This window comes from Carassius auratus, chromosome 15 (genome assembly GCF_003368295.1).
Source record: "Carassius auratus strain Wakin chromosome 15, ASM336829v1, whole genome shotgun sequence".
In the NCBI taxonomy this organism is placed as follows: domain Eukaryota; kingdom Metazoa; phylum Chordata; class Actinopteri; order Cypriniformes; family Cyprinidae; genus Carassius; species Carassius auratus.
Window position 1 is genome coordinate 6,116,919 of NC_039257.1, and position 121,896 is coordinate 6,238,814.

Sequence of the window (121,896 nt, forward strand, 5' to 3'; positions counted from 1 at the left end):
TCACTTAAATAGTAGAGTAAATTAAGAAGGATTTTGTCATTATTAGGTCATTAAAATTACAAATAAATAATTGAATAAAATATATGAAAAATAAAATATAATTGTATATCTATAGTTTATAACATTTCGTATTATTCCATATTATAGATTATTTAACAAAATGATATACAAATGTAAAAATATTGTTTTAAATACCTTTAAGCAAGTCATACTGTGTCACATTGCTGTTACTGCTTGAAATATAATGTCAATAGCAGATTAAATATAAACGATTGTTGCATAAACAGTAACCGATGTCATAAAAGAGCACATACGTAATCTGAGGCTTGAAAAGCCGAGCAGCCAGACCAGTGACTGTCACACACGTAGCCCAAACTGTGGCCTGGAAAGCAGTACCCACGAACAGGTGGGCATAGCGCCTGTCAAGCGGGCAGAGATTGATGTGAGCGGTTATGGTGCTGCTGGGTATTCTCTTTCCCCACAGACAGCTGTGCTGCACTGAAGGGAGATGTGTTGTCTCTTACAGGGATGGGACACACTGGAGCCCTGCAAATTCTACAGTCAGTTTGGGTCCAAGATCACTTATTCAGGCCATCATTTTCACCTTAATAAGAGTATAATACTGTTTTCTATATATATATATAGATTGATAGATAGATATAGATATATATATAGATATATAAAAATCTACTGATGATCTTGATAGTGGAAGAAGAGTGAGTGGAAATAAAGGTTCCTTTAAGATACATAAGATGTATATATACACAATAGTCCAAACTTATAATTAGTGAAAAATACGTTTTTTTTTCATTCAGTGTTATTATGTATATATATATATATATATATATATATATATATATATATATATATATATATATATATATATATATATATATATATATATATATATATATATATATATATGAACATTATTTATTTTTGTTATTTTAGTTAAGGTGTTAGTAATTTTGTTATGTGCTTTTGTTTTTGTAACTGCGATTACAATGGTTTTATTATTTAAGCGGAAATGTTTTTAGTACTTTAAGTACTTTAACTGAAATGGATGTATTTCTATTTTTTGTTCAAGTTTTTTTATTTTTTTATTTTCCATCTAATATTTATATTTTATTTTATTCCAATAATTTTATTTTATTTTTTCATCTAATATTTATATTTTATTTTATTCTACTTTTATTTTAATTACCAAAATGTTATTAAACCATTTTTAGTTTTAGTTTAATTATTTATTTATTTTTAGTTTTCAGCGACTAGGTTACAATGTTACAACATTAGGTTTTTATTAATTATTAAGTGAACTGATTACTTCAAAAATTAGTAGTGTAACTGTAGTGTTTCTTCTGTTGCAGTGTACCCAGTAGACTACGTACACAGAGAGTTATAACTCAGAACCACATATTTATTATAGAACACAAGCAGCTCCTGCTGCTAACCCGCTCATGCAAAACCACTGTCTAACTCGTCTAACACCGTAACCCCCACTAAGTCAACCCAATTACACCATAAATGCATATAACACTACATCACATCCTCCCTTTTCACAGAAAACAATACAAGCAATAAACAGGATATGAACTCTGGATATAGATCTTAAAGTTCTCGTAACAGGAACATTTTCTTTCTTACTTATAGCAAACATCTTGCATATTAAGCAGTTCAGAGCTTAAAAATGCTTCACCTTAATTACTAGGTAAATATACAGTCAATTCATACAGTAGTCCTGAAACCTCACAGGAACTTTTACAACCCGACCACTCTTGGTGGTTGTGGTGCTGCTGTTACATACAGATTGCTCTGGCACACACTGTACAGGCTGATCTGTCACTTCATGTGCCTCTGGGATGTGAGAGTGTGTATCGTCATGGGTCTCAACTTCTGGATTAAATGTTTCTGTAGGCTTGTGAATTGTTTTCCTCAGGTGGCGCCTGTTGCGGTGAAACTGCCTTCCCACTTCTGACACCATGTAGTGTTTCTTCTGTTGCAGTGTATCCAGTAGACTACGTACACAGAGAGTTATAACTCAGAACCACATATTTATTATAGAACACAAGCAGCTCCTGCTGCTAACCCGCTCATGCAAAACCACTGTCTAACTCGTCTAACACCGTAACCCCCACTAAGTCAACCCAAGGTGGAGTGGAGTCAATATGCAATTACACCATAAATGCATATAACACTACATCACACTGACCTTAAGAGTCATTTGAATCGTTCACTCAGAAAGCCATTTTTACCTTTACTTTATGATATTGTTGCACAAGAAGGTGTATCCCAGCAGATGGGCCTAATATTTGGAGCGTATGTGGGTTTAATAAAATCTCCATCTAGCTCAAATCAAAGTTGAAAAGAAAAAGTGCACAGTTGTTTTAATTCAATTCAGTTCAAGTTTACAAAGCTTTACAGAGCTTACATTACAAAGCAACTTTACAGAAAATTAAGTTTCTACGAAATTCAGTAGTAGCTTATAAATGGTTAATGTCAGTTTTCTGTGCATATGACAGGAGTTTTCAGAAAAATGTATAAAAGACGTAGTCAGCCAGACGATGAACATTATTTACAGCAATTATTATATGATGCAGTCACACTTGTAGCAATATTTGTTAGTTCTGTTTGTTGATTCAGGGTTAGCATCATCTGAGGTCCTCTGAGGGTCAGCATCATCTCTTCTCAGGTGTTCTGGATCCAAAGCTTGTGTAAATCCCGTGGCAAAACAGAGAAACAAATAGAGACATCATTAGCATAGCTGCTGTTCCAACAAAGTAAAATTAATTATTTTAACCCAAGCTAAAGAATAAGAAGAAAACAAAACAGCTATATATCAATCATTTAGACATATTTGGAGGTGCAGAGCGTAAAGAAAGTGCACGACATTTCAATGTTTTAAAACTACATTTTCAGCACCTTGAAACCAACAAATAAGCTATTTGTGTGATTTAATCATACGTTTGACACAGTTGCATTGACATAAACTTTTTCTATACATCCCTCTTGATTCAGTTTCTTTTTTAATCAATGTAACCATTTCCTTGATTTGACTAAGTTAAAAGAACCGTTATTACACTTGACGTTTAAGTCAGTTGCCTCCATCTGTAACATTTCCTTCTTTAATAATGTCTCCTAAGGATTTATAAGAATTGCATGGACATAAAGGGTCATCAGAACAGAACTGTAAGCAAAGTATCCTTGGACTTCTTCCTACATTCATCTTTCAGTCCAGTGTTGGAATAAGTGTCTAAAATGGTCACCCTAAAGCCGTATCAGCTCAGACACGATTTATACATACAGTTCCTTTGTCGGCCTAGAATAGCTATTATCCCTCAGAAACCTTGAAGTAGAAGAAGGTATAGTGATTTTTACAAAGCGCCACAGCATGTGCTTGGTTTCAGAAAATGGAGTCTATGTGCCTCAGAAAACATGAAAGCAAGTTCCATCACCTCTCAATTTTTTTCAAAAGTGTTTCTGGTGTCTTTGAAGCCTTTTCTAGAAGTCCATTATAAAGCAACAAAGTTGAAAGACAATTAAAGGGACAGTACTTTCTCGCTCTCGTGTTATTTGAAACAGAAATCTGTTATCCTCCTTGTACACTTTCAAGCTTTTTTTCTTACAAAACACGAAGTATTTCATAAAAGAAGATGAACTGTAAAGCTAGGGTTTGTAGGATTTCGCCTTGCTGCTTTGTTATTTTTTTCAATAATAATTCAAATACATTTATGAAAGACACCTGTATCTTTATTTACATAAAACACTATGCATGGCCTATTTATTTAGAAATTCATTATGAAGTGACAAAAAGTGACAACTCAAGTTGGAGGAAGCATAGCCTATGTATATTAAAAATAAGCAATTGTGTATTTGAGTATTGAGTGTATTTGAAGGTTTTATTTCAGCCTAAAGTCACATACAAGGTCACTTCTATTGATCAACCTATACCACGGCTTGTATTGTCAAAAGAATTCAGAGCATTAAAAAAAAAAAAAATTCTAAATGACTTGAATGAATTTCATACAAAAAAAAAAATCTGTTAAATAAGGAAATATAACCTTGCCTTTCTCCAGTAAAATCTGCCTCATTCTTCTAAATTGCTCTTTTACAAAAAAGGAGGAGTGTTTTTTGGCACATCGTCCAACACTTAACATCACTCCACGCTCCTATAAACCGAATTGCAATACGGCAGCGTGTTCTCAAAAGCAGAAAAGCCCGACATCAGTTTAGAAGTGTAGTCAATAGCCTATCCTTCATGTAAAATGGGGCTACCAAGGTCTCTCACCATTCTTTCTTTGTCATCTAGAGATGAAATCTCTCAGGTATTCCAGCAATCTTTTATTAATTAAGGAAAAAATGCATCTCAAATACTCCAGTGGCAAATAAACACATCCAGTTCTGTTCACTTTTTACTTTCCTGTCTCTGTTCTGACTTGATAAGTCTAAGTCTTGCATTGTTACTTATAAAATGTATTCCAGCCTACAATTTCTATACAGTAAGATATCCGTCCAAGTAAAAATCATCTGAAGGCAGCTGATTGTGTTAAATGAAATGTACAGTATGTGAGAAATGTGGTGCCAATAAGTCAAAGACCACACAAAGTTAAGTAAAAATGTCATCTTTGATGTAGTATGTGAGATGAAACACTAAAGAAAGAAAGGAAGAAACAAAGAAAGAAAAAAGAATTTACGAGTAAGTGCTTCAATTACTAACAGTAAGATGTTTCTGCCCTGTTCAGACCCTGTGAAAGAGACAATGCTGTAAAGTCTCTGTATTACATTACAGCTCTTCATTCAAACCATCTGTCTGAGATGATTCAGTTATGAGATGCACTTGTGCTTATGACCATAAAGGTGCCAAAATGATCTGATCTGAAATGATTAAGTACTCAAACTGTTCTTGAACATAATTCTCTCATAGTACACTTATCTGTCCAGCATCTCAGGTACCTGCATTCATCTGTAGGCTAAATCAGATTTGGCATAACTGCATATGTTTTCATTACTACAACAGACAGTCAAACCGTACTGTTGCACTGTTTATAATTACTTTCAATTATATAATACACTTAACTGCTTTGATATCCATTAAAAGAATTCAGAATGGTTAAGTTGTCCAATAAATATATCCAACAGCACCATCTAGCGTTTAATACTAGATTTCACTGTGTCAGTATTGGAGCATTTAACATTTATGGTCATTTTAAAGATCAAATTATGATTTAAGGTGTTACACAGGTTTTTTGAACTGGCACAGAATCTCATTTTCAAATTAAGATTCTCAATTCCGTCATAACCAATAATTCTTTCTTAGTTAAACTAGTTATTCTCATGCCATGATTACTGCAGCATTGAGAGCAGTGACTCTTTGTTATTAAAACATCACAAACTGTACGCATACAGTAGAATATAATTAAATTCACAAGACAGTTTTTAATTAAAGGATGACCCTTAGGCTGATGATACATGGGGCAACTTTTTGGGCAATGTTGCCGTCAACAGACAACTAGGTGAAACACAGGGCCCACGACCACGATCTAAATGATCCCCATCAGCATTATACAATATAGCAATACAATATAATACACATATAATCTGGTAATGAGAAGATAACGTTGTTGCATGTATTTATTTATTGGATTTAAAATAAAACGTTATTGCAAAATTAAATGAAATAATTGTACTGACCTGTAGACTGTGTGTAGACTAATTGCTCTCCAGCAGAGAGCGCAATAGCTTTATAAGTCCCAAGGCTGCAGCTATAAACGTAATAAATTGTACTAAATTGTATATCTACTATAATTTGCTATGTTATATCAAATGCAGAAGTAAAAACATGCAAAAATCTGCCCTTTTACAACCTTAATCATTCATCTGATCTTTGCACAGTGCCGGTCTGCAGGGTTTTTCATAATGACAGTCATAAAACTTAATGGCCCAGGATGTTAAAGACAGGCCTGTGCTGTCCTGGCACAGATTATGTGTCATATGCTGTGGAGTCTATCAATGGCCATATGTTACTGCAAATCCACCGGTCACTTTCTGGCATTACAGCAAATATCGCTTTTATTCAGATGACTGTTTAGAAGTTTTCCTAAAACAGGCTTTTCAGTCTTTCTCTCTCGTTTATTTGCCATCTGACAATGTCTAAAAGTGTATACACCCACCACAGGAAGACTGTTATTAAACCAAGTCGTGAACCATATTTCAATCCATCATCTTAAGCATTTTGTGTTGCAAATTAAATTGTAAAAATGTTTTAATAAAAAAATTTTTTTTGTCAGTTTTGTATGGCTACGACTGATTACATAGCAAAAATTGTATGTATTCTAAATACACACAATTAAATCACATAATTTTACATAATTTGCTTTATCTGACGAAATTAAAGTCCTAAGCACAATAAAATATATATATTATTTACCTTGATTTTATATTGTTTTCTCCATAACATAGGCAATGTCACCTCATCTCAAGTAGCCACGCTTTCTTCTTAGTAGCTAGAAATACAATAATATTTTAATTGTTGTTTGTGGTGGAAATTACATCAAAACTTATAAATACGATAGGTAATGTTTCTTAAAGTTCCCCCATTTTTATCACTTTAATCAAGGTATCAAGATCTAATCTATCTAATCCTGTAACAAAAAGGCAGGTTAAAATTTGAGTGTATGCTCACTTTTTGTTATTTTTGTATACTTCTTATTTTTTGTAGAAAAGATTGTTTTTTTTATTGCTATGTGATCTGTTTAATTTGTTACCACTAATTTATCCGTTTATTTGTAATTGTTTTGTTGTTGTTATTATTATCATCATCATCATCATCATCATCATCATCATTTCGCTCTTTCTCCTGAATTTTTATTTACTATGTATTGTTTTGCTATCCATGAAACTTGGCTCAATTCCTTGGAATATGTTTTTTTTTTTTTCACATTGTTTTCCGTAAGCAAGTTTAATGAAAAATAAATAAATAAAACACACACACTTATATCCTATATAAATTGATTTTCTTCTTCTTCTTCTTCTTCTTCTTCTTCTTCTTATTATTATTATATTATTATTATTATGTAATATATAGAAAAATTTCGCTTTTTACGATAACAATTCTGGGTCCGTGGGACAAGAGTAAAACATTTGAAGAATAGTAAAATAATAATAATAATAATAATAATAATATTTAATAATAATAATAATAATATAATGAAATAGGGAAAATGTGACGTAGGTTTACGTTATGACGTTATGAAAATGAAACGTTGAAATCTAATAGTAATAATCTAATAAAAAATCGAGTGTTGAGGCATAAAAGTGACTGAAGCTGGAGAACTCCGGTTATGTATCGCTTATATCTCCAATAATTATCACTTTGTATCCATACCATATTACTCACTGCCTGACACAAACCAGACCTGTATGACTGGTCTAGTAACCGCTTGGTGCCGCCTGTGGCAGAAACACGGAAGAAGAAGAGTTTATTCAAGGCGTTTGGGGATTCGCGCGGACACATGTACACGAGTTTCTCCCGGTAAACATGCTCCCGTGACGATTCTCCAATGCGCCCTCGCGTTTTACTCTCATTCGCAGCGGTTTTAAGCGGAGATGCCTGGAAACACATTACTGCATGGACTGATTCTCTTATGTTCAATTCACCCGCTTGTGCTCTCCGAAAAACCGGGTAAGCGAACAAAAACACGACAGATGATCGGAAACAAAAGGGGCTGTTTGCTGAGGCGTCAGAGGTTACTGGTGGAGGACTTTGTGTAGTTGTTTGCACGTAGCGTGTCTTTATATCGTTATAAGTGAACGTGCAGCTTGTTCTAAGGAGATATAATGCTTCAAACTTGGTTACACGAGCTCCAGGTTGATCCTGTAAACTCTTGAGCTCTGTGGGTTTGACTTATCATTGTAGAAATAGTCTTGGATTACAGTTTAACCAGGACATATGTTTGTGTTTTGCGTCTTGAGTTCAGGAACAGTGACTTGTTTCTTGTTTCTCCATGAAACTGTAGAATTGCTTCCAACTCTTAGACCTGGAGATTTAATACCTAAAAGGTTCATATACTTAGTAGTTAAGATATTTGGTATCATTAGAAAATGTGCTGACTGTGTTGTAACAGCAGTTGACACAACATGCTGGAGCAGTCTGTCCATGAGGACAACTCTCCCTCGAATCACTCTCACAGTGGGACTGAGAGTGCTTGGATGGTCAAAGCAGCATCTGATCTTTAGTGTGGAAACACATCACTTTTGGGATTTCATTGCTGCACTGAGGACTTTTAACTGCTGGGATATTTGTATTAATTCTGCATTTGACCATATCCAAAGTAGCTGCAGAACAAACACATTGACACAAAACAACTGGAGAAACCTTTAGTTGTTAAAGATATAGTAAAGCCAAAAGTGAAAATGTTGTTATTTACTTTTAAGACTTTTATTACTTTCCTTTGTGGTTCACAAATAGAGACGTTTTGAGGGGTTCTACTGGTTGATGGAGGTTTTCAAGCTTTGAAGCAACATATAAAAGTATCAATATGACCCGTGCAATATAATTCCACGTTTTTAAAACCATATATTAGCTAAACAGACCGAAGTATAAGTTGTCACTGAACATCTTCACATCTGCACTAGCTCTCCATGTCAGTTTCATGAGAGAAGTTGCTGATCTTTCCAATGAATTGGTTGATTTGCCTTAATGCATTTGACCGAAGCTCTCATTAAAAGGGTTATTTCACCCAAAAATAAATTGACATGATTTACTTACCTATATGATGTAACGAGCCAATAAGACCTTGGTTCATCTTTGAAATACAGATTTTTCATAGGTTTTGGAAAAGTTTGTCATAAAATGAGTCCACCTGAATTGAGCGCTTTGATTCAAGTTTTTTGAAGAGATAATTTCTTAATGTGATGAACAGATTTATAACCTTATTGAATCTTTTAAAAGTTTGGGTACCTTGACTTTAAGTGGAGGGACAGAAACCTCTCCGGTTTCATTAAAAATATCTTTGTGAATGAAATTCGTAAGAGTATAAAACGACATAACAGTGTGCAAACGATGAGAGAATTTTCTTTTCTTTAGTGAACTATCCTTTTAAAAGGATACATCTTATTGGAATCAAACCCATGACATTGGCATTGCTCTAATGTTTAAGCTGCAGGAATGCATAATGATTTAGTTAACTCACTAAAGCAGTCTTAGTCACTTATGTTACCTTTTTGAATTTAGTTTTAATCTAGAAAACTGTAGTACCCTCAAGCTCTAGTTGGATAGATAAGGGAGTGCTTCTTTACTGTATGGTAACACTTCCCTTGACGTGTTATTTCTTTTTGTATTATTGCTTTAACATAAATACTGACAGTATTCTTGCTAAACATCACATTTTTGATTGTACACTCTTAAATATGAAGGTTCTTTATTGGCATCAATGGTTCCATGAAGAACGTTTAACATCCATGGAAGCTTTCCATTACACAAAAGTTTCTTTATAGTGGTAAAGGGTCTTCAGATTTATAAAATGTTCTTTTCATAAGAAAAAAAGGTTATTTTATGAACTGTTCACTGAAAGTTTCTTTGGGGTTATTCTACGGCATTGCTGCAAAACCACAGGCTAAATGGAATACCCTCAACTAGTGTGAGAAGAACCCTTATTTGGTGCATGTTAGGAGACAGTTGGATTGTCTGTACATGCAGAACTCTCTCTGTTGTGAATATTTGTCTTCCACCCCGGGGCAGACGATGGCCAGGTGTTCCTCAACATGCTGAAAGAGCTGGTTTTGAAGCTCTCTTGTGTTCTTCTCTGTTGGAATGAATGGAAAAGAGCGCTCAAACCGCTTTTGGTCATTTTATATAAATGTTATTGTTAGCTAATCTTGAATATTCTTCAAGGCAAGACACTACAGGCTAAAACATGTTTTTCATAAACTGGTCAATTTAGAGATTTGGCTTTTCATAACATGTTGTTTCAGACTAGTTTAACGAAAACATCCAAAATACAATAAGTATTTTATTGTGCTTTATCTGTTTGCTTCTGTATGTTTCAATTACTGTACATATATTTAAGAGCTATTTTCTCATGCACTGAGACAGAATTCTTTCCCACTTTTACCATTTTATTCCTATATTCTGAAGGTTTTTACAGAGCAGTTTGTTCATAATGAATTTGGCTGATTTAATAAAAAAAAAAAAAAAAAAAATTATAACTAAAACGTGGTGAAAGTTTATATTTTTCTGGCTGATGACAGTATTTTTCTGTATGATTCTTAAATATAAAAAGAGAAATATTGCCTCCGTAAACACCATTGCCTCTAATTTTCAACAAATTTGAAACCAATTTTGAACCTGGTTTCATCCAGTGTTCAGATTTCTTTTCTGTAAATAGATGAAAATTATTGCATATTTATTTAATAGTCTGATTTGCATATGTAAACATAACATTTCGGAAAGCTTGTAATACAAAAATGTTTTTTACCCTGTTCGCTTGGGCTGTCTTGCCTTAAAGCTTAGTTGTAGATTTTAATTTGTTTGCATGGTCATGATTAATGTGATGTCATTCCTCCACCACCTGCCCTAAGGTTTCCGTCCATTCGTTTTTGGGTTTTTTTTTTGCACCGACCCAACCCTACATCTGGATGGAGCTCAGATGCCACCACAAAGGCCACTGTGTGTCCGCCAGTATTTTGCACTGACGTAATACCATGTAAGGTCAAAGAAAGCACTTCTGGTTAGTGCAGCCGAATGTTCCCTTAGAAACACACCGGAGCTATTTATAGCATTGGTCCCGTTTCATTCCTGGTGTCATTTAAGAATGCCATCAAAGTCACAAAACTCTGGGGTCTCAGAGTCTGTAATGCGCATACATCAGCGCAAAGTTCTTGCCTGCCTACTAGAGACTCAGCTGTCTGATGGTGCCTTCACAGGTGTGAGTGCCTTTACGGTGAGAGACAGTGGCGTAACGGAGCCTCAACATATCAGTGAACAGTAACGTTCTTGACAATACTTGCACAAATGCTCATATATTCAGCGTGGGAGCTCTTTGCCCGAGGATCATCCATAAGACTTGTGTCCGGCAGCTGATGATTTCTAACACCACCTTTGTCACTGATCAATGAGCATATGTGAGGATTGAACATTGTATGTCTTCTGTAATAAGTGTGCTGTATCAGCTTTTAATTACAAAACTTATACTTAGATCTAATTTGAGACTTCTTCTGGTGTTTTTTTGACTTGTCTTAGGGTCATTTACATGTTAAAACAATTAGTAATTTCAACTTTCTGCTGGCTGATATAGTATTATTTGGTTTACATTAGGTTGGCGTGCTTTGGCTTGTTTGGTTTCAAGTAATCTTTTGTTGCAACAGAATAAGCCATTCTTGTGCATTTGGAGTCCTACTGTTACATAATAGATTGGATAGCTGTTTTGGTATCTAAAATGAGTTTAATGAGTCTGGGGCTTGAGTCAATATTATTTGATCTTTTAAAGTTAAGGAATGAGCTTTCAAAGCTTTAATTTAAGGTGATTTCTTTGATGTTGTCCAAGCCATCAGCCACAGTTAATATCTCTGACTATCGTAGATAAACAAAGATATTGTCTATCGTCACAAGACTCACAACCCTAATGCTGATTTGTTTCTCAAGAAAAATTTATTATTATTATCATTATATATTATTATATAATGCAAACAGCTGCATAGTATTTTTGTGGAAATCATGATGCATTATTTTTAAGATCATGAATGGAAAGTTCAGACACACAGCATTTAATTGAAATGAATTGTTCTGTAACCTTATAAATATCTTTACTACCACTTTTGATCAATTTAATGCATCCTCGCTATAAGTAATGTCTTAATATACAAATACCTTTGAATTGTAATCTAATATGTTGTACATGTAAACGCAGTCAATGATTGTCTTCAATTTGAGCATAAAAATACACTTTTGTTTTTGTGCAACAAACTCTCATTTTTCTTTGACAGATGATAGCTGTGGTCATTATGTCCTTGGGCAAGAGAGTGGTGTTCTGTCCTCCGAGAACTACCCGGGAACTTACCCCAACAACTCCTGGTGTGAATGGCGAATCCGCGTACCAGTTGGCCACACGATTGTCCTCAAGTTTGGAGACCTGAACATGGAGAAGAAGGACTGTGAGTCTGACTATTTGAAGGTTCTAAAAGGATCATATGGGGCAGAAATCGGTGAGCTCTTTGAATCAGTCATGTGTTGTACATGGTGCTTACATAATGTTGTTTTCTCAGCCATTATCTATTCTTTCCCTACTGGTCACTAGATCCTCCATTGGGGTCAAACAATATATGAAAACCAGATGTTCTCAGTTGCATCTTTTTTCACAGTAACAAGTCTTTCTTGTTTGATTAATGAAGAAAATGTGGTGGAAAAAGTAGTTTTTGTCTTAGTGGTTTTCTTGAACCTTTAGTGCATTTCTCAAGAAGAAGAACTGTCTTGCTGCTCAGGACTGTTAGACTAAAGGACATTTTAAAAGCTGCATTTGAATTTAAAATTGAAGTGTGGCACCAAACCGAATGTGTATTTTCAAACAGGTTTCCCAAACATCCTTTGGTCGGACAAACGGGTACAGTCCTGCCCCAAACTGATACCATTGGTTGAGCCAATGTTGCTGAGTGGGGCTAAATGCTGTAGGAAAAACTGTTGTATTTATAAATCTAATTTGAGTCTGGTTGTCCTTGTGCAGTCATATTGTGATATAGTTGATCATATGATCTTTAGTCCGTTTAAACTCCTCTAGATCACATTACTGTGAGTAAACCTGAGTAAAGCGCTGTAAATCAGAATGCTCTCATGAGTCGGCACCAGTCACACATTGATAAGTTTACTGTAACCACAGAAGTCAGTGTGTCAGAGGATAGAGGTTATGGTGAAATGTTTCTTATTCTTCCTGTTTCCTGAAGGATATTGTCACATGTAATCAACCATTTCTGATATTTTTCTTTTTCAAATGAGCTTGCTGTTTTTGCACTATATTGGCATAATTGTATGAGAGTTGAGGATTTATTTCTTTTTTTAATTGACCCTTTGCAAAGACCCGTCCTCCTTTGTTACGTCCGACAAGCCATAGCACTCGCGCAACACATCATGTGCTCATTCTGTGTAAAATACATTGTGGAGCAAAGAGAAAACTGATAACGCGCTGACAAACAAGACAGAGCAGGTAACTTTTGGTGTAAAACAAAGTCTCAACTTTCCAAATTTGTCATTTTGTAAAAAAAAATTTGTTTTGTGGCTGTTTAACTCTTTTTTTTTTTTTTTTTTTAAGAAAACAGCCACTCCTTTTTTTTTTAAATCATAATTTTGAGCAAAATCAAGTTTTTATCAAATACTACATCTGGATCATATTCAATAGGATGTTCAAAACAAAGATCCAGTAGATCACTTCCATCAACACCCCAAAATTTGCAACAGTGCTTTGCCACATCCTGGATCGACATTTCACTCAGTAACATTAGGCAGTTTTCTTTTATATGCCATTTATTGTCAATAATAGCATTGTTTTTCATATGCATTATACATACATTACATTTACATTTATTCGATTAGCAGACGCTTTTATCCAAAGCGACTTACAAATGAGGACAGTGGAAGCAATCAAAAACAACAAAAAGAGCAATGATATATAAGTGTTATAACAAGTCTCAGATATGTATAAAAGTCAACGCTGTTATGCTGTCCGAGTCGACCCTCTGCCACATCCACTGATCAAAGCGTCCTGCAGCAGGATGGCTGGAATTCCATTCTGAGTGATTCTTAAACAGCAGTTGAGTGATGTTGAATGACTAAAGCTTTGTGTTGGTGCAGTTTTGTCATTCACACCTATTGGTGTGTTGACCCTTGGGTCAAATGTTTTACATATTAAAGTGTTATGATAATCATCAGAGCTGATCAAAATCTCATCAGTGTTCAGGGTGTTATCTTTCATCAGTAGACAAGTCATAAACTTTCCAGAAACAAACTATTTCAGCCTTTTTGGTTTCATAAGTGACTTTTTTTTTGGCATTCATATTACTAATAACTCAATATGAATCTAATTCCTTATCTAGGGTTATATTTTCACTAAGTTTACTTGCATTTCGTCTAGTTTCCTGGGAGTACTGTGGTGGTCTGATGCCTAAGCCTGGACCGATTCACACGGACTCCAGCGAACTGACCGTTCGCTTTCGTAGCAGCCAGCATATATCTGGAAGAGGATTCCTGCTTTCATACTCCACAGAAAACCACAAAGGTATCCTTACTTTTAAAAAAAAGTGTGTCTAATTTAATCACAACATTGTACATATGTCTTACTGTCTCTTGGCTGACCCTCACAATAACCATCGTATGATGGTCCCATTTCGTGGCTTGCCCCCTTCCTTCATCTGGATGCTTAAAGATCCTGGGATGTTTTTTTTATGACTTTGTTGAACAAAGCAAAGAATTGTTAAAAGGATATTTGATCTAAAAAGGAGAATTATATCATAATATACTTACTCTTGTGTAGTTTCAAACCTTTTGCTTATTCAAAATTGGTGTGGAACATGCTCTCTCTCTCTATGCTTCAGTCCTATACATGGAAGTGCAGGAAGTGGGTCTGTCATCCTGTTGTGATGCTCATGTCCTGTTGTTCTTGATGTTGTTGTTGAGTTGGGGGCCTGTTTTCTTTGTGGAGACACTTCACATCTGCTCCATTTTTACCTTCATTGTGTGGCCTCCTCTGCTTTCCTCCTCAGAGCTGCTGACATGCTTGGACAAAGGCAGTCATTTCCCGAGGCAGTTTAAGTACAGGTGAGAATATGTCTGTAGGATAGAGAAGCCAGGAAAATGTTACACTTACACAAGCTGGCTGATAAAGCTTCATATTTTTTTCAGTCTTATAAAAAAAAGTGTGCAGGTCAAAGACCAAACATTTTTTAGATCTAGAAAAAGTATGAAGTTTGTTGATTCGTTTTAACATTAATATACCTGCTGCGCTGGAACATTATTTCACTCATATTTTGTCAATTAATTTCCACAAAAGTTTTTAAACATCAAAGTACACGATTTATTAGCATTTAATGTGTTCTATGTATATAAAAATAGTTTTTTTAATTTAATTTGGTGCAAACACCAAAATGGGATGTCTCATCTTTGACCCAATTATTATTATTATTACAACTATTATTATTGTTTATGTTATGATTATAAATTAGAATTTAATTGTAGAATATTTTTTATAATTGGAATGAGGTATGCGAAAGCACTCTTAATGTAAATAAAAGTAAAATCGAATTTAAATCATCACAAAAGCACAAATATACATGAATTTATCCATAAATATAGTAGATTTATTGAGAATATTCAATATGTAATAGGGTTATTCCGATCACGATCGGCCGATCGTTATGTGCATCTCGTCAGTAAAGCCGGTCCTCTAATCAGCGGTTAATTCCATCAGGTGCCAATCGTGATCGGAGCACCCCTAATATGTAATGCTCAGACCACTCTACAGCTATTCAATTTAAATATATATAAGCTACAAGACATTACATAAAAAAAGTAACTCTAGGTAATAGTCACAGTTTTCCAGACTAGATCTCATTTAATTGATGCTTATAAATTTTGAATCTCACTCAGCATTATCACTCCCGAGCCGTCGGCTATAATTAACTGACGTGGTGTAAGCAGATCTTTCTCTTTGTTCTCGTCCCGTGTAGGAAGTACTGTCCGGCCGGATGTGCAGCGGTGACAGGAGACGTGTCTGGGGACATTTCCCTGGGCTACAGACATGTGAGTAGCGTCTCATTGTTTTCCTCAGGTGTGGCTAGCATGTCACGGCTCATTCCGCATCTGCGGGAGATTGTTAGGCAAGTTTATTTACATGGACGACATGCAGACAAGCAGATGCTCAGCGGGGCGCTTCCTGAAGAGGTTTCAGATGCAGCGGCTCGGACAGGAAAAGCAGCTTCTCTAAGCAGATTTTCCCACAGGTGCTCAGGCCTCAAGGGCCTTCACGGGGAATGTTAAGCAGGCCAGCAGTCGGGGGTGGAATGCACTAATGGCTCGTCCCATTGTCTGACACCCATTTGTTGTGACAGGGCTTGTGTGTGTGTGTGTGGACACCCCTGAGGATACGCAGTGACAGATCATTTGTGCTGCCCACATTGTTCTCCCTGGTCACTTTATAGTGGTCAGTGAACTCAGAATGAAAGGCGTTTATGCAATTGTGCAAACCTTTCCAGCGAATCAGAGTAGGAGATTTGGGTTATGCAAAGGTTTGACCAAGCAGCAACGGATAGTTTGATGTGGAGAGAATCATGTGCTTGGGCTTTGAGCTATAACTCAAGTTAAGGTTCTTTCTGAAGGCTTAGCATTGTGGTAAAATCTCTTCCTGTTTGTGAAATCTAAGCTGGCCGAGCTTTGTGTGTGTCACAGCATTAATTTTGTGAGTGTAATTGAAAGGTTCTTTTCATTTGAATCAGATGTTTGTTGCATGAGTGTAGCTGAACCTCTTAAAGCAAAAATGAAGTCTGAGACCATGAATTGAAAATACTTCTATTTTGCAGGTTTTCTAACTTAATGTAGTAGGGTTTTTTTTTTTTTTTACAAGTTCTTATATTATCAGCTGGATTTCATTCCCAAGAGCATTATTTTTGTGTCCGGTAATAAAATCAGACTTTTCAGCTGCTTCCTTTTGTACTTTAAAATGTGGTGCCAAGAGTTTTGGACCCCAACAATCTTATGAAAAATAAGCTAAAGTGTAAATATCAAAGTAGTTATGATCTAAAAAATTCATATTTTGTTTATTGTAATAGTTTGTAGTAATTAAACGTTTAATACTTTTACAGTACTCTACCATTCAAAAGTTTATCAGTATATATATTTTTTTAAAGTAATTATTTTTTTTATTTAGCAAGGACACAACTTTTATGAAAGTTTTTCAAGTATATGCTTTTATTTTGTTCTTTTCTATTAATCAAATAATTGAGAAAAATGCATCACAGTTAAATATTAAACAGCACAATTGTGGATAATAATAAGAAATATCAAATTTTTCTAAGATTTCTCAATCACCATCAGGATATTAGAGGGATTTCTGGAGGATTGTGTAACTGAAGACTGGAGTAATGATGCTGAAACTTCAGTTATGCCATCACAGGACTAAATTACATTTGATAAATATATTAGTAGAAAACAATTCTTTAAAATTATAGTATGCCCTAATATTACTGTTTTACTGTATTTTTAAATAAATATAAATGCAGAATTGGTATGCATAAGACTCTTAAAAACAAAAAAATATCCAGAATGTGATAAATAATATGCATAGAATTTTTACACCAGTTGCTACATAGTATGAGAAACATACTGTTTTTTCGTAATTTAAACAAACAAAAAATATATATAGAATTTAGGAAATGATTACAACAGAAATAGACTAAAAATGTAAAACAGAAGGAAACTGGAAAATGCACATTCTGATTGTGGGAAAATCCAGTCTATCAGAGCGTGACTATCTCTCTGTATTGTATTTTACTAATGCTACATTTCCATAGACTAACCTGATGGTAGGAGGAACGCTTTCTGCTTTAAGTTGCCCTAACCCCCATCACGGATCACAGATTTTCAAGAAAGACAACAGACACACGGCTCCAGGCTGAGCACTCACAAAACAGGGTCTTAACCAGCAATGGAGGACAAAGGGGCGCATTTCAACCCTGCTGCTGTCTGCTTTGATATGCGAGTGTGGCGGGCTTTGGAAAGAGCCAGAGCAATTGATTACTTCACATTTGCTTTTGTGTAGGTTGGGTGGAGCAGTGGACTCTGGGATTACAGACAGATAATGCCAGCACAGTAGATCTGCCCTCCAAAACCATTCAGCAGTCACTCCAACAAACACACATTGATTCGGTATTTTGCCACCTTAACCTCATAGGTTCATCAATACTTTGAAAGACTGAATGAATCCACTGAATGAAATCTGTTAAATCCGTTAGAAAAAAATAATTTTACTCAGCAAAGACAAATGAAATTGATCAAAACTAGAAGTGCAAAGTGACAATCACCAACATTTCTCCTTAAAAATCCTATTCTTTAAACACAGCTATGGGAGTTATATGAGTAATTATGATAAATAATTTACATTTAGCAGAGGCTAAGGGTTGTTCCATTACATTACCGCCATGTTGGAAATATATATATATATATATTTTTTTTTTGGTTTTTAACATAGGGTAGTAAGAAACCAGTACAATCTAGCAACCACATAGAGCACTGTGGCATCGCAGTAGTGTTTTGCATGGGGTAGCACAACTTTTATGCATCATAAATCAAAGGTAAACACTGCAGTTGTCGAATAGGGCTGTATTTATGGCCCTGACTGGAGAGGACATGTTCCGGTTAATGAAGCATCTCAGTCTGAATGCAGTGCAGCTGTTTCTGCTGATAACACACAATACGTCTTCTGTTACCTCAACACAGTAATGATTTTGCTAGTAGCTAATGGGCTCAATGTAAAACACCGGACCACCCCAGAGACCGTACACTTTTATTTAGTTTTTCTGCCATAGTCAGTTATTTTGCTCAAGCTTTTTTAAGTGGGCTTGCTTCTGGAAGTCTTTTTCTGATTACTTTTATCTTCAGCTTTAAGATTCAAAGTAAAAAGTTCTTTTAAGTTTTTAAATGTTATAAAAACTGACTGTGTGGTAAATGTTAATTAGGAGGCAATCAACTATCCACATGGTATTTTAAAGATTTCAACATGTTTTGTGGTAATAACTTGAAATTTGTTGTACTGATCATTAGTTTAAATAACAATCGATTTTCATCATTTCTGAAAAAAAGGAAGCAAGTTTTTGTTATATTGCAGATGAGCAAGTGAAAAGTGGCATAATCTAGATAAGAAACATATGCATTTAGATAACATGCATGTGCTGTCAGGGTGAAAGCTCAGTGTTGCTCATTGATCAAATCCCACTATGACTGTTACCTGGCCTTGCCTGTAATGCAAAGGATCCTCTAGAAAGGTAATTCATGTGAAGGCATTTTCTGTGACAAGGTACTAGCATTCGCTGTGGTAGATGAGGAATGTTTTCCACTGGCGGCTTCAATTACTGTAATTGTTCCCTCAGAATTAAATTATAAAGCCCTTCCCAGTCTGAAACTTTTTTTAATTAATCTATGTTGAGAATAAAAACATGCATGTTTTATGTTGAAACGGAGGTCTGTCTTAGTAATTATGAAATACCAGAGCAAACTCAATTGAATGCCTGTTGTAACAGTGTTCATATGGATGTTTTATGTAGCCGAGTCTGTGCTCACAACATGAAATTATGCATAGATATTCGGGATGAAATGATTAACCACGAGCCGGTCAAAAAAATGTGTCGACTCAAATATGTGATGATTCAAAATGGTTAAGATGCCAAACAAATCGAGATACAACTGGAGTCGGAGTTTATACGAATGTATCTCTGAGGGGAACTGACTATTTTCAGAAGAAGGTATTTTATTTTCCTCTTGCCTCTGAACAATGCATATTAAAGTAGTGTTCATAAGTGCAACCCTACTTGGTTTACAGCGGTAACCCAGGAAACACTGTCTCATTGCTGTTCATAAGCGCCACCTGCTGTCAGTGAGTCATTCATCTCCGGTCTTCCGATCAGCGTAGCCGTTTAATTCTCTGCTGTTGCTTAAAAGTTCTTATAATTGTGACTGAGTGCTTTCTATTTTCTATTTCAGACATCAGTTTTGTGTAAATCAGCGGTGCATGCTGGGGTTATCATGGACCAGTTTGGAGGACCAATCACAGTGGAGGTGCGCCGAGGGCTCAGTCACTACCCTGCGGTCAGAGCCAATGGCATCCAGTCAAAAGAGTGAGTTACTGCAGTGGTTTCTGTGGTCTATCTCTGTGCCAGAAGCTTGAAGCCTCAGATTTTATCTGTGATACAGAATGCTTTTATGTTCTTAGGTGAGTCAGACATCAGCGTGTGGGCTTTCCCGGTACATAAAAAGGAATGAAATGTTGATGTTTACACATTTACAATTGAAGTCTATGGGGCAAATATGCAACTGTTGCCTCATCGACTTCCATCTTGAGTAGATTTCTGTCAACATATGTGTTTACTGTAAGTTTGCCAGGAAAACCGTTTTTTCCAGATTACAGTTTGAGGAATTTAAATAGTCTGCCTTACAAGTTCCCCCAGACAAGTCACGACATGTACTATTCCGGATACTTCATCTACTGGCTATGTCTGAATGTGACCTTGTTAGGTTCTCCAGCAGTGCAGCGGTTATTATGAAGAGGTGATTCCTGCCTTCTTTTGCATGATGGATGGTTCAGGTACTACTTAATGTCACAGACACTCTGTCTGGACTGTTGCAGTTTCACAGATTTGTCATCGGGGAACTGGGGTCAGGTTGAGAAAGAAATCAAGATTGCCTCTTCTTATAGTCTCTGAGGAGTGTTTGAAGTGTCCATTGAGGAGTGATTTATTAGGAGGACAACAGGCAGCTCTCTAGAGTCATTTAAAACCTGGTGAAGCCTAACAGAACACATGCAGATTAAGATCATTTTCTGTCTTTTATGTCACCATTTATTGATGGGAACAGTAGGAAAAAACAAGAAAAGAGGAGAAGAAGAAAGGGGAATCAGGAAATGATCTAAGTCAGACTCAAACTAGCCAAATGACCAGCACGGCTAAATGTGTCATGCGCATGCACTAGGCCACAGGACAGATTTTAGTGCTGTTTCTAGGGTGCTAGGGAGTTGCTATGCGGTTACTGGGATGTAGGCCGCTGATTGGTTTTTAATGTGCTGTAATGTTTTTTTTTTTTCCACCAGCATGGTTCCTGTACTGAGCCTGGTTCTCGGGCCGGGTCTCAGTTGGGCGAACTGGAAACTGTGAATGGCAGTGTGTTCTGGGTTTTTATAAGGGCATTGCTATGCAGTAATTGGGCGTTCTGAATGGATTTTATTGTGTTGTTATATTGTTTCTGTTTGCTAGAGCATTGCTATATAGTTTCTGGGGTGTCCTGTTTGTTTTTTAGTGCATTTCTATGTGATTGCTGGGGTGTCCTGGAGATATACATATATTTAATTGTTTTATTGTTTGTTTGTTTTTAATACTAAATTATTAATTATCACTTTTATATTTCATTATATTCTTTTGATAAACCAAACTATGAGAAGTAATATTACTGTTGCTTGTCTAGAAAGCACTTAAAAATAGCAATGCATATGAAGCTGGCGAAGTTGCAGTGGTGGATTAGCCATTTATTTTACAAACCAATTGATTAGTCAAACTAAATTCATCATGGCCACTCTAAGGAGATTTTGTTGATGATATAACAGTCCTCAGGGTTTACTTTTACCGCTTTAACTGCATAACGACAATCAATATCAGTTCCTGTAATTAAATTGCTTGGGTTTTGATCTCAGGCTTGTTTTATTGCATGCACTTTTATGGTTATTTCAGTCTAGCGACTCTGATCAGCACTTGATTCACTTTTCCGTTGATTTTATTTGATTATATTTCTGTCACCAGCAGTTTATTGCTTGTATTCCCAGGCTCCAGACATTTTTTTTTGTTCTTGGCTCACCACTCGCTATATCCTATTTCGGTTCGTTCACGCTCTCATAAACCACTTCATACCCTGAACTCTGAAATGATTTGCTCAGCTGCCATAAAAGTGCTGAAAAAGTAATCACATCCAGGAAGCCTGTGATAATGACAGGTTTTTAAGTAATGGCTGACAGAGATGCAATTTCCCAGCCTGTTCCTCTCTAATTACCAGCACGCTGCTCTTTCCACTACCCCAGCTGTACCCCAGTTCTCCTGTCAGAGGGAGAGATGCGGGATGCAGTGAGGGAGGTCCTCTGAATTTGGCAACACAACTGGGTTGACAATGGGAATCTCCCTCTTGGCGCCCCTGAAGGCGTTACTTTCACAAGACAGGGCCTTAATTAATCAATGTAATAATGATCTTTTGTGTCTAAAACGCTCAATGCTCACTGATATCGTTGTTTTTTCATGTCTTTCAGTGGCTCGTTGTCTGAAACCCTCTTCACATTTGTGACAAACGGTAAGTACTTTTGTTTTATGGTTAAATGGTGATGTAAATCGAGTACACATATTGGTGTAGGATTAATCCTATTATTTCTTGAACCATGTTGACATGATTAGTTTTTGTCACCTGCTGTTATTCCTGCTGCCACTGTGTGTTATGGTTTTTATTTGACTGGTATATTTGCATCTCTGCAAAAAAGGAAGTAGCTTAATCACTTAGTGCCGCCCCAACAGTTCGTATAAAGGAAGCCCTGTTTGCTCTTTATCAAGGTGAATGGAAGGCGTGTGAATTAGTTTTTCTCCGGCTGTTTGAGTCTGGCACAGACCGGTATTATTTACCTGTGCAGCTCTGCTGAAGCTGATGAATCAAATTCTCACGGCGGTTGCCAAACTTGTACATGTGCCAACACTTGCTCCAAAGGTTTACTTTCCACGGTTGTGCAGGATGCTAAATGGAGAATGACTCACAAATTCCTGAATTTGACTCACAGTAGTAAACAATTAAGTTTGAGAAACTAAAAATACAATGGGATGAAATCAAGAAATATGTTTTTCATAAGGTTTTTGTATTTAATGTATAATTATTATTGAGTTATATAAATGCAAATCCTGTGTATGTGTGTATATATATATATATATATATATATATATATATATATATATATATACACACACACATACACAAAATATTTTTGTATTTACTCAATATAATAATTAACTAATAGATCTAAATTTTTATGTTAACATTTGATGTAGTTATGCAAAACAATGTGGTTCATTTTGGTTTGGTTACATTTGGTTTAATTTTCATTTAACTTTAATTTAATTGAACTTGAAAGATATAAAATGACTTGAAAAAAAAGTTTAATCACAAAAAAACTAACAAATGTTCTTCAGAATTATTGTCATTTATTATACCATTTTAAAGGTTCCTTATATTCTTTTAGGAGTCTCCTACAATGGGTTTACATGCATGCAAGGTCAAAACATACTTTTGTTTTTTTTCAAAATATGCACCCAGAATTATAATTTTTGGTTCCCCAGTGAACCTTTCAGTGAACAATTCTTAAAAAGAACCATTTTTATCTAAGTGTGAAGAACATTTAAAAATCTAAAGAACCCTTTTCCACTATAAAAAATCTTTTGTGTAATGGAAAGGTTCTATGGATGTTGAATATTCTTCATGGAACTATGGATGCCAAAAAACAACCTTTACTTTTAAAATGTTTTCCTACAGAAAACCTGGATGCATTGACTGTTCACTGTTTACTTGAGTGACACCCACAAGCTTTAGTCAGTTGTTATTACAGATTTTTGAAAGTACCTTTCCTGATATGACCCTAATCTCTTCTGGTCAGAAGTAGACTTGTGTTCAGTGTGCATGATTAATGTATTGCACGAGTTTCTGATTACAGGAGTTTATAGATGTGTGGACATCAATCGATCCATGTCAATTGATTCCCATTAATCCAATTAGCTTAAAGCAATTAGCTTAAAGCAATGAATGCTACCAACAAGCGAGCATCCTACCCTCATCAACCCCCTAACTAGATGCTAACATTCAAAAAACAGTATGTGACACGAAATATTAATATGCAATTTATGAAGTTTTATGTTTTACTAAATATTCAAATATACTTACAGTGAAGTCGTTTTTGATGAAATCCCAAGATTTAAAAATCCTGTTTAAAACTGTAAATGAACAGTTTTCTAACTTAGAAAAAAATAAATAAAAGAAAGAAACATGATGTGAAATAAATAAATATTCAATACTACTTGATATTTCTAAGTAATATTGAAAGCTTAAAAAAAAAATGAGTATGCAGAAATTCGTCTTGGAATATTTTCTGACCTCATGCTGAGATTGTCCTTGTCTTCTTCCTGAGTTTCCTCTGTCGACATATGCTCAATGTGTGGAATGTGATGGTGTTAGCCAATTCGGGACTAAACAACAGGATGTATTGGCCCTGTTTTTCTTTCTTTAAAGAATTGGGGGTCTTTCCCCTCATCTTTTATTGTAATAGTGTGTTCATAGCACATACGTTTCCATTTAACTGTACACACGGTTGGGTATTTTAAGAGCTCAGGGCTTCCTGTTGAGTCAGTGTATACATAACTGTGTTTTTGCTCCACATGTGTGTTCTATTATAATGCCAAGCACTAGACATGAGTAGAACTAACATTACTCTCTTTTGAAGTTTTTTTTATTGTTGTTGTTGGTGAATTTGGAATTCATTAATAGTCACCATAGTTGTACGTGTGGCACGAATCCCTTACACTACCATTCAAAAGATGTGTATATGTTTTTGAAAGAAGTTTATTTAATCAAAAATGCAGTCATTTTGTGTAGTAATATTACAATTTAAAATGCCAGTTTTGTAATTTAATGTACCGTATTTTCCGGACTATAAGTCACACATTTTTTCATAGTTTGGCTGGTCCTGCGACTTATAGTCAGGTGCGACTTATTTATCAAAATTAATTTGACATGAACCAAGAGAAACGAGCTAAAAATGAATCAAGAGAAAACATTACCATCTACAGCCACAAGAGGCCACTCTATGTTGCTCAGTGCTCCTGTAGCCTACACTGAAAACATAGAGCGCCCTCTCGCGGCTGTAGATGGTAATGTTTTCTCTTGGTTCTAAATAAATGCGACTTATAGTCCAGTGCGACTTATATATGTTTTTTTCCTCATCATGACGTATTTTTGGACTGATGCGACTTATACTCAGGTGCGACTTATAGTCCGGAAAATACGGTATTTTAAAATGTAATTTATTTCTCTGATGGCAAAGCGGAATTTTCAACATCATTACTTCAGTGTCACATGACCTTTCAGAAATTATATGCTGATTTGATGCAGTGTTAAAAACAGTTGTGCTGCTAAATATTTGTGTGAATCATTTTTCTGGATTCTTTGATAAAGTTCAAAAGAACAGCATTTATTTGAAAATAGAATTTAACAATTTTTCTATTGTCTTTACTGTCACTTTTGGTCAATTGAATGCATCCTTGTTGAAAAAAAGTATTAATTTCTTGGACACAAATTTTGCAGTCCCCAAACATTTAAATTGTAGTGTAAAGGTTTCATTTTAAATGTATTTCTGACCAGAGAGTCATCTCTTTTACAGATTGCAGTCAACAGACTATTCTTCAACCTATGAGCACTGCTACAAGCTTGTCATCACACAATATCTCCACCGACGGGTCTGAAGTCGACTGGTTTTCTAACAGCACCCAACCAGGTGTCTCTGATGACCTTAACAACAACCATCCAAAATGGCTCCAGATTGACCTCAGAGAAAAGAGGAGGATCACAGGTAATACCATTAGCCTTCATAACCTGATCACATTTATATGTTTGTTTATTCAGATTGTTCGTCTCTGGGTCACCTGGCTTTACCCTTTTTTATATCTCAGTGTGCAGATTTGGCTTTCCTGTAGTAGTTTTCTGTACTAAAGGGAGAAATGTAATGGTATTATATCAAAACAAACACGCAAACATGGCAGAAAGACCCAAAGTTGGTCCTAGAGGGTGTAATTATCCTCATAAAAGGTCTTTCTCATAACCAGTTCTGAGTGCCGAGCATTACACACTTTGAGCACATGAGCGTTCACTCCTCCCTGACCGCTAACTGGTATCTGCAAAACAGTTCCTGGTATTGCATAAAAACACAGAAAGGCCCTCTCTGTGTCCATTCATCACACATACAAACCCTCTTACAAAAGCACATTTAAATTTAGGAACACACCGGACATGCATTTATTTTGAGCATGACTGTGTGTAGACAGCACAACCGAGTTAATTTCATCCAGCTCAAGGAGAAGGAGAATGCTCACTTTGTCTGCTAGAGGGAATCTGTGCTTTTGGACACGATGACCCTGAGTGAAACCGGCTCGTCTCAAAGAGGAAGCTCTGTTATTGTTGTGGTGATCACATAAAAATTTGTAAAGCTAAATAAAAAGCATTTCTTTATCCATGGGGGTCGCCACTCTGCATTTTTCTCTGAGAAAGCTTTTGTCAACAGGCATGAAAAATTCATGTTTTTTTTTATTTTTATTCATTGCTGTAGAGAGTAGGGTAATAAAAGCAATGAGCTGAAAGAAACTAGTGTTAGTGTTATATTAGAATCACCCTTAATGAAAGTAAAGTCACTGTAACCTACAGTGTTGTTGAAAAGTTTGGGTCAGTAAGATTTTTCTTCATTTTTTTTCACTTATTTTTTAGCAGTAGCAAATCAGCATATTAGAATGATTTCTGAAGGATCATGTGTATTTTTAATTGAAGTCAGTGATTCATCTTGCAACGCAAATGACTTGAACTTGAACAATTTTCCACTATTGAGGCTCTGCCGTTATTGAATTTCATTAGCCCCAGTTAAGATTTATGTGCGGTTGTTCGTGCGAAAGAAAACAAGACACGACAGTTACAATATCATGATTGTGGTTAAATAAGATCTGACCAGATGATTTTTATTTTTCATATTAAATATCACAACACACATTTATAATGTGTTTCAAATATGAATATGGCTTGCACACTTCATTTTGACATTCTAACTAAATTATTATGAAACTATTAAAAACTAAACTGAATATTATAGCTAATTTTAAAATAAATAAATGTGAAACCCATATTAAAATAAAACCAATTTAAAAATGCTAAACTATAATTGCCTTGCTTCTCACCAGCGTTGGTTGTCTGAGTGCTATCCCAGAAGTAGTTTCCACATTGTAGGTGTGAGAACTATGGGTTATGCATGACTCATCCAGTCAGAACCACAATTATGTATTTTATAATTTACCTTAACTGCTTGTTTAGTTATCAATGTATTCATCTTCAGCCACAAAAAAGGGACGCAAGTGTCTTTTAAATAAAAAAAATAGTGCTTTGAATCTTTAGCTTTCCTGACTTGCTTTAAATAGTATCCTCACTTTGATGATGAGTAACTTCCTTTCTCAACTTTCAAGTCCCTCACACTTCAATCTCACTGCTTCACACTTTGAATTGCTTCTTTGATCACGGTGGCGTCCTCATGCCCGTGATGTAGTTCATGTTGGAAAGTAATAACAGGCCTCTGGGTCTTTCTGTGTCTGCTGGGAACATGTCACTTGAGTGTTTCCCTCAGGAATGTGTTCAGGAGCTGAATGAGGCCGGACGCACTCTGAAGTGAAGTCTATAGTCTACATGCTGTCACATTCCTCAGCTTGCTGAGCGTTTGCATCACTGTCCTCAGGAGAATGACCTCAGGAGCGTTTGAGGCTAAATGTTGTGTGACTAAACATTGAAATAAACTGTAGTTTGATAATGTAATCATTCTGAAAAATATTTTTCTTTCATAGGTATTCTGACCACAGGCTTGACTATTGCAGGCTTCGGATATTTTGTAAAAAACTACAAGATCCAGTACAAAGAGAAGAGTCGCTGGCGAACATTTGTCCAGTATAATAACTCTGATGATATGGTAAGACTTTGTCTTTATATCACTACATAATCATGTTCAACACAACCCAGAAATTTTATTGAAATTTTAACTTTATTGAATTATTATAAATGTTATTTTTGTTTTACATAGTTTTTCCCTGGCCAACAGTAGGACATAATAATAGTAATATATTCTAGAGAGAGAGATTTTGTTTTTCCCTTGCCAAATGGCATCAAAAATTTTCTTTGAGTTTATGGAAAAAAACTAAATTCAATAATGGCACTGATCAATCACACGCAATAAGACCAGAGATGTTTAATAAGAGTAAGTAATACAAATTCTTTAAGTGTCTGTGCATCATTCATCTGTTTTACCTCAGATCTTTGAAGGAAACACTGACAGCCTCCACCAAACACGCAACACTTTCCATCCCTCCATCGTAGCACGAAGCATTCGAGTCGTACCTCAGCAGTGGCACCGGATAATCGCTATGAGAGTGCAGCTACTGGGCTGTCCTTACGTTAAACCCATCCCAGGTGCATTTCTGACACATACAGGCTTTAAAACCACATTTTTATCATCCAAACTGTTCACTAAACTACTGTTTCTCCCCAAGCAGTAAATTCATCATCTCTGGTAACACAGGAGGCCCAGCCTACACAGCCCATTCACAATGACATGACCAAACCAGTGGCCTCTCAGGCTGATCTTGGTATGATGTAATTGCTTTTTTTTTTAAGTCAGTTAAGATTTGTCATTAAGTTGGAGTACTGGAATAATTAGAACTAAACGTAATAAAAACTATATAATTTTTTTATTATTATTAAACGCAAAGTAAAAAGTAGACCAAAATTGAAAAGCAGAAAATATAAATATTTATTGTAATTCAAAATATTACTATGAAATGTATTAAAGGCAGGGTAGGTAAGAAATTTATAAACAACTTTCTTCCAAATTTGTTTAAACTTTCTATTTATATCAATGCATAATTAAAATGTAAGTACTCTGATAAAAAGAGTATAAAAATCGAGTGACTCTAGACCGTTTAATCTGTATTAAACACAGCTCATTATTTCCTTTCGGCACGAAACATAGGATTGGCTTAGGCGACTGTCACTCTCTCGCAACCATGGCAACCACCCTTTTGCCACACATGACCTGCCCACTTGCGTACGCACGTTTGATTTGAGGAATTCAAGAGGCACGGATCCTAGGAATACCAAAACAATGGCAGAGAAACAGCAAGCAAAATTCACTGTACCGGCCTATGCAGTTAGTGAAGGCAAACCAGGCAAAAAAAGGAAGACAGTAACAGTACAAGAAAAGGCAATGAACAAAAAGTCTTTGGATAAACAAAGAAATAAAACGCGAGTTAATATCGGCGTGCCTTTCCAGCGATGGCTGGAACTGAGGGAACTCAAGTGCTCCTTGCCCTGCCCTGCACTTCGACCACCCCGTCCTCGGCCTCTACTTCCTCGGACCCTAGTTGCACGGCCTCTTGCACGACCTCCTCTGCTTCGCCCTCGACCCCGGACCTGTCCTCGAGCTGACGATGCGGTACTTGTCTCTGGAGTGTAACGTTAGTCCTCATCAGAGTCAACAATGCTTTCATCATGGAAACTCTTACATGCAGAACAACGTATATGTTATGAATCTTACACGAAATTCATCTTCATCACAGTGTAAATGATGGTAATGGAAAAACGTGTATCATGCAACCTGTTTTTAGCTTTGCCTTATAGATAACTAGCTCGTTAGCGAATCAAAAAATATATATTTTAAACTTTACCAATATCAATATGCTAGCTTGATAGTGAGTACTAAAATACATCTTGTTTGTTTATCTTCATAATTATAAAGTTATTTTTATTACATGTGATTCTGACATGATTTCACTACATGCACTCTGCTCCTTCCTCTCCGCTCGTCTCAGGTAAATAATGCGTCTTCCAGCTCAGTGGTCGGAGTCGCGCGTTCATGTGTTTTGGGGGCGTGGCTTTAGAAGGCGCCCAGAAGGGAGGGGGTGGTGTGAATGGAAATAATGAGCTGTCTTTAAAACAGTCGTTAGAGGTCTACAGACACTCGATTTTTATACTTTCTTTTTCAGAGTACTTACATTTTAATTATGTATTGATATATAAATAAAGTTTAAACACATTTGGAAAAAAAGTTTTTTATACATGTTTTACCTACCCTGCCTTTAACATAAGGCTAGATACATTTTTCAGAGTGATTTGTTATTATTGTTATATAAGAATTATAATAAGCATTATTTAACAGTGAAATACTAATGACATATTTGCTCTTGATGCCTAATTTTGATGTGAACATCTGAATAGCTTTAAGGCTGGAAGAGTATGTAGTCTACGTATATATATATAAAAAATAACTCATTTAAAATACAGAACAGGCAGCTTCATGCCACCTGGGTCCTGTGGTGTCAGTGTGAACAACAACAGCCATTTATTAAAGGGCTTTAGGTAGCTTGCTCCCGTCTCCTAACCGCAGAGATCCTTGTATTAAATCAAAGGAGAGTTTTGCTGCCTGAGTCAGAATGGGAAAAAAAAGAAGGGTTTGAAAAACATTTAAATGCATATCTGATATTCCAAATGTCTTTGGTCAGAGGAAAAGATACAGTCTGTTTATCAAAAGCCGCCTTCATACCTAAGGTCAGAGATATTTCAAAGTGCAAATGTAACTGGTGGTACAATACTTAAGTTCCCAAAGTTTTTATTTTCAAAGCAACTTCTGCTATACAGAGTTAAATTATCTAAAAATCCTATTTTCATTTTTAAATAACAGCAGTCAGAATTGGTGAAATGCGGCCAACAATGCTGTCATTTTAGCTCATTAAACTCATTTTAAAAGGGAAAAAATTGAGGCACAAACTATATTAAACAATATACTGTATAGAATCTCATCTCAGAAAACATTTTCAATTACTCGAGGTACGAGGCTGCTGTGAAATCAGGGTTTTTACTACTTTGATGGAAGCCCTTTATGGGCTCTTGTGAAATTTTCATGCTTCGAACAATTTCATGATGAATGCAGTGCATGAAGCCACGACATGTGTAGCTGTTCATTAAATAGCATTTCTTATATAACACTGGGTCATGCTTTAGCATCCATATTACAGCATTAACTACGAATGTTATCAGTTCAAATATGTAATTATGTTGTAGAAATTTATTTATTGGATCACAAGTGTCTCCTGATGCTATTGTAGCTCATTATATTATGTAGCTAATATTTGTAAAGTGCATGCAACAAGTTAAGTATACACTGTAACTAAAAATAAAAGGAAAAAAAAGGAAATTTATGTATTTGAGCATAAAGCTCAAACTTCTAATCAACCCATCTGCAGGCCTGCTCATGATTTATATTCTGTACACGAGTATAACTGAGCCTTCTGGTGCATGAAGTGTTCCCAAAAAGTATTTGGACTGATAAAAACATTTTGAATATCACTGCATTAGATGCAAAATCAAATCAAACCCTTTTCCATTTTTCACTTTTTATATTAATTTGAGCAGTATATCTATTTTTCATATTTTGAAATGTCATTATCACAAATTGTAAGCTTGAAAAACCTTCTGTGTCACTTGGTTTTGATATTTAAGAAAAGACAATCAGACATATTTAAATCTGCTCTAAATGATTTGCTGAATTGGCTAGGCATCAGTCGGGAAACCCCTTTTCAATATATCTGCTTCGTACGGCTGTCTTTTGCTGGCTACTCTCCACATTCCCATGTCACTGCCCCCAGCTCAGTCTTCAACTTTCTGAATTATTCCAAAAATCACAGAAGTAAACAAAATGATAAACAAGAGGAAGGACCCTGGTTAATGGCAGATCAGACTGGAGGCTGGAGCCGCTGTGTAATTTAAACATGCAGACATAAATATGCACTCATGAATATTAAAGCACATGTATACATCCCCAGAGACAAAAAGTCCTATCATCTTATTTTAGTGCCACACTTTTCAACTCCAGTTTATAGGGTATAGTTGTTTGTTTTCCCTTAGCAATGATGGATAAATGATTGTAGCTCTAGATCTTCATTGTAAAAATGAAATGTGGGTGTGAATACAAAGAAGGCAGACACCACCAAGCACCTCTTTTCCATATAGATGTAATGCAGCTCAGTACCATTCCATTGATAGTCTACGAAAGTGGAACTTTTGTGTTCAACAGAAAAACAGCTATGAAAGGTTAATGATTACACTTTGAATTTGCGTATAATTTCCATTTTTACATTTATGCATTTAGCAGTTGCTTTTATCCATTCAGACTAACATATTATTATTTTTTTTTTACCTATAACATGCATTACCCTGGGAATTGAACACACAGACTTTTGCACTGCTAATGCAATGCTCTACCACTGAGCCACAGAGACATGTCTATTATTTTGTGTTTCTTCAGCCATAACACAAATGAAGTGCTGTTGTATAATTATGTATAGAACTTTCTTTTTTATTGTAGCTATATCACTTGGTGTAAATTATAGCTATACAATTTTAGTTAAGTAATTTTATAGATAAAACAAGCCATTTTCAGAAAAATAAGACTGCAGGTTAGACTGAACATTTATGCTCTCAGCTCTTTGTGATGCTTTGCTTTGCAGCTTGCTTCTTTTGTTCTTCACAGGACTAGCTGAAACAGAATGAAAAGGTCAGAGAGGTACTGTAAGTGCTGTTTTTGCAGAACATACACAGTCAGTAGCTACTTCTCAGTGCTAATTCAGGACTCACTCTGAAAAGCAATTTCTTGACTGGAGCAGTCTTACAATCTTTTTCCCCTAATTGACCCACTTAAAACTGGCAAATGATTTTCATTTGGAAATTTCCACTTCAAGAGTTCTATAATTAGCATTCCTTATAGGCCTAATAAAAAAAATTTAAGTGCTAATTGCACTCCTGTTTCCCGGCTCTGGCAGTTAGTCTCAGACCATGAACCCTAGATGCAAAAACACCCTCTGGCGTAAGCACATTTGAGAAAAATTCAAACATTACATTCATGCGTCTCCTTGTCAATAATTTAAATCATACTCAGGGAAAAATATCACTAGCTGAATTCGAAATTCAGGTAAATTATGTATTCTCAGTGGATTTTATTCAACATCAAGGACTATGTAGTAACAGAACAGCAAGAGACAGAATTCTATTGATACTTGTCCTCAGTTTATTAGCTTTAAGTAAGTCAACAAGCCATACTTTTACATTAAACATACAAGTGATTTGTTTCTAGCATGACCTTTGACTTTTAGAATATGATGATTCTGCTATTAGTTTTATAATAGTATCATATTCAGTAAACTGGGGCAGTTCTGTCTGATTTCTGAGATGCTTTTTAAATAAATATTTAATTTTTCCTTACAAACAGGTGCTTTATAATGCCTTAGCTTTTTTTGTGGGGGCTTAGTATTTCAGGTATGTCTGCGAATCCATTCTTTAATCTTCTAGAGGATGCAGTTCTTTTACAAATCCAGGGTTTTTTAAATACTCAATCAATGTAGTAAAAAGGCTAGCGTGTGCTAATCTGCAATGCAAGTTTTAAGATTAAAGGCAGTTCTAGTACACTATTCTTAGACACATTTTGAAGGACCTCTTCATTATAATATGCATAAACAACTCAACAGCTTGAGAGAGGCTGAGTGAATACTTCAATTTTGAAAGCACTTTATTATTTAAAGCTGCAGTGTGTAATTTCTGAGCAACCAAATTGAAAACTATGTTTTCAAATAGGTTTCCTGAACACTCCTAAAATCTCCCATTATCCCTGTCTGGGATAGGAGACAGAATTTTTTATATTGATGTTGAACTGAATAAAAAAATGTCTTTTAAATTCCAGTTCAATTCCTGCATTAAAGAGGGGGGGGGGGGGTGAAATGCTCGTTTTCACTCAATATCCTGTTAATCTTGAGTACCTATAGAGTAGTACTGCATCCTTCATAACTCCAAAAAGTCTTTAATTTTTATTATATTTATAAGAGAAAGATAGTCTGTACCGATTTTTCCCGGAAAAACACGAGCGCCTTTTTCTTTTTTTTTTTTTAAGCTGTACATGTGGAAAGTGCAGTTTGATGACAACATCGCATGTTGTTTACTTGATGTGCTTACGTGCTGATAGCTAAGTTAACAACACAGAGATATTTGAAGCAGTTTTTACTCACTCAGAAGTGCCTTAAGACCCATATAAGGAAATTCCGCTCCATCTAACGTCACACAGAGCCATACTCGAAAAAAAACTTTCCGAAACTTGTGACAAACCGGAAGAGGTTTTTTTGGAACAAAAATACTCCTTCAAACGTACAACTTAATTTTTGAAACTTTGTCCATGTTAAGCATGGGAATCCAACTCTTTAACAGTGTAAAAAACTCAGTATGCATGAAATAGCCCCCCCCCCCCCCCCCCAACTGTCTTGAAAATGTAAATGTACGGAAGTAGAATTCAACTGAGTTGAAAATCAAAGAACTCATTACTAGAAAGTTTGTCACTATAAACTGAATAGTGACTGAAAAAAGCCTATATGGATGGATGGATGGATGGATAAAACGATAGATAGAATGATACACAGACATAACATTACATGGATAGAATGATGGATGGATAAAACAATGGACAGAATGATAAATAAAATGATACAAAGATAGAATGGTACCTAGAACAATGGATGGGTAAAACAACAGAATTATATAGAATGATACACTGATAGAAAATAGATTGATAAAACGATGGATGGATGGATGATGGATTGATAAAACAATGGATAAAATGGTAAATAGAATGATGGATGGATGGATGGATAAAATGATGGATAATATGATAGATAATGATATAGAATGACAGATAGAATGATACACAGATCTATAGGTTTACATGGATGGATGAATAAAAAAATTGATAAAATTCTAGATAGAACGAAGGATAAATGGATGGATGGAGGGATAGAATGATGGATAAAACTATCTATCATTTTATCCATCCATCATTTGATGATCCATGTATCGTTTTATCTGTTGTTGTTCTATTTATCATTCTATATCATTATCTACCAACATGGATGAATGGATAAAATGACAAACAGAATGATAGATAGTACGATACAAAGATTGAACGATGGATGGATGGACGTGCATTTTTATTTCTATTCAAAACAGGAAAGATCACATTAAATGTTATCGTAATGCAGCACATACGGGAAAGGTTTTAAATCCTGCTTATTATGTTGTGTGCATTTGTGCGGTCTTGTGTAATTACAGTGTTTGCTGTCATGAGCAGGACTAAAGTGATCGGTTTCTCCACCAGAGTCATTTTTAAAAGCATTCACTGAGGCCATCCAAATCGAGTGCTGCATGCTAGGGCTTTCATCATGTATCAAATGCTTCAAAATGCTTCTAATTCAGCCAGCATCAGAGCTTCAGTACCATTGAAAAGGATCCATCTCTGTTTGCTACATGTTATCTAGCAATGGCTGCAGTTGCAGAAAAACAGACTGGTATCATTTCTGTCATTTCATTCCTGATCACTGCCTCATAATAAACTCACTACTGCAGCATAGTAAAGCAGCATGGATGAAATTGCTTTAGTGCTCACTAAAAAACAACAAATAGCACACAGTGTACTTGCAAGGGCATGTGACTGATTACATTAACTGACATTAACCTTCTGAAAAGAAATCTACTCCCCTAGACATAAAATATGAATGTAGATTCTTGTTCAGGCTTGTGGTTGATGTTCATTATTATTTTGTGTAATGAATGTTCCACTCAAGTGCAATGCATGTTTTTCAGTGCACACAAATTGTCAGGGATGCATCAATAGGAAAATTCTGCACAATATCAATAAGCTGATAACTATTTTCATATTATGGCAGATAGCTGATAAATAGTTGATATTAAAAATCCATTTTGTCAAAAAAATTAAAACTACAAACTACAATTGAATTTAGGCACCAGAACATAATGTATTCCATTTAAAATGGACATTCAGTTTAAGAATTCCTTAATATAACAGTCTTATTAAATTATTTATGTTTTTAAGTTTATTAAGTTTTTATGAGTGTAAGATGATGTCAAAGGTAATCTAAATAAAAAATAAGGAAAATAGGTGGATGCAATATAATATGAATCTGTCTGTACACTACCATTTAAAATATTTTTTAAATGTTTTTGAAGTCTTTAAGTTTTTTCTGAAGCCTTTTTAGCTTGTCAGGGCTGAACTGATTTAATAAAAAAAAAAAAAAAAAAAAAAAATACTGTAAAACCGAAATATTGTGCAATATTATTTCAGTTTAAAATAACTTTTTTTATTTTAATATATTTTAACACATCATTTACTCCTGCGATGACAAAGCTGAATTTTCTTTACTCCAGTCTTCAGTGTCACATGATCCTTCAGAAATCCTTCTAATATGCTGATCTGGTGCTCAAGAAACATTTCTTATTTTTAAAACAGTTATGATGCTTAATATTTTTGTAGAAACCATACACATTTATTTTTCAGTATTTGAAAAATAAATCTTTTGCGATATCAAATATTTCAGTCGCTTTTGATTTAATTTAATAAGCCTTTACTGAATAAACATAAAGAAATAAAAATCTTACTGGTAATGTATCCGTTATAAAAAAAATACAATTAAAATATGAAACGAATACACTGTGCATCACTACTTCTATCTACATCACATGACAACTAAAAGAGAAAGCAGCCTGTGCTTTTCACAAACTCCTGAAAAGTTCAGTCCTTGACAACATGGACATGGTTTTACACTGTGCCTAAAACCCCAAAATAAAACATCATCCTGACACATCTTATCAGCTTGAGGATATCTTCCAGCCTGACCGCAACTGAGAGCCCGGTCTCGGCTCTCTTGGAGACAACAGTAAATGACACAGTAAATGAGTTTGGCTGACACTGAGTGACAGTGTCATCTCCTGAGAAGTGCTCTGTGGTTTCTCCACTACACACCTGTAAATACATTCCGTACCTTCTCCTCCTCCTTTCTGTCAGATAGGCGAGACACCTGTTATGGAGAGGTCATTAATGACCCAACTGCCAGCCCCCAGCTCCCTCTTCAATTGTCACTCCGAATCCAATTTTGCCAATATTCACTGGAAGCTAGGCAAACACTGCTGGATCCCCTGTCCATCAAAAAAACCTGGTGTTTGTTGACTCTGTAACATACCAACACCACAGCAGATTCTATTCACATAGTAGTCAGAGGGCGTACATACTGTACGTATATGCACATTTAAATATATTTGGTCCTCATATGGGTGAAATCTTCTTGATTCAGAACACACACACAAAAAAAAAAAATATTAAACATGCCTGTGACTACTCTCACTGCCCTGCTATTAATTTTAGCATGACAATATAGGAAGACGCGTGTAAAATTGATGTAAGATTAGCTTATATAAAGAACAAATGTAAAGCTGACACACATGATCAGCAAACTAGCTCATAGTGTCATGTAGTACTGATCTAGCTTCTTGTGGATCCATGGATTCTGTCAATATTCACAAGCAATGTATACAAAAATAGGCTGTAAAACCATAAGCTTGCTTTCTGACGTCAAATCTACAATCTGTACATATGTGTAGTGTGAGAGGATTTGAAAAAACAAAACAAGACAAAAAGCAATAACGCTCTCATCTCCTCAGAGAAATATGAATTATGTATAATCCAATTGTCAACTAACTGGAAATATACAATAACAGCCAAAAAATAATATTCACTTGAGGGACACAAAGCAGAGATCATGTACTTTAACTTAGTACATTAAAAACCTTTTATCTGCTTGTGATAAAGACAATTCAGTGCAATACTTCTTTAGTTATACGTTGTGCTACTTATTTATTTTAGTTATTTCATTATTTATTTATTTACACTGAGAATCAGATTTCTCTTTATCCTTTTATACTTAAATTCTTAGACTTTCTTATGCAATACTTTTGAAAAGTTTGAGGTTGGTAAGTTTTTTATGGTTTAGGAAGGCTTTTTTATGTTTTTTATGCTCTTGGAATGCTTTTGATAAAAACAATATTATTTTGAAATATTACTTCCCTTTAAAATAAAAACATAAACAAAAAATGTTTATGTTAGGTATTCCTGTGATGGCAAACCTGAAATTTAATTAGATGTTGCTACTCTGTCTTCAGTGTCACATAATCCTTCAGAAATAATTTTAATATACTGATTTGGTGGTCAAAAAAATAAAACATTTCCCATTATCTATGTATTAATATTATTTGTGGAAACCATGATACATGTTTACATTAATATTCCATCTAAATAGATATAAACATTAAAATGTATCATTTTACAGTAAATGCTAAAAGTTAGGTATCACAACATTATAATGCATTAAAAATGTACTTTTATTTTTTAGAGCTAGTGATTACATTTAATAGTGTTATTAAATGAATAAGATTTTTAAAGATTACGTCTAATGCTCACTTAAAAGTACACTTAAAATCTAAATGTAAAACTACAGAAGTGAGCATGTGCAATTAAACATGCAGCATCAACCATATGTTAATTAAAAAATAAATAAAATCCAAAATCAGCCAAAAAGCGGTAAGTTAAAGTGATATATGCAATAGGTTATAAGTTGTATAGTTAACAAAGGTATGGCAAAAGGCAGAAAGATTTTCTGGGGGGGGGGGGAGATAATACAGACATCTTACAAGAACATTTAAGAACTAACAAGATGTTGCAGCAGCTTTTCAAACAAGATTTATCAAAGGTGCAGGGGATGGATCTTTGAGATAAGGACCTTAGGAAATAAAAAGAAAAGGAAGGCTTTGAAACTTCAAACATCAAACACAGCAGAACCTATACAATACATCTAAAGAGATGGAATACATGCACTGTAAGGACATGAAGTGTCACCCTAGAAAAAGCCACAGTAGAAGAATTATTTATAATGCAGACCTCTGAATTTGATATGCCTGAATAACTAGAAGAATGAATGGTGATAGCCATTGACTCTTCACCGTTTACATCTTAAGCAAAGAAGCTGGGGTGCAGAGGCTGTAGCTCTTGATCAGATGCACAGAGATTTGTCAGAGATAGACAGTGAGAAAGGCAGAAGGGAAAAAGCATCTAATAATGCATGGGTGACAGAGAATGAGAGGAGAGAACAGTCACAACTCTCCAAATGATCCTGTCGATTTGCACTTTCAAACGAATAGCTGTAAATGACATGAACTTAAAGATGGATGAAAGCACATGAAGAAAGCAAAAGAGCAGCAAAAGGAGGCTCGAGTGGCTCTTTTCTTCCTGATTCACTTTGATTTTGATAAACAAGCCCCACCAATCTAGCTGGAACAATACAGCATGTGCACTTTTGCTGTAGGGCTCTCTATCTGTAGCTCTAGTTTGATCATAACTGCAGGAGAGCAGAACACCACGAGGTCTACAAGGTGGAATTCGGAAGCGGTTTGACAGCATCGTATCACCATGCAACCCTGAATCATATTATAACATGGTACAGCCTTGCAAGGCCATGGAGGTGTCAGTGTATGGGAAGCACTTGACAGTATGTGTTTGTGTGGAGAACGCTCTGTTGAACGCCGCCGTGTATACAGGCTCAAGAGATACCACACAGTAATATTTCCCTTCAAGACTGAATTAATGACATATGGTGAAGCGAGAAGATTCATTAGAGTTAATTATGATATAACACAATATCTTTTTGTTTGATCACACAGAGTGGAAGTATTTGTATGAAGCTGTTTTGTTGGTTCCAGAGATAATTTTTCTGCCTTCATTAAAATGGGAAACTGTGAGCCATGAAATTACTGAATGAATTATTGTCATCTGTGCAAATATTTGTGTAATATCAATATGCAAAACCGGATGCAGGAGATAAGTTATTATGATTATTGTGCCATTGTTTTCCACTTTAATTGATTTTTCTCTGCGTGAGTGGGCATCATTAGTGTCAGCTTTTATTCTTAGATCTTTCTCCTACATAGACTTAGGGACGGTCTCATGTTTGTGAGAAACTCGGAGATTACATAAATTTGGACTAATTGCACAAATATTACGCTATTTGTCAAACAGTAAAGTAAGGATCAAATTATATTTCAGTTTGTAGGCTATTGCAGCCATATATACGTGTCGCTGAGAGTGAGAGTTTACCGTGTTTTTTGCGTATAGTGATTGATAGTGTTTTCATTCATTACTAACACATTTCTGTATAATATGAGCAAACACTTCCCTCTTGTGGGCAATGGGGTAATGTTTTTCAATCTATCTGTAGTCTATATCACCTGTCTGTGACAGTAAAATTCAAACCACTATAGCCTATTAAATACCTGAGGAAAGCTGTGCCTGTGTGTTTAGGTTCCCAATCCAGTTGTTTGATTGGCGCAGGACTTCCTGGACGTAAACTACGTATGCCTACGTGAGGTCAAAGCAGCTAGCTTTGCTTAATGGTTCAGATTTTGGGAACACTTGTCATGGAACACAAGACGATTAATGATACTGTTCCGATATCACTAACTCATTTCTTTCAGAGTTAGACAGCAATTGGAAAAGGAGGGAACGAAATAGCCTACCATGCGTGGCCTTGCGATGTCGCAGAAACTTCTTCACCTTGGCCAATATACAAGGCTGCTTATCTTACATAAAGACATTTGAAGATATTAAAATATATATATATATTTTATATCTATGTATATTTTTTGTTAATATGTAAGTTTTCAGCTTTTGTTCTGATTTGTTTCATGTTTTTTTTTTTTTTTCTATCTCAAAATAAAGTGTATATAAAAGACTACAAAACATCAAACAACAGTCAAAACATTTGAACATTTGTTTACTTATTTACTAAGCCAACTTAGGCTACTTATACTTTAGGCTAACTAGGCCTACTTACCTATTTTCTTATTTTCTTCCAAGCTGTGTCTTTCTACCTATGGGAGGCATAGTCCTTATTTTTCCACAGAGCAGTTATTAAAGTTATCAATAACATAGAATTGATAATTAAAATTGAATAATTAAAACATATTGTTGGGTGGGGGGGTCATTTCATGCTTTTATGGGCCCACCAAAAATAATCTGTATGTAGGATACTAAAATACAATAAATTTGCTTTTGTATATATATAGCTCAAAATTTTTTATGATGTAGTTACATATTCTACCGGCAGGGTGAAAAGGGATGCTCAAGAGCAATAAATTGTACAGTAACTCACAGAAAGAAAAGAATAATAATAATAAAACCGCACCAAAATGGAAGCCTTGTAGGCTCATAAGCCTAACGTTACTAAAGGTAAGCAGCAATAACTTATTTTTCTTTTATTTATTTTTTTTATAATCGAAAATGTTAAAGTTCAACTTTTCACGGGTAAGTTGCATCATCTATCCACCTTGTTTAGAAGAGTCAAACAGGGTGAGGATAGTAACTTCTTATCCTGGTCAGGTCACATAAATGAGGTCTCTAGGATAAATATATGAAGTAAATTATCTCACTTTCCCTAACAAATTTAGCAAGAATCTAGTATTACTATTGTAAAATACGATATATCTGTGTACTTATAAATGCAAGAGCAACCAGCTCTGTACCTGTGAGTATGTTTGAAAGAGGGGGGTATGTGGAGAGAATATGAAAGCTTGAAAGGAGGGGCTTTTATGGAAGGTCAGCATCAGAAGCATCAATCACTCTTCACTTTGTGGCCTACAACGTACTTTCTTTCCTTCTTAAAAAAAAAAATCCAGAGAGCTGGAGGCAGAAATTTGAATATGTTTATCTCAAAGGACCCCATCACGCACATATGAGCTTGGCATATTCCTGCTCCATCCTGTCTGCCTATACTGCTTGAAAATGTGCATATGTGAAAGCCTATGGCACAGTTGCTTTGACCTCTATTAAGGCATTTCCTGCAAGCAAACATTCTGAAATTTAAATATGTTAATTTCAATAAATTCCACCTTCCACCAGCTTCAGGGTAGGATTTAAATCCTCACTGGTAGCATATCCTGGCTTACTTTATTTTACCTTAACCACCAAATGATTTAGAACAGTAGTAGCCTTTGCCCTATAGATTAGATAGGAATCCCTGATAATTTTGGGAGTTGAGAAAATTAAATATTACTCAGGTATCATATTAATCCTTTTAAAATGCTCAAATAGGGAGATTAAAGCCACCATCTGAGAAAATTATATATATAATTATATATGGATATAAATGGAAAATTAATTAAATAAGATGAAAACTGAAATAATACCTGTTCAAACTGTCAACAATAATTTTTTAGAGCGGGCTGTAAACTACCCATATTCGATATTTTCTATTAACTAAGACGTTGTAAGGTCATAAATATAGGCTTTATTTCTCATAAAACTGTAATCAAAATAACAAAATGAAGCTGAATTATGATCGTTGTGTCATTCGTTTGAAAAAGTTGTCAATCCATGCTACACACCACTAGATGGCAGGCTTTAACTTCACGCTGGATTTTTCTGCTTTATTCACACAAGACTGTAATAGAATAGCATTGTGCTTTATAGGCTACTTAAAGAAAACCTTGCTAGTGACATGAAGTGCAATGACAAGTGCGTTTTAAGTTTATTAAGTTTCAACACAGATTAATCTATTTGCTTGTTAATATTTAATCATTTTAATTCAGTAAAGATGAAACATAGGCAGCACAATTAGACCGCTATAAATTTGAAAGCTGTTGGTGCAGCCCTCAGTCTGGTTTAACTCTATTCACCCACCTGCTTTGGTCACACTGTTGATTCCATATGTATCAATTTCATTTAATCCATTTGAGAAGGAGTGAATATGCATAAACCCCACAAATGAGACTATTTTAGTTGTGCCGTATAAAGAGCATTTGTCAGTAATACTGTAAACCCTCCTTATGCTTGTGTTATCTAACATTTTATTTCAAGTGTCATTTCAATATACAATATTCAATACAAAATACAATTATGTTTACTTCTGATATGTTCTTGCTTCAGCTTGAGTCTAACTCACTTTCTTGTGATATTTAAAGTAGACAGGGGATGAACTAAAGCTTTTTCTTTAAAGCACTCATTGACAGCACTAGATACAACATCAGCATTTCTTTCTTTTTTTTTCTTCTTTTTTTGATGTAGGAGGAAACACTGTGTTTGCTTCCCCTTCTACAAAGCCGAATTCTCTTTGTGGATCCAGAATGGGGGTTTGGACCTCTACTCCTGTGGTTTTGGCAAATTTGTGGTTCAGCAATCACAAGTGTGCATGTTCTCCGAGCATTAGGTTGATTTGCACTCCTGTGGTTTAAAAGAAAAGTGATTACTGGTATTTATTCTGTTCTTATAACTGTTTATAGGAGAAATAATCTTTCTTAAAAATGTCTTATTTGGGGCTGGTTTAAAGTTTGGATAGACATATGAATTTGCAAATGTAGGGATCAGGCCATTGGAGTGGAGATCTCTCAGTGGAATGTATAATTAGACAGAGGCCTGTGAAGGGAGAGTGGTACTGTAGGCATCTCTCCAGCCCTTAGGCTACCCGCTTCAAAACATTCATAACTCCATCCAGTACGCAGTAGCTGGAACATTCCACATTTATTTGGGTATATGACAGATTTTTTTGACAGATAAGCATATTAAAGGAATAGTTCATCCAAAAATGAAAGTTGCTGAAATATACTCACCCCCAGGACATCTAAAATGAGTTTGTTTCTTCATTGGAACAGATTTCAAGGAATGTATCACTTGCTTACCAACTGATCTTCTGCAGTGAATGCTGTCAGAATGAGAGTCCAAACAGCTGATAAAAACTTCTCAATAATCCACAAGTAATGCACATGACTCCAGTCCATCAGTTAACGTCTTGTGAAGCAAAAATCTGAAACAACCATCACAAAGGTGTTTTAACTTTAAACCACGAACCATAACAATACTTCTTTCAGCGTAGAACATCCTTCCCCTGTTGTTCTCTCTCATCAAAACCACTGGCAGCTTATTTGTTTGGAAATGTTTTGGACTGTTTATGCTTGTAAATGGTGCTCAATCTGTGCATATTTCAGACAAAACTATTTTTGAATGATGGATTTGTTAATGACATACATGCAGCTTTCACTTCACAAGAAGTTCATCGATGGGCTGCAGTCTTGTGGATTATTTGTGGATCATCGTGATGTTTTATCGGCTGTTTGGACTCTCATTCTGACGGCACCCATTCACTCTTGAGGATCCATTGGCAAGCAAGTGATGAAATGCTACATTTCTCCAAATCTGACGATTGCCTGACCAGTTTTATGTTATTTTTTAGTTTGGTGAACTATTTCTTTAATAAAACATAATATTAGTTGAGCAACAATATAAAGGTTAGAGATTATGGCACTAATATATTTGATTAAACTAATTATTTTAAATATGTTTGTGACCTGTCTGTGCTGTCTGTATCTTTGCCGAGTGCAAGCTGTAACTATGTTTTAAATTGCTTAATATCTCTGCAAAAGGAATAACTTCAAAGAATGTTTGAGGTTGACGCCTCGTGTCCTTCCTTATAAGCTTAGGCTAAATCTCACAGTTGTCATGCCTGATACAAATTTGACGCATGCAGCCGGAGCAGACGAATAAAACCAACTAATGAATTGTCATTCGAGACTCATGATATGACAAATACACACTGGAGACCTGTGGCTGTTACTAATCCAGTCTGTCCAGTCCGAATCTGAACCAAAAGAAGAGCCGCTTCGGTTTAATGTGCCTCATTCATTTTCAGTGGATGTCTCAATAAAGCACTAATGCTCACAGTGTGACTTGTGATAAAAGCTCTTACGGGAAATAAGGAGCTATTCTTTTCGTTGCCCTTGACTAGCGAACAATAGAGGCTGCATTGTGGAGAGAAGGTCAGGTTGTGTAGCAGGTAGTGTCTGTGGCAGGTAACCTGGATGGAGCATGGGGCTTTTGTCTGTGTCTGGCTCTCTGTCTGGACTCCCATGGCACTCGGTTGCCCCCTACCCCTCTACAGCAGTGACTGGATACATCCTATTAGGATGCAGCTCTCATTCACTGCCTCAGCTCACTGGTTGAAGAGAGAAACCCACGGTTCATTTTCGTAAGGTATGTCCTGTGTAGAAATGTCTCAGTATGTGTCTTTAAAAAAAAAAAAAAAAACAAGCAAGACAACAAAGATATTTAACTTTTATTCCTTTATTGAACAGAGTCTGGTCAAAAGCATTTTACAAGAAATAAAAGAGCGCATTTCTTTTGCATTCTGTGTGTGTGTGAGAGAAGCAGAGCTAGAGAAAAAGACAGAGAGAGTTTCAACAGTTTTATAATGCATCTAATAGAGTGTGTCTGGTTGTACTTGGCAGTCGCTGTGGCAGCCCGGGAACTCATTGACCTCTCAGCTCATCTGCGCGGAGATGTGCTAAGTCTGAGGAGCTTTTGCTTAAACATCACCGGCTGCCTGCAAATGAAACACACGGCACAGTTTCAGCAACAATCGCACATATACATCATTTCAAATGGCCCTGTGGTATTTCAGTTCGAGCCGAAACCACACATTCACCATCTTATTAGAGGGTTTTAGAGATTGGCGCTCGACTCATCTGCGGTAAACCTACATATCGGCCATAAATAACGGCTTCATTTCCATATGAGGCACAATATGCACAGTTTTTCGCTAACAGAGAGAAATGACGGTCAGCATTCCATGAAAATACCCCTACAATTATAGTGAAGTTAAAGCTCAGCATATGAGACATGCAGTGAGGTTTTCCTGCATTGAAGGATTATTTAGCCAGTTTTAAGAAAACGTCAGCAAAATGTGACCTGGTGGCTAAGAAAGTGCAGACAAACTTAATCATAGGATATCGTGTATTCAAGTCAAATAGTGTCCGTGCACATCGTGTCTGCTCAGTAGCTTACGGACATGAGGGCTACTGCCTTTGGGAGACAGGCTGCTAAGAGAAAGTGACCTTGGTGGTGCCGATACAAATAATGCCATGGTGCACCACGTTGTCGCTTGCGAGCTGAAATATGGGTGCACAGGGATTGGGTTGTCATGGCAACTCCTACAAAGCAATGCAGTAGAGGGCGCCATGTAGACGGAACAGAGTTGAAGAGGGACAATGGGAGATTTGGAGCCAGAATATCATTTGCATCAGTTACAGACTGGATCCAAATGACGACACTAAAGTGAATCTCACAGAGGCTAATGGCTGTCTGACGGCGCATGGTTAAGATTAGCCGAAAAAGATAAAATATATTTATATCTTTGCCTTGCAACAGCACATTTTCAAGAGATTATTACAATTGTTCAAGAATTGTGAAAATGAAAGGAAAATGTTGTCATCTGTAGCGGATTCAAAGCAATGGCGGCAGGGCTCTCAAAGATGGAGTGAGTTTTCAGGTGACTGTCTGGGCGCCTGCCGCAGTGTCTGAAAAACCCAGACATCAGCCAACTCTGATCACCCCCCAAGTGTGTGCCTGCAAATACGTGTGTGTATGTGATAGAATAAAAGGGGGAAAGGCGGATAGAAAAGAGCTGCGACTAAAGAAGCGGATGTGTCCTTATTTGACTCTCATTTAGTAAATGGGGACAATAGCTTAAACCTCAAGCATCTTTCTTGCAATGTCTGTCAAGAAATTCAGTCACTTTGAGCCCTTCCTTGACCTCCATGGGAGTACATATTTAATGCATCACTTAAATTGGGAAGAAATCGTGCCAGCTCTGCACTATAGAAATTACCCGCAATTCATGACTCATACTGTTACTGCCTTTGCTGGTAAATCACTGTAAAAGTCCACAATCAACATCTTTTATTCAATTTGTAATTCCAAATAAATCAGTTTGTGATTTCCAAAGAAAATGGTCCATCAGGCCTCATGATTTACTGCCAATTCCTTCCCCATTTTGATTTGTAATTTTCACAGTACATAGTAAAGAGCACACTCTACAGTTTCATAAACCACTCACCATCTTATTACCAATATCCAGCAAGCTGTAAACTATCAAGTATAAGTTTTTCACTTTGAAACCCTCTGAATAGAAACCCAAAAGTACGTAACTTCTAAGAAAAGTCCTCTTTCCAATGTCTTATTTGACTCACACACAGTAGCTGGTTTTTCGTGGGCATGCGCAGTGGGCCGAGTGACTTCAGGCTTACTGTGCCATGCCTGACTGTTTTGTATTCATGGTGGATGACTATCTCGCTACTGTTGCTGGGGGCTCTGTGGAGCAAGCACCTATTAGCTGGAAAACTGCCACGGCTTGGAGTGAAGTTTAATAAATATATAAAACCATACAGTGGGTAATTGGATGGTTAGCGTCAGAGGACAATCAATTTTGTTGAGGTTGCATTTTTAGACGCTTCTCTTTTCTTCTCTAACTCATTCCAGAGAGCCAGGGGTTTAAAAAAACTGACAAAAATGGATCAAGAGTAAATCTGAGTGATGTAATCATATATAATAATTACTGTATATATATTTATTTTTCTTTCTTATTAATAGTAAAATCTTACTAAGCCAGTGGCTTTATAATTGCACCTCCACAATAAATGTAGGCTAATGCAAATGAAAAAGCAGGTACTGTAATAGAGAATTATTCATATGAATTCAATATGAAGCAGGCAGGCATTCTGCAGAATTATACTAGTCATCTATAAATGGTTTGAAGACTCGCTCACAGCTGTCATAAACCCAAGCAATGACATCTTGAAGCAAAGCAATTATCCTCAGACCTGGAGTCTGATGGGAAACTCTATCAACGAGTAAAATATTTGAGTGATGGTAATAAATCCCACCTGCTCCTTAGATAAAAAATGCATTTCTAATCCTCCTTCATTGTTCACAGACAGCACATGGGCCGTAATGGAATATACTGACCTTTTCAACCTTTTATTTCCATTGTACGTCTCTTGCCTCCGTGATAATTCCATAATAAAGGAGCCAACCTGCTTTTAATTAATCTGGCAGAGAACTTCTTCGAAAAAATTATTGAAACCAGAATTTGCCCTCCCTACACTCTCGACAATCTCCGTCTCTGCCAATATACTGTAATAGTAACCATATGCCCAGCAGGAAGCAAACCAAATGCATTACCTACGTATTAAATTCCCAGTAAATTGTCTTTTTGATACGCCTCTTAATGCATTATCTGTGCTTGTGAAAGAGTCACAAGATACATCTCGGTTTACCGAAACTACATATAAGAAACCTGTACATTTGGCTGCATTTAATTAGACTTTTACTATAGTATTGTAATAAATTGATGCTCTCATCTGAGAGCTTGTTAGATGAAAAACCACCTAATCAGACACCTTAGCTGCCAGATGTGTGGTATTCCCTGATTTACAAACCAGTTGTGCTTTAAGTTGATTTAAAGTGTCTGAAATGTTATGTCAAGTTATGTCATGTCGAGTTCAGAGTTTAAAATACTGAAATAGCCTGTGGGATATTCCCATTCTAAAACCCCGGGTTAATATAATCCCAGGATCAGTTGTTTCACTTGTTGGTTATTTTCATACAATATATTTGGAAAATAAACATTAACATTCCTATTTGCAAAATCAAAACAGAACCTGTGATAAGGACAGCACGTGAACCTGTTTAACCCATGCAAATGCCACATAAACTGCTATAAAATCTTTTACAAACTACATAAACTACAAGAATATACAATAATTTGTAGACCGAGAGTATACATTTCCCCCCTCAAATGCTTAAACTCTGACTGTTAACTGACTGTTTAAATATCATGAATATTTAATGAGTTAAGCAGTGAAGCAATTTATGATTGGTTGTGTGATGATAAACTAATCTCAATACAAGAGCACAGCATTGTTTTACCTAGTATACTTTTTGGCACACAATAGAGGGTTAGCATAACAAAATCCCAGTTAACCCTGCTCTAACCTAGGGGTTAACAGTCGTGCTAACTCTCTTTCAAAAACAGAAGTGAAAAACGCTCTACCCAGGGCTAAAAGTGGCATTAAGCGCAGTGTGAAAAGCCTGTATTCATAACACAGTGTGATTAATATTTGCTAAGTAAACAAACAGACTGTTGCACATGCTCATTTGACTTTGTGGGAGAGAGTTTTTTGGAGAGGTGCTAAAGCCCTCCACCTGTCTCCCAAGCTCCTGACCCGTGATTTTGAAAGAAGAACTCACGAGTTAGGGTCTCAGGGAACAAGAGGAGGGCAGCCATAACCAGCTATGCCTATCCCTTTTCTTTCATTAGAGCTGAACTCAGCAGCTCCTGCACTGCCATAAGTTTGTGTCTGACTGCGTCACATCTGCTTTGTGTCCTACAGCATCAGTGCGAAAAGACATTTGGGGGCACAAGCCGGAAAATGTCGCAAAAAAAATACAAAGACGTTTGTGCGAATATGCATGAGATGCAAGCAAAATAACAATAGGATGGTGGGGTTGAAAAGAAGAATGGAACGGCAAAGAGCTAAATGACAACTTGGGAGACTTCTTTCCTCTTTTTCAGATTGGACTTTCGATAGACAAATGCCCTCTGCTCTGCAGTCTTTGTGTGTGGAGAGGAAACACATCCCCTCCCCACCTCCATCTCAGAGCCAGACGGTCAGTCCTTCCTCTTTGTTGTCTTCTCTAAGTTATGATGGACTTGCAATTCCGCAGACATCCAGTAGAGACTCAAGGTGCCTCGTCCACATCACAGGTAGGACAAAGCGACCTTGCATTGCAGTAATATACATCAAACAATAGCTTTAGACAGAGAAAAATCCCCAGCGTAAGTCTGCGATACTTTCAAATAGGCTGCATCGAACACTCAAACCCGATTGCGACTACACCGCACCTCAAGACAAAGATGTAAGTCGGTTATTTGGAAACACGACTAGTTGGCAAAAACATACAGATGCCATACCCACCCCCTCTTTTACCTCTTCTGCCACTATTCAGTACGCTTAATGAAATCTTTCCCATCTGTGGTGGCAATTCAGTTGCTCACCCCAGCCAAAACATTAGTGATGTTATTCCCCTCACCTCTCCCGGCTCCTCCCCCAATCTCCTCCCGCCCCCCACACCTCTGCCCTGTGTCCTCCCCCAAGGCGGACGAAGGGGGGAACGGACCGAGGTGATGCTCCTGGGAATGAGTAGATTATTATCGGCATTCGCAATTTACCTCTGGCTTTCCGAACAAACGAGACGCCTTCGCCGCCACCATCCATCTCTGAAGAAGAGAAAGAAATTAGATTTGGAGGTGAAGAAGGGAAGAGCCGGGTGCTGAATCCGATGCAGACTGGTCTTCGAAAGGGGGGCGGGGGCGGACTGGAAGGCGCAGGTTATTCCCGCCCTGGCGTTCTCTGCCATTGGCTTACGGGAGACATCCATCACCCTGTCCCGCAGTGGCAGGAGGCTGCGCCGCATGAGTGAGATGACTGCACAAGGCAAATGGCCGGTGGCAGAAAAGTGGAGCTGAAAATCTAAAGAAAGACCTCAGAAACTCCATATCTTCCCGACAGCCGACCCAGTCATCAACACTGTCCTGGCTCAGTGGACGCAAACCTTAATTGACTGAGAAGAGCAAAAAACCTTTCGCACAAACTATTCTGTGGTTTTTATCTGGGTCAATCTCTGATATATTCTTTAGGAAATTAACTATTAAGTAATTATTTACACCACTGCTGATAGCATGTTATGAGTATATGCCTAATGATTAATTTATCATTAAATACATTGAACATTATAGCGCAAACACTTCAAATGGCAGAGAGGTTGCGTGTAACAGAATAATGACTTGCAGAACAGCATATCCTGTGGTTCAGTTCATTCCCCGTATCCTTAACACTCCTGCCTTATGCAAGCATCCTTAGAGAAGCGCAGTGCTCTGAATGTCAGTATGTAATCTTCACTGCACCAGAAGGAACACAGCCATTTCTACAGCAACACATAATTCAAGTCCAAGTCCGCTTATACTCCAGACTGCAGACACTGGAGACTCTGCAGGGCCAAGGGACTTTTAAACCAAATGAAATCAATGTGGGCCCTAAACTAGTGTCTGTAATCAATCAAGTCTATTACAGCCTTTGCCTCAGTGTCTGGACACTGCTGACCCCCACTTTCACCTTTGGACATTAAGGATGCAACGAATACATTTCCAGCCCCACAAAGCTTGTTAGTCCTTGTGCAGTTGAGTGTTATACAAAACCATTAAATTAATGTACTCTTTAAACACTGTATCAGTATCGTGCAACATTCAGAATATAAGAACTGGCTTACTTTTTATTCATCATCCATCTATAAAACGATCAAAGCTTTTTAAACATTTTTCAGAACTTTCAAACAGCCTTGACAAATTTGCTTGTCTAGTTAAAAATTAGTCATTCCCAATGCATTCTCAAACTTTTCTAACATTTCTTCTCTGCTCAACTACAAACTTCTTCAAGACCATGATATCTGTCTTGTAAAATTTCAGTTGAGATTGACTATTATGACCAACATTAATGTGTAAACATTAATAACTATCATGTCTTGTCACACCAAATGACGGCCTACTCTATCGACGCTGTCCATGCCCCTTGCGCTCAATGCTATTGATTTCTCTTCGGGGTCAAAGGGCAAGCCTGCATTGATCCACAAGGCTCTCTGACAGCAACGAAAGGACCAGCTCCAGACAAATCGATGACACCTCAGTGCACCACGTATACATTATAGTTATTTACTGGACATGAAGCAAAAGCAAGCTTTATCACTTGTCTGTCAGGTCAGCAGAGCTAAACAAAATTCATAGTAGAGCTTCAAAGAAAAATCAGTTTGGCTCGTGAAACAGATGAGTGAAAAAATTCCCCTCATGGAAACTTGTTGGGTTGCCATTGAAATTATGAGTGAAGGTCAACTGCTTTTTGTGGTTTTATGAGACAAATGGACTGAGATGTAGACAAATATAGAATCAATTCTGTTCACCCTAAAGTCGAAATATATGAATCTCATACTAGTGCAAGGATAGATGCATGAAATGAACTGTAAAAACAAGGAAGCTAACAATAGGTCTTGGTTTTGAAAGCATTTGTAAGAGATAAAACATTCTATTTCAGAATTTTTTTTTTTTTTACTTAGCATAAACATAATCCTCGATGACTGGCAAGGTTATGCACGAATCTCTAATTCTATTCAATACTATTGAAAGGATATATAGAAGTCCATCTCTCAGACACACTCAGTTAATTCAAATGCTCATTCCAAATAAAAATGCATTACATCACATTACTTTATTTGCTTTAGGATATTTATAAAATTTGACAAAGTCTCAAAAAAAAAATGTTTAGTTTCGTTTATGTTGATCGGTGGCTTGTGTGCTCCAAGGAAAGCTAGAAGGTTGTACAGTTAACTCCCAGGGCAAAATTCTAAACCATACAACCTACTACCTCAGCCTGGATGCACACAGTCTCGGTTGCTGTCATCCCTTTAGAAGACGTTTACATAAACGTCAAACGATAATAAATTTCAATAGGCAAGTCTGAGCAACTTCAATGCCTGGCTAGCAAGGAAAAGAGTGCAATATGTACAGAAAAAGCAAAAGTAGGCTGGCTTTACATGTTGGACGACTTTCTACCACAGAGACAGAGACCCATAGAAACGAGCTTGTGCCATCAAACTTATCACAAGATCGGATCTACGGGTTAATGACAAGTGGCTGCTCATTTGCTCATGGACTTGGAAAAACACTACAGTGATTGTCCTACACTATTTAGAGACATAAAGGTTTATGTTAATATCTGGCACATCAATGTTTGACCTCCACAAGATCTGCATTGCAAACTAATTTTATATAAATATACAAATTTGTATTTGAGTACATTTTACAAGAAAATGAAATATACAAACTACTCTTTTGTGATGTAGGCAAAAGTATGAGCCACTACAAGAAAATATCTTTCAGACTTTTTTTTTTTTTACGCAAATGCTAAATGCATATAAGAACATGAATAAGAAAATATCTGTTTTATTACCTGAGCGCAAAAAAAAATGAAATACATGAAAAAAAAATGCCATTAAAATCACAATAATGCACTTTTATTAAAATGCCCAATACAGAAAAGCACATAATTATTTTGATGTTAGGCCAATAATAGCTAAATAGATCAGATTTAAATTTTATACTATTTTGTTATAATAAATAAATAAGGACTACAATAAAATCTATATTTTTAAATGCTACGCACCACAACCTTATGACAGAAAGAGATTTAAAAAAATATTTTTTTTTTGAACTCCAATATCAGCCTATTACATATCCAAAAGGAGATAATAACAAAACTGTAACTAGCATCAGTAACTCTTATTTTACGTATTGTGCATTTCTTGCTTAAGAGAAAATAAATCTACCTACATCCCTATAAATGTAAAACAGTTATGATGGTTGGGGTTGGGGAGTTTGTTTGAAGCAAGAGCTAAACTTTGTTCACAGAAATGGCTTCACTGAAAAAAAAAAGTAGGTAGCTCAACAGATCATGTTCCCCACTAAAATCTTTGACAAGTTCAGTGATTGATAACACAGAACTCTTGCCTAGTCCAAAACCTCAACAGCCTTTCCCACTCATGAGTCACTGAGGTAATCTTGCTCTTTCAAAAATGAGAAAGAGCAAGAAAATTCAAATGCCGGCACGCCCTGGACTGTCAAACTCAGTTCTGTGAGGAAAAGAGTTCTCGCGTGCATCTTAGCATTACTTTTAGTAACCCTAACTACACCACAGTTAGCTACTAATCCTAAACATCAAACAGCATTGTAATGACAGTCTAAAGACTCACTAAGTACAGTATCAGTTTCATTACCTCTTGACCTCTCGCTTGACTGACAGCTTTTGTGAAGCCAAAATTGTATGGGCGCACAGTGGTAGACAATGTTGGGCTTGGAATGAAAAATTTACAATCACCATCTGAGCTCTTTACTGTTTTCCATAACAAAACATGACAAACTGAAAACATCTTCCACTGAAACGGCCATGTTAGGTCAAACATGGCTCTTTGATTTTGTGGTCAGCTTCCAAGTGCAACCTTGCCCATGTGCTGGTTCACATTAACAGTAAATTTAAATGGAGCATGGTGAATAGGAACCAAGCTATGAGGCTTTGCAAATAGAAAATGTGGACATGTCAGAATATACCAGCCATAAAAAAAACATTTCATGCTCCCCCACTGCAAAGAAAAACATTAATGGTCAACATGTATATATCTATGAGAGAATACAAAAAGATCTGTTTACCCTTTTTGATAATTCTTCAGTGAGAGTACCCTTTCACAGTTTTGACAGTCAAAAGGACGGTTCACTCTCTGTCATTGTTTACTAATCCTGATGCCTTTCCACAGCATATGAGTTTCTTCTTCTTGAGAACCCAAATATAGCAGGGCCTGTAAAGCTCCAAAAAGGACAATATGTTCTTTAAAAGTATCATTATTTTACATTAGAGCAAGGGGAAACAAGATTAAAAGTAAACCTTTAATGCAGCACAAGTTGTTTTGAACAAAAGCCAAATGCAAAAAATAAAAAATCATGCCGAAATTGCTAGTAAATTTTTACAAATAATTACAAAGAAATGTAATTTTTAAATGCCCAATTTTTAAGTGTAACAACTGGAATAGATGGCAATTTTAAGGGATGGTTCACTCAAAAATGAAAATAATGACATTAATTACTCACCCTTTTGTCGTTCCAAACCCATAAGACCTTCGTTCATCTTTGGAAAACAAATGAAGATGGTTTTTAATGAAATTCAAGAGCTTTCTAACTCATAGATAGCACCATTTAAGGCCCAGAAAGATAGCAAGGTCATCGTTAAAACAGTCCATCAAATCAAATCATCAAAAATATCTTCATCTGTGTTCTGAAGATGAAGATGAACGGGTGTCTTACAGGTCTGAAACCACATGAGGGTGAGTAATTAATTACACCATTTTCATTTTTGGGTGAACTCTCCCTTTAAGTCATTAATCATTTGTGGCCTTTTCCTCAAAGCTAGCTTATGGCTTCAGAAGACCTGGAAAATTTGTCAAGCTCAAAAAAACCATCTAAAAGCACCATAAAATGGCCCCCTTTTGCCATTTTTTAAATGCTGGAAAGCCGCTAGTCACCATTTACTTTTATTACATGGAAATGCACAACATGAACATTTCACTAAACAACCATTTTTTTGTCACACATAATTACATTACTCTTGGAACGACATGGAACGATGGCAGAATTTCATAGTTAATCTTTCTAAATGTACTTGCATAAAAGTTTATTTCACCTCGCCAGTTCCATTCCTTGTAAACATAAAGATTAGCCTAGAATGTGACAAATCCTAGTTAATTTATGAAGAATATTTCCATTTATCATAGATTCCATCCCTTAGCAGATTTGTACCGTCTGACCTGTGAGAATGGAAACCTAGACAGATCGATTAGCTTTATCCCAAGCATTAACAAAATTAATGAAAGCAAGGACAGATAGGGATTGCTGTGGCAGTTTATCTGAAAAAGGGAGATATTTTTGGCTACAGACGAACTGTTTGTGCACACGTGAAGTGAACTCAATGGTGCCATTAGTCTTAAACAAGCAAATGCTAGCAGCAGCTGAGTGGGGCCCCTCACGTGCCATTTGGCTACAAGACAGTGTTACATGCATTGAGGAGTCACTCAGTTCATAGCAATTACTCAAACATATGACAGGACTCATGACTCACACACTGCACCGCATTTTGCTGAGTGAAAACAAGACGGGTCTGAATCTTATTAAAGTCACAGAGAAAACTCAGATCCACCACACTTCTCACTGCAACTCTCCAGACCTGACCAAAAAAGGTTTACAAAGACAACCCTTGCCATAATGCGACTGAATTCTCCAGCTGTTTGGAGATAATATTTTCACTGAAAGCAGGAAAAAAAGCCTGTGCTTTCAATTATTCAATTAAAGCTCCTTTGCATTAATGGAGGTTAGTCATGATCCATAGTGGTCAATATCTAGTTAGTAGTTCACTAGAAATATGAATTTGGCCTTCACCTGTCTCATCAAACTTGCTTTATTGAATATTCCTTTTTGCCAACTTGTAAATAATCCATCAAAAAGTGAAGATCAACTAATGACTGAATCATTCTAAAATATATTAGGCAAAAAAAATCTAGTTTGAAGTTTAGCCAACTGCATTGAGCCAACTTATTTTAGCTTAAGATGAATTGGAAATAGGTTAAGGGAAGTGCTTCTCTGTAATAATTCATTGGCAATTTTAACAGCATCATGCACCTGTGTGTGGTTGTACAGGAGGAAGATATGGCCCATGGCACACAAAGACTACTGACAAGCAGTGCACTTTTCCAGATGTAGAGATGTCAACTCCCTCTCTTGCTTGATGAATAGTCAAATCTTAACTCAGACTCGATGTACAGCAACAGGAGGTAGATATCCATGACATGCTTATAGGGGCTGGAAACCTAAAAATACTGGAACTAAACTCACAAGCCCATTTCTTAGTAGGGAATCAAACTCCAGTGTAGTTTGACTCCTGAACAAATGACTCTTATGAACCGGTTCGTTTTCATGAATTGAACACATACAGCTCACTATGAGATCTCAGTTAGTAGTTCCTGACTATTGTTTATATCACAATGTGAAGTTGAAAAAGACTGTGAAAAGTTATTATTAACTATATATATGTATATACGTAGTTATAACATTTCTTACATTTTAAATAAGGTAACTTGTTATCTGTTATCTATCATTATTTCCAAAGTAACCTTCCCAACACTTACTGTTGGTAATGACTTTCAAAGTTGTAAATAAAGCAAAGATCTGTATTTGAGTATATGTTAGAAGAAAATAGGTTTAGGGAAAGTTTTTTTTTTAGGGAAGTTGTGGCCTAGTTGTTCGAGAGTTTGACTCCTAACCCTAGGGTTGTGGGTTTGAGTCTCGAGCCAGCAATACCACGAATTAGGTGCCCTTGAGCAAGGTACTGAACCCCCAACTGCTCCCTGGGTGCCGCAGCATAAATGGCTGCCCACTGCTCCGGGTGTGTGTTCACAGTGTGTGTGTGTTCACTGCTCTGTGTGTGTGCACTTTGGATAGGTTAAATGCAGAGCAATAATTCTGAGTATGGGTCACCATACTTGTTGGCTGTATGTCACGTCACTTAAAAAAAAATATATATATATTTCAGCCTTTCTACTTCAAAATTTCACTGTAACTTCAATGTGTATCTTGCTGTTTCTTTGCATTTGTAAAATTTTGTTGGGGTTTCTAAGTTAAATAATTTAAAAGTTGTCTCAAACACAGAAAAAAAATGTTAAAATGCTTCAAAATTCTGTCCAACACCTGCGTTTCTTGTCTCGCTACCTTTCACTCACCCATCCATTTGTGTCAATTTTAAGCAATTATTGCTTTGATAGATGACTGGATGAGCTGAGGCTATGAGCCCGAGGCGTGCATGGGAAAGGTCTTTTGTCAGCCCCTGTGGAAAGGGACCTGATAGCACTAGTTTGAATCAAGTAGAGATTTGCTGGGAGAGGTGCCAAGAAAATGACTTTGTTTGACCCAGCTGCCAATCAATCTCCTCGCACAGTGCCAGACTAAACACGCTCAGTATTTTAGCGGGACTTGTTGGCGGCAGTTGCCGGATGATTGAGGGGAAAACTGGGGTCCTATTCAGGGAGAGATACATGAAGCAGCAGTAAACACACTCGCCCCAGTGTCTGCGGATACATGTCTGCAAAATAGTAGGAAGTCTGCAAAAGTTACATTTGGCCTGCAAGCTGGTCATCACAAAGAGATTTCCGTATTTATAATATCATTTGTTTGAAGTGTCATGGCCATGTCTGAAGACATCAATGTGAACTATTATAGAAAGATAAACGTTTTTTTTGTCATGTTCATTTATTCTTCTATTATAACAACCTTGTATAAATATATAAATATTCTGACAGCTAAAGCTAAACTGGCTATACATACAACACATACAGTCATTAGATTATGTAGTAAGGCAGAGTAGTTAATTTATTAAATAACAAATGCATTTAATTTCCATCGATCAATCAACATATAGTACAGAAATGATTTCAAGTTTTCAAACCTGAGGCGGCCAGCTTTCCTTTAATTTAACAAATATATATCTCAAAAGTGTTGAGGCCAATGTGATGTAAGTATATCTAAATATATGTGTGTGTGGGGGGGGGGGGGGTAAATTCTCACCATATAAAAGAATACTGTCAAGCAGAACATTAGATGATTATGAAAAACATCAATACTTTATGAATTTCAAATGATCTGGACTTGAAAATAAGCATCAATATGGCTAAATAAGGCATTATTTAAGGATCAATGCGAGCAAAAAGCTTGTGAAAGCATTCATTGCAATTCCCTTAAAAAAAGAAATATCAGTTGAATTACTTACTTTATTTTTCTTGTCTGTAGATCAGATGACGAAATGCAAATGAACTAAAATAATACAAACTGCAATCTGCACTGAAATTTTGGTCCTCTATCTCTCCTTTTCTCTCTGTCTTTCAGTTCATCACGGACCAAGCAGTATTGGTCTTCATCTTGAAATGATAAAAACTTAATATAGAAAACTGACTCTTTGTTTCTAAATATTTCAAGTTGTATTGAAGTTGCAAAAGTCTGGAAATTTCATAAGATTGAGCCAGACTAATGCTCACAACTCAGTTGAAAATTCCCTCCATTTCATTAAAAATGAAAATTCCCTCCATTACATTCAATTACTATATTCCGGGAGCTGGATAATGTCACATGATCCAGTACCAATAACTCAGTAACAAACAATATCAAACAGACCGGCCAAAATAAACAAAGCCAAAGCTGATCAAACAAGAATATTTGTAATCCAACATTAAAAACTCAAAATTGAATCAAAAGGCTCAAATCCATGTTGCTGCATTCACAAATATATATTTATTTCGAATCTGATTGTATGGCAACACAACATTTGTTTATATATATATATAAAACTTTTTACAAAAGTTTCATTGAAGCAACAAAACATATAATTAAAATGTATTATTATCAGACTAAATCTCATAGGCCAAACAGAATGCCAAATGATTAACATGACAGCCTGAATATAAATAACTAAAATTTTGGAAATTCATTAAAAACAGCAGATATGTGATTTGCATGAAACACGTCCGGAGAAACATATCACCAAGTAAACATTTGAAAAATAGTTCTTGATAAGTAATTTTCTGAACCTAAGGTCCTGCAGAACTGCTTAAAAAATAAAAATAAATATGCAATGCAACCTGCATGCTTAGTTTCTAAAAAGTGGAATGACTCATGAACACCATTATCCCTTGGCCTCTAGATCCATTCAAGATCATAGCAGATGAAAATATCCATTCATTCAGATTCTGAACAGCAATGCTGTTATTGCCGCAGGCTGCTCTCACTAAAGAGCACCTTAGTGTGAGGCTGCAATAAAGAATAATGACCACATTACCAAATGTGCTGGTGGCACCATCGTAACAGCACTGGTGAGCTAAAATGAGGACAGAAATAAAACGGTGAACCCCATTTTCAAAACCGCAGAAAACTCATTGAGTTCAGGACATCAATGGAAACTGTAAATGCATTCAGGAAAATCAGGCTCATATCTTGGACTCTGCCTGGACCACAAACACCAACACTATATACAGAAGTATGCACCTTAATTCTCAGATCTCTGAAAGCATTTACAACAGCAGCACAAGGGGTGAGACTAAAATCTCTTGTGGCATTACTAAAGCGTAGAACTAAAATGCCATTCAGAAGGTCATGAAAATGGGTTTTTAAAAATAAATGAAAAATAGGATCTGACCAGCCATGCATTGACTAGATCGACATCAGCTGCTTTTATTGAAAATGTTTGGGAAATAAAACAGAATTAAATCCACTTCAGAAAATATTTAAAAAAAATAGTGACAAATTTAATGCGTTTGACACAATATTAAATAACTGTTCACTATAAATTATGTTTATATATAACTAGCCTCTTTAAAATGTTCCTCTTTTCTGTTATTGTTCTTTTTCTATTAAATGATTACCACAATATAGAATGCTAAATGTATGTATATGTATTATATTTATGTATATTGTAGTATTTTTACACTTCAGTTTGCAAAGACAAAACCTACTGCTTAACTAAATCACAATCATAAATAAATAAACAAATAAAAACTTCCTATAAAACAGATTATTTATAAAAAGATAAAAAAGAAAAGTATTATTCTCTCTTTCTCTACTTTTGTATTCACTTTTGCTCTAGCATACTGAAAATATTGTTGGAATCTATGGTAAAAGATTTGAGATGTTCCTCATTTGGATAAATGTGTGCTAAATTACTGATTGTAAAAAATGTATACAGAAAATTCAGTGTTCATTTGAGTTGCAGATTTTTTTTCTAGATTTATGAAAGAGAAAAAAATTATACCATGCTATTATTTTTTATAATTATTATTATTATTTATATTATTTTATGCAAATTATATAGTGTTTTGTGACTTGACCTTTATTTTTCAAAGGATAACATTATATTGTAAGTTGAATGAAGCATAATATTTTTGTATTTAACTACACTAGTTCCTATTTATGAGCAAACTGAATGTTTCCTGACTTTGTTAAAACTCACAGTTTCATTGCTTGGCATGTAAGAATCTGTGCACACTCTGTCACAGGCAAAGGCAATGCAAAGTTGGATCCCTCAACACTACGACTAATGGAAACAGAGTAGAAATGCATCAAAATGAAAGCTGGGGTCAAACGAGGGGAACAATTCCTCAGGGGCAAAATCAAAACAAGGAGCCGCATGAAACTGAGACTCAGATTTCACTGCTGAACGGTTCGATTGTGTGATACCACTCAGTGCTACTATAATATTTATAATTACGGTAACACATTGAGAAGGGAGTACATTTTCTTCATATGATATAATGTGATCAATGCTTGTTACAAACAAACAAGATTCTGAAATTACAGTGCACTGAGATCATGAATTATATGGGAAACATGGACCTAAATATTTACCTTCTGCTTTGCTTTTCAGGCATTCGCTGAACTTTAGAGTTTGATGCACACAAAAATGCCTTGCTAAAACGAAATTGCATTTGCTTACATAAGAAATGATGCTGATTAGTAACTTAATGCACATTTGCGATATAGTTTCATATGTATGGTTCATAATTTCATCATGTTTTAATGGTGCTCAGAAGTCTGATTAAATGAGCTTCTAACAAACTCATTTCTATAGCAACAAACCCCCTGAAATGAAATCAATCTCAGGTCAGATTTTTTTTATTCTCTCCCTCTATTCCCACCGGAACAGACTCCAAATCACTCCAGGGAAACATGGAATAAATGGTTATGATCCAGTTTTATGGAAAGCAAACCAAAGAAACTTGCAATCAAAATCTTAGCCAGTAGAACAAAGAGCAAGACTACAAAAATAAATGTTTTCTGAAACCCTAATCAGAGTGCAGCAGAAAAGCAAACCTTGTCTAAATGATTTTCCAGGTCAAGTACGAGGGCAGTAAATGCTCAGCACCGGGGCTTTTTTTTTTTATGTATAACTAAACAAATCGGGGGTATTTCTGCATCGCTCACAGAAGCAAACTTGCAGATAATGCAGGGTAAAAAGGAACTCAACATGTATGGAAAATATGCAAAAGCCAGAGTTAAATGAATGCCAACTGTTAGTGAAGTGGAGCATGTAGATTCCTGGTGTTTCCGACGTTCTACCCCTGCTGTGTTACATGGCCTCAGCCCCTTTTGTGTGGGGTTAACCCGTTAAATCCCACCAAAGTGGCTTTTCAGTGGAGTACCATCCTCCTCAGGGGTTATTGTGACTGGCCTTTGTTAAGAACAATAGAGGTAAAGAGGATAAGACACCAGTAGCACTTCCTAACTTCCCCCAAAGTCTTCTCACTTTCTCTACACTGTTAGGGCAAGTGCCTGGAGCAATAGATCCCCCCCTTTCCTGTTTAACGTTAGGGAACTCGTTTGTTTGATCCCAAGTGCACTGAAATTACATTAAATAGCCTGGCATTTTTCATACAAATGAAAACAGTGTCTTTAAAACGTGCACGGCTTTTCTGTGGCGGAGCTTGTGTTTTAGTCATGTGCAAAAGTGTTTATTACAGAAAAAACACACAGCATAAAAAATGAATAAAAGCTGCATGTCTAGATTAAATGCATTATATTAAATAAATTCTGTACTTGCAAGAGCCACAAATGAATAAATACCATCAATGCAACCTCATAACCAAATCCAAAATAAAGAGTCAAAATGCATCTTATACTGGTAACATCAAATCATTTTTCCTTCATAATTTTGTGTCTATTTTTATTGGCAGTTTTTTTTTTAATCTGTGAAATCAAAAGTCTTTCATTAAATAAGTCTGTATCATATTTTTTTTTCTTTTTATTATAAAATCACAGTTTTAAAGTAAGATGAGTGCTTGGAATTATAGGACCGTTTTAGCCTTTCCTTTAATCATGGGTCACTGGTTAGAAAATATATTCCCGCTCTTGCCTCCCTCTAAGCAGGTGAACTGAGCTCAAGACTTTCCCACGATCCCTCAGTAAATCTCCCTTTGCTCTGCCCCTTTCCTCTGTCCCAGCCATCTGTCTGTTTTTTAGAGTGCGTCTGACGGAGCAAGTGTCAGCTGCTGGGACAAGTCTAGCATTCCAAAACAGATTTCACCATATCGCCAGAAATACAAATATTTTGATCCAAAAAAATGAAATGCATTACCAAAACGCTGGAATACCTAATGACCTTTGTTTCTTTTTGTCCATCTCTCTCATTAGACAGAAACCCGTGGCTTTTTGACAAAGTGAATCTAAAAGCTTTTTATGTTTTTTATACCCTGTGCTTATTTAAAACGAATCACCATAATCAAGCATAAACCTCTTCTAATATTATTTTTTCTGACTAATTAAAGTAGCATATAATACATTCAATGAGAGAGAAAAAAAGCCAATGAGAATGCAACCAACGTTTTCAAGAATGTGATTAAGAATCCAAAGGAACACAATAACATATCTGCACAATATCCAACAACATTTGACCTTCACGCTCATCTTAAAGATTTTAGTTTGCCTTTTTTTAAATGAAATCTGCAACTGTCTAAATAACACCTTAAAAAAATTTAATAAATAATAACAGCTATGTTACGCAGTCATGTGACATAGAGTCGCCCTTCTATCCTCCATCATTTCTCCTTTCTCTGTTGAGCAGCCCGTGCACGTATCATTAGAGCGTTAAAAGTAGCCGCGGGTCTCCTCCTGCGCTGCCTTCCCTCTGAACGTGTGACACTGGCTGGCTGAGAGCATGAGAAGGAAGCCTTTTGAATAGCAGGATCCTCATACTTGGCTAGTAACCATGGAAGCAGATGCCTACTCTCTTTGCCCTCCTTACCTCCTTGCTCCCTCAATGAAAAGAGGGCACGCCTCGCTTTCTTCTTCCTGACCGAACTTGCCTGGCCCTCAAAGGGAGCGATTGAGCAGGTCACTGGTCTAGACTTGTTTGCGTGGTCCACAGATCAGCCTTGAGGTAACCCTTGCTCCCTGTGCGTCGCAACAGCGCAGACTGCAGGGGGGGACATCGGAGATGTGAATTTGAAAAGGAGCTCCGTCCGATTTTGCCTTTGTGCCTTTTCCCTCATCGATCAGCTGAATATCGAACCCTCTGTCTGTGCATGTGTGAAACAGATAGCTTAGTAAGCATTTTTTCGAATCAAGCTCGCGTTGTGGGCCAACTCTCTCGTACTTAGCCGCTCTCGAACCCTCCCTCTCGCTCTCTCTCTTTCTCTCTCTCTTTCTCTTTTCCTCTTTCTGCTCTTTCTGATTTCTCTTCCTCTTCTACGCTTCTCTGTTTTGATTATCTGGGATATTTGGATAAGTAAGTTGTGATACTTATCAATGTGAATTTTTTTTTCTTCTTTTATCTGTTATTGATCCTGAAGTGATTTCAGCTTTGTGTTCCCCGTGGATTTTGCATGCTGCTATATAACTGTATGCTTTTTCAATTTCAACTGGGATGACCACCGACCACAGAGGGACTTTTTAGACTATTTAAACAAAAAAATTGGCAAATGCACTGCTTTTGTTTCCATTCCATCTTAAAACATGCATGGATGGCAAAGAGTTTCTTTTTAAAAAAGAAAAAAAAAAGTGACATACTGTTGTCTCACAAGGTGAGTATAATTCTGTTTTTATATATTATATTTAGTATAACTGAATTTTTAAATAAGCTGATGTAAAAGATTAAATGGAAATAAAAAAATAAAAAAATAAATTTCTTCTTCTGGTGTTTAATATACCTACCTGAAACATATATGTTGCGTATGCTGGCATTAAAGCTGTGAGTCTTTGAATTTACGTGTTGTAATTATTGTGGGATTATTGGGCTTTCACTGTGCACACATTGTGCTGAATTTTGCCAAACATTAGCATTAGAATTCTTAAATATTAATGAATACAATGTGATATTAAATACATAGGTTTTTTTTTTTTAGGAATTTTAGTCTGTTTCTGTTCAGAGACATAAAAGGACAACAAATAAAACACTTGAAATAATTTTAGTGATGCTAAATGTCATTCTTTAAGTTGTGTTGAATTTTTTTATACATAGAATTGTGACTATATATGAAAATTACATAGAAGAATGATAAATAAATGCATCAATATAATATCATATAAATTATACAAATGCCAAAAGAATACTAAATAGCAGAAAAATGAATCATATTTTTCTAAGAATAGAAAATGTAGAATATGATGACATATTCTAAGAAAAATTATATGGCAAACATTAAAACAGAATGCAAATTAAATTAAATTTTGTTATGTTGCAATATTATTTAAAATGATATTAGACAATATTATTAGACTGTATTTAAGTAATTTTAAAACATTTGTTAACTGAACAATTCTGGCTATAAACAATTGTACGTGCTTAGTTTAAAAATGTTTGACAGAAATGATTATTAAATAGTAAAAAGATATCATAATTATTTTTTAAAGAGCAACTACAAAAATAACCAATAGGAAAAAAAGTATTTACTGAAATATATTCTAATACACAATATTTAAAAACGTTATTAAAAGATTAATGAAAAAGCATTTCAAAGAAATGCTAGTAAGGATATTCTTGTGCTACTGTTTTGCCGATCCCATATATGTATTTACTTAAATTGCAATGCAATTTGTAGAGTTTATGTTCAATGTTCATAAAAAGGAATAGTTCTGTATCTTATCAGCCACTGTGAACATTTGTTCTTTGTCTGCTCAATTAAGTTTCGGTGAAAGATTAATAATGCACCAAACTGAGTGTTTAAGGGTGCTGAAGAGGGGTGTTTTTGGAGAAATTTGATTGGACGGAGCCCCACGCAGTGTACCACACGCGCCATGTCAGTAGCTAGTGGTGAGGTCACAGAAAATGGAAGCTCAAGGTCTGGAAATTACCCACTGTCTGATTCCATTTACTGACTATTGTCATAAAAATACAGCCCTTAAATGAACAAACATTAAAAAGTAACTGGAAAATTATTTCCAGTCTTTGCATTTTGAACAGCTGCTCAGAAGGCAAAGCATTTGTTTTGATTATGGAGCTTTGGAATATATGATTTTCACTCAATCATTTTTCTTATAATTTATACAACTTTAATGCGAATTTCAACCACAGAACAAAATGGTGTTATAAAGCCAAATAGTGGTGCTATTGTGGTGCTTGTTTTTACAGTGTAAATTTATAGACTCGTTTAAAAAGCTATTCGAAAATGACATTATTTCTTTTAAAAAAATATAAAGAGCGAGAGAAAGAGATAGTGTGCCTTTAAAAATCATTTTAAGAAAAGGTCTAAACAGCATTTCATTAATCTAAAATAGTGATTTATAATCAAATATCAAATGTAATTTAAAGAAAGAAACATAACTTTAAATAAAAATAATAACCATTTAAAGAGAGAAACTGCATTGCCAATGGAACAAATGAACAGAAAACAACAGTCTCCAACAGTCAATGTGACCCATGCAGTCAGTGACTTTCACCATAATGCAATTTTATCACGCGCGTTATGCGTTAAACGGCCGTGTCCGAAAGTGTCATTTGTGATGTACCTCTTAGTGTTTTGACTTTGAGACAGCCGTTCAATATGTTCTTTTGGCTCGCTCGAACGTATGACTCACAATAGACAATGAAGCCAAGACCAGCTGTGATTTTCTGTTAAGCTCACTCTATGCATTATTTATAGTCGCATCAGTAGATTAGGCAGAAAGCTTGACCCTATACCACACGACATCGCCTCAAGCCCATTCGCGTCCTGGTCACCTCTATCAAAAGATAACCCTGTCTTTCTGCAAATTATCCCACTGCTTCTTCGTAAGGCATTTTAATAGAGCTGAGTCTCAATCTCTCTGGCCATTTTACATTAATCTTTTACTTCCACATGTAGATTTTTTATAGAACTTACCAAACTAAATCTGGCCCGATACATTCATTTTTGTGGATTGCACCTCAATTACCCCGTCGCTCTTAAAACAAACAAGAACTCCGACAGACCCCCCTCAGTACACAACACGAAAAGATCCCCACTGCATTACACAAGCTAACAAAACACCATTATCTGTTTAATTGCCTGAGAACTGTTAAATACCCTCTATTTACATGACAAGATGCATTTTGTTGTGAAGTGTGACACAAACGAGTCAATGCACAAAAGATGACGGCGGTCACCACCGCCCCTGCACCCCCCAAAGGCAAGAGTCCGGCTCATGAATGACAGTGCAGCAACAAGCACCCTGAGCAAACACACACACACACACACACAAACCTAATTGCTTGTTAAACAGGCTAACAGCTTTAGCATCAATCACAACATTCAAAGACAAAAGCACAGTTCACGGTACAGATGTTAAAGAAGCAATCAGCGAAAGTGTCAGTGTGACAGTTACTATATGTAAGATAAGTGTGTGTGTGTGTGTGTGTGTGTGTGTGTGTGCGCGCGTGTGTGTGTGTGTGTGTGTGTGTGTGTGTGTGTGTGTGTGTGTGTGTGTGTGGTGAAAATTTTTAAAGATGCCAAATTTTGTATACTTAAATTTTAAACATGGAAAAATATGGATACAAATTATAGATGTTGACATTTTTATATAATAGATGCATTTTATACAGTATAAATTTGTACAATTCATAGACAAAAAAAAATATATACACAAAATATGTAAAGTATAGATGCACAGATTAACAATATTTTTTATAGTGTAAAATATTGTTTTATATGTACACATTTTTATATTTTACGTTTTATATACTAAATAGTTTTGTGTCATTTATAATGTAACTGTAAAACAAATACAAAATATATTTAGTGCAAATGCACAAATATACAATATTCTGTAATAAAGCAAATATAAAAAAGAATATATCTTTAAAACATATTTCTAAACATATTTGCAATAGTTCTATAAGAAGAATTTGGTTTGGTTATTTTGACACTGTGTGATCAAAAAGTCTGAGATCGTTAGAAAAATAAAGTTTCTATTCTTTATTACTTTTCAATTTAATACAATTACATTATTATATTGCGATATTTATATCAGGATAAATCGAGTAAAAAAGAAATTACCCATTGCAATGGATTTGCAGCACATTAGTGTTATACCAAATTTAAGGCCTGATTTATGATTTAAGAATATTTCCAAAAAAAAAAAGAAATCACAAATTTGCTTAAATAATTAGTTGTTTTAACATTTTTAAATATTTCTTTCTCATTTCACATATCAGATTATTTTTTAAATCCTGAAACTGGTTTTTATTATAATTTTTTTTTACATAATTTTTTTTTTTTAAATAAAATCCCAGATTTTCAATGTAGACATCTGAACCCTAATATATGATTATTGATCTTAGATGAGAATAAAACTGTTGAGAGAGAGTTTGAGTAGAGGACGGATGACCCGAAGGCAGGGTGACTTGGAGAAAATGCCGGTATCACACTGCGAGAAAAAAAAAGCGAGAGGGAGCGATATGGCGTTCATTCTGTCTTTTCTCCCTCTCTCTCTCTCCCTTTCTGCTGCTGCCTTTGTGTGCCGTGCAGGAATGTGCTTGCTTTTCATTTCTTTCTTTGTGTCTGCCCCTCAGGCCCTAGCAGGCAGTGTCTTATGCCACAGCAGGGTCATGGCAAACACAGAGACACATTCATGGCCACATCAAGTTTATGTGAGAATCTGATCTTTCCTTGCCCTTCATTTCCATATGAATAGTTAATAAAATAGCAGTCCGGTGAGGGGAAGATCACTCCAGGAGGGGAAGTCAAGCAAAGCAACCTTGGTTTTAAAACGGCCTCATCCCTTCTGTTCCTTTAGTACCAAAACGGTCCAAAATGAACATATGTCATCATTATTGAACGTTCAACGTTTACTTCAGCCCTACCGCCGGTGAACTTTTTTACATCTTCACAAAACACTTGTGGAAATTGTATATTTAGATGAATAGCTCAACGTTAATATAATGTGGATTTGAGAAATACCCGTATGACATGACATGCAACATAACTGTTACTGCTAACGTTTCTTACATATAGATAAGATGCAACATTCTTTATTAGCTAGCAATAAAACAAAGTGGAATTTTGGGAAGACAAGCTGTTCTCAAGCCAGTCACAGTTTGGGCCTTCTGGAAGGGGAGCAGGACACATCTTGAAGGGCTGGCCAGTTGATTGACTATTCTTTGGGTTTAACACACGTGTCCAGTGACCCCGCCACACTTTCCCATGCCCTCCGATGCCCCGTCCATTCTAACAGACATCCCTAATTCCTCCCATCAGCCTCGGCCATCACACTTGACAGCAGCCGTGTGCACGACTTCCCTCTGTGATGTCATAGAGGTTTGCTGTCCAATTATTAGAGGGTGAGGAAGGGTCAGGATGGGACGACGGGTGGTGATTGGACCAAATCAACCTGCTTCGACTGTTCTTTATACAGTACACCTGCATCAGTGAGGTTTCACTAACTGTTAGAAATGTAGCTGAAATAAAACCTCAAAGCACAACATTTTTATGCGAGTCTGATTAAATAAATATTTTATAATTCTATGTGGAAAATACAATTTCCATCATATTAAGGAAATGTATTAATGCGTAATCATGTCTACACATTTATTTGATCATTTTACAAATATATAGGTCTATATATGTTAAATATATGAAAATGAAACACACAGAAAGACAGATAACAAACAAAACTATACTAATACTATTTCAAGATTATATGTTAGATCCACTATATTACTTGGCAAATCTTTGTAATTATTTGTGAAATTGACAATCAATTTCTAAGTTACAAATCTTCCAAAGAAAATCACACTACAATTTTATATTGTGCTCAGATAGATAGATAGATAGATAGATAGATAGATAGATAGATAGATAGATAGATAGATAGATAGATAGATAGATAGATAGATAGATAGATAGATAATGGATAATTTTTTCAATAAAAATCTTTGACACAAATCCTATAAATCTCCATTTCACAGGATGTCAAATCTCATAATCTCTCTCTTAATAACTAATGTTATCATCTCTTTCGTGCATCTGAATGAAGGACTCTTCTTCTGCTCAACTGCTTTGTGGTTCTGTACATCTGTTATTCATACAGCGCTCATCTCGTGATTAAGTCGTCTCTTTGTGGACATGGATGTCCTCACTCTTCAGTGTTTTTGGACTTGCAGACAGATCGTGCTGTGAATCGAGGGTATGACATCAGGGCTTTGTCATTTGGAAGATCTATTCAAGGATTACAGTGGAGAATGAGCCCCTGCCTGGAGGAGGCTTATTTCACTGAAACCCTAGCTGTTCTCACTACTCCTTTTTTTTTTTTCAAGTACTTCTGGAAGTGCGTAGCTTGGGAGAGTACTATAGTTGGCATGACGTATACCTCCGATTTCAAATCGGAGACTTTTAACCCTTGGGTGCCACTTCAAAATACAAAAGAGACTGTGTGTCTGCATAATAATATCACATAAGCTCCCTCAAAATGATAAAAATGACAAACACTGATATTATGAATAATTTTTGGGCAGCTAAGATTCAACAATTTCAAGTCTTCATTTTAGATTCAGAAAATTAATTTTAGATTCATCTAAATTTAGTTAAAATGAGTTAAATTCATTGCCATCAAATATATGTGACCATGGACATTGTCATAAGGTTTGGACATTTTTTGAAAATTGAATTTTAGGAAATCAAGATTTATACATCACCTGAAGGCTGAATAAATAAGCTTTCCATTACTGTATGGTTTGTTATGATAGGACACTATCTGACTGAGAGACAACTATTTAAAAATCTGGAACCTGAGGGTGCAAAGAAATCTAAATACTGATAAAGTAAACTTTAAAGTTAACTAAATGAAGTTCTTAATCAAAAATTAAGTTTTTAATTATTTATGTAGGAAATTTACTAAATATCTTAATGGATCAAGATCTTTAATTAATATCCTAATGATTTTTCACATAAAAGAAAAAAGCATAATTTTGAACCATTCATTGTATTGTTGGCTATTGCTACAAATATACCCTCGGCAACTTAAGACTGGTTTTGTGCTCCAGGGTCAAATATGAAGTAGACAAGATTATGTGTTACTTTCATATACATTTTATGGAATGGCGCACATTGATTTACTCCTTTTTTATTTTTTATTATGCTTCCAATAAAAAAAATGTCCAAGTTGTCAACGGTATATATATATATGTGTTGTATAAAGAGTTGTTACCTTATGAAAACACCGATGGTTCTGTAGATGTCATATATTTACAAGAATTTCTTTTTCACGGCAGTACTGCAGAAATGAAAGGTTGTTTTGGCAGGCAGGATATCAAGTATCAAATCACCTTAAACTACTTATTTAAAGAGAGAGAGAGAGAGAGAGAGAGAGAGAGAGAGAGAGAGAAGAAAAACTGTTTTGTTTATCTTCACTGCAAAACACAGACTCTACTGGTGACAAATCTGACATTACTTGCAGTTTGCTGAACCCGAGTACAAACTCTCGCTGTCTCTGTGAGCCATTCTACACACGTACTGCTTCTTTTGTCTTGTCATTTCTGCAAACATGTGTCCTGTGATTAAAAAAAAAAAAATATATTATATATATATATGGGAAATTGTATGCTTCCTTTGTATTAATTACAGGTGTTTATACAGCTCTTACATGTTCTGACAATTCCAAGTAAAATTATGTTTCACTTTGACTGGGATATCAGCCAAAAAGATGTATGAAATATAAATGAACGTGCAGGAACTGATTTTGAAGTTTAAACATTTAAGCAGCAATTAAAAAAAAAATAATATTTAAAGCGCCTTTCTATGCCATGTAGAAATTATAAAAAAAGAAAAAAAAATCCAAGCAGGCATCAGGATTTGCATATATTACAAATTAACCTACAAAGCAAATAACAGATCCATAATTTACAATTAAAATATTATATATCATCCCTGCATTTATTTTAAAATAATGTAACAGAAATCTCAGCAACAACCAAAGATATTAAGTCTGACACTGATTTCTACTGTCAGATTCATACAATACAAAACAAAAATACAAAAGCACCATAAATATTGTCTTTACAAGTTATATGCACAATATTCAGATTTCTACTGCTGCTACTAATCTCAATCACAATCCACCTCCTTGATCCACGTTTGACGTCAGTGTTGTAACAGGCCAATTACCTTTAAAACACCTGCAACATGCCAAGTTTGATGTATTTTCTCATGAGATTTGAAAGCAATTTAGAGATGATGATAGAAAGTGAATAACGATTTAAATTTTGCTCTTTTCTTCATACAAAACTATAACATGGTTTTAGAAGACGTAAATCCAGTGCATAAAATTGACATTACATTAACTCATTTTTCTTTGTAATAAAATATTGTATATAATAATAAAACACTAAACAGGTGACTAAATGTATTTTTTTTTGGTTAATGATTAATGATAAGGGTGGGGTTGAGCTAAAACAGAACAATACTTTTATAATATAATAAAAATTTGAATAGCGTAATTCAAATAAACATTCTAAAAAACATCACAGAAGAAGTCATTTTCATGGTTTACATGTGATATTAGTCGATTGTGAAGGCTTTCTTTTTGTGAAATCCTCCGATCTGAGGTGAACAAGTCACAAGAGCGACATTTCGGTTGTGGACGGCAAAAGTCACTACAGCAAAGTAGACGGCCTTCAGACAATGCTGTCTCACCTGCCAAATACAGCTCTACTCTTGCATTCAAAGTAAAAGTCCCTGAATACTAAGTTACTGAAATGCTGAAATGCTTACAAAAATGAACTATAAACTATACCAAATCACTCATTTCCCAAACATTTAGAATCATGAATTTTCTCATTAAATGGCTCCCAGAAAGCTTTTGGAATACCTACATATACATCCAGCAGCTTAACGTGTGCATGATTCAAGAAATCCCACATTCACCAGAGGAATTTGAACACGATGGATCTAATCTGTCTTAATCCTCTGTGAACTCCAATTACAGTTTTCTTGATCTACACTTGACCTGCTACTCCCTTGCATGGCACCTCAGACCAAGAATCTTAACTTGGCTAATTGGGCCATCTTGCCGACTCGATGAATGTAGGTCTTCAAACGGCATTCCCCCAGCAGGGTGGTTTAGTGAACTCACCAAAAGCCTGAATAGGAAAACAGCTTTTTTTTGATGTAGTATGTCTGTTTAATGGTTAATAACTTCAAAACGGGTTCGACCGAAGCACCGGATGTACTGAAGAATTAGTGAGAGCTCAACAAATATAAATGAATTCACCGTTTTGTTCTCATTCACATAAAACGTTCAAATGGATGACTGAGCAGACCACTCACATAAACAGCATACAGGACTCATGCTAGCGATGAACAGCACACACAGGTAAATATTGAAAGCTATTCCCAGAAAGTCCTTGAAAGTGACGGAGCATGCTGGTCCGTGTTTGCTCTCGCCATGTGGACTAGACACATGCACAGCTAAAAGCATACTTAATTTGTTTGTAAAAAAAGAAGAAAAAAAAAGGAAAAAAGAAGATATTATCAAGCATAAGAAATCTACTAAAGAAACACAATGCTGAGCTATTATTGTATAATAATAATACACAATATTCATATCTATATTTTAGAATTATAGAAATATGAAATACATCATAGGAATAGTATTATAATATATTTTATCTATAATATCTCTTTTATTAAGGTATTTTATACATATGAAACACAGATAGAATCCGAAATACACACACACACACACACAAAGAAGAAAAAAGAAAAAAGAAATGACAATAAGGAACCAGGAACTGCTGAAAATAAATTCAGCCTCTTGTTATCACTTGATTCCAAGTAAAAGACTGAAAATCCAGAGCAGGCCGTGGACTTGTCTGGAATTCAAGCACAAAGCTTGGCTTTTTGCCTCAATTCTCAGTTTCAGCTGATAAGGCGCACAGAGCTTGTTTGAAAAGTCAATACAAGTGCACAGAGAGAAGAAAAAACAAAAACACTATTATTAAGTGAAAAATTGGAGATATTTAGAAGTCCATGTCTATTCACATGTGCGCACATAATGGCACAAATGCACTTTACGCTCTCTAAATGTCAATATTGTGTAGACAAAGAAGGCAGAACACACTTACCATGCTTTTAGCCTCTGAGTATCATAAAGAAAGTAAAGCATCCTCCTTCATCACAGTCTATTCCATTTAAGGTTTTGAAATAACTGCTGTCTAGACCACGCAGAAACTTGGAGCTGAAGAAGTGAAACAACCTTCCCCCTTCCTGCGAACGATCTATAAACCCCCCTCCCCACCCGGCACCCCCTACCTCATCCATGAGTGGAATCGCTTTAAGTGCCTGTCAGGCAGAAAACCGGCTTCAGCATTGTGCAGCTGTAATGTTTCCCCGCTCCGTTCTCCAATGAGATTGGCCCATCCTTCACCACATGACCCGCACACAAAAAGGCTAGAAAGTGGAGAGCCGAAAAAGATATTGCAAATGCGGGGAGAGCATAAACCTGTCTGCAGGGTCTTGTACCTGAGGAGCATGTTTAAGTTTCTAGTGCTTTTCCGACATAGTTTATAGAGCACCAGGAGAGAGCGAGTGGGAGGGGGAGGAAACTGCGCATAATGCCTTCCCTGCAGAAACTTCCTCCCTCTCGCTCTCTCAGAGGAGCTGCTGGCCCTTGTCTGGGCGTTGGAATGTAAAGGCCATACTTCAAGAGGCCTAGTCAGACAAGCCCAAGTCAGTCACTCCTTTGTGACCTTAAGCTCAACACTAACACGTGTGCATGGATGTGCGTTTAACCAAATCAGAGCTTTATTGTCTCTTTTACACTTTTTAAGATTAGTTAAAAGCAAAAACTGGTAATACTCTGGTTGGGGAGGAACTAACTAAAAGTAGAAAGACAGGTGGGAGGTTAATAATAATAATTGAATGCCACTATTTCATTGTGCCATTGCCTAGTGGTATATACACTTAGATTTAAAGATTTTTTTAATTTTTTTACAGTTTACAGCAAATAATACAGAACAACATATATATGTTGTCATATACATAAAATATAAATAAAAAATAGAATAGGAAAGTTTTTTTATTACCCTAAACTTTTAAACATAAACTGACATTTATTAAAAAGAAATGAAAGAAGAAAGAAGAAGAAGAAGAAGAAGCAGCAGCAGGTTTTTCATTACAACACTAGTGTTTCATACACCTTTGAAATTCTGTTTCTGGACAAAATGTCAATTTTATTTCCTCCTTTTTTAACCCACCAACTTTACAAGCAATGTAGTAATAAACTTCGGCATTTTGTATAAGTAATTTTTTTTTTTTTCATGAGAAGCAATTTTTGCACTTAAGCCCATTTATTTACTTTTGCAAACTTATGGTAAACAAATAAATATGATCATCTTTTGCCAGGATTTGACTTATATCACATGGCTCCATTCCATTCACAATTATTCAAGTGTATGTTTTGGATGTCATACGAGACAAGGATCATTCTCCATGTCCGACTGTAGCAGTGAAATTAAGTTACCGTGCCTCGAGGTAGGCTGTGAACCCGGGCAGACTTTTCCATCTGGTTTCACGGCCACTCAGTGAACAGAACATCACTGTTTTACCATAAACACAAACTTCATGCTCACATGATCAGGATACGTTTCCTCTGGCCTTTGCCTTGCTAACACTGTCTTACTGCAATCACAAGACACAAATATCCCTCTGAGCCAGCCTCTCGTGAAAGCAATACTATTTCCAGCAAGGCTGCTTGAACTAACACTTTCACTTAGAGTCAAAGCTCGAGATATGCAGAACTCAAGTGGGCTTTAGAGCGCTATCAACTGCTCATGTCTGCTCCAGACCACACACTCGCTCTTGCGCTGCTTAGAACCTAAATTAGAATCAACCTTGTCTTCGCTGTGCCCTTTTCGAGAATTATTCTTGAGACTAATCAGACCCTGGGGATCCAAGCCACAGTGCCGAGGGCCTAGAATAGGGTCTATTAGGCGTCCATTTGGACTCAAGCCAAACCCAGCACACATGACAAGTGGAGTAAATAATTGGTCCACCCATGAGGCACTCAAGGAAAAAGTGCTTTTCAGTATGACACAGAACCTCCTAACCTCATGTCTGACAATTTTTAAAGATTTTTTTTTTTTCAATATTATAAATGAAGTCAAAGAGGTAGTAAACAGTAAATAAACACCTTACCAGCAGCTGGATTTGTTCAGCTGTGCACCAAGTGACCCTTTGTTAAACTCCACCCCCTTGGTTATTGTTGCTCGCTCAGACAAGCTTTACAGAAGGTCCTGTAGAAAAGAATCAGATCTTTTATCTCCTCCCTTTCTTTAAAGCAAACACTAGATTACCTTGTAACTGAAGGATTAAAAAAAAAAAAAATTATGTTCATTCCTTTTGGTACGAAGAGTCATAAAGCAATTACAATAACATTAGTGTAAATGTAGAGAACGGTTCTTGCCTTGCCTTTTGGGATTATTTCTGTAAACGCTCTTTTAAAATTCTACCCAAACACACCAGATTTCCAGTCTAAGATATGAAAGAGTAGAAACTTCACACAATCCATTGGGAATTGTAATTTTCTTAGCCTGTGTATCCTCAGTCTTGAGATGTTTGTATAAGGAAGTGCTGAAATATAAACCTTTGAGTGCTCTACCCTCAAACTGACACAGTAACACTTGCATGTAACTCTAGAGGATGATGAATTTGGTCCCCACCCACCAGGTGCTCATGGAAAGTCAATATCATGAAATAAATCATTTTTTTGTACAGTAATATTAATACCACATTGACTCATAAGATCGGTCCTACTGTACACCAATTTGCAATCAGTTGGCCTTGGCTTTTTGTCCGTTTTTCTGATGGTCTTTCCATTTGCATACGCTCTGTGGCAGTAGGATAAGATTTCATCAGGTGTAGTTCACATCATAACATCTGGTCAACAAGCTCACTGGCATAGGTAAAATCTATGCAAAATTCAGATGACGAATTGTCCATTCTTCAATCTTTTAGTTGTCCTAAATTCAAATTAAAACTAAGGAAAATTATTCACTTAGTCTTTGAAATCTGAAAGTTACAAATACTTCTCAACAACCTTTATTTCTAATACATTTCTAATGTAAGTCATGTGCAAGTCTGTGTCAAAAAAAAAACTACTCTAATAGTCAATAGAATAAATGCATAGAAATTTGTTGTGAGCACTAACATTTGATAAGCATTACTGCCTATTGAGAGTTTATAATAAAACTGTTGTGTTCTTCAAATGGTCTCATTATACTAGCATACAAAGACTATAAAACTAAACAAAGGTAGTTAGGGCACAACACACTTATGAGCATCTCAACAATCACATCTCATTGGCTAGCAGGGCTACCATATTGTGAAGGCGGTGAATTTGATTGGATGTTTTTGTGACGTAAACAGCCTGTCTGTGCGAGAGAATGAATTGTGGTTTAATTGGAAGGTGCAGTTTTGCGATAAAGCTCTCTCACCTCGTGAATGACCCCTGGGATAATGAGCAGTATGACAAAGGTCAGGTCTTTCTTGACACTCCTTTAATAAAAAAAATTAGGTTTATCATTTCCAGGTTGTCATCCACTTCTTCATATTTACTAATAGAGGGAAAAATGAATGACTACATCAGTAAAATAGTATCTAGAGCCTGTGTGAATCAGATATTAAATTAGCTTCATGGAACGTCTAGACAGTGGAACATTAAAAGTTTATTTGGTGTTTTAAGCACTGTTATGGTTGTGGTTGCAAAAAGTCATGTTTAACCAAGACATTTTGTCTGCAGGGTCCTTGACCATCCAAAAAAAATTCACAAAAGGAACAGGAAAACCCCTGTTTTTCCACTCTCCAGCTTGTCTTACAAACTTGGGATTTCCCTTATTAACCGACGCTTGCATTGATATGAAATGGAATATGCAGAGCTTCTACTATCAAGCCAGTGACCTAACTGCAAGCAATCAAATGGGAATAATGAAATCCTTCAAACCAATTGGAGTTTCTCCTCCATTTGTCCTTCATCTTTTTTTTTTTTTTTTTTGCTTGAGAGATCAAAGGCGAGGGTTTTAGCATTCTTCTGAATAAGCTTTTAGCTTAACAACACAGGGCGATTTAGATCTCTCGAAGGCCAAGACAAAAGCTTCCATGGATCTGTTAGCTGATATTCTAGTGCCTATTGTTGCCCTTGAACCTGATAAATTTGACAGGGCCCAAAAGAATGGACATTGTGCTTCCACAAAGCTCTCCCTCAATAACCGCGGGGCTAATCTCCTCGCCTGATACCGTATTAATAACCTTTTAATTAAAACAGAAAGCGACATTGAACAAGGACTAAGCTGCTCCATGCTAGGAAGTATAATGAGAATCAATATGTATACTCACAGACTATACGAAAAGACGTTTGAGGAAAAAAAGAGAGGCCTATGTGAAGTGAACAATGACACAAAAGGCAGACAGCGAGGAACAAAAATATTGGCTTATCATAAGAATTCAAATAGATCAAAGCTAAATCAATACATCAAAGTGTTTATTAGTGTGAAACCTCTGAAATGAAAGACTAGTCAAGGCAGAAGGTGGGTTTATAACATCGTCATCACAAACCTGAGGAAGCCTTTTCCTTTCACCAATCAAAATAATTGAACAGTTTTTAAGTTCTTAATCAGCTAGACAAAATGTAATATATATATATATATATATATATATATATATATATATATATATATATATATATATAATGACTATAATTTAAGTAGGGGGAAAAGTTGCCTTTACAAAAAAATGCAAACAAAATTCAAAAACAATAAAATAAAGTGAATTCATGATAGATTCCTTTCTACATTTGTGCCATAGTTGGGTAGAATTTGACATTTTTCCATTATTAGAATTAAAACTACATTAGTTTACTTGAACTATAATGGAAACCTCATCTAAAGCAATTATCAATCTTAAATTAAATTTCACTATATATATATATATGTAGCAAGTGCATTGCACTTTGTTATAGTAACTTTAGGTTAATTTATTGTGGACATTATTGGCATCAGACTCCAAAGTTAAAAGGGTTGCAAATACTGTTTCATGTTGACTTCAAGACTGAGATTTAATTTGCCACACAATAGAACTTAAAACAAAAAGAAAAAACAGGTGAATGAAAAAGGAAACCACATGATTTATAGCCAGGGAAGGTGAAATGCTCTGATAAAGATGTGGTTGCTTTAGATTGTGTCTGCGAAACCTGCTTAGGAAAGCTGCTTGTCAGTCCTCAGCTGTGCCTGGCACACAGGGGTCACGACCTGGTCATGAATCGCTTCAATCAGCTCCTGGCTGGGACAGGAGGGGAGGGGAGCCGCGAGCGCTTTTGATCTCGGTTGGCTAGTCAAGCAGCATGGGTAAGATATCCCTCAGCGTCTCCTGTAGGTCGGGCTCTGTGGGAGCGGGGCTGAGGGCAGGTCAAGAGCACGGTTCTATTTTTCCTCTTCACTCCCATTCTGACCCGGTTGAGCTCCCGTAGCTTCCAGTATTGCCTCAGACATTTTGGGTTAGAAGAATGGTCTATTATGAGGTGGAAGGTTTGGAAGGCGTCCAATTATAGATCTAGACCAGGGGTGTCAAACTCCGCTCCTGGAGGGCCATTGTCCTGCAGAGCTCTAATATACCTTCCTGGAAGTTTCTAGGACTTCTAAATGCCTTCATCAGCTGTTTAAATAGGTTTGAAGCTAAAGTTTGCAGAACAGTGGCCCTAACTTGGTCAATGTAGTGCATAGGAAAGACCTCATGGAACTGCAGGATGAGGACAATTTTCTTATTTGCTACTGTTAATGAAAGCTGTCTGTGTACGGAGGTGGGGACATTCTCATTCTAATAAGATCTCTAATAAAAAGTCAAAAAAAAAAAAAATATGTCAATGCCAATGAGTCAGCAATATTTCAGTCTATTTTCCAAGAATAGAAAAACTGTGAAAAAGTAAGATTTCTTAACCTCTATCCTTTATAAGAATTAACTGCACTTAGATTGTATTTTATAAATATATTTACTGTGTGTATATATATATATATATATATATATATATATATATATATATATATATAAAACCTTTATACTTTATAAGAATTAATATTAGTGCTGTGAAAAAAATTACCACTATTAATCGCATCCAAAATTAAAAGTTTACATAATGTGTTTACACTGTATATTTTGTTTGTGTATGTATATATATAAATACATACACATAAATTATGTTTTTTTAAAATATTTACATATACACACACACATGCACGCACACACATATATATAGTGTGTGAGTGTGTGTACTGTGTATATAACTACACACATATGCATGTGTATATCTAATAATACTATGTTTATATATTAAATATATATATAACCTTTTATGTGTGTGTATATAATCCATACACACACACACACACACACACAAACATATATATATATATATATATACACACATCAAGTTCAAAAGATTTTCTTGAGAACCAAATCATTAGAATGATTTCTGAAAGATCATGTAACACTGAAGACTGAAGTAATAGCGGCTGAATAGCTGCTTTGCCATCAGACCATAAAAACATACAAACAAAAAACTTGTAAGATATATTAAAATAGACATGCATTTAAATTGCAATGTGTTGTAATGTACAATATATGTAACATCAATATGTTTTTGAACAGTTGTGAATTTAAGGCTAGTATGACTAGGACCAGCATCCACAAAAAATAATAATTTTTAAATCACAGGGTCCTTCATCTGTAAAGGACGTTGTTCATTGATGTAAGATTCACTTTTGAAAACACAATTGGCACAGATCCTATTTCTCTATCCTCTGGTACAATACGCCAGCTTATGTCATTGATACATGATACATGAACAAGCTCAGAAGATGAGCTTCATACTGGAATCAGTGTGTGGTCTTATTCACTGAAGCTTACTCTTCCATTCACAGTGTCTCTTGACAGTAGAGGCTTTTTAGCTCTGGATATTGTCAAGCATTAAGTGGCTGAGAGTAATGGGATACATTCTGGGCATGCGGTAGAAGACCAGCACTTTAGCAGAGGTGAAACCAGGACAATGAGAGCCGTTCCTCAGTACTGTGTTTACATTTACACCACACCTGCTTCCTCCGCACAGCTCAGAATATCACAGCACTCCCTCCCAGAGCCAGAGGAGTCCAATAGTTCGACAGGAGAGTCCAAAATAAGCATTTTCTAGAGATAAATGTCTAAGAATCCAAGTGAAATAAACTCTTGCACACTCAATTTGTAATGTGCAATTCTTAATACAACACGGCCCGGTTTATAATGCATGGATCAGACTTCTCCAAAAGAATAATTTGCATCATTATGACCATTTTTCTTTATTCTTTTATTAGCAAATTAAGTCTCGGAGTAAATTACTATAAATGAGATTCAGAAAATGCTCATTGATTTCTTGGAATGAATTGTTGTGCAGGTAATTTGCCTGTTCATTTTACTGAATTATGACTGCGTTATGTCGTTATCATTGTCTAATCATATTGGTTCTGCAATGCAAGCTGCAAAACCATAAAAATACAATGACATAGCAAGAAGAGTTACATTGAGAACACGCTGGGGATTTTGGCGCCACCTACAGTCCAATGATATTCTTAAATCAGGACCTTTTCCTAGTTAAACCAACGGGCAAACTTACAGGCTATATAAACCAGTAGACAAGTACACTGAGATTACACATAATTCAATTTCATCTTACTCATGCATTTAAAGCTGGCTTTGTAATACAAGGTATTACAGGAAAAAAGTATGATGAAATTCCTATTACTGGCAAAGCTTTCTCAAGAGACTTCAGGGAAAGTGACTGATCTGTCTACATCCTGCCATGGAAAATATCACATGATTTTTAGGATTAAGGGAAATCAAAAAGTGAAGTAAATTCTATATCTTCTAATAATATGCATAAATGTCATGTTGCTTATAAATGTAGCGTATTTCTTCAACTACTGGGCATTTCTGATACAAAAAATAAACTTGCTTTAAATTTATATGATTTTTTTTTAAATCTGTCCAACAATGTTGTATTTTTTGTTTCTAAAATGTAATTTCCACTGCATTTCAAATGAAGTATTTTAAATAAACCCATGGTGGACATTACATTTTAAACATATATACAGTACATATATATATATAGAGGATTAAATGTTCACACTTTTTGTGCAAAATTACAGCTTGAAATTATGCACAATAAAAATATTCTTTTACAGAAATGTTATACTACATATCATGTTTCATACAGTATGTCATCGCAAGAATGTACATCACTGACACTGTTTTCTTCTTGGTAAACATGCATCAAGGAAATGACACCAGAGCAGTGATTGTTTTTATATATCCAGCTGCAAGGCCATAAATAGAATAAAAGTTAAAATGGTGAACAACAACCTGAAACAAGAAGTCATCTAGAAAAATGCAAAAATCATTTGTGCTGCTGAGGGATGAATTCATCAGAGTAATGAGAGATTGTGTATCAATATCAATATCAGCACCGCCTTATTTCATACATAATAGAAAAGAAGTACCAATACTTCGAGTTGGTTAACTATCTTATAAGGGACAAATAAATAGAGACCAGTGACATTTGCCTTTAAAACATTTAACAACTAGAACACAAAAAACAAGAAGAAGAAGAAAAGAGAACTATGCTGGAATGAAATCAAAACCTAAATCCACTGAAAAAGATCTTGGGTCTATTTTTATCTTGAATAAAAGTGTATAACTTTGCATATTTAATAATCCCTACCGTTGTTTAATGTTGAGGCTGCTGGCTTTTTAGAAGTACTTTTATAATTAAAAAAAAAAAAACTTAAGATATGATAACTTGAGGACTAAAGAAATCCTATACTCTGACTTCCCATCACTTCAACTCAAGTGATCCAGACATCATATGATCCACCAGACACTCCACATTTACCTTAGTGTCCGGTCTTCGAGCACTGTTTGACTGAGGAGCCCAGTTTATCAGCAAGAAGGAACGGGCTAAGGTGGCAATACTGGAAAAATAAAAGCTAAAGTGAAGAAAAACCTTATATATAAGAAAAAAAAAATAAGATATGAACATGGCACATCGCATTTACCTGTGGAGTACTGCTCTGCTTTGGATCTGGAGTGTCTAAGATTGAAATATTGAAGTCAGTAGAAAAACGGGTTTTCTGGAGGATAGCAGCCATCTCTGCACCCACCTCCACTGGGACACTGGTCTGGAATAGAATTAACAGAATAAGTCATATTAACTCATTTAAAATCCATAAATAAATTAAAAATGAGTTTACCTTAAAGGAATGAGAGGCATCAAACTCAAAACATTCAGCACAGTCAGGCACGGTGCCTTTGTAGGTCACGAGTGCTTTGGTCTTGATGGAGCTTTGAGGTAGTTTAAAGATCCGGTAAGTTCCAGATGCATATTTCACATCACCTATAGTGGCATATTATAGGTCAAAGCACCACTAATTAATCTTTAACACATATGCTTGCATCTGCTTAGTCACAGAAAAGCACAAAAGCACATCAAAACAAATGCGGTTCAGCAATATTGCTGTTACCATACACAAACCAGATGGTAATAGTTACCAGTCTTTCTTTGAAGTTCTGGGTTGTGAACCACAATGTGACTGCCTGCAACCAGGTGTGGAGTGCTGAAGCCTATGTCCTTCATCAGAGTGATGAGATCCTGCCAGTAGAGGGCGCCGGCCATTCCCTCACCTGATAACAACAAGCACTCGCCTAAATCTACCAGCCTTAATTCAATTTTGCATTGTCGTCACCTACGTTATTGAAGGGTGCATTTCTGTTTGGAAACCATTGCTTTCTTTGTGTGAACCAGGGTTATTATAATGAACTAAAAACATTAAGACCATCTGAAATTAAATTAATGTTAACTGAAATAAAATAACAATAATTAAAAAAAAAAAAATCTTATTTTATTACAGCTATCTGAGAAAAAAAAAGTTTCACTTTCTCTGACATACTAAAATAACTCGATTCTAAAAAAAATATTTAACAAATTACTCAAATAAAATAAAATAATAAATGGAAAATAGAAAATAAAAATTCATTATTAATATTAATAAAATGTACCATGATTGGAATAAAAGTTAATCAAATATATAATAGTATTTATTTCAATTCTACAAAGACAGGTGTGAGTATATGTACATGTACATGTATAGTGTAGCATGGTCTAAATTTCTAACATGCATTAAATGAAAAAGAATTTACCCCACAGAACTGGATCTTCTTTGAAAGAGTCTGGAACTACTTTGCTTGCATACATGTCACTATAGTACAACTCTCCACCCTCCTATGAGACCATTCACATATGTGAAACAGTGTTTGCAAAGTGCACAATTTTGTAAAACTTTTTCTTGAATAAATACAATAGTGAGGGGATATTAGCAGTGGGTACAGTATGTGATGGAGAGGTCTCACCTTCAGAACTTTGTAAGCTTCACTTATCACAGTCCTCTTATCTGGGCACAGACATATCACACAATTTGACCTAGAGAAAATAATTGGCCATTTTGTAAAAAAAGAAAGAAAAAAAAGGCCAGGTTATGTCATAAATGATCTAAGGATGTGCATACACAACTACATCCAAAGAGTTGTTCTGTATCCCTGCATCACTGAGCTTCTCCATGTATCCTTTTACAAACACCGTGTTTGGTTTTGAGTATCCAAACTTCTCCTGATGGTACTGGACATATTTTTGCGAGGCAACTATCTAATTTTGAAGCAAACACAAAGGTTAATAGTTGCACTTCCTTAACAATAATGCATACGATTTAAATAAGATCATTTAACATTTTTCAGATCATTTGTTCTTTAACTTTCACAAAATAGGTTAAATACCTACCATCTCATCAGTCATATCCAGCCCAGTGACTTGACCTCTCTCCCCCACCAGCTTGCTGAGGACGTAGCAGTCTCTGCCTGATCCACTGCCCAAATCAAGAACTGCACATCCTTCCAGCTTCTCTGGAATCACCAGCCCACAGCCAAAATACCTGCAGATTACATCATTTCATTCACTACTTACACAAATCAGACAAACATGAAGTTGAAACATAATCTTAATAACGCTGTACCTCTTGCAAACATCTGGGTGGACTTGTTTCAGGGCCTCACATGCACTTTTGAGCAGAGGTCTGGAGGGCATGGAACACGCAGCGTTGGTCTGTAAGTCATCTGAAGTCTCCAGCCGAGAGCCATAATAATTCTGTAAGTATTAAAAAATGAGCTTGGCAAAGAAATGTTGTTTTGGCCTAAAAGAAATGCTAAAGATCATTTATACTGAATGTGACTGAGGTAGAACACTGCAATAAGGGACATTACATGCTTGCCGTGTCCACTAAGAGATTACGTTTTTGCTAGTTAACACATTTAAATACATGAAAATGTTTATGAATAATGAATAATATTATAAACATGCAAATATATATTCCTCTAATCCGAGGGGGGAAACTACAGAAACCAAAATTACTCAGTTCATCAAGAATGAAACAGCAATTACCTAAATAAACTAAAAAGGCTATGTTAATCCATATCAAGTGATCCAATGGAGGCTGTTTGACCTCTTTTCATTTTCATAAATAATCAAATATCACATGCATCTATAGAATTTAATGATGAATATTATTGACATCTTGATAAAGAGGTATCCAACATTTCTGGTCATGTGACTGCCAGGTAAAAGTGTTAACATGAAATCAAAACAATAGGACTTTGAGTTATAGTGCACAACTCTGCATGAAATACATCAACAACTCTTATTAGACCCCTCAAACGCAAAATGTCATTATGATCAGAGCTGTAAACGATGGGATAAAATTGAATGTATCGTCGTTGAACGTAAACATGGTGACAATGCGCGTTGTGACCGCTTACCTTCACGTTTTCATGAACCGCCGAAGACATGCTAAGAGTTTGTAACTTACGCCGAACAGCCAGAGTACGTAGAAATGTAGTAGCGTAGTTCATAAATGCGAACCGAATGGAATATAGCAGTAGTTTCGTGAAAGCCGTCGAGTTTGTGCTGTTGGGGATATATATGGCCTACAATCTAACGTACTGCAGAGACTAATACTTTTATATGTATCCAAGTTCAGGGGTAAAGTCCTTACTACAAACTGTTCCTGCAGAAATAAACGATGAACGTGAACTAACCACTGGAGGGAGCTACGCATCCATATTTTCATGGCACACCTTTCTGCAGCGACCATAACATGTCTTATGCCTCTTCCATAATAACTAGTTAATTTTAATCACTGATGGGTAGAAGAGTGTGCAACATTCTGTGTCTGTTCCTGATTTCTTAAACTATCTTCCAGACCAATTGTCAAAAGACTGGGAATTGGATACGCCAATGATGCTTATATAATGTTCAGGAAAACATATGTAATTCTTAAGTGTGTTATCTAGAGTAAAATATGGAGGGTGTAGTAGTTGCTGGTCTTGGCAGAGTTAAAATACAGTGTGAAGAAGAGGCCTGACATGCTGTGATGAATACAGACATTGTTGCTTGTGTGCATGGAACTGGAAAACTCTTCCCACAGTGTCCTGCTTGACATTAAGCAGAATCAGTCAGCTGTGACCTTACTCTGCCCTCAGAATCCTGAGTCTTTTACCAAACAACAGCCTGTACTTTGATTAAAGGGTGGTCCAAGTATGTCTGGTTTCACCCTGTTGCAAGCAAATATCTGTGGGACGAGTCTTAAAGGCCTTTGTTGACAAAGATGAGACATTTCCTGTCAGAGAGATGAGTCTCCAGCTCATTTCAGTGTTTGCTAGGTTGGGTTTTCATGGTATTTTGACCTTTAAAAAGCAATAAAATAAATGGTACATTCTATAACTGATGCATATGGAATACCTACTGTGAACAAAGGATATCCTTTATGTAATTTTAAAATTACATTTCTAAAAAATGTATGTAATATTTGAGTATATTAATAATAAATATATATTTTTTCTTACTATTTTGTTAATAAATGATTAATAATTAATACTATATATGTTTTCTCTTACCTATTTCAATGCTCTCTATTTACGCTAGCATTCATACACCACATGCACGGCATCCGATTTGATTACTAAGTTAACCTGAATGTTTATCAAAGCTCTGTTTTTTAATCTGTGACCCTTTGTAGTCTATTCTAAGTCCATTGCCACTGTACCGCAGACTGAGACATCAAAGCCAGTGTTCTCTGTGCAGCATTTCCACCCCTCTCTGTGTTCTCTGAAAAACGAAGAGTTGTCAAGCTCCAAAACTTGACCTCGCTCTTGGTCCCAGACTTATTTGTTTAATTTCGGTTCCTTTTCTGACTTTTTTGTAGTCAAGGCAAGCAAGAGGTTATTGTCAGTTCAAGCCTGACAAGCATCTAAACTGGGAAGGGTTTGCTGCCAGACTAAAGGTTATGAGAAGTTGAAGGAAAGGGTAATCTTTGGAAGATCAAATAAAGTGGAAGTCAGAGGAGGGGAATGTGTAGTGTCACACAGTCGGCCGCCTCCTCAGCAAACAAAACCCCACTGTTCCCCTTTCTGTCCTACAAACATGCACATGTACAATCACCGAGGTCTTTTTTTAACCTCTGCTGACCTTTTGAACCCCTTAGACCGTCTAGTTATAGCAAGCTATTGCAACACATTCAAGGTTAGTTATTTCCCTTTCACCACAAGAACAATGTATACCAGGATAGCATCAGATCCTGCTGTGTTGACTCACTGTGGAGGCTCAGAAGGATTATACAATGTGGTGTCTGTAAAAATAAACAGAAAAACCTTTAGACCTTCAGATCAGACAGAGACATCAATATAGAAGGGAGGCAGTGTCTCCTAAAAATATTGGATGAGAAAAAAAACACTTGTAGACAAAACTAAATAAATGAATGCCAATATTTCAAAATATAACATTACATAATATTTGAGGAATAAATCATTTTGAGGTACATTTTGTGATCAATTTGAGAAACCACTCGTTTTTCTAAAGAAACAGTGTACAACAGTAACACCAGCCCATTGACTTTTAACAGACCCACTAAAAAGTTAGGGAAAGTCACATGAGAGGAGGTAATGCCTCTATTGCGATATTATTGGTTCAAGCAATAAATCTCATCTCTCATGCAAATTCCGTTCACGAATCAGTTTGAATGAACAATTTAAAGGCATTAATGGGAAAGACTAATTAAAAACAAAAAATTAAGTAAACAACTCACACACTTTGATATAACCACTTTGTACTTCAAAATAAGATTTAAAATGGCCTGAAAAAATGATCTATGGGAGTTTTTAGAGAGTAATCAGCAATCTCGTGTGACCAATATTTAACGAGCTTTGATAACGACATGATCCGACGAATTCAAAAATAGCTAAAGTAAATATTAAAATGAATATCTGAACATAAGTTCACAAACAAAATATATTAAATTGTTACTTCCTTGAATTATTATATTGGAGTAAATGTAAATTACTTAAATAAAACCAACTTGATGAGATTAATCCTTGGCTTTAATAAATAGAATATTGATTACATTGTAACACTTTTTCCTGATACTGTAAGTAATGTTTGTTTAACCAAGAAAATTAGTCTGGGTGGGACGTACATTTTTTTGCCTCCTCATTTCAGAACTTCACTGCACACCACTGTAAGATTTATCCCTGCACTCCTCCTAGTAGAAATCTGGCATATCTAATGTAAGATATAGTTAAAAATATATTCATGTCCTTTTCAGAGGCATAACTGGGTCACATGAAATCTCTTTTATGGCTTTTCTGTTTGATCAAACATGGAATATGCAAGATCTCCGTCTCTTACACGGGCGCTTTTCCTTGTAATGAATTACAAAATAAGCCACATAATAAAAGACAGTCAGCAAGGACATGATATATATTTCATTGCTAAATTCGTAGTAAAGATGGAACCACCTCTGATGCCTACATGAATTCTGTGAAGTCCTTTGCTTAAGGTTACAAGGCCTGTTCAAATGAAGACATCAGTGATAGGAGCGTATGCATGGGTTGTAAGGGAGCCAAGAAGCCATATTTCATTTGAGAAGTTCAGAGATCCATTTATCACAGGTATGATTTAGAATTTCCCACCTAAGCACGAGGGGCATTAACTATCATCAGCCAAGCACAGCATACTTTTTATGTATTGTTCCACATCAGCGGATTCATGCCAACTGTGCAACTTTCTTTGATCCATCAAAAATGCACGCAAGCTCTTGTCCAATTACGAGGGAGAGGATCTGTAAAAGAAACTCAGCAGGAATGTGAAGAGTGTCCTCCACTTAATCAGTGGCGCCGCTGTTTTACCAACCATCCAGACAGCACTTTCCAGTTGTTCAGAGGTTTATCATCCCTTCCTTTACAAGCAAAAGGATGCCATTTATTATGGTTTTTAACATTCAGAGCACTTTATACGATGATTTGATCTGTTAGCGAACTCTGAAACTCCAAAAGCATTTTTGATTCACACTCATGTATAACTCAAACCTGCTTTAGCTTTAAGTTAATCCCATCTACTCTCAGTACAGCCACCCCCAACCCCTTCACTTTAACACAGACACATAAAAGGAGGTGTAGGCTTATATTATATGACCTAGTTTTGGAGGAAAACATAAAAGAAAGCTCATATTCAAAAACAGGCTTGCGTACTTCTCCCAGTTTTGATGATTAAAACTCCTCGTGCTCTCGTCTGTCACTCAAATTTGTTTGCATGTCATTTTTGAGCTTTTAAGAATTTCAATATTTAGATGCGAGTGTGCAGAAGATGAGGGAGTCGCATTTCTCTCCTCCGTTTCTTGATAAAAGCAACCCTGTAGGCCCGAGGCAGGTTGTTCTTTGTTGCAGAGTGTCCCTTTCTTCTAGAATACCTTTTTACAGGCCACTGATCTGTCTTGATGTTGGTCCCGGTGATGCACAAGGTCATCTCCGTCCTATCACTTCCTCTCACATCTATGTCACCGTGAACGACAGGAATTAATGTCATGACTCAGGGCACAGCAGATAAAATTTAGTTTAACAGCAAGGTTTAGTCAGCCAAAGAAAAGGTTTCCATGTACAACAAACACGCTCTTAACGGATTCCTCCTAACGTCCTTTTTGCATGTAAAATAATTTTTTTGTGCAGCCAGGGGTCAAGCACAGGTCATACGCTACTGGAAACATAAATCAGGACAGTATAGTAAGAAGGAAAAAAACATTGCAAGACATAAACGACAGGTTTATTCTGATTGTGCATTTCAGAACTTTATTCGAAATCTGTGCAAGTAAACACCCAAATGAAATGTATTTTTTAGAAATAATGATACACAGTAATACTCAAACGTATCGCAGTTAGCCTGCATCAAAACAATATTTCAAAACCAATAGAAGTCTTTGAAGTGTTAGTGTAATCCATCTTTGTACTGTAGAGTACGGAACATGATTGTTTAACCTGTTTGGTTTTCTCCTTGTAAAAAATAAAAAAATTGAGTAAAAACAAAATAAATATCTTCATATGCACATTTGTTTCAAAAGTTTAAACATTTTGCCTAGCGGTCTATTTCTCATGACATACAGATCACATTTTTATGTATTGGGCTCCATGACAAAATATATATATATATGCTTAAGACTTTGAATTTTCCCATGTTCAGTAATACATAGGAACCTTCTCATGCATCTGCATGCAACAGGCAGCAGTGTACTCTTAAATATCTGACATAACACAAGATATTGCAGAACAGATTATCATAGTTTAATCAGGAGACATGCAAAAGAAGGACAAAAATCATCCTCTAGAATACATATTCACATTGCATTTACTTTGAAGTCTCTTTAAGAAATTTCAAAACTAAAATGCTTTTCATTCATACAAAATAGCTGTCTTTCATAAAGATTATGCTATGTACATAAATATAGTTTTTAACGAGTCTTTAAGATTGATGAAAAAACATGTCAAACGTAAGACTGTGAAACATCCCATGAGCAAACATATTTTTGTGGGAATGGCCTTAATACCACAAACATTATTAAACAACCTTTATTAGATCAATGAGTTCATTATCATGACAGACAGCTGAGATTGGGCTGATTTGTCTCAAGTCGATGCAACACTCTCTTGCATAATAGAACAAACATCTTATGGCATGCTAATACCAAGACCAGTTCATAAAATACACAATTACAAAACATAAGAGGAAAAAGCAGTCATTTGTAGTAACTCTTGTGATTTTCATTCATCATCTTCTAGAGTCTTGCAAAAATCCATTTCTGTCTTGACACGGGTAAATGCTGAGAATGCAGAATTAAGAATAAAGCACATCACAACACTGTTTTCAATGGGAGAGAGAGAAATTAAAGAGGAAACTGATAACATAAAAGTATACACACTTCACATACCATACATATCAAGATATCATGTTGTAATACTAATGGATTCATATTCCATATTATCCAAACATAATAATGAATACACAGCTTTAACTGCTGTTATTTTATCCAAACAATACAGAACCAATGAGAAATGTCTATCTTTTTAAAAAAGCAAACGATTTCATTTATTTGAATGTATAAATACTGACATTTAATGCCTTCCTGGCATAGACAAAGTAACAATATATAGTTATTTCTTCATTTCAGAATGGTAAATTGAAGAATTTTCACTAACCACTGCTGAGGCACAATCTGTTTATACAGATTATCATGTGCATCGGTGCATCATAACTCACTGCCTGAGGCCAAAAGTCTACCCATGTGTGGAAAACGGAGTAGGAACTGATATTGTTACAAATACATGAGGGCAAATCTGCCACAGACCTTTTGTAGAAAACTTTTATTTTCTTTGCCGCTTAGAATGTAGGAAAGAAATCAACCAGAAAGTAGTGCTTATAAATATTCAAATTAACTTTGGTTTCATGGTGTTTTTGTGAACTAAATGACACGTAATTCAAGTGAAAAAATGTGAGATGCCTCAATAAAAACAAAAGTAGATAAGAAGCAGAGAGAATAAAAAAGAAGCACATTTCTAGTTCAAGCACAGATGCTGGTTCATAGTCTCAAAACTAGTATTTCTTCAATGACCCGTTTAGCCGTGTTGAGTCACAACTAAGTGTTCATTTGTAATTCTGTTAATTTTTTTCATAGCTCAAAGGCCTCAGTATCACCTGATGACTCGTTTTTGGCCTTTATCTGTATTTGTCCCGAGCCTGCTTCCAAGCACTCCCCCTCTTTAGCCAGTTGTGCATTGCTCCTCCGGAGCATATAGTACAAAATAGGATTAGTCTTGGTAAACCGAGGTGAGTCTGACCCATACTTGTGTGTTTGATCATCTCCATTAACTATCTTTGCAGGGCCCTTCAACTCCTTTGTGGTGCTGTAATCGATTTTTGAACTTGCAGGCTCCTGCTGTGTAACATGGGGAGTTTCTTGCCTGTGACTGCTTGCTTTTTTAGAAGATGGGTTGCTTGGACTCAAGCTCTGGTGAAAGTTTTTTAATTCACCTTCATTACATGATTGATTGATTGTATTCCCATTCAGCACAGTATGTGATGGTGAACTGAATGTACCCCTTGGTTGAGACAATTCCTTCAAGCAGTTGTCTGAAAGAAGCAGCTGCTTTAGAACATTGAAACTTCGGTTTTCGTTAGACTCATATGGTGGAAACCTAGCTGGTGGACTGTCAGCCTCTGGGGGGCTTGATGGATCTCTGACCTCTCTTGTCTCTTGTTCTTTGGTGGCAGAAGAACCTGTGTAGTCTTCTTTAATGCTACCAGAATGTTCCAAATCCCTGGTATGCTGAGCCAATGAGTTATGACATTCTAGTTCTATTGAAAATTTCCGCTTCTTTGGGATTGTTGGTCCCTGGGTTTCAACTGATTCTTCTTTGACACCACTCTTGTTTAAGTTTTCTACTTTGTTTGGCTGAAGGGTTTTGTTGAGTCGTTTCTTTAGGAGATGACAAAGAAGACCATCTCTAGTGGAAGCTTCTGGGGACAATGGTTCTTCTTTAATGCTTTCATGAGAATGATAACTGGTGCTTTTTCTAGGCTCCAGTACTGACATTTTGTTATAGTCATTCATATGACCCTCTTCAACAGACTCAGTTTTAATTGTAATATCCAAAGGAGGACCATTTGGTTGGCCAGTTGCCTGATGTGTTGGTTTTTCCACAGAACTATTTTTGCTATGTTCTCGTTTTCGTTTACTGCCTACCTTTTCTTTCTGAGGTGCATTGCCCAAAAGAAGTTGTAGAACTGTGCGCTTTTCAAGCAGATTCTCAATCTCGGATACATGCTGTGTTGCTTCGGGAACAGATGAAGTTTTTGCTTTGGCCTCTTCCCACAGTGTGTTATTTCTCTGAATTGGTGCAGTGAGTCTCTCAAGTAAAGTTGGAGGATGGTTAACTTTCAGCTCTTGGGTCATGAGTTTGATAGGGGGTAAAGGTGCCTGTATGGGAGGAGAAATGTCAGGGTTTTGTTTTCCACAATGAGCTAAATCCTGTAACAATTTACTAGCACTAAAGGCAGATTCTTTTACTCTAACATCACTTGCAGGTTGTTTTGCTTTACAAAGATCCAATGGGGCAGACTGAGAATGGGGAGACCCATAAAGTGTATATGGAGATGCACTGCTGTCTGAGTCTCTGCTTTGGGAGAAAGTTGGCAAGAGTTTGGGACTTCTACAACTCAATCCACTGTGTCTGCTAAGGTCACTTATGTCCTTACACTTAACTGTACTGAAAACACTCTGGCTACTTGTAGATGCACTAGTGACCTTAGGGATTGCAGCTTGCATCAAATCAGGATTATCCAGACCTTTGTTTACTCTTTCGTTATTTTTGTGATCCAAGAGCAACTGTAACAGAGTGACCTTGTGATGAGGTTTCATCTCTGAACAGGTGTCCACCTCCCTGTGATCGGAGGTAAATTTGACAGGTGGACTCTCAGGCTTCCACCTGTTTAACAAAGACTCTGGGACTCTGTCCCGTACAGGTGAGGATGAAGTAGATACTGGTGTTGGTACATTTCTGTTCTTCAGAGAAAGGTCAATAGGAGAGCAACTAGAATAAGTGCTCTCAGCATCGCTGCTGTCTTTTGTGAGACTACTGTCTGGGTTTGAGTGCTCACTGTCTGAAAAAAGCGGAGAGGCCAGAGTGCCAAAGGTACTGAGGTCATCTTTTAGGTGACCTTGTCCATTAATTCGTTGTGAGGTGTTGTGACTGTTGAGAAGCTGAAGTAGAAGACTGCTGCAGTTCTGTGATGGTCTGCCTTGTTTCTCGAAAGGTCGACGCTCTCTAAAGTGTTGTCCTGTGCGCATGGAACCTATTGTCCTTCTTTGCCCTGAGCTCAGACTTGGACTTTGTCGACTGGAGCTGGTTGACATTTGTGAAGGTATTCCATTCTTGGTATGTAAGAGACTTAGTCCATGAGTCTGGCCAGAAGTTGTAGGTTGTTTATCTTGTGTCTGCTGTGTGGCCATGGCAGATAGTCTTTCACTGGCTGATCGTCCAGAGAGTTGGGCTTTCAGGGCATGTTCTCGAGAGTACTGTTGCAGGTGGGCCTCACTGGAGAGCAACAGAGCCAGCTGACTACAAGCCACACTTGGTTTGGGCGATGGAGCGGGGCTTGATCTGATATTTACCAGGCTTGCCACAGCTTTTAGGCGTTCAGTACAAGATAGAGACTCAGGAGATGGTGAGGGAGAACTGCTCTGCAGTGCCTTGGGAGATTCTGAAAAACTTTCCTGGCTAGAACGTCGACGTTGATAAGGCACACTGTTGCTGTGATTCTGCATTTTGCTCTTGCTCACTAACCCTTTGAGGTGGCTTGACGCTGGTCTGTGGCAAGGTACATCTGCCCTTTCTTCTTGTACAGGCTTGCTTATCTGGCAGGGCGCATCCGGTGGCATCAGGCCTTGGATAATCTGCTGTGGCAGGGTCACGTTTTGAAGTCGAGAACTGAAAGACTGTAGCAAACTAGCTAGAAGTGTACTCTCTCCTTTATCCTGGGAGGTACCGTTCTGGCCACTGTGGTGGTTTTCACTTTGCCCATTGAGTGCAACGGAGGGTGCTGACCTCCGTTGAGTCTCACCCTCCGTCCAGGCCTCTGAGTTGAGGAGACGAGCCTTTCTGAGGTGCTGTGAGGCTCCACAGTGGTAATTTGTTCGGTTCTGCACCTGTCGAGTGCCATGACTAGGCTGTGCATGCCCTGTCCCATCCTTATTCCTCTGCTCTTGGCTTCCACTCTGTGTTGCCTCCGCACCCTGTCCTCCTGCTACCTGATGCATTAGTAAGCCTTCCAGATATGTTAATACAGCAGAATCCTGGTGTGTTTCAGGGCCAGGCTCTTCCCCATGAGTCATGTTCAATACTATAGTTCCTTGTATGGTTGGCCACCACAATAGAAGGAAAATCGCTCTATGTTCTGCCAAGAGACTTTAATGTTTTTAGCTTCCAAATCTTGTTTTTTTTTAGGCAAAAGAAAGGTATGATGAAGATTCACAAGCCATTCCCCCATGAAGGAAGCAAAAGCTAAGCATGAATTTAGTATGAAATCATGTTCGCCATTGTTAAGATAAGTACAGGATCGTAATGCAGTCAAGTCCTGTGGGATTCCATAGCGCTGGATTTGTACTTTAAAGCTCCAGGATTGTGAGTGAAATCACTGCTTACATACAGTAATTCTGTCCACAAGGTCAGCTGGTGATGGTCCTGCACATGAGAAAGAAACGTGAATTATTAGCTAGATGTTGCATACCACACATAACTGTATTCAACAAAGAAAATTCACCTTAACATTTACTATGTTTATCAATTTTAGGGGCAAAACACATTATAAACATGATCAAAAAGTGTTTCTGCCTATGATCCATGAATTTTTAAAGACTAAACATCAGGTTATTTAAGATTATAAATGAAAATGATGTGTTAGCAAGCAAGGCCAAAAAGTGGCAAAAGTTATGACCTAAAGATGGATGCCACTCGTATACTGAAAAGGATTCAATTAGGACTTTTTCTGTAACATCATTGCATTAACAATCTTCCTAAGGTTTTTCTTCTCTTCTCCGGACTCTTAAGCAGTAGGAATTAGCTTGCTGAATCTCATTAAAACTTAATACACAGGGCTTTAAAGACTACTTGATTGATTTGACAGATATTAGGTAAAAAAAAAATAAAGCACAGTATCCTGAAGAGGATTAAATGTTTTTTACAGAACTCTTGCCAAGTTAGACCCACAAAACTGTCAGTCGAGAACTCAATTATTTGTAAGACAACAGTAGAAAGCTCACTGGTATTTGGAATGTTTTTTTTCCTAATTATCTCGGAAATTGAACAGGCCTCAGAGCAAAAATTGAGCAAAAGTGACTAAAATGGCCCAGTTATTATTATTTTTATTTTATGTTATCTTACATTTGATAAATTTTATATTAAATCCAGTATGTTATATGTGAATTGATATATTTCTTCAGGGTGCAAAAAGTTCATTTCTGACAAACATTTACTCAGCCTAGAAGTTGCTGGCTGGTTTACAGACATAGGTATCTCTCTTGCACGCTCTCTGCAGTCAGTGTCAGTGCCTGGAGAATGAACGCCCACATGATGCAGCCTAGTCCTTCACTTCTATGTTACCTAAGTTGCTCTCACTACATTATCTCAAAATATACCACCTCTGGATCACACAGTGCCATTGGCTCTGCAGACTGACACATTTATTAACCGCGTTTCCACTGTCGGGCCAGTGCGAGTCAGTGCTTTAAATGGGCTGGGCGGGGCTAATAGCCTCGGACCTGTAGCACCGAGGCCAAAATAGCACTGTGTTTCCACCATGGGCCAGAAACTCCACTGCACTTCACCCCTTACATGCCTCTCAGGAACAGCGTCATGCAACCCAATATTTTACCAACAAAGAGAAGTGATCAGAAAACTAATAAGAAATAAGTCACAAACATCATAAAAGTGGCCATGTGTTCCAAAAGCATTAATGTTTTACTATAATAAGTGATACATTGATCATAATGAATTAATTTATCAGGATTGAAAATCAGTCATACAGAAATAAAGCGTCATGAACATAGCTTGCTTATTAAGTCGAGTCTGTTTCTGTTTATTTGTAGTCACAGTAGCCTATATACATCACATTTCGAAGAAATTCGTAGAAAAGCTCCTGAACAAGGAAGGAATCCAAGGAATCACAGACAAGGCACAATCAAGCACTGGAAGTGGCAGTGGAAACGAGACTGTCCCTGGCACGCCCTCGCACTCCCTGGCATGCCCTAGCATGTCCGCTTTTGGCCCGACATTGTGTATATGTACAAACCTGCTAAACACTATATTCAAAACACAACTCGAGCCTCTTGGTACAGCACTACCAATGTCACAACAATGTCTGCACTTCATAGGAAAACCTAAACATAATGAGATGGAATTGTAAGTACTTAATCATGGAATATACACAAGGCTGACCTTGTCAGTGCTCTATGGTCAAAGTGAAGGTCAATGGCTATGGTTGATTTGTTCTGCTCATAATTGGCACCTCTGGTTGTTCTACTTTGCTGGTGCTGACAGGGGGTGGACAGTACGGGATGACCTTATCATAATATCGGTCACAGGGGTTTGAGAGTGACAGGCCTGAGAAACTCCTATGCCACTACACAATCAAAATAACTCTAATCTGGATATTATCTCTAAAGACAATTCATTAAAGAACAGGCTTCTAAACATTAATGTCAAGTCAAGTCACCTTTATATAGCACTTTAAAACTATACAGAGTGTAACAAAGCAACTAAACAGCATTAAATAGGAAAATAGCGTCAAAGCAAAAAAGGCAGTTCATCATTGAATAATGGAACTGCAAAATAAAATAAAATAAAATGCATGCCTATTGCCTAAACCTATTAAATGTACGTATATTTCATCTCCAATTTACTGTATGGAAGTTATGATAATGATATAGTATAATTATATTTATCAATTAAATATTTGGGGAATTTCACGAAAATAGTTTGGAAGATGAATCTGACTATAAAAATTTAAGTTTTGTCTGACAAAGCATTCCATCTAATATCTAATATTGTCAGATAGTGGGAAAAGGTAACTGATTTGGGACAACAACAACAACACTTCATCCTATACTCCTGTCAATAGGCCACTGTAGCTTGTCGACCTAATCCAATGAAAAGAGGAAACACTATACTGACAACACCTTCACCCTGTTAAACAGATAAATAATTACTTTAACACACTTATCTCATCTCCCAAGAGATATTTGGTATCTTGTTAGAAAAAAAAAATCTTATTAGAAATCAGCTGTTTTAATAATGTATTCTGTAAAAATTTTCAAATCAAAGCTTTGCAAATATGAAAAAGCTATGATTTTCTTATAGCTATGAGCTTCAGAATAATTGTGTAAGAAGTGATTATAGTAGCCTATCTTTGACCAAAAAAAAGACTCATGTTATATATGAGTCTGTTGACTCAGTTCTTTTCAGGGTTTTTCTTCACAATATTATCTCCATCAGTGCAGGGCAATGAAGCTCCTGAATGAGTTACCTGAGAAATAAAAAACCCTGTAAAATGACTGGCTTGATATAAATGGAGAGGATCTGATATCTGGACTGGACCCCTCATTTCTCAACTGCAAGGCTGGAAGATTAATTGACCCCCCCAAAAAAATACCAGATCATAAATTACATCCACCGTCCAGAAACTGTAATCCATTTAGGCTATTTAAAATGCATGATGAGGCAAAAGGAGCAAAACCTGCTGCATGCCCTGTTTGAAGTCAAGGTCACTCACTCCGCGGGGGCCGTTTGAGTTGATGCAACAGCTGGCGTCCATACAAAGCATTAGGTACTAATAAAAAGCGACAAAGCTGCCCTTGCAATGTGTGTTCATACACACCATCTATCTCTCAAAATAAAATAAAAAAATTATTTTGGACATAGTTGTGCCACTGCAACTGCTAAGTTGTTGTTATCCTTTGGTTGCACACGTAGGCATAAAAGCCTATGGAACTACAACAACACATTCCTAAGATAGCATTGGGTGACTCAGTCAATTAGGGCCATGCACCATTCAAACTAGGTCACTGTGACCTACTTTCAAACAAGCATTATGGGCATCACGCATTGACATTTCCCAGCTGGGGCACACCCCTTTAGTTAGAGCTTTGCCAAGCGCAATCTCTAACTCTTAGTAAAAGCATGAGTCTGACCTACATTACAATGACCCTAAGATGAGTTACCCTTTCACATGGGCAAGTACGGGGTGATACTAGAGTGTTTTAGCCAAGAAGAAAGGAACCCTTTCCCAAGGGGATGGCAGAAATATCTATTGGGGGCCCCTGCGTGTACTGTCACAAGACTCCAAACATAATTCCAGGATCTTGCCACAAGTAATAGTCTTGACCTTAGACTTGTAGATTTATGATGGCAGCGTAATGTTAACAGGAACACTTTGAAAAGACCAAGCTGGTTCATCTTCAGCTACAGAATAACATGTATCTTTGTCGGTTCAGCTAAAAAACAAGTGATACTGAGTGTGCTAAAGCTCGTCAAGGAAAATAATTTAATTACTGCCCACAACCAGGAAATGGGAACAAACTAAATATTTGTACTCTTAATTGACTGTGGTAAATGGTAAATGACTCCAATCCTGGAGTTTCCAGGATTGGAAATGACTTGGGGAAAAAAACATATCATGAAAATAGAAAAAGTATTTTACCACTTTAAGTATTTGAGTGGAAGTTTTTGGCTTTGTGAACTTGGACACAACCTTCAGAAAACAAGTGCTGTGACCTTTTTTAGGATCCACATAGAGAATTTGTACTAGAAGCCTTTCTGTGAGAAAGTGGCTGCTAGAAATTAATAGTTATACAACGAGAGCCCATGGCTCTTTAAAAAAGTCACCCTTCACCCTAACTCAAGAGATCGTGTTTATCAGGATCATAGTTTATGCCAGTCATTATGTAAACAGCTCTGACCAAGTATAGCATATCGACTGGCAGTAATGCAAAGTGCAAATGTACTTGCAAAACCAAACACAAAAAGTGCATGACAAATAAACAGAAGTCACAGACTGAAGTGCAATATACCATTGGTCTGATAGCCCAAATTGAGGGAGAAGCAATGACCACTTTTTTATTCATAAAACAAATAAACATACACTGCAACATACACCGCAGGGTCAAATGAAGGGTCAGCATGTGCGTCATGACCCTTGCGTCATTTGCTTGAGTCTTTAGAGATAACTCAGCAACATCCTCATCCAAAAAAGACAAGCTTCCACTTTTTCCAGGATGTGAGATCATTATAAGTTACTGGCAATACATGGTACATGTCACGCACAATTAGCCTAGGCCAGTGGATCTCAGCCATTTGACTCCATGGACCCCCATTGTCCACAACAATATTCAAATGCCGCATGACTTTTCCAGATGTTCATGATTTACTGAATGAAAACTTAAGGGTAAAAAAAAACCTAAACCTTTACAACTTGTATTGGATTTTACATAAATATTTAAAGTGTTGTCAGAAGCTTAATGGGGATAATGTTAAAGTCACGCAACCATGGTTTAGTTTGTTTGCTAACTTTAACTTTTTACTTCCAGCGCCTGTATTATGGCTTCTACATTTTGTGGTCAGAAGATTATCTTGATGAACAAGTTGAGTAACCATCTCAAACCTTTGTTGGTCTTATTTTCTGCAATAATCCAATTGTTCAATGGAACAAGTGTTTTCAACTTTTAGGTTGGCCTTCAGAAATACGTATTCTCTGCAGGACTCGTTTATTTCTTAATAAGGGAAGAAACACTGAATGCATCAAGTTACATTTCAACAACCTAAACCTGCCGAAGCATGTGAAACCATTCACACAAATCAGACAGTAATCAGACTCATTCACAACTTCAGAAAGCTCAAATTCACAATGGTCCCAGCAATGATGGAGGAGATATTTCTGCCATGCCCAAACTGATATACAATATACGATCTTGCCTTCTTATGGAGCTGTGACACCAAGAGCAGGTACAGTGTAGTAATCAATTTGCTCTGCAGGCTGTAAGGCTCTGTCTGAATACTAATACACCCCAACAACATCCTGCCCCTCTTTTCTCTCTCCTTCTGTCTCTCTCTTCTTCTTTCTTTGGGGTTGACAACCCTCAGTGCCCTAGCCCTGACCAGTGAAGGAGGGGGGCATCATCTTGTCCTCTAGGCAGATAACCAAGGCCAGTAATCAAGTGTGTGAGCGCACGGGTGGGGGATTAGACGCTTGCACTGTGCAACTCAACTCTAAAAGTAGCTAAGTGCATGCACAACAAGGTCGCCATTAAACCTGTTGTAACCCCGTGGCTGGTCTCTCTCACTCTTTTCCTCGCCCACACACTCTTATGTGTGCTGCAACTACACCGTCAGTGCTCAGTCACACAAAACAGACTCAAACACATACACAGGCGTAGCCTCTCTTTATACACCCTCACGTACTTTTGCGTATACACACAGAGAGGCACACGCCCACAGACGGCCCACTCTCTGCCGAAAAGGGATAATTCATCATATTTTACAACTGACGGCTTTCTGCCTCAGCTGAGTGATATTGCATCCTGGCAGCGTGACAGGGAACAAGGCTCCGCCAGCCATACTGACAGCATGCGTTTTGTGTCTTAGAAGATGCTTTGCCCTGTCGCCGCATGCTTGCTTTTATAGTGCAAGAGCGTGTGTGTGTGTGTGTGTGGGTGAAGTGGAGCAGAGACTGGTCGTGGATTCATGACTACTACAGTCATCTATGAAAGCTAAGCCAAGCTGAAATGCTTCAGCAGACAAGACCTTTACGGCTTGAACTTGCCTTGTAGCGGTTAGTGATAGAATTTCTTCTTTTTTTTCCTCCTCTTTATTAACGGAGAAAGTCTAACCAATGGCTTTCCAATGTGTGCAGTAAATGATCTGGAGAAAAAAGGGCTCATTTGGATCATTAGTCTGCTGCACATATGCTGAGAAATTCTGAAGGTGCTGGCATTAAGAAAAATACAGTCATTAGCCTAGCATCTTTAAATACAAGCTGCTGTTTTGTTATTTATATGCACTAGCAACTATTTTTACTTTGGGAAATAAATATCATATTTTAAGAGTGTTGCTTGGGCAAAGTGCACAGAATAAAATCAGTTGCGTCAGCAGTGTGTAGGCAATACAGAAAAATAAGTCAATAAACAATAGAAACAAGATTTAAAAAAAAGTTTATAATCTAGAACATTCTGCCTGTTATTTTGAATGACATTGTTTTATCTCCTTCAAAAATTAGCCAAAGGAAAAAAATGCTAACATTAGAAGACATGGTCACTGATCTATTATATTGTACCCATAATCCAGTGTTGATTTTGCAGACTAAAACAAAAATATTTTTGGTAATTTAAATAAAGTATAAGATGAAAACCTAAACTTAAGCACATAAAAAAATATTAAAACCTAACTAAAATTTAAATTAACAATTAAACTAAGCAAATTCTAAACATTAATAAATACAATAATGGTATAGAAACAATTTTTTTTATTTTATTAAAATAACCCCAATCATATTTTATATAATAAATTTTTATCCCTAAGTGTTTAGAAATTATATCTGGAGCTATATACATGCGTACATACGTGTGTCAAGAGGGTCTGGATGCTTAGTTAAATGGGTCTACTACCACAAATACTTTTCTTTCTGTCTGTACCCCTTTTTTTACTACAAATGGCTTACTAGTAGTTAAACTAAAGAAGGACTGTCACTCTTAACTTTAAATGCTAAATAACCAATGCCAACATACATATGTAACAGGCACAAATCAATTTTAATCTAGAACAGCATTAGAATGTTTAAGTATTAGAAATATTAAAAATCCATTTAATATATCTGTCTGCTGTATATAATTATATACCCAACCCAGGAGACCATTATGAGCATAATGAGCATCATTACAATTCCAGCAGAAGAGAAATCACATTTAAATGAGAGCAAAAAAATATCACTGCCTCTCCTTCTGATGTTTTTGATGGGTTTGAAAGCTGGGGATTAAAGCAAAAGCTACCACGTATCCGTGCAAGTGTTTTTGAGGATGCTGTGCCACCGGTCTACCCTTGACACACTGACATCAAGCTACTGTCATGTGACACTCTGTCATTGGCCACCTGGCAGATCCTCCACCTTCTCACGACCTCATCCTCCAGTGACCTGAGGCTCTGGGCCCGGGCCCGGCCCGTCAGGCCCCTCCCTCTGCTCCCCCTGCTGCGGGAAGGTCGAACGGGTCATCGTGTCCTCATCTGTAATCCGCTGCCATTCGTCAGCAGTCGAGGCCAGAGGAGGCAGCCTCGCTACGAGGGGAGAATGCCCAATTAGGCAGCTGTCACACAAAGCAGAGGCTGCAGAAAGAGAGTGAGAGAGGAGAGGGAGAACGAGAGGGGGGGGCTGGGGGAAAAATCATCCCCTCCTGTTTGTGGAGAGGACAAGCAGCTGCGGGTGCCAATTACAGTGATATGTTAACCATTTCCACCCTAGAGCAGAGGGAGAGGGGAACGAGGCTCTCTAACCCTTGCTTTGTCTCCTGGTGGAATTCCTCTAGTGGGGTCTATGTTTACAACCGCCGTCACATTCAGATGAGAAACTTGACTCAAATTATAGCACCTCAGTTGTTAATAGTGCTGAGTTGGAGACGCATCCCTATTTATCTGTTTGCATTTGCGTCCCTCTCTGTTAATGAAACTGCAATGCTTTTTGCAGTAGTGCAAAGAGGTACTGCTAGACATCTAGACAATGAAGACAAAGCTGTCAATCAAAGCGTCATGCCTATTCAAACTCTAGCCAAGTAGATATTCGACACAACCATTTAAGCTCAACCTTGTTTAAAACTAGTATACAGGTAAAAGAATTTTCCTCATGTTTTTCCATACAGCGAAAATGAAAGTGTTCAGGTTTAAATGCCATTTCAAAAAATGTTCTGTCAACTTAAGGTTACAGGTAAAGTCTACATTTCATAACAGCCAAAAAGTGAATAAAAAATAATTCCACACAATTGAAAAACATAAATAAGTTGAATGAATTTTATGGTAAAATACTGTAAAATGCTACAGTAAAAACCTATTAATTGGTTAACAATAAGTTTTTTCTTATCAAAATAGGTTTCAGTACTTCCATAAATTGGAATATAAAAAAATATTGGTAAATGAAATTAAAGTATTTAAAGGTAAATTTACATTAAATCAATAAAATCGTAAAATATTGTTGCCGCCGTTATCGTTGTGGGCAGTACGCCAACATATAGCCTCTTTGTGCTCAGGTTCGAGTTCGAATCCTGGTTTGTGGGCCTTTCCCAATCCCTCCCCCTTCTCTCTTTCCCACTTTGCTTACTGTCACTACTGTAATGTCCTATCAAAATTAAGGCGAAAAATGCAGAAATAAATTAAAATGTTACTGTGTTAAAATTATGGTAACCACAGCTGCCCGTTTTTCACCGTAAATTTTACAGATTATTCTGCACTAGGTGAAAATAAATGCAACCTTGTACATAAAATTGTCAATTATTTTGAATACTGTAATTACTGAAAAGACCCCAACCTTTTATAGTGAATTCCCATGAGGGTCAGCACTTAATTAGGGGGTAAAACTACGCAGCGAAACCCTCAGACAGGTTATGTTGCCGAAAAAGAGATAACCCAAACTTAAACTCAAAAAGAGATAACTCAGCTGCAAGCACTGCCTTTATCAAGTTGAAGAGACCAAAGGGGACCATTTTCTTATCCTGCAACTAGCTCACAGACCTCAAGGTTCCTCTTTTCTCTACTGTCACAATCTCCTCCTGTTTCACATGCCCCAGAAAGAGCAGGAAAGTACAGTTACCGAATGCTACAAGTTTAATCAGAGATGAATGAGGCGCTGGAAGGGAGAAGGAGCTGACTCGAGGCTGAATAATCGCTCCTTTTCTTAATTAAATGATTGAAGAAAAGCCAGCACATTAAAAGTAAGACAGTGCCTGGGTCCCCTGCCTTTTCCCTAGATGAGAGAGAAGTTATTAACACAGTAAAGTCTCAGCAGTCATCAGAGCCAAATGCATGAGTCTAGAGGAAGGGGCAGAGAGTTTTCAAGGATGTGACCGGACAAAGACAACTGTAACTCGAGACAAGGTACACAAGGCAACTCCTTATAAGACCAAAACTGCAGCTTTATTGCAAAGCTTCAAAATTATTCAACTCAGTATGTAACCAGTACAGTGAAACAATGTAGTACCACTGCTGTAGTATTTCTGATCTAAGCAGTTCATTTAAAACTGTACGTTTCATTGAAAAAGCATGTCAATAAACCATGTTATATACTACTAAATGGGAAGTTGATCCCTACAGGCATTTTCATATTTCATGAGATTTAAGTCACATTTCCAGAGATCCAGGGGAGTATCAAATATAGGTCTTGTTATAGGGAGTTCTGTGAGGACTACAAGTTGACACTGCAGTAAAACTGGATGTACTGTAGATGTGTTGACAACTTATATAAGCAGGTTTCTTCCCTTTTTGTGTCATGTAGGTGCCATGAATAATACACTACCAACCATCTGCTAAATTTAAAAAACTTCCTGCTAGCTTTCTCCAAGACATTCCACATGCAATATTATCAAACAGTAATACATTTGTGTACCTCGCCAAAATATTACAATGTCAGTGCAAGCGAAACACATATATATTATGGTAAACGTTTTAAAAAGAAATTTTTCCAGTGATGGCGAAGATTAATATTCAGCAGTCATTTTTTCAGTCTTCAATAATATGTAGATTTCTTTTACATTTTTTCTATGCATATATATTTTTATTATTATTAGCAATGTTGAAAACAGTTGTGCGGATTAATATTTGTGTATTTGTGTGCAAATTATTATGTATTATTTTGGACATTGATGAATAGAAAGGTCAAAAGAACAGCATTTATTTGAAATAGACTCTACAGATTTTTTTTTACACACTATAACTTTCATGTAAATTTAATCAATTTAGCTGAACAAATGTATTAATTTCTTACAATCATCAAATTGTGAATGGTAGTCATATGTTTTCTTTTATTTAATATTAAATATTTAAATAAAAAATATATAATGTATATAGTTTAGCTACTTTTACTTATTAGCTTGTTATAACTAACTAATTTAAGAGCAACTTGACTGTAATTGCAATTTCAAAGTACCTACCCAACACTACACCCTGGTATTCTTTAGTGCTTTGGAGTACTACAGAAATGGTATATGAATATGTTCATACAGTATACTGTATATCAAAGTACAAAAGTACCAACATAAAGCCTTTCTTTTTCTGATCGTCATGGTAACCCAGCATCTAAAAAGCGCAGCGACTACCCACAGAGCAGCTAGCGGTAGGCCTCCACACCACATGGGCTTTTTATGTACCTCCAACTGTCCCTCCTGTGTTCCTGGCCTGCGCTCTGTACTACGGCCCACTCCCAAAAGAGCTGACAGTACACTTTCCATCGGTTTGACTTAAATAATAATAAGCACTTTTGAAGGACTTGAAAAAGACAAAAGTAATGAACAACTCAGGAGAGGCAATCGCTGTCCTGACACAGACGGATGGACATGGCGAAGCCTGTCAGTCCTACAGTGGCTAATTAGCAGAAATGAAGTTGGATTAAAAACTTAATGGGGGGGTGATAACAGTGCAAGACGCAAAGCTAAACGAGTCAGCAAACCTTTGACAGGCTGTCTCTTTAAAAGCAATGTTTACACAGTTGTTCTCGCACCCTCTATCCTCTTGTCCTATTTTCTGTTTTGTTATTTATTAATGAGCGTCAAACAGTAGCAGAAACACTTTCAAAAGATAGCATGGCCTTGCTCATGTCTGCCACCAATCCATGTTCTGCTGGTAGCTTTGGGTTAGAGTGACTAACTAGTCATCCAACAACTGACTAATCGATTAGCATTTATATTTTATTTAGTTTTTTTTTTTTACAATGGCATGCTGCTTTACATGCTGTCTGCTTTACTTTATCATGCTAATAATCGGGGTGTAGAAATGATCTGAAAAGTGGTGGGAGTATAATATAAACACTGGGCTTGCTTCATGAATATTAATTAGGTGACAAATATCGCTAAGTTATCCTAGCGCATTTTCTGAAAGGCAATTACGTTGGTGCTAGCCATGATATGATTACCATTTACCATTTGCGTATTTGTTAAATCCACTGCCAGCTCCACTGGGTGCCAGAAGCTTCCACTTGTTTTTCTTCGAGACATTCTTTAATGTGAGCGGCTACAGCAATCTTCAGTGTCACATGGTGCTTTAGAAATCATTCTAATATGATGATTTGCTGCTCATGAAACATTTCTTATTCTCAACACTGAAAACAGCTGTGCTAATTAAATGTTTGTGTTTGAATGTTAAACGTGAACGGCTAAAAAAATTTGTGCACAAAAAATATTCTCATAACTTTATAACATTAGGGTTGAACCACTGACGTACATGGACTATTTTAACAATGTCTTTACTACCTTTCTGGGCCTTGAACTTGTCAGTTGTGTTGCTGTTTATGCAGGGTGAGAGACCTCTCAGATTTCATAAAAAAATATCTTAATTTGTGTTCCGAAGATGAAGAAAGGTCTTGTGAGTTTGAACTGACATGAGGGTGATTAATTACTAACAGAATGTTTGGGTGAACCATCTCTTTAAGAAGAGCATGTAGTGAACATGCTAATGAATACAAATCTTTACTACGAGAAAAAATGCCCATGTCTATTTTGGGTAAAATATCAATATATCATCTGTGGTATTGTATGTACAACACAATAGCACTCGTTTAGCAGAGAATGTAAGTGTATGTATTCTCAATATCCTGAGTGCTCAGCACTGATCACATAAAAGAACTATAAAGGCTTGAAACAGCACAGAATTTAAAGGTGCATTAATTTCGGCGCCGAGGTTGAGATAACTCATACTTAAGTCAAATAAAACCCCCTGACGTGACAAACGGTCCTACCGAGAAGCAGCCAGAGAACAGCATGTCTCAAGTTGTCGGCAAATGGGAGAGATGAGTAAAAGCGGCTGAGCAAATGAGGCCCTGGCTGCGCTCACACAGAGCAAAGTGAACTGTTTACTCAGAGCACACAGGGGAAGATGACTTTTACTGCAACCCCATCCTCACGCTCTCCCTTCCCCCACTCGCTCTCTCAGTAACACACAATCTTTCTCTCTCTCTCTCTCACTGTCTGTAGTGAGTGAATGTCAGAGGGTGAGTGTGCGTGACCTTGAGTCACGTCAGAAGCACAGCGAGGGTCGTGCTGCCTGCAGGCGTCCTTGAACTGCATCTGCAAGACAAAAAATAAAAACCTTCACGGTACCCTGATAGATATCTCAAATATCCTGGCTTTCTCTAACGGCGGCCTGTGCTATCAGTCCCTGTGATGAAAAATTTCATAGAGCCCGTGTACCTCTAACCTCACACCACAGAGGAATCGCAGAATTATCTGCTTGTCTAGCCCAAGATACGATTTGCAATATGAAGGCAGTGCATCGTCTAAGAGATGACACATGGGAGGGAATCGAAATATAAGGGAGCTTAAAAGGAGGTCAGATAGCTTACGCACACTGATGTAGTGTTTCTCCGCTTCGAATGCCATCCATAACAGGGACATGCATGCCATGCCACCCAATTACATAAAGGAGGTGCGGAAATGTTGAGGAGCATCCATTTCTGCTACAAGGTTTTGGCCAAAAATGGTATAAAACAAAACAAAAAAGGACAAAATATTGATACAATATTGTAGATTTTTAATGTGAACCATTTTATGTAATTACACCTAATTTGATTGCCATCTATAACAGAGATATGCATGCCATGCAATTAATTAAGGGAGGCATTTTTGGCAAGTTTTATTTTTGGTTTTGGGAAGAAAAATAAAGCACATCAAAACACTAATTGCATTTAAAGGAATTACTATAAACTGACAATTAAAAAGTTAAATTCAATTGTTAAGAATAATTGATTAAAATGTTTATATATTATATTATATTATATTATATTATATTATATTATATTATAATAATTTTTATATTATATATATTTTTGGTCATATTTTTTTAATACGCCCAGAATTCTTAATTTCAGCTAAGAAATGTCCCTTTTTTTATTTTATTTTTTTCTAATTAAATGTACACCATTTTAATAATTCTACCCTGCCACCTCAAAGAATGGTATGAACTACTCTGAACGCTATTGCATTAACACTTCGTAGATGCTCACCCTAGATAGATGCCTTTTTCTGGGAGGTCAAAAACAGATACATGCAGAGCTTTTACAACGTGAACGATGACAGATTCTCAGAGGCCCGGGCCCTCTTCCGAGGAAGCAGAATTGACCCCCTCGGCAGATGAAACCCTACACCCTGCCAATCGTGGCCGTGCTGGTACCCAGCTGTTCTTGTCATGCACTTGGGTGTGCTTCAGCCTGCATAGAGCGGTTTTTAGTTTAACCTCAGGAGGGTGATCAGGAGGGGACGGAATTTAGCGTTGTTCATCATCCCTGGTATGGATGAAAACATGTTGCCAGATATCTTATCTGAAAATACTATGCATGCAGGTTTGCCTGCGGAGCTAAGTTTACACAAGCCACTGGAATGCTAGGACACATATGCCTTTCACAACACTCAAAATACATACCGTGACAAGAAGTAAAAAACAGAGCTTGTAAATGTTGAAACTAGCGAACATGTAGACGAGAATCCTTGTTCTTAACAGGGATAGACTGTAGGGATATTTGAGCATAGTGGTATCTATTTCTCATGTGGCAACGGGCTGAACGACTGCCAGGGGTCCTGATAAGGAACTAAGACTTGGTGCCCCTGAGATCAGAGGTTATGTTCACGGACAAAATGGAAAAGCTGATTAGTTAGTCTGTTGTCCCCTTTAATACTAAGGGCAACATCACAGAACATAAGAGGCCGCCCAAAAAGCTGGGTAACAAAGCTTAAAATGTATGTAAACATATGGAATATGTATTGAATATTTTTTACATTGTCATATACCTTTACATATACATTTTTATGTTGTATATTTTCTCTATAGGCAAACAAATTTAAATAGCATTTAAAAATGTACAAATTTCAATGAAGATTTTTCTGTTGCCCAATTTTGAGTCTAAAACACATAAATGTATTAAAACATCTGTCTTAACATTCTCATATCTGCTCTTTAGGAAACTTTTGGTCATAAAAAGGGTATTAAAGTCATAATAAAATAAAAATAATAATAAATATTTCCTAAAAATGTACTGAATCAATGTCATATTTTTATATTTGTAATATCCTTTAAGATCAATGCAATTCTATTCCGCAAGTTTCCAAATTCCATTCCAAGGCCTTTAAACTTATTTCACTGGGACTCTTTGCTTTGTGCTGGAGAAAATAGGTCACATATAGTCTTCCACTGTTTTTGACCGAACAAAAGAAAAGTTCAGCTGAGTTTTATCACATAACTCAGCAGAGACCACCTTCATTAACCCCAGCGAAGAGAGATCAAGCTCTCATATTGCCAGATGTGCTTTGGAGCCCTTATCAGCCAGCATGTATGTGAGACAGGCTGATCTTAATTAAATACTGTTCCTATCCAAAGGCTATGCAGCACATTCGTTTTTACTCCCTTCACTGCTGCCTTTTCCCATTCAGGGAGGAGATTATTTCAGTGGCTAATGGCGGAGGACTCTAAAAATCCCTTGCCTTATTAAGTAACATATTGTGCCTCATGCTATCTTAAGCAAATGGTTTCGCTGGAACTCGCTAGAATTCAAAGCTGAGACCTAACACCGTGGCTTTGGCTGTGACAGGTTGCCTCATTTTGGAGCCACATGTTTACTCACTTGTTAGGTAGCAAATGGTGCTTGTTGTTTTCATCTCATCAACATCAATAATCACCTATATGTTAATGCATTCACATTAAAATACAGTGTAAACAGTATGGCTGAGGATTTGAAACTGTAAAAAAAATTATATGATTAAAAACGTTTGAACTTCTCATGTCACATGTTCTTGCATTCAAAAATAGCTGGATGGAGTGCTGTAGAAAGTAACGCAAGATAATAAAAACATTTTTTTTTTTACTACTTTAAACTTCAAAACAACATCTTAAATGTGGCGCAAATGGCATGAGATGCTGACAACCAAAGACGGTGCTTTACGTAGGCCATCTATTTTAAAACAAAGCAGACAGAATACTATAAACATGTCTACCATGAGCAGAACAACAAAATCAATTGCAAAACATTACTGTGAACTTTCAGCCAGTGATCGGTTTATGTTCACTGATATGGAAATAGAACAAACAATATATTAACTTCTACCACTTTATAAAATATCTATTCAGTGCTTTCACTGCCAAAATAATGATAACGAATTACATTGTGTTTTATATGAGCATATATTGATTAATTTGATTAATTATCAGGTAATTAATATGATTAAAATAGACCGGCAGCGCAAATACAGAAGGATTAATTAATTGGACTTACCATATAATTCTTAAAAGTCTTCACTAAAATACACAAAGACTCCAGTTATTGATATAACTATATTTATACAACTATATAAGAGATCACAATTTAATTTATTTTGGTTTTATACTTATAAGTGTGGAATTTCTGGGGAAACTGTAGATACTGTGGTAAATTTGACATCGTTACTCAGTTTTCCAATATAGTCTGGCCTGACAGAGCTCAATGTAAATAACCAGCTAGTGTAAAAATAGCCTTTTTGTGCTCTGGAAAATGTTCTTGTGTTGGCCTAGTCTGTGTTTTGTGTCTTTCACATACCTTCCAGCCTGTCTAACCCTCGTCCGACCTTCAGCCGAGAGAGAGGCAAACATGGTTGACCTGCCACTAAACTTTCCCCGGCTGGATGATAAGCGCTTGTTTAATTATATTCATCTACATGGATCTGACATTGTTCCAGGATGATGTCAGAGCTCAGCAAGGTTAGCGGGAGCTGAAAGTGGATGGGAATGTTAAAGCCACCCACTGCAGCACTTTGCAGGCAGCAACTTTATTTTCTGCTTTGTTCCACGAGCTCAGAGGGCAGCTTTGCTATCCGCTGTTACCTAGGGCATGCAAGGGCATCCGCCGAATACAGGCGAACTGGTTGGGAACACTGTGGAAAATTACATTAAAGAGAAATAAATGTCACTCAAACGTGAAATACGGCAGCTCTGCGTGCTAATAGCCTGTTGGATGCTAGCCCACAACAAAATGTTTGCGAAATGAACGTAATTTGGGTTTTATACGCTATAATAGTATTGCTTTCTGATGAGGTAACTTTCAACCCAAAGTTTCCAAATTTAGCAATCGCAATCATATCTTAAGGACGTACAAGCTTTTTTAAACGCAAACTGGGGGTGAGGGCTGTGCACATGGATGACATGCCAATGTTTTCATGACAACAGCAGGTCTAGTGAAGTGATCACTCAAAGGCAGGTCAATTCCCTTTGATAGATAGGTTTACGTGTGTGCACCTCAGGGGGGGAAAGAGTATGCAGGGCTGCTATAAAACATCTTTAATGGCTGAACCCGGTGCTGCTCCAGTCTTCATCTCATTTACAGGCAACTTGGATGTTTTATAACCTTCAGCTCTCCTTGCTAGCCTCGCCACCCACACGAACCGAGCGGGCGGATGGTGGATGAGCAGACCCGAGCGCCAATTATATCATTGCCCTTATTTACGCCATTCAAATGTTTTCAGGTCAGCTCTAATCTCCTCCTAATCAGCGAGGTCAAACCACAAAAAAATGCATGTTGCTTCAAAAAACAAGCTAGCCACATCAGAGGCGTGTAGCTGCGAATGTCAAGCGAACCACAATTGCATAAGCAACAAAATGGCACATAAAAGCTGAAAATTGTCAGCCTGCTGTGCATAAAATGGAGGTTAACTGATGCATATCTGAAATTGTGTCACTGCAGTTGACCCGGAGTTGAGGTCTGGTTTGCGCAGGGTCACGTCGACGTGTATCAAAAGGGTATTAAGGTCACAACTGTCATTTTAGATTATCGCAAATCCCCTGAGATTTGCTCTGAAAACAGGTCGATTTGCTTGTAAGTAGACTCCTAATACAACTTATCCTATCTTATGTAACACACTGCGCTACTGAGACCAGAACTTATTCAATAGTGTGTCAAGATGTAGTTGTTTAAACCTAGCAAAAAAAACTCCTACGTGCAGATTACAACAATAAGGTTCTGCTATCAGCAAAATCTGACAATTCAACAAGTGGCCTCAATTTTGTGCACTTTGGCCCAAATAATTCTACCCTAGCGTAGCAGTTGTGATTCTGTGTTCTAGTTCCTTTCTGCTGATGCCACAAATGAACACAGCACAGCAAAAAAGTTACCATGAGGTTTGTGCTAAGAACAATCACATCAGTCTGCCCATCTAGCAACGTGAAGAAAGAACCAAATCTATCTTTTTTATTTTTTTTAAAGCGTCTAAAGGTTAAAATTGGAGATTTTAGAAAATCCTCTTTCTGTAATGACATTCTAGAACAAAACTTTGGTGGTGGAAAACATCATAAAAGATTTAAGGTCATGTTAATCTGTCTTGGAGCATGGGAATTAAAATAGCCAGACTCTCATCGTGTACAGAGGACATGTCCTTCCTAATATTCAACTTCTTTAACTACCAATATGGGCTTTTTGACAGCTTATTCATAAATTATTACGTTTGGTCACTTCAACTCTAAATGTGTGGAAACCTAATCATATACATGAATAAAAGATCATTTTTATTTCTTACACAAAATAATGAGAAGGTCACTAGATTGTAAAATATGGTTTGATGTGGTTTTATAATATATAATCTGTAATATCTAATAGTAAAAGGAAAACGGTGTGAATAATGCATATAATGAATATATATATATATATATATATATATATATATATATATATATATATATATATATATATATATATATATATATATATATATAATAGCATTAACACAATTATAATACTTTATTAACATATTGCAGAGTCTCTTATGCTTTCCAATGTTGCATTTATTTGACAAAAACAGTAATACTGTAAAATATTACTCAAGTTTAAAATATTTACTTTCTATTGTAATATATTAAAAAATATAATTTATTGGCAAAGCTGAATTGTCAGTGTCTCATGACCCTTCAGAAATCATTGTAATATGTTGATTTGCTGCTCAAGAAACATTTCTTATTATTATTATCAATGTTGAAATTTAGTGGAAACTGTGATACATTTTAGTTTTTCAATATTATTCCATGAACAGAAAGGTCAAAATCACAGCACCTTTACTTCACTCACCCACCCAAAATGATAATAATGATCTCTTTCACCTCAGTTTCATCTTAAATAGCCTTACCTAACACTTTACATGAGGCTGTTACCTTCCACAAATAACAAATCACGTGTTCAGGTGATCTGACACACTCCGCTTTCTTTCTGGCGAGATCATTGTTCATAATTAACCCAAATCACTGGTCGAGGGAAGATCATGTGTCACGACCTGACAAAACAGCTTATTAAACGGTGCTTGACCTTGGTGTGACTCCTAAAGTGGATGTCAACCTTGAACTACGGATGACACACTACCGGCAAACGGCCTTAATCCACTCAACTCAGAGCAGGCTGGATCAGGTTTCGGCCCCCATTATTGGAGATGCCCACTAAAAATACACCAACGAACAGTAAAGTGCTGTTTCAAAGTAGCCTAGATGATAATTATCTCAGCCTGGTGGGAAAAAAAATCTGGCCCCTCTGGGTCAGGTCTAAGGCCATGAGCGAGGGTGACGATAGCGTCATCCTCAATGGTGTGACCAAAACATGTCCGCCACTTCCAAGGTCTCGCAGAGCTGCATTTAGTATGCGCTACTTGGGGGAAGGGTAATGCTCTGATTTACTGATGACTATCAAATGGAAAAACAGCTGCCCCTTTGTGATGAATGAGGTGACACTTTTTGTTCAAAGCACCAATAAAACCTTTAAACAAACCACAAATGACCACAACAAAAAGACTACACCTCTCTAGCGATGCAAAAGCACCAAGAATTAACATATCAAAGTGGCGTGTTGAAAACACAGGGCTGTAATGTTTACCCAGCTGTCCCTCGTGTTTCTGTCTCTCCATCACCGCAGATTCTTTCCACAGTCCAAACATGGAGGGCAACCAGCCTACAGCAAAAAAAATGAGCCATGAGCTGAACTCAACAAAACCGCATCCCCCGGGAAACGGCATGAACTATACACCCACAACGTGTTGTGAAGGGGTGCCTGCTGTTGCTCAGTAACAGATTAGCCCAGTTTATGCTTTAACGCGGTGGATCCGCTGCCCATCACCGCTCGCTCTCTGCCAAATCATGGCCAGAGGACTTTCCAGACACTCACGCTAAACAGCCCTTGACCATGAACTGTCTGACTGTTCAAACATTTTCAAAAACTCTGAACACTTCTCTGTGATGCCCATACTGCCCCAGAACTCATCCGTAATATCTTTCTTGATAACAGCACAATCTATTTTTCCATTTCAGCCGCATTCAAAAACAACAACCATGGTATTTAACAATTGAAATGAGCAAAGCATACAAAGAAAATATGAAATGTCTTTAAAGAACATATTATTTTGGCTGAACATGGGGTTCCCTCTCATTCTCAGTGCCTCTAGCAATAAGAAGTTCATTTACTAGCTGTAGAGAGACCTATTAGAGAAAACTGAGAGTGACTGTCCAGAACAAAGAAACTATTATATATATTAAAAGTCTTAAAAATGATAAAAGTACATACATACGCACATATATCGGTTTAAGATCAGGCTGGATATAATCGGGGTATAAACAGTACAGCAGAATATCTACCAGCTGACACATTTCCACCGTGGCACATAATATATCATCAAACCATTCTTCCCTAAACTAAACTCTGAAAAGGCCATACGCTGTACGAGTAGACGGTAATACCCAGCGTTTGTATTCAAAGTGGAGACACAATCTTTTCTCACCATATGTTATAGATTACCAGGCAATGAATTCTTTTAATTAACTCTTAAGTAACACCTTGAAGGTCTAAGTTCAAGCTGTGCATTATTGTCTTGATCTGCTTGCCACAGAGCCGTCTTTGTCTCGGCAGGCAACCGTTGGATTAGATTTTCCTAACGACATCTAGCAAGCATGACCTCATATCTTATCGAACTCGGAATACAAAAATGCAGCCGGTGAAATCACCCGTGTCGTAATGTCGCCACAGAGCTCCTTGGAAAGACTTTACCTTCACAGTACCTGGCAGAAAAAAAAGTGTCAAGCACAAAGAGTATGATCATGAAACAGTCATGGTCTTAAAAAAGTGGGTACAGTGATTCTCTCTCCTTTCATGCGGTTCTCAACGTGGCAATAAATCCATTAACACAGACTCAAGTCCATCTCACGTGCCGCTGTCCTCTCTCGCCATATATCAATCTTCTCAGTCATTTATAAATTCCAAAAATCCCCTTTTAGTTAATTGCCAAAGCAATTTAATTTCTAAAAAAGCTCTCTGAAGAGCAAGTCATAATGAAGTAGGGATACATCAAGTGACTCTCTCTGACAATGCCGCTCTTTTTGCACTTGCTGGTTTGAGTGGATGAACAGTGAAAGATGCTTGCATTAAAGCCATATAATTATGTGAGGGTGAAGCACTCCACAGCTCGGCTTATTGTAGCAGACACAATGCCCTTGCCTGAGCTCTGTAGGCTCCAGAAAGGACAGGCGGCTAAGAAGTTGTGAAGGACAATCCCCCCTAATAGGACAGCACTGCAGCGGCCTTGGACTCTGAATTCTCTGCTCGACAGGGGACATACATCAATCCGTCAGCCCAGCCACAGACAGCCCCGTAACCTTCAAAAGTCTCAGGATTGGTGAGGAATGATTGGCATTCGAGTGAGCCACTTTCTCAGTGGGCTTTGCTTCATATAACCCAGGGTGGTTAAATTAAGATTCCATTGAATAACAGTCTTAAGTCCACTTTAACTATCGCCCCTACTGCGTCCTCTCAAGCCTTCAATTATGCTGATCCTGCCGCACGGTGACCTGTGAAAACCTTTATCCCCGTGGCCATTAAAGCTGTCTAGAGACCTAGCCAGGGCAACACATGTTGCAAATGATCGGCTCAACCCGCTGTGTTTATTCAAAACTGACTGCAGAACCAAAATGTAATGGATTTGGTGAATATTTCTTCAACATCTAAACCAACTTAAAGAGCTAAAGTTCTTAAAGTCACTGTGACATTCAGTTAAAAGTAGGCCCAGATGGAATCTAAAGAAGATTTTTACAGTTTCTACACTGATCTTGAAGGAAATGTGCAAATTTTGTTGCTATGGATTTTATTAGCTTTTATTGGTATATGAAAGCATATTGGCTGATGTGAAATACTTCTGGGGCAATGTTGGCCTTAAGTACCTCAAAACTTTAAAAGTTGCGAGAAAACAGAAGTGGGTGATCGTTTCTTATGTATTGAGATGTACACACAATAAATTATTATTATTATTATTTATTTATTTTAAATGTAGGGCAGTTGACATGTTTTTATGAATTAGGTGTTGACTGGATGTTAAGATGTGGATGATGCACTTAAAAATTAATGTCAGTATACATTTAGTAGTGTAATGCACTTTAAACAGCATTTTGACAAATATTTTACAACTAGTGAGGAAGAAAATAGCAACATTTTAAGTGGTTGGGTCACACATAAATACATAAACATGTAATACATCAACTAGCCATAATCCAAAATGTGACCTAGAAGATATCACAAATGAATATGCAAGGGCTAAAACGTGTAGAACTTTATGAATGACCGTCATTCAAATTCTACAGAAGTATGTGGAGGCTTCAGTGGGCATGTCTATAAAACCAAATAGGAATCTGTAAAAAAAAAAAAAAGTAGATTACGGACTTAGTGCCTAAAAATAAAATAATCCATAAATCTTAAGTAAATGCATTCAAAGCCAACCTGTTACATTTGGCTCCTGATTTCTCAGTCTTTATGCATGTGAAGTTAAGGATAGTTGCACACGTGTCATAAATCGCATACCTAATATTGGCCTACTCTATAAAAACATCACGATACACATCGCTCGCCTCGGGCTGACATTTCTATTCTACAGATGGAAAAATCATTTCTGTGGTGTACTGCTGATAGATGAGCTGGCACACGGAGACATGATTTAAGATGCTTCTTTCCTTTTGCCCTCCACTTTTGCTTACGCCATTAGTTTAATACAAGACTCTTTGCTTGCATTTGTCTTTTTTTTTTTTTACCACCGCCACCCCCCCCCCCCCCACCTCCTCACAGACCACAACACGAGCCAATTTAAGAGCCACTATAAATGTCTTTTTCTTAAAAGCTGGTACACTGCTGAGATCTCATTGATCTCTGATGTTGACAAGATCACGTTCAGCCGGTTGTCTCTTCAACAAGCCGTTGCTTACACACGCACCTCTCCTCCTGATTTATCTGACCCCTATCTCACAGTGGGCTGGCTGTATTTTTTTTCTCGCAAACTATGAATAATGTACTTCAATCTCCATTATGGTCAATCAATTATGGGTTATGATTGAGGGGCGTGGTGACCTCCTGTCTGGTAGATGATCCTGTCATTATCTCATGAACAAAGAACCCCTTCCAGCCATCCATACGGAGACACACACAAACATTTCACCATTTCACTCCATCCCTCCATTTCCTCGTCCTGGCTTTCTTTCCACATGGTCAGATGGCATTTACTGTTCTGCTCTGTGCAAAATGACAGGAGTATTTCTGTCTCTCTATGCCAGCCGCACATACTCTGTCAAAATCCAGTTACCTGAGCATTGAAATTCAATTTGTAATACGATGAACTGACGATCATAAAATCATTCAGAAAAACAAAAAAGCACAGCAAGAGCTGGCAAACATCTCTTTAGGATTATATGAGCATCATTTGGGAGTCCGGCCATATACAGAAAAAAACTAACTAAATTAAGCAAAAATTTACTTAAATGAAGAGGAACATTAGCGAATCAAGTCGTTCCAAACCTGTAGAACTCACACTAAAAATGTTATACTTTTTAAACGATTTTAAAGAACAGCTTTTGTTAATGCCAACTAAAGTAAATGGGGTCAAGAACAACATGAAATGCCATTGACTTTCATTGCATGAAATAAAATCCTTTGTGTTCCACAGAAAAAGCAGAGTTTTAAAGGTTTGGAATGACATGAAGGTAAAGAAATGTTGAAAGATTTTCATTTGTGGGCGATCTAGCCCTTGAATAACAAGTGATATTACAAGAAATGATTCATTTACAAATACAGAAAACTGGAGTTGAAATTCTGTCTACAAATATTAGTATTAACTGGCTGTTATCACCATCCAAGATATCCAACTCTTTTAATCTAGACTTCAGTGACAAGATCGTTTACAAAAGCGTTCCTCGCAGCCTTTTAAGAAAGGTTAAGAGCAACACTTTAAACAAAACCACACAACGTACTAAAGTAAGCTTTAACATAATGTGAGTAGGTAGTCAGGTTTTTGGGTTACATGTCATCATGATCTTAAGCAAGCTGTTCCTCCCGAAATGTAAACATTTGGGACTTTTTAAGACCAGAGCAAACAAAAAGTAAGATCTGATGTAAAAAGAGAACCACCTCTGTGGATTTGATTTAGTCATGCTTACACAAACATAAAAATGAACATAAAAAAAAATGCTTCAAAAAAGAGAAAGTGTCTCTACAGCTCATAATGTACAGCTGGGCTAATGCCACCATGGCACCATGCACATTCAATACTGTCAAACATCATGAGGTAGGCTCTATTTATTCTAAAGTATGAGTCAACACTCTGAACATTAAATATTCCAGGTCCTGTTGTTGTTCACAGCTCCACACTGATTTGAGAAACACGTTAAAAGCCAAAGGCCTAAATGTATAATATGTAAAGGTACACTCAGTAATATTATACTGACACCTACTGGCCTGGAGGCAAGTAGTATGTTTACTAACTGCTGCCACAACTCTAAATCTGTTTATCTTTTATTTTTCTCCATTTCAAACTATACAAATACTTACAGTACATATTTTCAGATTCAATCCCATTGCATTTGCATGAATTGTTTGTGGTTCACGCTGGAATACAGCTGACGAACTATTGTGATTTCTCTCCATGGAACAGTGGCGAATATTGCCATTTCAGAGTGTTGTTTTTTCTTTAATGTCTATAGGTTTAAAACATTTTTTAATAGTAGAAGTAACTCAATTGCATGAGATGACAGTGGGTCATGTGATATGAACATGGCTATGCCCACTGGGCGACCACCTCAACATAGAATAAAACAGCATTTTCTTTAAGGCATAGGCTATGTGAGTAGAGCATCATATCAGTGAACATTATTTTAAAGCTATTTCTCAAAAGTTCACTTAATTTGTAAAACTTTGCTTATTAGCTAAATGAAAAAAGGAAAAATTATCAGTTCACATTTCAATCACATTTAAATTTAAAACGTTAAGTAGTATCTACTCTTCATCTACATGCTCAAAAAAATGTAATATGAATCATATGATGTTCTTCATAAGCCACTGAACACAGTAATATTTTCATAAGAAATAAACACTAGATTTCATGAGAAATATTTTAGCAGGTGAGATAATTTCATGTTTCTCGATACAAGATCTAGGAGCACTTGAAAGATTTCACACAAACACTTCGAAGAGTCTCGGTTAGACTAAACATGAGGAAAGCAAGGAGCCAAAATCATCCTCTTATCACAACTACAGTAACGATCTATTCTAGAGCTCGGTTCGGCTACTATTAGAGCAACAACACTCTTTTATATCACATTTCACGTGCTTGCCTCTATAAATGTACTTGAGTAGCTTCATTTCTGGTATAGGATGCTTATAAAGGAAGCAAGTCCTTGTCGCTTCCATGTAATCGTTTGATCACATGCATAAAGAAAATTAGCTAAATAAATAACGCACAAATTATACGCGCATGCCTGCATGTAAGCATTCAATGAAATATATGAGAATCAAAATGGAAACGTCAGCTCCCACCACCCCATATATATCGCCTGCTTATTTTATATACGCACAAGCACTTCAAATACATAGCGGATTCTGGCTTTGCTGCTAATGCACGGATAAAACAAACGAATAAATGATTATACCAGAAATCTATTTTCACACCCAGCCTTACCTGCGCGGATGGTGAAAAAAGAGAATCCCGTAGAAAATTATGCTGCATTCAGGGAACAGTCGGAGACGCGTATATGATTATTTAAGAACAATTGAGATGTAATTATTTATTTTTTTAAATAACGAAAAGGTAAATGGGGCTGACAGCGTCTACTCCCCACATATGCGGGTTTCTAGTGCTCTTGACTCCTGCCGTCAGTCGCTTATCTGAAGAATTGTTTATTCAAGGTATCCCCGGCACTCTGCAATGCCATGTTCACTCCTCCTACCCTCATGGACGCTAGTGAGATCCGATTCACGAGAGAATCATTCTTGTAATGATTCGGCAGAACCGATTCGTTAGTGAATCTTCTGAGTGCACCTTTATATGAAAAAAGGTCTATTATGTCAACCACATTTGCAACAAAACAGCATAATTAGCCTACTTAGCATTTCTTAATGACTAAATAATAAATGCATATTCATGAGGTTTCAGGATAGCTTTCAAGATAGCAAAAAAAATATGTTTGATTGCATTTTGGATGACATGCAGTCGCTGACACTAAATTAACTTCATTTGAATTATAGTGGTCTGTTAAAAAAAGAAGACAAGAAAAAGAAAACCTGTTTTCCCATGTGGTCACTATGGAAAATCTGTGGGATGGATTACTTTAACACAATAAACATTTGACACATTGAATATAATTAATCATGCATTTTGCTATAAACAGCTAATTTTTACCCGTATTCAACTATATTTTATAGCAATAACAACAAAACAAAAAGTGTGTAAAATGATTTCAGGGGAAGACATTTGAGTGATGATTCAAATGAATTATTGAATTGTTTTAATCGGCTCACTACAAGAATCACCCGGGCGAATCGAATCGCTAAAATGAATCGGACTTCCCAGTACTAATGGGAGCCACCCTTAAAGCCACAGTTTAACTATCTGTTCTCTTCCTAACCCTGTGCTTTAAATCAGATTATGGCATGTACGATCACATGAAAACAGCACAGGAAAGGACAATACACACGATTTTCAGATGTAAATTCATGCCTGTAGCCCTTTAACCCATAGGTGTTTTTTCCTTTCCATTTTCCAATTGCATAAAGAAAAATCTTTATTATAAAAAAAGAAGAAATATAGTCAAAAAATCAGTTTTCCATAGTAAAAATGACTGTGACAAACATTAAACTTAAAAAAAATAAAGTTTTATTTCACAGCCTGCCTAGTTTAGGCTTTCTATGCCTTGAGAAGACACAGCTTTTACACCAAGTTCACACTTCTTGGGACCCCATATGACCAGTCAACAGTTCTGGCTGGAGTAAACATACCCCGCTGGGGTTACAGATGGGCTATATCCTGATGGGACATAGTATCAGCCATCAAGTTTTTCACAGTTTTTCTCTTGCATACAAAGAGATGTTAACATCCCAGCTGCCCCTCCTTGTTACAGTAGGTGACCTCTCCCTCCCAAGACAGTCACATGTTTCACTGCTGAGTGACAAGCTGAAAGAAAAACCTTTTGCTCATGTGTGATGTTTACCCATTTTCAGAGCTCACTGACTATGGTTAAAGTTAAAGATTTCATGTAAAATGTTAAGCTACTATCCAAATAAAGTCTTTATTATATTTGTACAGCGCTTTTCACAATGCTCATT

At 36.6% G+C, this 121,896-nt stretch overlaps 3 protein-coding genes across 7 annotated transcripts; 1 reads left to right on the top strand and 2 right to left on the bottom strand.

The window, feature by feature from the left end:
• Positions 1-7,445: 7,445 nt before the first annotated feature.
• Positions 7,446-28,223, top strand: LOC113114850 (discoidin, CUB and LCCL domain-containing protein 1). Of its 2 annotated transcripts, none has more exons than XM_026281922.1 (11): positions 7,446-7,678; positions 11,980-12,147; positions 14,115-14,258; positions 14,743-14,797; positions 15,706-15,778; positions 19,730-19,863; positions 22,032-22,072; positions 25,191-25,379; positions 27,403-27,524; positions 27,865-28,021; positions 28,105-28,223. In XM_026281922.1, exons 1-11 carry the CDS (start codon positions 7,603-7,605, stop codon positions 28,206-28,208), a joined length of 1,263 nt encoding a protein of 420 aa, XP_026137707.1. In that variant the 5' UTR covers positions 7,446-7,602; the 3' UTR covers positions 28,209-28,223. The 2 variants fall into 2 exon arrangements, with proteins under 2 accessions (XP_026137707.1, XP_026137706.1); XM_026281921.1 differs by having other exon boundaries at positions 7,448-7,678; positions 11,980-12,198.
• A 16,406-nt stretch (positions 28,224-44,629) lies between these two features.
• On the bottom strand, positions 44,630-85,198 carry LOC113114856 (arsenite methyltransferase-like). Of its 3 annotated transcripts, XR_003293794.1 has the most exons (12): positions 84,930-85,198; positions 84,131-84,261; positions 83,899-84,049; positions 83,630-83,766; positions 83,475-83,544; positions 83,265-83,346; positions 82,617-82,748; positions 82,319-82,461; positions 82,124-82,246; positions 81,961-82,039; positions 75,189-75,286; positions 44,630-44,910 (listed from the first exon to the last, which is right to left on the bottom strand). XR_003293794.1 is itself a non-coding variant. In XM_026281930.1 (11 exons), exons 1-10 carry the CDS (start codon positions 85,020-85,022, stop codon positions 81,962-81,964), a joined length of 1,140 nt encoding a protein of 379 aa, XP_026137715.1. In that variant the 5' UTR covers positions 85,023-85,198; the 3' UTR covers positions 44,630-44,910; position 81,961. The 3 variants fall into 3 exon arrangements, 2 of the variants coding, with proteins under 2 accessions (XP_026137715.1, XP_026137714.1); XM_026281930.1 differs by lacking the exon at positions 75,189-75,286; XM_026281929.1 differs by lacking the exons at positions 44,630-44,910; positions 75,189-75,286 and adding an exon at positions 79,641-81,385.
• Positions 85,199-89,265: 4,067 nt separating this feature from the next.
• LOC113114830 (nuclear receptor-interacting protein 1-like) lies at positions 89,266-120,517 on the bottom strand. Of its 2 annotated transcripts, XM_026281882.1 has the most exons (3): positions 120,254-120,517; positions 107,290-107,350; positions 89,266-94,730 (listed from the first exon to the last, which is right to left on the bottom strand). In XM_026281882.1, exon 3 carries the CDS (start codon positions 94,379-94,381, stop codon positions 91,160-91,162), a length of 3,222 nt encoding a protein of 1,073 aa, XP_026137667.1. In that variant the 5' UTR covers positions 94,382-94,730; positions 107,290-107,350; positions 120,254-120,517; the 3' UTR covers positions 89,266-91,159. The 2 variants fall into 2 exon arrangements, with proteins under 2 accessions (XP_026137667.1, XP_026137666.1); XM_026281881.1 differs by lacking the exon at positions 107,290-107,350.
• Between the last annotated feature and the right edge of the window lie 1,379 nt (positions 120,518-121,896).

Excerpts from the sequence above, each read along its gene's own strand:
- LOC113114850 (XM_026281921.1), top strand. The coding sequence starts at position 7,603 with ATGCCTGGAAACACATTACTGCATGGACTGATTCTCTTATGTTCAATT. Across the intron at positions 12,199-14,114 it reads ATCATATGGGGCAGAAATCG|TTTCCTGGGAGTACTGTGGT; the intron begins GTGAGCTCTTTG and ends CATTTCGTCTAG. Across the intron at positions 28,022-28,104 it reads TTACGTTAAACCCATCCCAG|TAAATTCATCATCTCTGGTA; the intron begins GTGCATTTCTGA and ends CTCCCCAAGCAG.
- LOC113114856 (XM_026281930.1), bottom strand. The coding sequence starts at position 85,022 with ATGAACTACGCTACTACATTTCTACGTACTCTGGCTGTTCGGCGTAAG. Across the intron at positions 83,347-83,474 it reads AAGCTTACAAAGTTCTGAAG|GAGGGTGGAGAGTTGTACTA; the intron begins GTGAGACCTCTC and ends ATGGTCTCATAG. Across the intron at positions 82,247-82,318 it reads ATGCCTCTCATTCCTTTAAG|ACCAGTGTCCCAGTGGAGGT; the intron begins GTAAACTCATTT and ends ATTCTATTCCAG.
- LOC113114830 (XM_026281881.1), bottom strand. The coding sequence starts at position 94,381 with ATGACTCATGGGGAAGAGCCTGGCCCTGAAACACACCAGGATTCTGCT.